Below are 120481 nucleotides of genomic sequence, written 5' to 3' on the forward strand. Positions count from 1 at the left end.
CCCCCCCCCCGAAAAAAAATCTTGCGTACGTGCCTACCTCGAAGTATTTTCATTGTCCGTGTTGTGCAGGCTCTCTGTATGCGCGTACGCACACTGACATGTAAGGCACGGCGCGAAACTGATAACTGCTTCCGCAGAAAAAAACGAGAAGCGAACATGAACGGTGAAGTCGTGCCACTACGCGACAACGAACGTGCTTGCACAGCCTGAGAATGTCGCAACGACAAATAGCTGCGCGTGCGACGGTATATGAGAGCAGGAAAAAATAGTTCTGTCTATGCAGTCAACTACCAGTAATAAAAACAAAAACCAAACAAACGTGCAGAAATTGAAAGCGATCGGTCCAGAGCAGAGAAGAGCAAGAGACGTACAGCTGCACGTGCAAATTTTATTTACAAGGCTTTTGGCAGAGCGCAGGTACACGAAGCCGTTTTTCAAGAACGCCAGGAATCAGCATACAAAATAAGCACTTATTACGGCTACACACTACATTTTAATAAGATAAAAACAGTGACATTAAGACTGCAGCAAAAACAATAGTAAACAACGGAATACCAGTAACAAGATTTCGAATCACTGAACTTCGCATAGATAACTAGCAGACTGGGAACATCAGTAAGAGATGGAGGAATACACAGTAACATAGAGAGGAACAATATTATAGTGCCGCTACTGCAAGCTGCCAGTGAGAGAAGTTCGACCGGCTATATTTTCAATGAAGAATTGAACTAAATGCTGCAACTGTTTCCTCGTTCTTAAGAAAAAAATATACCTGTATGTTCATTTTAAGGAATGTGCCCCATAAGCTTATTTTTCACAGCTTTTGTAACTGTAAGATCCATATATATTTTTTTATATTATTGCGTGAACCGCGCGATACAAATCAGTTCCTGTCGTGAAAACTGAAATGAGGAAACTGGGCCCCGATTTCTCTTGCTTTACACTGCAACATAACACGTACATAAGTATAATTAAACTTCACGATCATTTTTATGCGTCGTAGGGGAGTACCAAACGGTAATAGGCTCGTTTAACGCATAAAGCGCTAAAGTATTTTTCTGTCAAAGCAGTCGCACGAAGCTCTTGTGCTACCGGAATCAATATTCCAAGGCAAGAAAAAAAAAAAACTCTAGATCACGTGGAAACATCCCAAGACGAGGAAATTGGTATAAAATAAAACACATATAAAAGACATCTTTTTTTTCTTAAGATGAAAAATGAGTGAGAGAGAGAAACCGAACACATGCCTGTATTTACAACGAGACAGTCCTGTCAAGTTTTGGAAATATGCTGCAGTATGACCAAGGGCTCCAGAAAAGACGAAGCATTATTTTTAGAAATAATCACCAGGCTCCAAGAGACAGAATACACATCACATAAAACATAGCTTGATTCTACCAAAAAAAGTACCGCAGTGAAAATGACAGAGCAAACTCTACGTGGGGCGCGACTGCAAATCAAATCGCGATCTTTCTTGATGTACAAACTCTGAAACAACTAAACTAAAATATAAAGTTAAAAACACAATAAAAGCAAACCTTCAAATCGAGGTTTAAAGGAAACAGATGATCGCCACACAAATACAAAACCGTCTATTTCCAGCATCTTTGGGCAGCGTTAGTGGCGTTAACAACGACGACCAGTCCCTATTAGCTCTGCCAACTACCGCAGCAGACTCATCTAATGTGCTTGCAGCCGCTCATTTGTTACAGTAACTGAGCAACAACAGAAATAGAAACACAGCGAGCAAAGAACAGGGTTTTCCGTTCGTAACTACGTTCTAACGCTGCGCTGGTTACGCGTTTACTACTCCGGGCAGGCGACCACGAAAGGCTGGTACGGCACACTGCGGCTTGCCTCGTGACAGCGGGTCACCCAACGGGGCCGCAGGAACACCAGCGTCTCGTTCGCACACAGCGCCTGCAAGGACGAAGGTTTCAAAGTCAGAGAGAGGCAACACCCGTGAAGAGTAAACAATAGAGAGAAAGCAGAGACAGAAAGAAAGATACTGGCTTCAATCCTAAACTATAGAGACATTATACTTTCTGATAGCCTGGTATGCTAACCTGTGCGCAGGCTGGGAGACCGAATGAGGCACAGAGAAAGATATTACGATAGAAAAGCTGAGAAGTTGGCCTGAATCAAAGCTGTGACTTGCTACTCAGCAGAGAAAGGAAAGAAAAGGGAAAAGCGTTGATGCTGAGGACGCAAATGGTGGTTTGAATAAAGGCCAACAGCCAGCACTCTTTATATCTTCCAGTCCAGAACAGTATGAAGCAAAAATACGACGACAGCCTATTGACGCCGCAGGCATGGGTCCAGACAAAGGTTGGTTGACGAACTTTGGCAAAAGTTCAACCAGTGATTGTCTTTACATAGCATACAAGCAGGCAGCTGCACAACAGGAGGTCTATAGTATCGGGTATATATAGTACTCCTTGCAGTTGTAGATGAGGCACAGTGCTAACACAAAAACAATCGGCACAAACACGCATGAACACACCGAACCCATTTACGAAGCCTCATTCAGATCCGCAAACCCAAAAAAGCCCATAAGCATCCTTGTTTCGCGCAACTCGCAGGCGGTGCTTCTCCGCGCTGAGAATGTCCCGCAGCTCTAGATAGGGAGCCACCTTGCAAATGTAACACGAACTTCATACGTAATTGGATAAGCAGCGGATGAGCGCAAAATTAATCTAACAACAGAACAAGTGAACATTAACGCCCTCCGGAAAACAGCACACAGAAGATATACTGATGAAAGTGCTCACTGAATTTCACGCGATAAGTAGCAAAGGCCCCGTTAAACATGGCACGTTGAAACCAGAGAGAAACATGGGAGGGAGGGAGATGAAAGCAAGTCAAGGCATGCAACCCTATTGCAAAAACCAGCGTCTTCCAGTGTGAAACCAGCGCGTTTTTTTTGGCACTGGATCGCACTGGGTACGCTGGCGCTCGCTGGGACTAACTGGGACACCAGTGAGAACGCTGGATAAGAGCTGGGTCACACTGGAAGAGACGCTGGTTCCACTGCCATGACGCTGGGGAGCACTGGTTCGTGCTGTACAGGTGCTGGTTCTCGCTGCAGTTCGCTGGTTCGCACTGGAAACTGCGCTGGTTGTGTTTGTGTCGCGCTGGTTCCAGTACGCAAGGACGAGCGCTGCTGAATATTAAATGCTTTACACAATTTCATCATTTGATACTAGTCTCTTGTCCTAAATAACGCTATATCTTGGGATCATAAAACCCTAGTTCGTGTCGCAGTTTGGAATAAAGGTGCGTGAGCTGCACTGTTTATTCATGGACATTTGACACTAAAGATCACTTTCGCTTTCTTATTTTTCATTTTCCCTTTTGACTGGGCGGATAGCTAAATTCTTGAACGAAACCACGCAAACGCAGAGGACGCCGCGTTTTTTAGTAGTTTGCACGTAACATATGACTGGGAGCTGTCGCCGTTGTCGCAGTGTTGTGGAGTGGACATGAAACGGAGAAGTGGTTCAGACGGGCGCGAACGGACCCCAAGTTCGAAGCCTATCACTGACTGATATTATCGCACCGATAACAAAGCTGAGGTGATTCGTGCGCTTCCACTTTCCCTATTGCACTAAAGAAAGTTCTGAGGCTCAAATACACACATTTTAGCTTTCGCCAGCTACCCGCGCCAAGATCAGTACCCACCGAAGCTTAGGCCTAGCGTATCCGCCGAGTCCGTCTTCACGCTATCGGCGCGTCTAGGCTCAGGAATCAAGAAGTTTAACAAGGCTAAATCACTCTATATTTCAGCTTTCGCATCGGTGTTCTTAAATAAACAATTTTTTCATGTCTACAGTGCCAGCACAAGAAACGATGACCGCCTATGTGACGCGTCATAAACACAGTGCTATCGCCGAAGGCACCCAGCACTAGCCTGCGCTTCTGTGACGAACATATATGACTAAACAGACTTGTTGACTCAAAGGCATCACTGCACTAAGGAAACGTTGCATATCCATCGCGTGAAGAACAAGAAACGGCTATCAATATCGGCAGTAACAGCCCATACAGCGTCCCGGGTCGGCGCTTCATTTAGGACCTTTTTCGAAGTTAAAATACCAATCGCAAGTGAAAATCGATGCTGTGGCACTTCCGAGCATGCTACTGAATACGGACAGCACATTTTTCTTTGTAGTACAGGCGTGAGTTTTAGTTGCTGGGCGATAGCGCACCTACAATGTCTGTGCGAGACGTAGCTCTGCGAAACAAAAACTGCTTCTAGATTTTGACATGGCAAATTATCCGTGCATGTTCGTCTGCTGGCGTGGCGTAGCGGTAAAGTGCCGGGCTTGGGATCTGTAGGTCGGACGATCGAATTCTGGTCGAAGCAGTTTTATTTTTACGTTTATTTTTCCTTTTTTAATTGCACTAAAATGCTCTTTGTTGCTTTCTGTATTCACAAAATATATATACGGTGTCCAGGCATCGCATATTTAACGCGCTAGAGCTGTTTTTCGCACCAGTACGCCGCGCCTGCCCAGCATCCAGCGCGCGGCACTGGGCCCATAATCCGGCGCACTGGGTTTTGCAATAGGGAAGTTAACCAGAAAATCCGGTTTGCTACCCTATGCTGGGAGGTCGGGGAAGGGGGACGAGATAAGAGGGGAAAAGTGAGAGAGAGAATGAAACAGAGCTAACACACACAATCACTGCAGTTCACAGCACAGAGTAACAGTTATCAATCGCCTGCGCTAAAGAGCAAGTTTGTAGTCCTTAAGAACTGCAACTAAACGGACATACCATTTGCTACCACGGATAACGAGGCAAAAAATGAAGAGAGGAAATGAGGATTGTGAACACTCCGCTCCGCGCACGCATGACGGTTAGAACGGAGTGACAACACGGACGGCCACTCAGGCAGGTAGAGAGCTCAGGAAATGTAGTAGCGCTCGAGAGCATAGCACACAGAAAGCCACGGAGCGGCTATGACACGGAAAAAAAAAGCACGATAGACAAGCTAGAAACTATTCACTCCTTGCCCCGACGACTAGCGGGAGCGGGCGGCTGCGGTGCGCTTCGCAAAGAATAAATTACCGCCGCCGGCTCTCGGTGGTCCTGAAACCACAAAGAAGGAGCGGTTAAATAACAAAGAACGGAGCATAGGCGATCATGAAAGCCGCACTGCACGAGAGCAAATGATCGATTCATTGGGAATCCGCACTGCGCCGAACAGCGCCTTCGCAGGCACGGGGTAGGGGGGGGGGGGGGGGGGGAGGAGGAGGGGGGGAGCACATGTACTCGAGTACACCCTCTTGCGGCGCGACGCTATGCGCACTCCATTTGCAAGTCGATGTGCGCGATCGAGTTCGGCAACGTTACGTATCGGTAGAGCGGAGCAAAATGGGCGAGAAAGACCGGAACAGTGCGAACACGGTAACATCCAGCATAGAAGCTGTCCCCACGGCGCAATTCCGTGCCCACGCGACGTAAAAGAATTCTCGCCAAGTGCCACCGCACCGGCCCGTCTAGCCAACTACCCTTCCCCGCATTCGTTTTCTGGAAGTTCGCCAAAAGCACGCTTCTTTAAAAGGTGAATGAAAAAAAATACGAGGCACTTCGCACTGACAGTGCGAACGAAGACTGGCATTGTACAACGTGCGACGGCACAGCGCAGACGATGTGGCAACGTTTGACAACTACTGGGAACATCCTGTCTATTTCGACAGGCGCTTTTACGGCTGGTACGCTTACACCACATGCCGCACTCTTTCGTACACCATCCGATGAACCTGCATGAATGCAATTCGGTGTGAAGGCGAACCTCTCGCCGAACGAATGCATTGGCGACAGCAGCGCTAACCTGATCAGACACGGGACGATTTTACATGCGACACTATACAGGGTGTTTCAGCGAACACATTTTGTTTTTTTAATTGCCTGTGGCAGATAACACAATTCTAGTCCATGATCTGGTCTACTCGAAGAGGCGGACATTACTTGCACAGAAAATTGAAAAGCGTAATATAGTAATTTTTTGAAAATCGCTAATGAAGTTTCTAGCCAATTGCCTTGTGGCACATATTGCAATTTAAGAATCCTAGCGGGTGAGACTGCAATGCATATCCACGTAAAACCACCATTTACGAGATATGCGCCGCCAAACTTGCGGCAAAACTGCACGGTCGTTCCACTTAAGAAAACGCAATTTTATACATTGAAGCTTAAGAGCAACTGGAGAGCCAATACATTTATCCGCAAAGTTTGGGAATTAACCGAAACTGGTGTCATCCTGAGAATTCGTCCCAAGTGCGCCTTGCGATCTCCCCCGCTAGAATTTGTGAATTGCCATACGTGCCATAACGCAATCAGTTAAAAACTTAGTGAACTTTTCTAAATTAGTCAATTATGCATTTAATTTTTTTTTTTTTTTTTTTTGCAAGTAATCTCCGCCTCTTCGAGTAGACCAGCTCATGGACTAGAATTCTGCTATTTTCGACAGGAAACTTTTACAAGTTTTCGAAAGTGTTCGCTAAATAAACACCCAGTATGTGCGCCACTGTCGGGGGCGCTTATGCAGTGATGCATACCATCCTTCGATGCAACACCCCCGCAGGCAGCGAAATCCCCTAACGTGCTTCCGCAGGCCGCGCGATGAGTTGACCCCAAACGCCGTCAGAGTTCTTGCGACACACATCGACGTAGACACCTCTACGAGGTAGAGTAACTTTATCAATCACAAAAAGATAAACAGCGATGAAATACTTGAAGCTCTGAGATTCGTCAAAAAGTTTAGCTTAAGGTGTTCTGTGTGCGCGTTTTTTTCCCTACTCTCGATTTTTTTAACCATGTGCACCTGGTACGGTTACGCTGAGCACACAAACATGTTTTCATTGCGTCCGTAGAATAGCTAGATTAACTAAAATAGAGCTAGAATGCGTATCTAAATAGATATAATAACAAGAAATAGAACTATAATGGTTACATGGCTTATGCCATGCAGCCCTTTCTTTTCCTTAGAGCACGGAATGAGCAAAATGTAACCAGCCAGAGATTTCAATTTGTTTTAATTTTGATGCGTGATACACGATGAATGACGGGAGAAAAAGTTGCATTGAAGTAGCTTCTAAAAATATAAGAGACCACGGGATATTCAAACGTGCATATCACCGTGTGGAATGAAAACATCAAGCAGCTGATACAGCGAACTCATTACCCGACATCCGGAAAAAGAAAAAAAATAGCATTTGATGTCCGCTTTAACAACTTTTCTAAATTCTGGTTTTTTTCTTCCTTTGCCCTTTCTTCGTGCATAAAGGATAGCATCGCTGGAAAATCACGTGTGTGCGAGCACGCGTGCGGAAAAAATTTCTCAATGGCTACGGTGACCAGTAACGAGGAGGTGCACCAAAACTTGCATATGCGAAATTGTTTTCTTTTTTTTTTTTACCGATGTGTTTCTTAATCACGTCGTCGGAGCTTAATCACAACTCAGCGACCTCTAACAAAAGGCCATCGACAACTTCAAGCACGACTGCAGAACGCTGCCGCGATCAACACAAATTATATCAAGCCACATTCTTATTAGGTATGATGTGTCCCTGGCAGGACGAAGTTCGGGGCTAGCCCAAATTAGAATCAATTGCTCCGTAATAAATAACACGCCTATGCCGATAGCGTTTCCTGATCTTGGCTACGTGTTTGCATCTTGACCATAGGGAAGCAATGCTCAGAGCCTCGCCCGCATTAGAATTCTCATGCACGTGATCCCTGGTTACGCGGCCCAAGAAAAATATTCGCGAGCCACTCGGGACCGCGACGGGGCCTTCCTTGCGTCCGCCCAACCCTGAATATTTCAGCGCTCCCTAGCGGCGGCACTTAAGAGCTCGCAGCGAAGTGCATCAACTTCCGTCCGCTTCTCTCGCTCAGGCTCAATCTCCCAGTCATTAAGCGATCCACCGAGAAATTGGAGCTGGTTCTCGATTTTGGCCGGACTTCCCTGCCGGTCCGTTGGGCCCACAGCGCACCGTCAGGCTCCTTCGTTATTCATGCCGCGGCTGCTTCGCCCCCCCCCCTCCCCATTCCTTCCCCTCCTAACCCACGCACCACATAATGAAGGGCTCGTTTCACGTTTCGCGGACACGCGTGCAAGTAAAGAAAAGACCCCCTGCCCTTCTCATCACAAAATATGCAAACACACGTCGGCTCGCCTCAGAACACTGCGCACCCATCCCCTCCCCCAACAAAAGGGAGGAGGATGAGGATCGAATAACATTTATTAGTTCCAAAGTAACTAAGGCCCCACTCCGGGCCTCTTGGGTGGATTCGGGTCTTCTGGCCCAGTAAATTCGCGATGTGCTACGTGGCAACCGGCCACCAGACCTATTAGTGTGCCCGAGGGGGGAGTGGTGCACTCTTCCCAGCTGCCCGGACGCTTGCAGTAAGAAAATAGTTTGACAGCATGGTGTTTTCGGAAGTGAATGTACCAGGCACTACCACAACGTGTGCGTACCATACAGGTAGAGGCTACGACACTATCTACAGGTTGGGGAGCCTGCGTCACTGTTATTGTTCATTTGGTTTATTAGTGGAGTTTAACGTCTCTAAACTACGCTGGGGCTAGGAGAGCAGCCGCAGTAGAGGACTCCGACATAATTGGGAATACCTTAGGTTCTTTAGAGTGTACATAAAAAGAACAGCAAACGGGCGTTTCAATGCGTAAGCATTCTTTAGCGAGCACCCCAGCTAAATCTAGAACTAAAATTAAATTAAGGAGCTTTACGTGCCAAAACCCCGATCTGATTAGGAGGCACGCCGTAGTGAACAGCAAGTTGTACACAACATAGAGTTTCATACAATTACTAGAGGGTACTGTGGCGCTAGTGTCTACGGGAGCTGCAAGCAGGGCAATTCAGCCAGCATGGGAATGATGGGCAGTACATGGATTTGCCTAAACTTCGTCCTTCTGGCTTTAAATGGCTTCGTGGCTTTGCAAGGTGATCATTTTTAAGAAAGTACTGCGTTATAAATTATTAATTAAATATTACTGAAATTGCCCGACAACAGGATTCGACCACGGGACCTCTAGCACAGAAGCCCGATATTGAAGCCGTTACTGAAGCTGTTGCGCCACGGACGCATGGAAAAGCGGAATAACTGTAATTAGCAGCGATTATATGTGCTTGCAGTCTTATTACCTTCTGCATTAAAAACCAATTGGTTTGAAACTTTGTACAATTTATGCCCAAATAAAGCGGAATAAACGAAGCCACCACAAAGTCTGAAGCCCGAAGCACGAAGATAAGACAAATTCATGTACTACCCATCATTCATTGGTAGCTGAACGATCGCAGCGCCTAAGTACCCTCTAGTAATTGTTGGAAACTCTACGGCGCGCATTTCTATGCCTGCCCAACGAGCAAATCCGTCCGTCCGTCAGTCACGTAAGACAAATCGCTAGACAGGAATTATTGCATAAAAAAATTTGCGGATCCCATGCACTGTGGAAGTGATGTAAGCGAAGCTTTGTATGCTCTTTGCTTTGACTGACGATAATTAGCGATGATGCTGGCGGCGAATGTGTAATTTCTTCACCATTTAGTCCACTACAAGAGTGGTGAGTTGATGTTAAACGTTACCTTGCGTGGACCACCGCTCTTTATCTGCGTAGTCCACAGAACACACGGGGAGACGTGTTTGCTTGAGGCGTAGTGCGTCAATGTTCATAATGTCTGAGACGCTTGAGCATCATATTGCCTCACATGTCACATCGCATCGTGGCAGAAGTGTTAAACTTTAATTGAATAATGGGGCTCTACGTAATCCAATTATTATAATTGTATGTATACATTCTATACAGACATTCGCGGTCTGCACCCCGCTTCGATGCGCAGTGAAGACGCTCCTGTTCCGCGCGACGCTTCTTTCGGGTCTGGGTGTCCTCGACGTTGAGCGCACGCTTTGGAGCCATTTTACCGGCAGGTGCTTACGAACTCCTTCTGCATACGTAGCTAGTACGCTGTTGAGACGCCAGCTCCAAGCGCTCTCTTCAGGCTATGGACGCTTCTAATGTTTACACTATCACAGCACAGCACATGCATTTTTGTTACGTAGGAAAAGCACGCACAGAACATGCCACACGCACAAACTGCGAAACGCTGCCGCGGCGGCGCCGGCCGGAATGCGCGGAGGCGAGAGCCATCTGCTGGTGTTGCAAGAAATCCATCGGCACGCGCGAGCAAGACCACAGCAGCAGCTGCAGCGCCCAGAGAGTCGGAAGAACAGGCCAAGAAAGCTTCGCTTGAAATCAAAATAAATTCGAAAGAAAATTCATCGACGATCACGATACTCAGTAATGCGTAATTTGAGCGCAGCTCTATACGTGTTTTCATTTCGCGACATACTGGCTGGTGCTGACAATCTGTCTCGTGCGGCACGTTGCAAACGGAGCGAAGTGTGGCGCGACTGCCTCGCTATTCTGGAGATCGCGAGAGCCAGCGCACAGGTGCAACCGCCGCCGACAGACCTTCCAGATGATATGCTGTAAGAGTGGTGTCAGGCATGTAATGCCTTAGCGAAATCGACGAATATGAAATCTATCTGAGCGCGCCCATGCCGTCGTCCGACTCATCCACGCTAAGGAGGCGGTTGACGGGAAGAACCTGACCTCATCAAAAACTAGGAGCACGGGATTTATTTACAACGTCTACATGAAGGGTGGAGAACGTTACATTTCATCAGTCTAGCATGACAGCAACGAAGCGCCCCGAGCAACCGAAAACGGCTGCTTAAACACCCTCTGTCCTCCCTAGATCCCCAGGCGAGGGAAAACTGCCCTCCAACCTTCGTCCAATCGGTGCATCCAAAGTCATCGATGTACCCGCCTTTGAGGGCAAGGGTTTACAAACTCACTTCCCCCCCCTTTTTTTTTTTCACTGAACACACCGAGTGGAGAGGGTCCTCGTAGACAGATGTCACGCTTGGCTCAAGCTGGCGCGTCTTGATTCCAGAGCTGATTCCGCAGTCAGCTGCCACGTATGTCAAATGACCGTTACGATTACCGGAGTCCGTGGGCGTGCGCCGTAAAGCACCCTTTACCAGGAGTTCTCTTGCTCCAATTACACCGTGAAGGCGACAGCGAACCAACTAACGATACTTGGTCCGCCAAACGTGGCTAGCCTTGCTGGCGCCATGGGGCTCTCCGAAGAAAGCGCACTGTTGGCTACACGAGGCGATTCTTCGCAGCGAGCTGGGAAATGTTCGAAAGTCACTACCCAGCAGGCCGATCGTAACAGCGCACTACTGTGGTGCCACCTCGTAGCCATCGTGGCAGCACTGCGCTTTTGTTCTCACGCTTTCACCGTACTCTCTTCCATTTTCCACCACACGGTTCCACTGCACCCTCCTCTCCGCTTTCCTCCTCGCGTCTTTCATGGTCCGCGTTCGCTATCATCTTTCGCTGTGCTCCTTCGCTCTGTTACGCCGCTGACGCCGACGTTCTCCGCAAGAACGAAAACCTAAGATCTGCGCTCTAAAAACATTGGCAGTTGTGAGTTTCGAACCTACGGCCCCACGCTCAAAAGCCGAGTGTCTTACCTTCTGAGCTAAAAACCCACTTATTTTTCTCCTTGTTGCATGGAATTGTGCGCAGTGTCGTGCGAAAATTAGTTACATTACATTTAGACACACATGATAAACATGCTACGCTGTCCAATGAAAATTCAAAAATCGAGCAAACACAAGCGTCCAGAAGCGAAATCCACTCAAGAACGCGATCAAAGGTTCCAACCACGCAACGCACTTGAGCAGCCTCTTTACGAAAGACAGACCTTGCCGAGCGAGGTGGCTCGGCACGCCTGTCGATCATGCGACTTCTACAACTAATAGAATCCTAATAACATAAACAAATCATACGGTGTACTACTGACTATTTTTGAAACGAAGGAACCGGATACCTTAAGATATCGGAGGGAAACACTCATGCTTGCAGAACGTGAACATATCTGAACCATATGAATGTTAAGTACCGGCGGTAGAAAACAAATCTCAAAGGACAACAGTTTCTATGAAGGCTGTGTTAAATGTTTTGGTGATGGTGGTAGAAAAGTCATCTCTAGGACTACAAGTACAGCCGACTTGAAGCATTGTAGAAATCAGAAAAATTCCGACTTTGCGAAAATTTAATGCCAAACAAGCCACATCCCCGATGCGTTTCGGTGGTCGTGGGTTGCGCCGTCCGTTAGTGTGTTCCTTTACCGACCGAAATTCCACTGATCCCAGAGGGCTCATGCGCTTCGCATCGCGCTACGACGACAGATAAACAGTCAATGAGTGAATCAATAAGGCGTGAAGAGGGGTTTAATGGGTCTCACCACGGTTGATAATGGTTCGACGCGTATGGATCAGTTGCTAAAGAGCGATAAGGGCTTATGATGGTATGAGTAACTATGATAACGCTGATAAGGATCGAAAAGTGTGATAATTATTGGACTGAGTCCGATAACGTTGATAAGGACCGATAATAGTTTCTAAGGGTCGGATCATATCCGATAAGGATGATTAAGACAGATAAGGGTTGATATGGATCGGATCGGCTGCGATAAGGTTTGCTAAGAGTCCGATAAGGTTCATAACCGATAAGGGTTGATGGCGGTCGGATCTAGTCCGATAAGAGTTTATCATTTTTTAACACCGGTCGGATCAAGTTTGAAAGCGTGGTACGACACCGGGCTGCGTGGAGATGAGCAAGTGGCACAATGCTGACGCATACTTATACAACTCCACTTGAGTTTCTGCGCGGTTATTTTTTTTTTTTTCACTTAGTATTTTCTCGTCTTCGAGGTTTTTAGCGTCGTCACGCCTTAAAGAACATGTTACACATCGATGACATCTTGCAGTAGGCACACTTTATTCTTTCGCCGAACTATACTCTGCCACCTCTCAAAACAATGTTCCCAGGTAGCATTCTTAGGAACGGCGTAAGGCGCATGCGTTTATATTGCAGCACATATAAAAAGATATCGCAGACTGCTGCTTTGCACTCACTCATAATTTTAAATAAAATTGTAATTTGTAGTTCGCACCGTTCAATAGAACACCTATCATTGTGGTTCACCCGGTTCTGGTTAATCTAAACATTCAGTTATTCACAGCTCACGTATCTGCAACAGCTAGTTTCTCATACATGGCGAGGTGGATATACGATGGTGCTTTTTTTTTATTGAACCCAACGAACCATTTAAGCAAAATGTCGAGTTCTTTACTGAGCAATGCACACCAAAACATTCGATCTTGCTATTAACTCTCAGCGAAAACAAAGCAGACATAAGAGCAAGATTTTTTTTTAACTTGTTAGAATAAAAATGCAGGTAAATGTACTGAAACATAATTTAAACCGAACGCCACCATTCTGAGCACGCTCGCATGTACCAGCGTGACATTCCAATGCCGCCCACCAAATTCCTGGCGGCATCGTCGACAGCGCACATCAGTCGGGCACGGGAGCGGGGGAACGTATACGGTGGTTGCACAAGCTCAAGAACGAAGCACGTGGAGCAAAGAGTTTCCGACAAGAAGTACAAGAAGGAACTCTGCAGCTAGCACCTACGGCAGCTGCAACTGGCAGTTCATCCAGACGGGAATTATGGGTAGTGCCATCCATGGATTTACATGAACTTCGTGCTTCCGGCTTCAAACAGCTTTGTGACGTTGCAAATTGATCATTTTGAACAAAATGTACCGCTCCCAACGCAACGATTCGCAATGATTGCGAGTGTGCGCAGACGCTTATTCCCTTCATGCGTTTGTATAGAAGAATGATTGCTTGGAAATTTAGAGAGGCAATGCGTAATAAATAGCGCTACAAGAACATCTGAAGCCATAAGCAAAGCAAATTATAGGACTCCGTTTACTATCAACCATCCACACGGTAGATCTGAACGGATGGATGAATGGATGCTAGCGCCCCCTTTGGAATGGGCTGGTGGGTTGCGCCACCACCATCACAATGTCAGTGTTCCCTCTAGTGGTCATAGTAGGGAAACTACAATATGCAGCACTCCTCTTGGGAGCGTCTCTGAGGAGGAAGAAGAGCTCGTGTGGCTTTCTGGGCCAAGGCCCAGAACTCAACCCCGACAGACTTGAGCAGAGCGCATCGTCCAGTGTATGCGCATAACTTGAAGTCATCTTTTCTCTTTCGTTCCCCCATTCCCGTCCCCAGGTGTACGGTGGCAAGATGGACAAAGCGCATAGTTAACTTGTCTTTGTTTATTTTATATATATATATATATATATATATATATATATATATATATATATATATATATATATATATATATATATGGAGGCGCGGGTGCGCAGCCACGGTTGTAACGCCACGCTGGTAACGCACTCGCTCCACAGCGGAACCGCGTGCCGACATTGTTAGACAAAAGGAAATAACTAAAGAAAAAAAAGAGCCGACGCAGCAAGAGCGGCGCCTATACTCGAAGAAACGCGCTGGCGTTTTCTGAAACTGAAATGACATTACGTATACAAAATAACACTCGTGCGCGCCGACGACGCGAGCGCGGAAAGGCGCACCTGTTATGTGCACGGCACCTTCAATGACAACGCCTTCTCGGTTTTTTGTTTTTGTTTTTTTCATCTTAAACTTGAAAGAATCGTGCATGAGACCGCGGCAAGCGCGAAACTTGATTAGCATTTCCCGTTTCCGAGAATTTCTTCCGCTGCCAAAATTAGCATTTTTCCCGCTTCCGCTTCCGAGATCTCGACCCCGTGCGGTCGCCCCCTTGCTGTACGACGAGGTTGTGCAGCTTCTGCGGCTCGAGAATGTGGCGCGCGAAAAAGAAAAAAAAACGTGAGGAAAGAAAGAAAGATAAACTTTTTTTTTCACGCCGCCCTCGGCAAATATAAGGAAGGTAATAACTTATTTCTATAACAGCCCCCTATCTTGAAGTAAAAAGAAAAACAAATTCAATCAAAGAAGACAGCGCGGTTACTTGCTTACATGCGGGCCCCAGAAGTATCGGGAACCGATGCGGCTCCTGCAGAATCAGCAAGGCTGCGCGAGTTTCTCGAGACCGCTGCTTGCAGTCACGCGAGCGCGGTATAGTGGAAGCGATGTTCACAATGCGCACTCCTGGCGCACGCACTCTAACAAGTGTCGCAACGAACGTCGATTCGGAAGTTCAGACGGACGGTTTGCGGTGCGAGTTGGTATTACATTCTCGACGCGACAAGCGCGAACAGACCTCGAAAGTTCCTATTGTTGATGCGAATGTCAGACTTGTTAAAGGACTCCTGGAACGCCCCTTGAGCTCGGTGACACGCTCCGCGTGAAAAGCGTCAAATCGCGAACATCCGAGGCTTACAAGGGAAAAGTTACAAGGGAGTTTACAAGGGAAAAGTAAATATATAGCGCCCCGTATTTTTCGAACGACAACTGTCGAACGGCTGCCAGGTGCCATCACGTGGCACCCTTCCGTAGAATACAGCCATTTGGCGACCGTTTTTGACCACGTACTGCCCGCGCGCACACGCTTTGGCACGGGTGCGCACCATTTCAGATGTGCCAGGCACTACAGAAAACCGCGAGGCGGCTGTTTTTAACGCGTCCTGCCAATCAAATCGCCGCTCAAAGTTCCGTGTCTCTCAGACAGCTCTGTCCCATGCTCACCTCGAAAGGCACTTGCAAACCACTACAGTCAGTGACGAGTCAAGAATGCAGGAAAAGTTGTGATGCGCCTGCCATTCGTCTCTCCACGCCTTACAGTTACCACTGTATCGTCAGTTCGCGTGCGTGCGTGCGTGCGTGCGTGCGTGCGTGCGTGCGTGCGTGCGTGCGTGCGTGCGTGCGTGCGTGCGTGCGCGCGTGGGGGGGGGGGGGGGGGGGTCAAAACACAGTGTGATCGAAAGGCCATAGTGTAGGCCATGGAGATGATACACTGTAAAATGAATGGTCCGGTTTATAAATTAGTAGACACTGCGTATCACTTGCACCCCATGAACAAGAAGTTTCCCCAGAGAGTCGCGACGAGTTTCTTAAGAAAGCAGGGACACAAAGGACAAAGGAGTGGGAGACGATGGCGATGCGATTCGCTGCTGGCGTATGCATGTGCATGTTCCTTTGAGGTCCACTGGCTGCTGCATTGCTGACCTGTCGCATTCTAGTGCTGAGCAGCTGAGCACGCGAGGTCGCCGCTTCGAGACTCCCGGCCGCGCACTTTGCGTTAGGTCTAAGCCCGGTAAGGAACATCACGTGGTCGAAATCAATCCTGAGCCAAAAATCACACGGCGTCTCTCATAGCCCCAGAGTTGTGTTGGCTCGTCAAATCCAATCGATCAATCAATAAATCGACAATAAATCAATACCTACCGAATGAACCGCATTCGTTTCAAATTGTTCTTCTGGTTTCCAGGAACGTTATCTTATAGCCTACCCTTTATTCGCTTCTAGACTGTTGTCGCAATTTCGCGACAAACCGAGCCTGAGTGCATAAATCCGAGCGAGAGGCTTAAAGAGAAATACTAATTTTCCTCTCATGTGTGGTCATCCAGCGAAAACGTGTGCACGTGTCGCCATCCCTGACTCATAACTCGTAACTCATGACTCATAATTCAAGTGTTCGAGGGCGAACACTTGAAGAACCTCCCGCGGCTGCGTACATTCAAGTGCACAAATTGAAGCCGCCATCTCTGCCGTACCAAATGTTTTACAGAGTGCCATAAGGTGCGAGACGGGTCACCTGAGTTTAAGCTTACTCAGGGCGAACACATGCGAATGTATAGGTATTGTTTTGAGCTAGATGCTCGTTTCAGTTGTTTTCAAACGAATTTACAAATCTCCCCAATGGTAACGAATGGTGGTGTGATAGTAATCTTGATGTTCTTACCAGACATATAAGTCGTTTGAAACGTTTAACTGTAATTCGAATTTGTTGCTCCGCGCCCAATAATTCAGGCTATGGCGCCCTACATTTGAGGGCATTTTACACCTTCATGCGGCTGTAAATGAAACTATCGAGACCCTCTGTTCCCCTTATACTTCTCGCTCGTCAGGACGTAAAGTATTTCTATAGTGTACTCCTGCGCGATAATTCTGCGACCTTCGGCAGTCCGTCCACCGTGTTCGTGTCGCACGAGGCCCGCAGGCAAGCCCGATCAGTGCTGATCTCATGTATAGCTTTTTGACTGCGTTTCATTAACGGGCCTCAAGGAAGTCGCTTTGGTAAAGGTCGCACATGCCCAGCCCAGCGTTGTCACACAGAAGCGCAGAAAAAGAAAAAAAAATTAAAGCGAGAGCAGATAACAGAGTTCATAACGAGACACCCCACATAGTCCCCACTACATCGTCGTAAAAAAGGCGCCCGAGGCGCTAGGGTAGACCTCCACAGAGTGCCGAAGCGCTGCGTCAGGTTTACTAACAAGCAGTTCCGAAATGCGAGCGCTAGAGAAAAAAAAAAGACGAACAGAGTGCAGCGAGGTCACAAAGTTCACTAGCGGTCTAACCAGACTTTACGTCCAACCTTCTCGACGACGGCCTTTCGTCCCGCTTCTCGCAGTTGGCAGATAACGACGCTTTAAAAAGTCGGATAGATGCCCCCATAACGCCTCCCGATAAAATACCTGGACAACATCTACCAACAAAATCCAAATATCTCACAAAAAAAAAAAACGATGCGACATTTTACGTAACCTGGACAAGTGTTCCGGCAAGGCGTCAGTGTATGCGTGCAACTGGGCTCTACTACAGCGGGTGCTCACGTTGACCATGCCATGAAAATGAGTAGCCCCACCGGAAGCCAGCAGTTTTAACCGATACTTAACTCTCTCTTCAAAACCTTGCGGGTTAAAACGTAAGAGCTCGATAACGTTTTGGCGGGCATAATGTCTCCCTTACGGCAATCGCGTTCGATTTGGGCTCTCCTCGGGCTTGAAAGCATCCACGCAGCATCTTGATGCGGCGCTTGACAAGGTTGAACGCGGATACAACGGTACCATGCTTGGCAGATAAGGAAAACCACACTACGGAGTACTGAACCATATTCAGCACAGCAACTCGTTTTCCGTATAAACACTGTTAAGAGCCAGGGTTAGCCAAACACATACCAAACGACATGTCGTAACTTTAATCACGGCGCCCTGTATCTCGAAGAGGCGGTCGGAATAAATAGGAATAGTGCTTACAAGAACAACGCTAAAGCAGTTTATACGGGTAAAGTATTATTTCAACACTCAATTCTCATTCATTTGGCAGGAAGACATTAATTAATGTAAAACAAAAAAAGAAAGACCAAACTTACCCTTCACGAATTTCACGCCATAACCTGAGGACCGATACGCTAGTGTGACGTCACAGATATAGAACTGCAACGCTCTCGTATTTGAGCTGTTTTAGCGCCAGTAAAGTTCTCGAAACCTCCGAAGTTCGGTCTCTAGTTTCTTTAGAATGCAATGCAGTCTTTCTTTACCTATAGACAATTTATTATGCCCGACTGGACGCTGTGAAACTCTGTGACGTCACGAGGAGCCCGTGCTGCTACTTCGTGTCGGCGTCGCCAACCCGGATCCGATGGTTCTTGCGTCTTTTACGGCTGCCCAAGTCTCTTTTCACATTGCGGTCCAAGTACGAGAACACAGCACGAAATCCGCGACGTCACACTGGCGTACCGGCCTTTTCGCTATTGCACAAGCAGTAATTTAGAAATACAACTCAACATTGCGCTGCTCCTTGGCGTCCCCTCAATGCGCCGATCAGTGTTTACAAAGACCTTAAGTGACGCCACGACAATACAATACAGGTGACTAAAACACACCAATTGTACGTCTAGATAATAGAGTGTTTTAGTTGAGCGTGTTTACGCTCCGCTAAGCAGTTAAGCGGAGCGGAAGCGCGAATGCGCATGCGCCGTCCGCTTAACCGTAAGCGGGATAGCGGAGCGAGGAACACGGTCCGCTTAGAAGCTGCCTGAGCGGAGCGTGCCGCGCAGCACTTTGGCTAGCGTTGGCGTCCGAACGGATTGGATTGGATGCCGAAAGCAAGCGCGCTGGCTAACACGTGGCGTTCCCCAAGACGGCGCTTTATTTTCCATTGGATAAAATGGACCGGTAACGCATTACAAGCGCACGTCTAGATACTTCATGGAGAAACAAGTTATATAATACATATATACGTTTTACGGTATAAGAGTGATCATAAAGTGTTTTTATTTTCTTTCATTACCCCGAATTTAGCCAGGGGGCGCTGCAACTACGAAAGGTCCGCTCCGCTACGCTAAACGTGCAACTAAAACGTGAAAATCGCCCGCCGCTCCGCTGTAGCTTAGCGGGGCCGCTCGGAGCGGAGCGTACCGTAAAGACGCTCAACTAAAACACTCTATTACCACGCGTACAGATTTTGTTGCTTTTTAGCCGGCCACCATTTTTCACCAGGCGATCAATGCTAAGAGGTGTCTTGCGCCGAACGTGTTGCGACCAACGAAACGATATAACAGCGATCATGTGGTGAATACGATCCGCGGCAAAATAAAAAAAGAAAATGACAGTCACTTTAGCATACGCTAAAGAGGATGAAGGCGAAAGCCTGCGCGCTTCCGAAACATTCACTACATTACTTGACATTTTCATTCAAAGGCGTTGTTACATCCTTTTACTTGTTGTCTCCCACCAAAGGTCGTGGGTTCGAGTGCCTTAATTAACTTTGCCTTAATTAACTGCGTCTTCATTAACTGTGCCTTCATTAACTGTGCCTTCACTAACTGTGCCTTCTCTAACTGTGCCTTCTCTAACTTCGCCTTTTTTAACACCCAAGGTCGTGGGTTCGACTTTTAACAAAAGTCCTGGGTTCGAGTGCCTTAATTAACTCTATCTTAATTAACACCAGAGCTAATGGGTTCGACTCTCGACCTTCCCTATGTCAATTAGAATGCAACTTGGAGATATGGCCGGTTCGCCCAAATCTTGGAGCTTGGAGCCGACTCGGAGCTTGAATTTTGGTCCGATAATGCCGGACAACTGATTTCTCGACCCACGAGCCATCTAAGGCTTTCGCCTTAAATATGTACGCGTGACAATATCAAGTGCCCAAAACACACGAAGAAGCCCTCCACCCGCAAAAAAAAAAGAAAAAAGCACGGCTTGCAGCTTCTTCCGGCGGCCAGAGGCGGCATTCTATCGCCTACTCGCCATGTGTTTCTTCCCGAGGCCATATTTTTTGCCAGCGAGACGCGGTTAGCCCACTCGCCGCTGGAAAAGTTTCACGAAGCAAGCGGGTTACTGATCGCTCTCGGTAATTCTTCACGCACGGCTAACAATTTCACTCGCGGGATCGAATCCCGGCCACGGCGGCCGCATTTCGATGCGGGCGAAATGCGAAAACACCCGTGTACTTAGATTTAGGTGCGCGTTAAAGAACCCCAGGTGGTCGAAATTTCCGGAGTCCCCCACTACGGCGTGCCTCATAATCAGAAAGTGGTTTTGGCACGTAAAACCCCATAATTTAATTTTTAACAATTTCACTTCTGTTCAAGCACGAGACATCGCCTTCCCGCCTTTCTTAACTGGCGTAAGGTTTTCAGCAGCGTAATCTATCATTGTAGCTGGAGACTCGGCGTTTACTGCCCCTGTAAAGGATAGTTGGACGCAGTGATTTTATGAGCGCCCTTTGAAATTGGACGGTGGCTGACGTCACCACTTCGCCACAAACACGTCCTCTGGTGACCAGGGTTGTTGGAGAAGTATGGGAGAGGCCTTTGCCCTGCAGTGGGCGTAACCAGGTTGATGATGATGATGATGATGATGATGGTGATGATGATGATGACGTCCTCTGGAGGTCACCGAGTGCGTGGCTCTGCGTTTGGGTCAAGTTGAATTTGCGTGACAGCGGGTGGGCTTCGAGTCAAATATTTTTGTACATGCCCACTTTACAGCTGCGAGAGTCTCCGAGCTAATTGTCTGTGCCGGACCACAAAGGGGATCAAGTCTCGGGAAGACGCTCACATATAAAATTTTACTTAAAACTTATTTCTGGGCGAGTTGGTGCATTCTCGACATAAAAATTGTTACAGCGGCAACACATGCAACCACAAAGTAACAAGGACGAGACACAAGCGCTTGTGTCTCGTCCTCGTTACTTTGTGGTTGCATGTTCGCGTTGTTACAATTTTTTTAATATTTTACCAACGTGAGCAGCTCTGCGGCCACAGTCGCGAAGCTTTGCGTTTAATCAAGAGCGCGGCGGAAGACACACTTGAAATGTCACGTGTGTTTGCACGCTCCAGAATTGCAATCTGCGCTGTCGGAAATGATTCGAGGCAGCCTTCTCTCACCCTAGTGTAAAGACCCTGCCACGGAAGTTTCTCGACAACTGCAAAATGAAACACCCTGATCACTAAGTAAATTGCGCGTTTTGTGTGTAGGAAACATCGTTGTTTCGTTTCGGATATGAAATGCTCGACGACGTGACGACCAAGACAGTGACAACGACGCCGACACTTAATTGATTGACATCTCAGACAGCGAAGTTTCCGCGCTCTTCCACTGAAAGCCGCACTTCAATTCAAAACTAATGCTTTTCAGATTAGATATACATATAAATTATTTATAATTGCAGTTGTTACCGTCATGTCGTTTTGCGCTGTAAATGGCTTAAATATGCCCAAGGCGTCTAAACCTTTGTGTTGTTCTCGTTTTTCTTTTTTTCTTTTTTGTTACTCTCTCTCTCTCTTTATAACGCAATGCTACAGTAAACATACTTGCACAAAGTTTGAGCGAATAAACTGTTCGGGTCAAGTGAGTGAAGTATTGAAATCACCAGAGGAAACGGGATTCAGCTTCAAGCGTCAAAAATTTATGCATCCGTGCCTATATGACAAAACATATTTCACTCAAGTGCTTCCTTCCGAGTGAATGAAATGTATTCGAGAGTTCAAGCATCATAAAGCGATATTCACGCAGCATTTGTTATTTGTCCCCTTCAAGATTACTCACTCCGTGTGCCACTGCACTTCTTTTTTTTTTTTTTTTTCGCACAAGTCGCACGTTAGTCGATATCCAGACATGATTTCCTTTCGCATTATCACGATCCGGCTGATCCATGCGGAATGTGACTTCAAAGACGGGGCCAACTATTCGCCTAGTTTGGCCAATTTTCACTCAGTGACGGCGAGAGTTAGAGCGCACAAAACGCCGCGGTCGCAGCAACGCACCGCGCAAACATGCCCTGCTGACCTGCGTGCGTGCGTGGACAAGAAACGGCACTCACCTCGTCGAAGCTGTCGTTCCAGTCAGACTTGGTGATGACGAACTTGACGGTGTCGTCCAGCTCCTCTTTGAGGTCCCTGCGAACCGAAATGACGGAAGCGAAGCACCATGCAGGCGTTCATTTTCTCGAGAATGACCTGTCAAAAATAGCACGACGCTTGGGCAGTTCCACACTCTATCGGCAGAGAGTACACATCCGCGGCGTCACCACGGAAAGGTTACAAAGCTGAGCCCATTCACATCTATGACGGCGATGGCCGTGCTGTTAAAGTAATGGTAACAGTCGAAGACGCGAAAGATCGTCGACCAACAGTGGACGGACAAAGAAGGCCTGAGCCGCGGTAGCCGATGTTTCGGATAAGCGACCTGTGTTCGTCAGGGACAAGTCGTTGAAACGTTGGTTTCAGGTTAATGCCTCCCTTGGCCCAAGACAAGTTCGCTTGTCGAAAGAATGGCTCCGCTGTGAGGTTTCCTTTCAACTTTCGCAGTTGATCAATTCATGCATCCCGCTTCCTGCGATGACCTTAGCTTGTCTGAAAAAGGGTGTGACACTTTTTCGCCTCTAACCACGGCGAAAAACCTGTCGCCTCACTTTCCCCAGACGCCACAGTTAGGGGGCGATCAGGCGATATCGGCAAAGGCAAGGCCAAACTGAGTGATCGGGCTGAAATATGACTTTCGTGGCGCGAGCTGCTCAAAATCGTAGCGCTCCATATAGGGAACGCGTAAGGCAGTCAGTTTGCTGGCATTTGTTGTTACACTAATACTAGTATAGCGATGGCAACACCGCGATTCCAGTGGCCCAAGTACGCATTAGTCCGCCAAGCCCGCGACCATAAACGAGCAAGCCCGATGGCCTTTAAAACAAACGGGCACGCGACGCAGAGCCGTGCGCGAACTCGTGACTCACCCGTCGTGGCCGACGATGTACCTGATGAGCGCGCGCCTCTCGTCCTCCGGGAAATCACCGTACAGCAGGAACGACTTCCCCGTGAAGAAAGCCGGCAGTTCGGGCAGGTCCAAAGGAATCGGTGACGCGTCATCCGCATCGCCGCCGCCGATGGAAGGCCGCGTCTCCGAGGACGGCCGCGACGACGCATCGCCGCTGCGGCGGGGACCGGCTTCGGAACCCGAGCGCGCGAGCTCCGAGGTGGCGGCTTCCGCTGCCTGCTTCTGCCGCTGCCTCACCCTGCGCGAGACGGAAGCTGAGCGCGCGGCCTTACCCCACATCTCTGCGCACGCTATAGGCTTAGAGCAATCGGATGATGAAAACTGAGAAGCCCCACTCGTGCCACGGACTTAAAGTTAGCCAAGCGTAGTGTATAACCCAAGTTGGCGTCGGCCAAACAAGGGCCCGATAAACGCTGATTGAAAAACATGCGTGGTCGCACCGTCACGCGAAATCTGTGCCGACGTGTAAACAGCGCCGGAGAAAGAAAGCGCCCGTTCTCGCAATCGCGGCTCGGTAGCGTAAAGATGAGCCCCGGCAACAAGGGTGGATAGGAATAATCGAAAGTGAAGGACGAAACCGTACAGCGTCGAAGTAAGGACTATAATTTCACCGATTTCTTTTATTTTTATGCTTTTTTGCCCGCAGAGACGACTGAGATGAGAAACCGGAGCGGGATAACATGTAAACACGGTAAAGACAGCGAGAGGGCATTTCTTTTTTCTTTTTTTTCGAAGCGCCAGAGCGTTCTCGGCGGTGCCCTATGACTAAAATGTGAAGAAAAAAGCGCGTACGCGGAAGATTAAAGCTCCAGACCTTTCCAAACAATTCACGGAGAAGAGTGCATCAGACATCGATCGTTCTAGAAAACACGGATGCAAGATTCCGCACATGCGGGGTGTCGCACGTAACTTGTGCCAAGATTTCAAAATGCGCGAGTGTCCCGTGGCTGGACAGAATCAAGGTAATGTCGTTTGCTGTCGCTTGGAGCAAGTGAGACTTTTTTTTATTCGTATTTAGCCTGATTACATTGCTTAATATTAATTATACGACTTCATTAAATGTTATATTCATTGCAAAAGTGTCAATCAGATAGGCCATCAAGAAAAATTCCCGATCTTTCTGTTGCTTAATACGTGCTAGGTAAAAGTTCTCTTACAAGCGTTAAGGAAAGCCCGCAAAACACTGAAAAGTGCCGCGCGACTCGTCGCGCGTCATACCCGCAGTGGGTAAGCGAAACGGTCTGAGGAACAAGCGAGCAAGTAGGAGACTGTGCCGGTGATTATAACTGCTGCATAGTACCGACGAGAAAATGATTACAAATGACAACATACACGCGACCAACGCGTCTCTTACCTTTCTATCTCGTCCTCTGTATCATAATCATCGCCTTTTTCGTCAACGTCCGTATCAGCGTCGAAATCGCTGTCGCCATCTTCCTTGTCGTCTGGAAGAGAAAAGCGCACGCACGTCTGAAAACGCAGCCCTCGCAACGCCTGGAGCAGAACGCGTTGCTTCTCTCAATGCACGGGATAAGTGACCTGGTAACAGTACAGTAACACTGCCCGTTGCAAACGACGCCGTTAATTGTAGATCTTCAAATTTCTGGCCCACTCAGCGGGCCAACTTTCTTCCGCGCGATACCTTCCGGGAATTTCGCGACTGCCGTAATCAAAATGCCTTGGCTTATTGGAAGCTTCAGCAATGCGACGGTTCGCACTTCCGGGTCGGTAAGAATTTCTGTGTAGTTGCCGCGGTTACTCAGTAGTGTGTCCTGCTGCTGAAAACGAACCTGCTGGTTCGAATACCGGTCGCAGCCGCCGTATGCCGATAGAATTACAATGCGAAAGACTTCGTGCATAACAGTGGTTTGTGCGTACGTTAAAAGAAAAAAAAATATTCTGCACTTTTGCGTGCCGAAACAACGATCTGATTTTGAGGCACGCGGCAGTGGGGCAGCCCGGATTAATTTTCACCACCTTGGCTTCTTTAACGTGCCCGTAAATTAAGTACACGAGCGTTTTTGCATTTCGCCCCCATCGAAATGCGGCCGACGTGGCCGGTATCGAACCTGCGACCTTGATTTCAGCAGCGCAAGGCAACGCCATAACGGCTAAGTTAACGCTATGGTGCGTTCAGACCGTTCGTAGGCACTTTCGAGAACGCGGAGAGTTCAGCTCGCAAAGCTAGCGAGAGCCAGAAACCAAGGTGACTGATGAATACACGACCCAGCGTGGCATGCTCGCTTTCATTAAAGCAAGCCTGGCGGACGGTACGCGGATGGCAAAAAGAAAAAAAGAAGAAGAAAAAGAAACACGGCTAAAATTAGAGCCGAGATGACGCTTCAGCACTGTACAAAAGAAATTCCGGCTCGTCTCAGCTCAATTCGCTTTCATTAGCGGCCAGCTTAGGTACTTCAGCAGCGAGAGGTGTGACCAAAAAGAAAAGACAGTACTCGCTACTGGCGAGAGCTGCGGACCAACGCGGCTATCTACACAGAACGTCTCGAGAAACTGTAGGGTCCAGCCGAATAAAGCTGAACGAATAAAGTGTGCTCGGTAGGTCGGCTCTCGGCGTTTGACTCCCAACCAGGACCCGCCGTGGAGGAGTAGTGGCTGTGGAGTTGGGCTACTAAGCCAGAGGCGCGGGATCAAATCCAGGCAGCGGAGGCCGCATTTCGATGGGGACAAAATGCCCAAACTCCCGTGTACCGTGCATTGGCAGGGAGCACGTTAGAGCACCCCAGACGGCCAAAATTATTTCGGAGTCCGATACTATGCAGCACCACTAGAGAGGTCTGCAAGTACTTCTGGGTAGCGCTTCGCCTTTGAGCACTTTTTGATCGATTGCTAACGTTCTTGATCGATTTGTCTGTTTTCACTTGTCCCTTATGTTCTACCACCGCCTCCTCCTTTTCTTTTTTTCTTAGTGTCAATTTCCAAAGCACGTGACACCAGTCAGTTCCTAGATGGTGGGTACTCTCTAAACGGAGATCAAAATGAGTTTACAAGACCTTGTACGTAACATTTTGCGCCGCCGACAATGCACACGTAAACGAAGGTTTGGTTTCGTGAAAAGCACGATTGACCTGGTGTTGATAAGTTCACACAATCACACAGTGCTGTTGGCGAAGATCCTGCGGATACTTGGGAGTCAGGATCTTCGTTCTAGCTGCTACGCCTCAACTTGCGGTTCGTGTAGATGTTTCTGTGTCTCACCCGGGCACGCTGTCTCCAGGACATTCTCGAACGCATTCTTAAGATGAGCTGATTCAGTCAGAGGGCCGCAAACAAAATAAGTCAACGTGAGCTCGCGTATTAACCGGAACGAGAAAATTTCGAAAACTGCAAAGATAAAATCGTTCAGGGACCACAGAGAAATAAGCGCACTGTGACATAGTTGCGACAAGGCCACAGCGTTCTGGTTGAGAACGACCAACAAGAATTGTCAGACGTCGTGGGAAAAATCACGCCTACTATTGAGCACGCACGTGTGCCCCCGCCAGAAGCAGGCTCCACGTGCACGCATCTAAATTGACAAGAGCAGCAAGTTGGGCGGGCTGGGCAAAGTTGCATGGTGACGGACAGACAGCGCGAAGAAAGACGTACACAATCGGTAAGGAAACGGCCGTCAGAACGACAAACGCTTGTCACGCCCATTTCTTTAGAAAGTATTTAGAAAGTATATACACGTCTTTCTTCGCGCCGTTTATCAGCCACCGCGTAGGTACACCATACTACGGCTGACCAAAACTATCCTATGAAACAACGATAGTCTTGGGACGTCTTCAACACCACGCACATACAAAAGAATGTCCCCCCGCAGGGGAGATTACTATGGAAGAGTATAATACGTCGCGCTCGGGAGTTATGGCTCACCTATCCGCATTAAAGGTCGTCCGGGCTGGCAGTTCCTGCAAATCGTCTAATCCCTGACACGCGCTGGAATGAACGGCGCGGCTATTAAGTAAAAGATTACACATCTGCAAATATACCGTTCGACGGCCACCAGGAAGGCTAGTCACTGCATAAGTTAGAACGCCTGGAACCAGCGTGATCTGGGCGGGCAGCCATCACCGCAGTGCGCGCAGGCAGCAGTAATCTCCGCGAGAAGGGCATTAAAATTGTCTATGCATCAGCTTCGACAGCGGCCAGTACGACGAGCTTGATTTTCATTCAAATTTATTCCAACTAATGCAAACGCGCCTGCAAATCCGCAACGCGGCTTGGAGAGAAGAGAACAATATAACGAGCGTGAGAGCATAAAGAGAGAGCGCGGCCTCGCATGTCAAAACTTCAAAAGTTTATCCCTCGACAGCTAAAGGCATCTAACGCCGGTTCGAGTTGGGTTAGCTCGTCCCGCCATGGTGCAGAGTTTTGCCCTTCTGGCTGCCCTCAAGGTATACGCGTAGCCTGCAGGACGCGCGCTTTAAAAGAGGCAAGAACGACGCTTTAGCGCGGCGCCCACGAATTCGCGCAAAGCAGTAGCGAACACTGTAAAAGGAAAAAAATAAAAAAATAACGCACGTAATGCCGGGTTAACGCGAGGTACGTGCTACCGGGAACCCGTTGTAATCTTACTAAATAAGTTCACACACTTTCGCAGCTATAGCAACGCATATATCGCACGATTTCGACTGTAAGCCAGAATACGGGTGCTAACTCGTACATAACGATAATCCATAACGTGAGCTCAAATCATGGAACCAAGGACGCCAGCGACATCGCAGACAATGACGATTTGCTTTGCGCATGTTGCGACTTCACAAAACGGCGACCCTCGTTAGAAGAACGTAAGACCTTATGCTGCTTGTCCGGTGACATTTAAACCGGCGACTTTCGGTAGCGAAAGTAAACGCCGTTCAGAAAAGCAGAAGTATGCAACGAAAGAGACCGTTTAAGTCGACTTTTCAACGACCGCTGGTAAAGTATTTTTCTTTTGTTTTTGAATACGGACACATTTCTTCAATTGAAATTTAACTGATTTCTTTCTTTTCGCCACCACATGTGAGAAAAGAAGTCGCGTTGCGCGATGTACAAGCATCGTGCGCAAACGAAGCGCGGCGTCTGCGTCCGATTCTATTACCAGCTCCCAAAATAGAGAGAAGAGAGAAGATAGTAGAGATAAGATAGATAGAAAGAGATAAGATAGAATCCGCGGAACTGTCAAAATTGATCAACAAGGCGAAAATAAGTGATATTCGAATCTATAACGTGAGAAAGACTGAAGAAGCCGTAAAAAAATGGACGCAGCCTGAAATCAGTGAGAAGTAAACTTGGCATAGGACAAACCAATATGTATGCACTGAAAGATGAGTAGGGTAATATCAGCAATCTCGAAGATATAGTAAAAGAAGCGGAAGAATTTTATACTGACCTGTACAATACCCAGAGGAGTCAGGATATCTCCATTAGAAACAGTAATGAACAGGGTACAGAAACTCCTCATATAACCAGCGATGAGGTCAGAAGGACCTTGCAAGAAATGAAACGAGGAAGAGCGGCAGGAGAAGATGGAATAACAGTCGATTTAATGAAGGATAGAGGAGACATAATGCTTGGAAAACTGGCGGCTCTCTATACAAAGTGTCTGTTGACTGCAAGGGTCCCAGAAAACTGGAAGAATGCAAACATTATACTAATCCATAAAAAGGGAGACTTTATAGAATTGAAAAATTATACGACTATTAGCTTACTCCCAGTATTACATGAAATATTTACCGAAATAATCTCCAATAGAATAAGGGCAACACTGGACTTCAGTCAACCAAGGGAACAGGCTGGCTTCAGGAAGGGATACTTCACAATGAATCACATCCATGTCATTACTCAGGTTATCGAGAAATCCGCAGAGTACAATAAGCCTCTCTATATGGCCTTCATAGATTAAAGAAGGTATTTGATTCAGTAGAGATACCAGCAGTCATAGAGGCATTACGTAATCAAGCAGTGCTGATCGCTTACGTAAATACCTTGGAAAATATCTACAGAGGTTCCACAGCTACCCTAATTCTACACAAGAAAGGCAAGAAAATAACTATAAAGAAAAGGGTCAGAGAGGGAGACACAATCTCTCCAATGCTATTCACTGCGCGATTGGAAGAAGTATTCAAGCTATTAAACTGGGAAGGCTTAGGAGTAAGGATCGACAGCGAATATCTCAGGAACCTTCGGTTTGCCTATGACATTGTTCTATTCAGCAACAATGCAGACGAATTACAACAAATGATTGAGGACCTTAACAGAGAGAATGTGAGAGTGAGGTTGAAGTTTAATATGCAGAAGACAAAGATAATGACGAAGAGCCGGGCAATGGAACAAGAGTTCAAGATCGCCAGTCAGCCTCTAGAGTCAGTGAAGGAGTACGTTTACCTTGGTCAATTAATCACAGGGAACCCTGATCATGAGAAGGAAACTCATAGAATAAAAATGGGTTGGATCGCATATAGCAGACATTGTCAGCTCCTGACTGGAAGCTTACCATTATCATTGAAAAGGAAGGTGTACAATGAGTGCATTTTACCACTTCTGACACATGGGGCAGAGACTTGGAGACTGACAAAGAAGTTTGAGACCACGGACCGCGCAAAGAGCGATGGAACGAACATTGCTAGGCATAACGTTAAGAAACAGAAAGAGAGCGGTTTGGATCACAGTCGAGGACGGCAGAAGACAAGGTGCAGCGATGAAATTAGGAAATTCGCGGGCGCTAGTTGGAATCGGTTGGCGCAGGACTGGGGGAATCGGAAATCGCTGCGAAAGGCCTTCGTCCTGCAGTGGAAATAAAACATGATGATGAAAATGAAACTGTGTGAAAGAAACCTCTGAACAGCTGGGGAAAAAAAGAAAAGATATTGGCCCTTTTCTTACCCCACACGATAATGTATACTGTCGTCATCGGAACGCACCGTCCAATCAAAAGCGCCTTTACAAAAGTAAGGCCCAAACAATGAAATCTTCCTTACCTCAGTAAGGAAGCCTTCATTGCGGTGAGGCTACCTTATGTCACTCTGAAAGCTTCCTTACTGAGGGGCCCTCGGTGAAGGCTTCCTTAGTGCTTCCTCAGCACAAGGTAGCTCCAAAGCTACCTTCATGCGTCCTTACGCCGCTCCTGGCCCTGAACGAGCGCTTCACCTCACTGCTTAACCACGTGACGTTTGCTTGCGCAAGCACGCTGTCGCCCACCTGCGGAGAAGCGCGAGCACGGTACGTCTTGCCAGGCATGTTCGTTTCAGTCACGCGTGCGGCATGAAAGCGTTGCTAGGCGTTGCTAGGCGTTGCACGACGCCGGCGTGCCAGCGTTGATGGAGCACATCAAGTTTTGCACTGTAATGCGCTACTTTCTTTAACTGTAGTAAACAAAACTAGAAGAAAGCGTCCACGCTTCTCTATATTATCTTTTCAATTTAAAGATTGTGCGACGATACAACATTTTTTATAGAATAATGATGTTCGCGTAAAGATTTTAAGAGATAGTCTCGAACCCAGGCATGCGGTAACCGCTCCTTACGTGAGGACGGGTGAAGGGAGCTATCAGAGTACGCTTGCTTCCTCCATCGGTCCTTCGCTGTAAGGAGGCCTCACGTAAGGTTAGGAAGCGCTCGAAGGAAAGGAACGTTTCATTGTTTGGGCCTAAGTCTAACAATATTTTCGTAACTCGTTAGACTTTAACATTCTTCAGAACGTTCCGAACTTGTTCACCTTGTTCGATCACCTTGTTGGTCATCTGTTCAACTGCATTTCTGGCTCTCACATATGCTACTTACGCTACCTCCAATTAGATATGAAGTTTTCAGTAACGGTTCACATGAGCGGGCATCATATCAAGCTATTCATCACACTCAATAAGTATGCTGCGCTCACAAACGACAGTCTAACGAATTTAGACAACCTGCAGAAAGTCCGTAAACGTTCTTCCATGAACCATACAGAATGGGCTTAATCCACGGCCTGTGAATTATAACCACCTTGCACAGTTTGTCGACTGCAGTGTATAAATTTTGTGCATGCACTCGGAGTTGGCTGCGACTGGTAATGGTGAGCACCTACAAGGCGACACATGAAGAAGTGTTCAAGTGGAGTACGCGAGTGGCATGAAGGTGGTGGCGGCGAATGCCTTTTATTGTTGAGAAGGCCAAAAGCATGAAGCGTCCACTCAGTGCGCGTTCGACGTCATCTCTGCTCGAAACCACGTACATCGCCTCGGCTTCCCGTCGTCGCTATCTACACACGAAGCTCCTGCGTGTTCTGGTCGGGGTGTACTTGTGGAACCATGAACACCGTTACAAACTACCTTACCCAACCAACTAACAGGGTGTCTACCAAGTTGACATTTCCAAATTCCCTGAGTTTTCCAGGTTTTCCCTGAGTGCCTTTGCGAAATTCCCTGAGTGACGCAGAACTATGTTTTATGTCAAGACTAGCTGAAACCACGTTGCCCGATGCTGTCTCTCTAGTAAGCATATGAAAGAAATTTTTAAAATTCCCTTAAAAATAGTTTGAATACTAAGGAGTACTGTTTATGTTGTTCAAAAAGATAATAGAAAGGAGGGGTTAGTAAAATGCACTGCAAATAAAGTCTCTTGAAAAATTTCAAATCGAGTCGGACATCCTCAAATACAAATAAAAAGGAGATGCATACAGAAGCAAATATTTTTTAATATGAGCTATTTCTATCAACTGATAGCAAGCTCAGCGGTATGGGGCCCGAACTTTGTCACAATTGAGATTCTCTCGCAACAGCTCGTAAGTCAACCTCAAGTGTCCTGACATACTCTCAGCCCGCGCACAACACCTCAGTGTTGTGTTTCACTGCTTTAAAGAGTTTATTTTGGTTTGGATGAGGGACATCTGCATCTCGGCACCAGGCAAGACTTTTTTTCTTTTTTTGAGCTCAAGCTCCTTCAAAACGGCGGCAGCATGCTTTCTTTTCCGTTCATTCAATACGTAGGTTCTTTCTGTTCTTGTCCTCCTTCCGCCACTCGTTCGCCCCACGAACCATTTGAAGCATCTTCTTGGTCAGTTGCACAGTCCAAGTTTGATTTTTCGAACTCCCTAGAGGCCGCGAATACATCCGAAAAATCAGCCAGTTGGAAAAAATAAATGCATGTCATTTACTGCCCTTAAGGGCTCAAAGCGCCACAGGCACATTTGAAAACGCTCGGAAGGCCTGTCGGTACATGTATTAGGCATATCACTGCTCGTACTGTAACAGGTGATATCGGATGCCCGATATTATGTCCCGTGGCAATAGCCCCTTCCCACTCTTGTTATGCTTCACTGCAATACTTTTGCGTATGCTTCACCAAGTAACATTTCTGTAAAGAGGCGAAGCTGACTTTCGGGAACCGGAATTATGCAACGAACCGTGCTTTCCAAGCTTCTAAGCCAATCGCGAGGACCACAACGGCGGAGTCCATGCCATTGCTGACACCAGCGAATTCTTTCAATAAAAACACAGAATCCAACGGCAAGAAGCTTCATAGCGAACGTCGAAGCGGCTAGGCCTAGCGTTGCCGCCGTGGTGGCCACGGCTGCCAGCGGATCTACGTGCGAGAGCGCCGGTTCGAGGCGGCAAGGTAATCAAAATGGCAGCGGTGGTGGCTTTGAATAATGCCGCTTCGGACCTGCGGTCACTGCAAAGGCTCCGACAATTCGGACGGCGAAGAGTTCTAGTTCTTACGTCCGAAATTTCAGACGTTCTGATACACTGACTCTACGGGGTACGAGGTGGGGCCGCGAAGCCGTCCAAATTATCGGGAATCGTAAAAGTCGGTCGTTGACTGTACACTGGCAACTCCTCCTGCCGACGACAGGGCGTCAAAGACGATTAATTACGATCCCTGTCTGTTACTCGAGCCAGCATTACCTTGACTTTCGACCCTTTCAATAAAATTACAGCTAATTTTCCCTGATAGAAGCACAAGTTCCCTGAGTTTTCCATGATTTTTTTCCAGAATACTCAAAATCCCTGAGAATTCCCGGTTTTCCCGGTTGGTAGACACCCTGAACTAACCAACCCGACTGAAACTGTCGCGCGCTTAAATGGCTCCGAAAACCGAATCAGCCTGCCACCCCAACAATAGTGTCTCTGTACATGCCCCCGTAGGCAGCAGAGCTGCGAAAACGTCAGCCATCTTAGCATCCTTTGTCATGTGGAAAAGCCACTAGTCGTGCTTGCAGGAACCAGGCCAACGGGTGCCGAAAGAATATTTACAGCCGTTTACTTTCCGTTGCTGCTAATATAATGAGGCTAAGATAATACTTCTCCACACACATTAACTTCCGTCCTTCAATACAGTATTTGGCGAGGATGGACTGCATAGCACACTACCAAGTGTCGTAGCAGCAATATCGACTTTTCCTGGCAACAGATGGCGCAACTACCGTTTGCTGCAATGTTTTCGTTGGTTACGTTACCATGTTGCCGACGGCATACCTTGGCTAATTTTACATGTAACACGTAAACACCGGAACCAGCTGTAAATTAATTTTTTGAAGCTAAACATTTTGATAGAGTTGCCTGTCTAATTAATTAATTAGTTTTACAGAAAGCATGACTGCTGTATTCTCCGTAATGCAGCGTAGCCGGTGTGGCTGCTGAGTTGCCTTTCCCTGATGAACGTCACATCAGGCTATGATGAGCGCACATCCTCGTAGCTACAGCAGTCCGAATAAATGAGTAACCGTGTCAGAGACTATCATCTCGAACGTTTGATTTGAAAAAAAAGAAGGAAAAGAAAGAGAAATATAGCGCAGCTATTACATTTTGACCATGTTGCACCAAACTGCAAAACAAGTCGCGAGGCCTTGCAGATGGCGAAAGCGAACGTAAGGACGAAAGAAAGTACGGGACAGCTTCGCGAGATGAACCATGGAAGCCCGACGGCCAGCGCCTGGCGCCTACACTAACGCCGCCTGCCGCCGGTTCCAAGTCTCAAACGCCGAAATGCGTCAAACACACAGCGCAGTGTGCGGCGAGCGTATGTTCTACAGTGCAATGCATCATACCGCGCGCAGAAAAGCTGCTGAATGTCGAAAGCATGTAGTTGCTGCGAGCTAACGTTGAAGTGAAAGGCGAATGAGCGTGACGACGTAGCTATATAGGAGTCTTGTACGTGATGCGAAGCGAACGAAGCAGCCGAGCAGGCGCGTTTTCTTGACATGTATACCGACTATAAACTTGTGCAGTGCTCGGTGCTGAACCTCGGCGGCACAAGTTCAGAGCTCCATTATTCGAGATCAAAGTTACAGGCTGACAAAACAAAACAAGAACAAATGAAAAAGAAAAGACGCACGTTTTATTGTTGGTACTCTGAATCTTCCGATGCAGCGAAGGCTGGGCGCAAAGAAACACGTACCTCAATGTCCAGCATCGTCCAGCTCCCTTACATTGGGTTTCACAAGCGACCTTCTTCGGCGTGGCTGAGCAATGGAGAACATGCGACTCATTAAAAGAAGCAATAAAAAAAGAATTCCATTTACTGGCAACGACCCCGCGAAGCGTAGATTGAGAAGAAATACTCCAAGCGCAATCATTTTTTTTTCCTTAGAAAGGCGTTCCCTTTGTGCTCAAGGCTCCCGAAAAGACGCTGAAAGCAGGGACACTTACACGCCCGGAGAGAGAAATGACGGAAGGGCACGACGTGAGTGCATTTTGTGATCTCGCCAGCGATAACGGCAAGACCCACACCGGCATGAAGCATCGTCCTTGGCGAGTGATTAGAGTTTAATTCTTTTTACTTATTCTACATAAGCTTCCCGAAGGCATGCGCGCGCGTATAGAGTCCGACGACGTGAGTGCCAGCATTATTTACCTCGACGTCGCCGCTATTTACTTTCCGTGCACAAAGCTTCCCGGAGAACGACCCGATCACTGTGGAAGAGCGCGTGCATCTGTGTTGAGGCCAGCGAGTTTCGTCACCACCGGGCTGCTTTCGACATGCGTCCTGCGCCAACCTTTTTACTCCCCTGATCTCTCTTTTCAGAAAAGCTACTCAATTATCTAGTGCATTACAGACTCGGGCGCTCTATTTTCCTGGGTAGAATAGAGTAGCGCTATCGCTTTGCTGAAAAAACTCCCCAATTTCTCTAAACTTCTACGGTGGCGTAATCTCTATAAGGTCTTTTCTCCAACAACTTGCATCTACCGGTCACGTTCTTTAGGTTTTATATTCCCTTCTGTTTCTTTTGTTTATAAATAAATATAATGTTCTTTAAAAGAAAGACATTTTACGTAGGAACGTTCAATACAAAACAGAAAGGGGAAGTGACCCTAACGGAAGAGAAGTATCGATCAAAAAGCGAAAGCCTTATGTATAGTCCTGGCCTTAGTCCATTACGGAAAACAAGTGCAGGCGTTTTCATGGGGCCCTTACCATATACCATGCAGTTATAACGAAATCGGGGTGGTTCGCTGTTCGGCGTTTCCAAGGCCCGCGTCATGTGCGAGAGGACACTAGGTACTTTCTAAAGCAAAACAAAACAAAAATTTGGAAACGGGGTGGGAGAACAACACGGTCCTCTTGAGGTGCGTTCCCGGCCTTTTAAGATGTTTTCAATCAACAGGCCGTGTTAAGACTTCCAGGAGAAAAAAAAAAATGTGGAAGACATTCGTTTGACGGCCTGTACCGCACGCGCATCTCGGCAATGTGTATTTAATCTTCAGCCGAGGGGAGCCTTAAGGGTCCGCCTCGAGAAGCGCTAACTGCGATGCGGGCAATGTTATTTCCATTCCTAACTCGACGTTGGTTTACGCGACTAATATCACAACCGCCATCACTGAATAGTCTCTCTCTTTATCTCTCTGTGGATTATGAGACCTCCACCTCCGAGCCTGCCGATTACTTGCCGTTCCCTGACGTCGGTTATTTCTTCCAACAATCATTTTTTTTTAAGTCATCCCTTCCCTTTTCTACATATTAATACCTGTCGTCTCTAACTCAGCTTGGCATGCCGCCCATATTACCTTTCGTATTACCTGGCCTTTACTTTCTGCAGCCCGATGCATTTTCGCCCTCTCAATCCCCTCTCCCCTAGCTAGCCATACCTAGCTAGGCCGAAGTGCGGTCCATATGATAAAGACTTAACTCACTCACGCTGTCACGCGCCTTGCTCCCACTCTGCGGGCTAGTCGAACGATCAACATCACGACGCACGCATTCCGCTCACCCTGCTCCACGCGGCGGGCCTTGCCACGGGGCGTGGCCCCGCCTGCGTCCCGCGCGGGTCGTTTAGCGGAGTCAGTCTGGCCCCCGGATTCTTCACGCCTTCGTTCGCGCGGGTTCGGTGCGGTGGCGGCGGCTGCGCTTCCTCCTCCCTCCGCCTCGTCGTCACCTCCTCTCTCGGTGTCCTCTTCCTCGTCATCATCCTCGTCGTCGTCGTTTTCGGGAGTCGATGGCCGGTGATAGGAGCCCAGCTTGTACCTGCGTGCACACAAAGGAGGAAGCAGGTGCAGTAGTGAGCAAGAAGTTCGTGCGCGGAATCTCCCCGAAGGCCGACATCCTCAAAGCGATGAGGTGGCCGGTAAGCGGCGAATGACGGGAGAAATCGCTAGACCGCAGCACGTTCATTCTGCCTGGTCATCGTCGCAACCTTGTTGTTGCAGAATAAACTCAATTCAACAGCATCTAATGTAGCCTGAAAATCACTGGCTCACGGCACAAAACTGAAGTGCGTGGAGCGGCGTACGCCCTTAAAAAACGAGAAGAAAGGGGGTTAACCGAGGGGCCCAATTTTTATTAGTCATATCGTAAGAAGCCAACAAACACTGACACCAAAGAAAACTTGGGGGAATTACGCGATATGCGAAGATTGTGGGTTCGTTCCCCACCTGCGGCAAGTTGTCTTTTTCATCGACTTTCATTTCCATTAATTTATCGTTTCTTTATTTGATTCATTAAGCACAAGTAATTTACTCTACGTTGTCCTTGGTGTCAGTGTTTGTTGGCTTCTTACGACACACCCTTAAAAGAAGCTTTTACGATCTCTGAACCTAAATCTCTGAGTACGTTCCTGTATTCAACACTCTGCGCTCGTTACTTTCGTGTCAAGGAAACGCTATGTCCCGCTGATACCCTGATATGCCGTTCGCGACCTGAAAGTGCCGGGAGCGCAGCGTTAAAGAAAATAAAATCACAGAAGATTATTATTGTTGGGAGACAAAATAAATCCGAAACGGTGCAATTTTTTTCTTGGAATGTACGTTCTGCTTGTCCGCTTGTATAAAGGTGTCCGCAGCCAGAGGTCGGCAAACTCACGTGACTCGACTCCCTCAGACTTACTCAGACAGAGACCGATCCGTGAGTCCGGGTGAGCTCGAGTGGGCCCTGGGGGGTGTGACTCTGGGCGTGAGTGAGCCCGGCTGAGTAGAATTTTGGTGGGTCTGAGACCCGAGTAAGCTCTAAGCACAAAAATTTGGAGGATGCTTAAGCATTGCCTTTAAGAGTGGAGCGCGATAGCATTCAAAGACACCTGACTACTTCTCACACTTTGTGGCAACTGCAACCGTAATGTTTACCGGTAAACCCTGGCAGCGTACGCTATGCACGAAAGCGAGCTTTCTGGTAGAAACGCGGCCTCTTGCGCAGACCGCGGATGCGCGGAGGCGAGCGCCATCTGGATGGTGTTGTTGCAAGGAACCGGGCGCGCCGCTCTATGAATGGTAGAAACGCTGGAAAGGGGGTCTGTGTTAAAGTTTTCGCGTAACATCATCATCATGTTTTCTCGCATATTCAAACTATAAACCGACGCTGCCATGTCTCTAGGTTGTGTGTAAGTCATACATTACGATTTTTCTGACGCATTTTACTTCGAGAAAGTCGATTCAGCAGTCTTTGCGCTACACGGAGGCCCTGCGTGGTTGGGTGTGCGTGGTTCGGAATGATTGACCGCTCTCAAAACGGTATACGCTGGACGAAGGACGCGACACCGGATTTTCTATTCAAATACATGTAAAACACAGAAACGCTTTTTTGAAATAACCCTGCATGGACCGAGTTTAATGAAATGCGTTACATTTGAGAGATAAAGTTAAATTCCAGAGACTGTTGGCAGCGGAATTTCGACTTAGTGCCTGAATATTGTTTTAAAAATTTTCAGAAATTCAAAAGTTCGAAAAGAAAAATAGGAGCACGAAGTTTACAAATTACTAGCTCTGCATCAAAAACATATACCGCGGTTCTGTAAACGGCATTTATTAGACCATTAAAAGTGGACAAATTCGATGTGTCAATTTATATCTTACGTTTTGTACAAGGGTTCTGAAAAAGCTATATTTCCATATTACTAAATTTCTTGAGATTCATGTGCAGCGTATCAATGTTGTCCGCTTTATATGTACCATTAGATGCAATTCACAGAATTGTGATCTCATTTTTCATTGCTGAGTTACGGGGTTGTAAGCTTGATAGCTTCGTTTTCTGAAAATTTGCGATTTATGCGAATTTTTAATGACACATTAAGTACCTAAATCAAAAATTCGAAACCAACAGGTACTAGATTTTAAGTTTTTCTATTAAATGCAACAAAAATCGTCAAATTTGGTGCAGCGGTTCCACAAACGGAAATACGTTTGGGGCCGACTTGCGCTCAACTGCACGGCCTTCCGCACACCTCCTGCACGCATGCGAACGTGTGGTAAATAGCACATGGGACGTATTCTAGGACGATCACTTACAGTGGCCATCGCGCGACGTAGTGTTCAACCAGCCAATCAGCTCATCCGTTTTTGCCCAAACAACCAATAAGCGCGCACTGAAAGCGATGACGCCGAAAGCGATCGCACGAGCATACGTCCCCAAGTCGCACGGAGGTGCATGAATTTCGGTTTATACTGGGTCCGCACGAGCAGTGTAAACCGGAATTTGTGCACTTGTGTGCTAGATGTGCAGTTTTCCGCACGTCCGCACGCGTGCGGAAGGCGTGCGGAAGATGTGCGGAAGGCCGTGCGGAAGGCCGCGCGGAAGGCCGTGCGGAAGTCTGTGCGGACTGAGAGTAAGTCATCCCTTACGGTGAAGCTAAAACTATTCTATGGCCAAGGAGGCGCCTGTGCATATATTTCGGAGGGCACAGCTAGCAATACCGAATGGAACCAAGACGACCTCAAGCACATCGCAAAATTGTTGTTTCAGGGAAGATGGCGCCATTATTCGAACAGCAAGCCACCAAGCAAGGTGGCGCTGCCGTTTTGAGAGCCTGTTCCGGTTAAAGTAAACGAGTCCAGAACCTGAGTAACTGCTGAGGCCTGCGGCTTTTAGTCGCCGTCGCCCTGCTGCTGTCGTCACACACCACTGCTCGCCTTACGCAAATGTGTCGGTCCGTTTGGTAACGCTTTGCAGAAACCTCAACAATACTGCAGAAGGGCGTTACTTAATGACAAAATGTAGCGCAAGGGCCCAACCTCAAAGATACACACCCAACGCGTCACAGGCGCCTCTGACGTGTTCTGTGTGTCTCTATGGTTGTGCCCTTGCGCTACGTTATGTCATTAACTAAACGATGTTGGATAGCCATACCTGCAAAATTGTTTGCATAACGTTCATTCTCACAGTGCGTGGGATCTGCACAGTTTTTGTTTGTTCCTCTGCACAATTAGAGGCAGGCCTAGGCTTACGAAAGCGGATTAAAATTTATCAAGGAATGCGTACTGAAACACACCAACGGTCAGCCAGGAAATGCGCTTAAAGTAAGAAAGTCTTCACTGCCTATTCAATTTACGTCCGAATCGCAAACGTCGGAGGCGATCCATTACAAACCTAAATGAACGTAACCAGAGCCCTGTAACTTACGCAGCCTGTCTGAAACCATACAGCAGAGGGGCATCTCACGAGTTCAAAGAAAGAGGAGACACTTGAGACACTGCAGTTGTTACAAGTACTTTCGCTTTCTTCTGCTTCTTCTTGTGGCATTGTAAGGTGATACTAAATATCCTATACGACTGCTTCGAGATCAAAACGAACGCCCGTACGCACGGCTCTTTCGCAGAATGAAGCAGTTGCTTTCTGTCAAGCCACTTAATTCCGTTATTTTCTTTTACCCTCCGTCTATCCGTGTGTATGTGTGTTTGAAGTAACAGTAACATAACACCGCGACTATTCCATCGTCCGTATTTTCAAGATGGGCGAGCGGCTATAGCGTTTCGCAATAAAAGAAACCCAAGAGGTAGCGCGAGCAGGTCGACGCAAATCGGTATTACATAGGACACGACACCCAAATACCTCCAGCGAAGCCGAGAGTTACGTATGCGTTCCAGAACCAAATAGACTGGTATACGGCAGCGAAATGACCCGCAGGACAAGTTATTTGTCAAGCGTATAGCTTATTCAGGCACTTCGTTCTGTCGACTATAGGCGAACTTCTGTTTGAGAACCTATCGAAGCTTTACGGATCTAAATCGCCGTATAATGAGGCCAAGAAAACGTCAACTTTCAGCCCCACTAGCACAGAGGCTATTAGCCGACACGTGTTCACATTATATATGCTCAGTGCGAGAAAAATGGCGAACAAACATAAAGGCGGAAGGGCTTTAAAGAATGCAGCTGTCTGCAAAAAAAAAAAAAAGAGAGAAAGAAAAGTAATCGACGTTTCCAAAGTAAATCCGCGAGTGTGCGGTAGAAAGGCGAAACTTCCAGTGCCACCCGACCTCCGTCTAGAATTCAATCACAAGAGAAATCAGTTCCGGAGAACACGCGCGCGCAAGAACGTTGAATTTCGCCAGTCGACATCGTCGAGCTGTATATGTACCCGAGTCCTCGAGCGAGCGCTCCGATTTCTGCAATAACAATCTTCCAGTGAACAGAAACACTATCCGCACCCAAATAAAGGCGGTAATTATCAGATGCAGCTATTACGAAAATCGAGTTCAGTCTGCGCTAATTCCACGCTTCCGCACTCACGAGGCGTCGGCATTTCAAGTTCGAAAAGGACGTTCTTGTAGCTAAAATCTGCTAAAGAAAATAAGTAAAAGAAAATCAGCAAACTCGCAAACATTCACCACCCGTCATATTTACATGAGAAACCGGACACGTGAAACGTGCACATAAAAACCTACCCGCGATATCTGACAAAACGCGGTACAGACATAATTTGCTCCCTCAACTTCGCTGAAGTCGGAACCGTCATGGCGGAGCGTGGCGCAGTTAATCCTATGACAAAGCTCACTCGAGACGACATGAGGCACGCACGCGAGAGAGAGCCCGTACGACACTGAAAGCTGTCCTTTCGTCACCCGATAGGCCCAAATTATCTCCGCCAATTAAAGAAAGCAACGAACGCGGCCTTGACAGGTAAAGAACACGAACATGCTGTCCCGCTTTTATGCACTCTGTTCCTTCTTTCTTGACTATGTACAAAGAGGCCTGTAGCAATGCACTTGTACTTCCTTTATGTCAACCACTCACGACAGTCATGAAAGGCAGGAAGAAAAACTGTACAGTGAACATAGACGATGACTGTCGATGTAGGCAAACAGTCGGACGCTTCTAGAAAGCTATTTGCTTCATTAAAGGAACGATGCGCTTGAAGGTGTGCATTTGTTTCGGTGAGTATACTTCGGTAGCGTTTGTTGCTTCATTGTGTAATCTCGCTGACAAACAAAGACGTTAACCAGCACACGTGGCGGCAGTATAAGTTGCTATTTACTCGTACGTAGAAACCGATCCGTATTTCGCGTATTGTCTCCAGTGGCGCGAGTGTCTGCGTTGAAGGCGACTGCCATCCTCCTCTCCTGCCGCCGGAGCCCTATCCGTCAGGCGCCACAGGTGGGGAGAAGAGGGTCGTGGGAGAGAGAAAAGCAGCAGGGTCGTCCTTCCCGAGCGCTCCACCACGGTACCTTTCAGACGTCGCCAAGACTCGCGCCGTAGCACGGTCACCTCAAAGGAGCTCCAATAGTTTGACGTCGAACGCGCCCCGAAAGCTGGTTGCGCCAAATACGCACGCTCTTTGCATCGGCCCGTTCGTACTGGCGATGAAAGTCCGACCACCACAAAAACGGGCGAAAGAGTCGAAGATTCGCTTTTCGCGTACAAACTGCAAGGCGTTGGACTGGTGGGTTCAGGTTCTACCTATCGCACCGTGCCACCGATTTGCTTGCGCTTGCTCATGAAACGCCACTTCACGTGCACGTAGGTCAGACTGGTACTAGCAAGGCGCAAATACTATATATATATATATATATATATATATATATATATATATATATATATATATATATATAGCTTCTGCGAAGCCTGCGAGTTTGCTACGACGCAGTATTGTGGCGCCATCCAGCCCACGGTCGGCGAATTTAGACTGTTGCCTCTGAGATTTCGGTGCACGTTTTTGGGCCTCCTTTCGCTTTTATTCTTGCCTCACTTTTTTTTTCCCCCGCGTAATCAGACATATCACACACAAGTGGCTTCAGATGACACGAACCAATGCAAACACTACGGATGTAACATGGCCACAAGTAAAATTGCGCGTAATCACTGATTACACACTTCGAAGGCACATATGAAACACGAAAGCTCCAGATAAGAAACATCATGAACCAATGTACGCGCCATGCATAACTCGCGCAAGTAATAATAATAATAATAATAATAATAATAATAATAATAATAATAATAATAAGGTGTCTACCAAGTTGACATTTTCAAATTCCACGAGTTTTCCAGGTTCTCCCTGAGTGCCTTTGCAAGATTGCTTGAGTGACGCAGAACTTTTTTTTATGTCAAGAGGGGCTGACATCATGTCGCCCGATGCTGTCACTCTCTAGGAAGCACGTTAAGAAACAAAAAAACGACTTAATCTAGTTTGAATAGTAAGGAGTAATGTTTATTTTATTCAATAAAGAAAACTGAAGTTATGGGTTAGTAAAATACAGAGCGAATAAAATATCTTCGAAAAAAATGGTAACACCCATTGCAAATCGAGTCAAACCTTTTCAAATACGAATAAAAATGGATGCATACCGAATCAAATACTTTGGAAAATGAGCTATTTCTATCAACTGATAGCAAGCTCATTGGTAATAAGCCCGAACTTTGTCACAAGTGAGATTTTCTCAGCAGCTGGAAAGTCAACCTCAACTGTCCTGACATACTCTCTGCCCACGCACAAGGCCTCAGTGTTGCGTTTCACTGCTTTAAAGAGTTTATTTTGGTTTGCATGAGGGTCACATGCATCTAGGCGGCAGCAGACACTTTGCTTTTTGAGCTCAAGCTCCTTCAAAGAAGAAGCGACACAGTTCCTTTCTCGATCATTCCTCAATGCGACGGTCCTATCGATTCTCGTCCTCCTTTCGCCGTACGTTCGCCCCACGGACCATTTCAAGTATCCTCTTAATCAGTTGTACCGTCGAAGTCAGATTTTTTGGGGTCCCTATGGGCCGCAAAAACGTCCGAAAGAATGAATATATGTTTTTTACTGCCCTTAACGACTCAAATCGCCACAGGCACGTCCGAAAAAGCTCTGAAGGCCTGCAACTACACTTATTAGGCATATCGGCGCTCGTACTGGGACATGAGACGGCGGATGCATGCGTGTATAATTAGGAAATACGTATTGTGTGCTGGCGCTAAATATGCTTTCAGTTTACCAACACGCCCAACAAATGGCAATGCTGACAATTGCCCCTTCCTATGCTTATTAAGCTTCACCGCAATACTTCCTGTATGTTTCACCGCATGTCATTTCTGTGCTGAGGCGAAGCTACCTTTCGGGAACCGGCATTATCCAACGCGGTGGGCTTGCTAAGCTTCGAAGCCAATCGCAAATGAAGTTTTTATTCCTCCTCCTCCTCGTTGAAGCCAATCGCGAGGATTACAGAAACGGAGTCGGTGCCATTGTTGACAGCGGCGAATTCTTTCAATGCAAAACACGGCACCGAACGGCAAGAACCTTAATAGCGAAAGTCGAAGCCGCTAGGCTTCGCGTTGCCGCGGTGGTGGCTACGACTGATCGCGCAGAGCGCCGGTTCGAGGCGGCGAGATAATCAGAACGGCGGCGTTGGCTTTGGCTAATGCCGGTTCGGACCTACGGTTGGCGCGAAAAGTCCGGAAAATCGGATGGCGAAGGGTTCTTGCGTTCGAAATTTCAGACGTTCTTATACTTTGGCTCTACGTGGTTATGCCGCGAAGCCATCCGCATTATCAGGCATGGCCCAAAAATCGGACGTCCGGAACATCGGTCGTTGACTGCACAGTGGCAACTCCTCCAGCCGACGAGAAGGCGTGAACGACAATTCGTTACGATTCCTCTCTTTTATTCGAGCCAGCATTAGGGCGACTTTTGTTCCCTTTCAATGAAATGAAAACTAATTTTCCAAGATTGAAGCACAAATTCCCCGACTTTTCCCTGAGTATTTCCAGATTATTCGAAATCCCTGAGAATTCCCGGTTTTCCCGGTTAGTAGACACCGTGAATAATAATAATAAGAAGAAGAAGAAGAAGAAGAAGAACTATTACTACTACAACAATCGGGTTAGAGGATTTCTAGCACATTTCCACCAGGGCCAACCAACCACCCAAAATCATATATTATGGGGATGCTCTGAAGCTCACCCCCCCCCCCCTACTTCCCCGAAAAAACTACTGCCAGTTCCCTCAGAGAAAGACTGGGAGGCCCTCTTAAGGACAGAAGTTAAGACCATCCAAGAAGATCGCAAGACCTGGGCTCTGCAGGCTGTAAGATTTGGAGACGAGCTTGTAGGAAGGAACTTGACTCTTCGTCGGGACTTAGGCGAGCAGGATTTATTTACATTATTTACATTTGAACATGGGATGCATTTACACTCTAGCGTGACTCCCAAATGGAGCCCGCAAGACGAGCACACAGCTCACGAATACATTTCGAGCACAGAGCACACTCTAGCAGCCGACAATCGCTACTTATAAGCACTCCGCTCGACGTCATAGTTCGACGTCATTTAAGACGACCCGCCCTTTTGGAGGAGGAGGGCTCACATACACGTGCCGCTCAGGTTTCAGTGCCGCACAGGTTTCAGTGCTCTCTCGAGGGCCGACGACCTTTGCAGCGCAGTCGTCGTGGTATCCATTGTCCTGCGTCCCCGTAGTCAGATGGTCACGCCCGAACCCAGCCGGCGCCCCTAAATTCCAGAGCTGCCGTAGTCCGCAGTTCTCCAAAGGAAGTTCACGGTTGGTTAGCGCTGTCGTCGCTGGTTCTCTGAAGGGCGCCACCACCCCGGATCGATCGACGCACCTGCAGCGGACGCACCTGCAGCAGTACCCCTGCAGGCCGATCCTAACAAAGCCGCCTCAACAGAGGCCACCTGGAAGTCTAGGCCGCTCAGGTCTTTGTGCCTGAAGTTTTGAATAAAGTTGTTTCCTCCTCCTGCCCCACTAGGCAGACGGCAAGTACATATTTTCGCGCTTTCAATGAGCTACTAAGTAGAGATTTCTCGAGAGCATTAGGCTGAACGAACGACAGTATTATGAGCGCAAGCAGCAAAATATTTGCAACTTATTCTCCGTTACTGCAGTCACAGACGCATGTTATCGCATGAGCTGAGGACAAAGGGTAAACATTCAGGCACTGCGCGGAGCGGGGCTTAGATTTCGTCCTTTATCGATCAAGTTCAGACACGTGGAGCCATACGAGGAGCTTTTTCAGAAAAACAAGAGATACATTTGTTTGTTTGTTTGTTTGTTTTCTTTCTTTTTACCCAGACATGGCAGCATGAAAGTATGAGGCGCATTGCGTTGACAGCGCGCGCGTAAATCTAGCTGGTACCTTGATTCCTATATGTAGGCGTCTACGCCGAAGTAAAAAGAGAGTAATCGCCACCTCCGTACCATTTACTGAAAACTCTTCTGGGCGACCTGTAAGCGGTTCTGTACAATTCTCCAAGAACAACAAAAGAAAGTCACAGATGTGGGATGCGAGTCGCTCCTCTCACAACGCAAGCTCTCGGAAGCAGCTTGAAGTGCGCGAGTGCACGCAAGCACACACGCCTACCTACACACGCACACCCACTACGCGCACACACGCCCGCAGGCGCGCGTGCTGGAAAGGAAACATAGAAACAGAAGAAACAATAGCTGAACAAACAGAATTCTACGTCGCCGCGGCGCGACGTCAGAGCGCCAGCGCGTTTTGATCAAAGCTGTCAAATTCAGCAGTGCAAATGCTGTACGTTTCCGCAATCGCATCAACAGGACGCGGCAGCGCCTGTTTATGCGATCTACGTGATTTACGTGATCTATAAAATTTACGTGGTCAATAAGTTTTCCGTGCGTGGAATTATACTCGGTATCCTATCTTTCAAACGGAGGGTGGCTGCAATGGGTGCAAGAAGACTTCGTCTCTCTCTCTCTCTCTCTCTCTCTCTCTCTCTCTCTCTCTCTCTCTCTCTCTCTCTCTCTCTCTCTCTCTCATCATAAGTTCCGCATATTCTCAACAAATGTGAACTTGGTGTAACGCAGCATTCCCTCGGGACACGGTGAAACAACGTAAATTGTCTATATAACGATTCCGCGAGCATATGCTAAAGGAATTATTTCGCAAACGTTGTATTTGATGCACAAGCATTTCCCTTCTCACACATATTTGCCGCGGCATTTCACCCATTTTCGCTAAATGTGATCTTGGTGGCATTTCTATAGTTATGCCCGGGCAGCGGGCTAAATATTGCGTCACTCATGAAATACACTACACTCAAGAAGCTCTGGACCACTTGCACACGTAATTTACTGCAAATGTCACAAATCTCTCACATAATTTGAACATTGCCTAGACATTACCCATAACGTGTCCCTTTTTTTCGCCATATACAAATAAGGTGACTTGTGTATCACCAACGACGCCGGGAAAACGAACTACAAACCACGTATGATGCATGAAAATAACGACAATACAATTGGTCAGAAATTAGTTGCAACGGTTCTCATTAATTAAGCCAGAAACGTGAACGTTTCACCACGCATTACACCTAACATGCTCCCCCAATTTCATCGAATGTCGATTTCACGAATTTCAACTCGATGCCTTGTACAGTTGTAATACGACTCTGGGAAACATTGCGGAAAACGGCAGTATATGACACTAGAACGATTGAATCAATAGTTTTCTGCAAAGGCTGTTTTAAACTACACAGATTAAACATTTATCGTACGTCACTCACAACATGAATCCTAATTCGACGAAACGTAAACGTGTCTCGGATAGTTCACCGAGCAGACTGGGAAAGCCAACTACACGTTTTGCATAACGCATGAAAATTGGAGAAAACGAAAGAGTATTTTAGACTGATTATTTTCAAAGCACAAAATTTTCCTCCACCCTTCAAGCTCTCGGTACACGTATCCCCATAGAATAAATGGCCGTCGTTGGTCCTTCCGTGGTAACGGGGAAACTGTGTAAGCATTTCATATAACGCCCCTAAGCAGGTCGGAAACGAGGGTTTGGCAATTCTCACTTAATCCCTAATTAACCCACACACTTCAAAATTTGCCCCTGCATGTCATCCCTATCATCTCCCACAGTTCCTCAAAACATAAACTTCGTGAATGACCTAGCTTATTCCTATTCTTTAAATGCGTAAGCATTTTTGCGCCTATCCAACGAGAAAACCCGTCCCTAGGTCCGTCCGTCACGTAAGACGATCGCTTTCAAGATGGGGTCCACAACAGCGAGCGAATTGACCTTCGTGCTGTCTCTCGCTTCAAGGCGAGCTATGCGGCGAGAACACCGCGCACACAAAGCTATCAGCACTCGGCGCACTCTGTTCCTATCACAGATCGATTTCGAGATGGTTCGCATCGAGAGGAGGCAGCGTCATCGACCACGTCTGCGTACGAGCTATGCCAAACATGACACTGTCTAATTACGTCACGCACTACAGCACACATCGACCAGTGCTCATCTTCCAAGAAGCAGCGTCATAACCCAAATGCACCATCATCCAATTTGAAGATAAAGAAGAACCAAACAAGAGATAGTGTAAATAATAAGTGCTGTATATATTTGCTTCATTTAAAAAATCTCTCGTCATTTCATCTCACGTCCACATCATCTGAGAGTTATCTATTACATGAGTGACTACTGCTGCAACTCGACTCTTCTTTGTCGTGTATCGGCGCTGCAACCGCGCTTCTCCGTTTCACCATTCTTTCGCGATGTTTCTCGCACTTATGCCAAACGCACAGCATACGACGACGACACAGCAGGTGATTATTAGCAAATGCTTACACATCATTTCGATGACTCCCACAGAAGATTCTGTGTAATTTTTATTTTTTAGTGAACCGCGGAAACAAGCTTATAACGTTTATGAGCTCTTTTAATCTTACTAACCACTTCGCTGTAAAAAAAAATCATCAATCGTTTCAGCGTCCCCACGAGACGACCACGTATGGAGCAGCGCGCTAGAGCAGCACTACGAAGGTTCTAGTTTGAGGCCGTGTATGCGGCAACGAGCACAGACCCTGCAACAGCCTCTTCGCGTTTCCAATTCGCTATCACCTCCCTCTCTAGCGATCTCTTTCTGGCTAACCCAACAAACGACTGCCCGTTCTCTGGTTACAAATTCCGTCCGAACACGTACACAGAGAAGAAGGGTGACAAGGAAATATTGAGAGCTAAACCAGGCTCGCATTCTCTGCTAGTACACGACGGGGGCGGAGAATAATGTAAGGCATAAAAGTGATGAGAGTGTCCACAGTCGTGCGGACCGTGTGTTTCAGGCACCTCTCTCACATGACAGCTAAAATGGAGGGCTAGTTCTCTGTCTCTCAACTGGCGCATGAGGCCGTTTCGAAATTAGAAGTTTACTGACAGTTCTGAATGGTACATCAGCACGATTGTAGCTGGAGTGATACCTGATTGTAGCTGGGTTACAGCTGGAGCTATAAACGCGAAATATCGTACGCCTGATAGAGCTCCGAGAGCCACGAGCAAAACAATATGCGGCAGAACGCTATACAAATGGCACGAACATAACCTAACCGCAACTGCAGTGTTATGTATAACAGTAGCTACCACCAGAAAATATTTGGCAACGGAGACAAGCTCATGGCAAAGAACAAAGGAGAAAATTGCGTGATACATATGGAATCGCGAACCACGGCGACGCGTCCAAAAGAGAAAAAAGATGAATGAAGCTACTGGGGGGGGGGGCAGTTTAGCTTATCTAAAAAAAGTACATTTTCAAAATTCTTCATAAAAATTTAAATTCTAGGTGAAGCACCTAAAAGTCGGCCTCAAGACTCTCCTCGCGTACAAATGTTTGCTCCATGGCTGCGTGCAACGACGCGTCGCTCCAGAACGGGGCCAGGCGAACACCGAACGCGAAAACTCCTAACGAGATTTCCCGGGCCGATTTGTGGATCCAACGGCGGAACGAAAAGAAAAAAAGTTCACTAAGCAACAGAAGGCGCGATTTCGTTCATATCACGCAACATAAAAGCCTATAGCGATGGAATTAGGTCTCACTGGAGGATAAAGCAAAGTTTCAACGAGCTGTTCGCCTTTCTAAAGGCGGCAACACGAGCTGACACTGCAACTCGTTGCAAAGGGAGAAATAAGAGAACAAACTCGCCGCCCACCCAGCACATTTCGCAGGATAGAGGCGGTTCTTCTTCGCCGAGCCCAGACCGGCCAGCTTCTGTCACCAGCAAGGCTGCACCTCATCAACCCGCACTCATACCCGAGCCCTAAGTGCCCGGCATGTCCGGCCAGAGGTACGGCCGAACAACTTCTGTGGAGCTGCTCTGACTTTGACACGGTCCGAGAAAGGACACTACGCTCCCTGGGCGGGAACCGACCTGGCACCCTGCAGGAGTGGCTCGACCCGCCATCGCACATTGGGCTCAAGGACGCAGTCCAGCTTTGGAGTGCTTTTTTGGACTTTTTCAGGGACAAGGAAGGGCCTGGCCGCCTCTTTGCAGAGCCGACCTCGGGACCACTCCACCTCGAGGAAGAAGAGAGCACCGGTCCCCCTCCACCATAGAGCACCCCTTTTCTGCCGCAAGGCTTGGCCTATTAAACGCAGAAATAAAGACGTACTAAAAAAAAAAGAGAGAACAAACGGAACACGCTCGAAATCATACAGATAACTGAACTGGAATTATTTCTGCGTCGGTGTCCGCTCAATCCGTGCGAGGCTGCTGCGAGCAGGGAAAAAAAAAAAACGCCAAAGGCAGCCGAGCTCAAAGGCTCGCCGACGCTTCTGCAAGCGGTTAACGACCGCATACTGCTTCATAAGTCAATAACCCCATCGGTACCGAATTATAAATGTTTTTGCAAGGCGCTGCAAGCTCTATTGAAATAATGTAGTAGGGTGATAGTACGTTTTCTAGTGAGACCGAGTAATAATTAAATCCAAACCTCACCCGTCGCGGTGGTTTAACTGATATGGCGTTGCGTTGCTATAAGCACGAGGTCGCGGGCAATGAGATCGTAGTTTTGGCACGTAAAACGCAACAATGTATTTGTTTTAATCCGCACATGACGTCACGACGCCCGAAAGGTAGCCCGGAGAAAACGCGATTCCCCCTTTTTTTTTCTTTTTTTTCCTTTTAGCATCCCCGCGACGTGTGGCGCTACCATGATCAGGAAAGATGATCGCTACAATTACAAATTAAAGATTTAGAAAATTTACACGTATTGAGCAATGACATTCTTCATTATCCGTGCCAAGTCTTAATTACAAACGTCAAGAGATGTTGGAATTGTAAGCTTTTATATCTGTCCGTATTCGTACTTGGGTGAAGGAACATGAAAAAAAGTTTAACCAATACAATGAGAACATCGAAATTTCTGCCAAATATTGCTCACTATGTGGGTCTTTGAGTCAAATAAAATAACAGCATTCACTTAGCACTTAGCCTCAAAATAATTTTTTCGACATTGACATCTCAATATGAGGGCAATTTGCTAATAGGAATATTTTATTTAAAAGAAATCTGGAGGAAATGTAATTGCTTTAGTTCAGTAGATGCACAAAACAACTTACAACAAATGAGCAAATTCTCGTAGCGAAAGGTTTGTTAATTGCGGAGATAATATTCCCTTTGTGGCCAAGAATACTGTTTTCCAGAAATCGCGTTTAAATGTTCAGTTGTGAACCATCAAGACTAAAATGCACCATACCCGCCGCGGTTGCTTAGTGGCTACGGTGTTGGGCTGCTGAGCACGAGGTCGTGGGATCGAATCCCGGCCACGGCGGCCGCATTTCGATGGGGGCGAAATGCGAGAACATCCGTGTACTTAGATTCAGGTGCGCGTTAAAGAACCCCAGGTGGTCGAAATTTCCGGAGTCCCCCACTACGGCATGCCTCATAATCAGATCGTGGTAATTTTTTTTTTTTAATGCACCATGTTCATGATTTCTGGCATCGCTTGCCCAATATTACTTTACAATATCCTTCCTGGCTATATCTATAGATTTTCTCTTTGAGTTGCTTCTCAGTAATTGAGCGAGACACCAATAAACGTCCTAGGGCCTGCCCTTGTGAGCACGGGCTGACCACGTTGTTGATGCAATGCAGCATACTGGTTTTCGCAAAATATGCGCTTGATTTTCGGATTTCATGCAAAATGAGGCTCCATCTTCTGAGCCAAGCATGTGAACGCGACAACTATGTTACAATTCTTTTTTTTTTTTTAGAATTGGAACTACGGTGAACAAACTCATTTGCAAGCAAGCGCGATGCCGTCAATCGTCAGCAATGTTATTTTTGATGAATATTTAAAACTTTGATAAGCTAAAATCAGTTATAAGGCCACATCATCAACTGTTACACAAAAGAAGAAACAGAACTTTTCGAAAGTTTCCAGCTGTTTTGAAGACGGAGGTGGAAAATGGCTTTGAAGGCGATTTTCATAGGCGGTGAGTGAATGTGGCTTAACTTTTGAGGCACTTCTTGTGCTCGTTCGACATGCTATTTGGAGGACATATTCCTCGTGATATTAAACAACTTTTGGCAGCACAATTAGAATAACGCTTCTTTTAAGGGATGCTACCCACAATCCCTCTTAATGTGCCCTGTAATATACACTGTTATCATGAAGGAGGAGCCTGTAATGCACCGCCAGACATGACTAAAAATAAAATTCTACACCAGTACTGCCGAAGTATCGCGAGGTCACGCAGAACGAGTGCTCTGGTGAGAGAAGCGCGCTCACGAAAGAATGTAATTAATTTCTATGGTGTTTAACACAGCACGCTGCGAAACACTCCGCCAATCAAACGTAAGACACGCTGATCATTGTCGTCAGCGTCTTCTCGCCTATGAACTCGGCCAATGAACCATTCCCATACTTTCGCGCAATGCTCCCCCTGCGCGTCAACATATTGGCTTTACCTCATACACAGTCTATACGAGGCGGAGCACGCTTTACAAGGGGTTGGGGTCACTGATGTGCGAATCTTTTCGCAGACGGTTTCGCACGTGTGCGCGCGGTAATGACGTTTTGGGCAGACGGACGTCTTCCCACTGTGCCACTAACTGCACACTCGCTGCCCGCCAGCCATTGACGTAGAAGAAATGAAATACGGACCGTGGGCACGAATGTGGAAACGAAATGGAAAGCAGTCACATCAGGACCGAAGTATTCAAGTGGGTGAGTTGAAGAAAATCGGAAGAAGAAAAAAACAGATAGGATGCGCCCGTTTCACCTCCTGCCATACTGCGATGCAGGTAATGCTTATATCGATATTGGAGTGCACACCTGCCAACGCGAAATGTACTGGCAACCACTAAGAAGGTGCCATGAAATTTCAGCGGAAATCATAATGCCATAATTTATAGAGATAGGATCGAACGTGCTGTGCGAGTTTTAAATACATACATTATAATTTTATATCGGCACAGAATGGTCGCGAAAGACGGTATGTCGCGACGCGCTGCGGTGAAACTGGTACTAAGGCTGGATGTCCACCACATGAGTGAACATTATGTAAATCGGTTGTTATAGGTTCATCTCATGTATTGTTTAAAATCGCATTCAATCGCATTCTTTATATTTTATAGGCGTTCTCGCTTTATTCTATGCCTATTACGATCTAAGGATATTACACACTTACAAGCGGCGCTGCCAAGCGGATATGCAAAGAACTAGCGGAAATTCACCGAGGACTGTAGCAAGGATTCCCTCTATCTCCATTGTTGTTGACGTTTTATGCTAAGGGCACAGAAAGACGACTGGAAAAGAGTGAATTAGGTTTTGATTTATCTTGAACCTGTAATGGGCAAAGGGTGCAGCAGAGGCCCCCTGGGCTGCTGTACGCGGACGACATAGAGCTAGCAGGGGACAATGCCAGGGATTCCCACAGACTCGGGAATGTGTGTGGCAATGAAACGACATATCTAGGCCGATATTTTAGCACAGAAATCGGAAATTATTATACTTAATGATAAGACGAGCAATAACGTGGTATCTATTCGACAGCAAGTCATGCCCACAGTCAAGCAATATATAAATACCTGGTTGTGTACATAAACGAAGGAAAGACTCAAACACCCACTAAGACAATCCGAGAATGAAGGGGAAGCGGAATGCAGCAGTAATGAAACATATAACACTTTGGAGCTGCAACATATATGAGGTTGTGCGAGGAACTTGGAAATGAGTAATTGTGCCCGCGCTAACGCTCGTAAATGCCATTCCGCGCTTAAAATCAGAGATTCTATCGGGGCTGGGAGCTAACCAAAGGTCGGTGGGCCATTTGGCATTGAGGGCCAAAGGTAAAACCATGAATGAAGCAGTGCAGGGTGACATGGTCTGAGAAGCACAGAGCAAAATAAGTTTTGAAGAAAAACCCGCGAACATGGATGAAAATAAATTGGCGACTGAAGTGTACAAATATCTACACCTCAAAAGCGTTGACAACGAATGGAGGAAGAGATCAAGAAAGTTGTCAACCAAGTACAGAGTTATTGAAAGTGTAAATAGACAATTCGGAGTTACCAAAAAAGAATGCGAGAGAAACAGAGGCGTTAAATTATATGCATAGGATGAAAACACAAAAGGAAGACCATGAATATTTACAAATACGGCAAAAAGAAATCAGAAGGAGAAATTTGTACAATAACAAAAGGCCGTGCCTTGCAATTTCAGGCCCGAGCTGGTTGCCTCAAGACAAAAACATACCAGAGCACATATTCGCAACTATGTGCCTAGTGCAGCAAAGGTCCGGAAACGACTCAGCACATCGTAACGGGACGCCAAGATATGCGCCCAGCAAGACCCGCAGGGAACGTTCACCTTCCAGAAAGGCTGGGGTTCAAAGAGAATGGAAGCATTGACTGGTCGGCAGTCGATATAAGCAAGAAACGGCAAGAGTATTGGTGGGGAAAATGGAGGGAAGAGATTTATAGAACCGGAGTCATCACAGACATAGGCAATTGCAGAATTTAGAGACAGAGGTTGTAATGAAGAAAAAGAAAGATCAAAGGAGAGATAGGCAAAATGCTAGACTGCGATAGATTTAGTAGACTCTGATTAGATCAAGCAGGCTAGGTGAGTATTTGTCACCGCCCCGCTTTGAAGGAAATGCCAATAAAAATCATCATCGAGTGGGCCGGCAGAACCGTGACGTCACTCATTGAATGAAATGAGGGCTTTTGTGAAAGTATGCGAGTGAGTAGACCGAGTCCTGTGCTTTCCCTACAAGATACAAGATGCCATCGCTTCATTGTGTTCTAAATAGGTGCCAGCACTACAAAGAGTTACGACCCGTAGATGGGAACAATAAAAGGCAAAAAGAAGAGGACGTCGGTCACTTCCGCCTTATGCTCGCGTCTACTCTACGCACTTTTGCACCTTGGACTCCCTGACGTCGTCGGAGCATAAGAAAATAAACTAAGACGCGTCAGAAGCACGAAAACACGCTGAACTGCGCATCACTTCAACAAGCGTCGTTTCACTTTCGAAAAGATGGCTAAAACAGTTGCGGAGGAAACGACGAAAGCACATAGCTATTACTGCAGAAATAATTCTAACACTCTGGGAAGCATGAACCATGTGAACATCGGCTTGATAAAGAAGAGATGAATTTCTTACAGACAAGGCCAAAACATCAAATAGACCGAAAACGCGGAAAATCTAGCTCAAACGAGTTCATCGCATATCTGAAGCGTTCTAATTGAAATATACTTAGAAGCTTCAAAAAGTTCACACATTCTAGAAGCCCCTTCTGGCCTTAAGACACCTAACTCCTCTTGACAAGGATGACTGCTGCTGGTAGAACAAAAACAAAATGAAAAGACACATGAGTGCCAGTGAACTTCGCGCTACCTTTATTTTTATTTTTTTTAACCGGAAAAAGCCCACATAGAACCAGGCCTAAAATAACTACACAATCCGACGGGCGATACTGAACAATGATGCCATTACTTTTTGTCGTCAAAAGTTTCATATTTCGTCTATAACTCCGCAAGCATGTACACTCCCGTGCCTTTACTGTCCCTGTGAAGTGTGAACGGTGGAGTCCTCTCGATATATGCCGAAGACTTGTAGTCACTTAGTTTATTGCCAGAAATTTTCGCGCGCGCCTCAACACACTGTTATTCCATCTAATTAAGTGAAACGCAGGTAACAACTGGCATGGTGACATGTCGACTCCCGCATGCAGCGACAGTGAGCGCGCTTTATTTAAATTAAGTCCAAATACGCCAATAGCCGCTGCAAGCAAGGCCTGGCAGAACAAAGAAACCTCGCCACGTGTGGGTTCGTGGCGCCATCTGCTGGAGAAGAACTACACCACTGCGCCAACACCAAATCGAAACGCACTGATTACGGCGGGCGTCGCTCTAGGTCGCCACAGCTTAAGAAGGCCTTTACCACAGCCTGTATCGGCGTAAAGAAGGCCTCAAAGGCACGGCAGGGATGACATTTGAATGTCAATAGCGCCTTTCAATACAAGATGAACAAGAAACATTTCTGGAGGGAAACATCCGCGAGGAAACTGTTTCCTCACCACCGACACATTCGCTACCTTTCCTGAAAGAACAATGCAGTCTTGCATTGGTCATTACGCCATTACATCCTTCAGGCAACTTTTTTTACCCCCTTCGTTCTCTGAATAAAGGTCTCTTAACGCCAAGGGTTTACGTTACCGAGCACCAGTTACGCAACCTAATGGACGCTACACTACTTAACAATGTCCGCCGGTTTAAACCAAAGGCACCTACTGAATGTCGCGTTAAACGGCCGCTACATCGCCTCTGACATTCTGCACATGCTTTAAGTAGACACGCGCATCACCCACACAATGCCGTAACGGCCATCTTTGGCGAAAGTGGCTGCACTACGCGCCGCGAGGGAAGCCTAGTCACAGCCACAGCCTGCTCTTCTCTTGGCTTTTCCAGTCCTTTCTTTGCATGTTATAAGGCCAGCAGAAAACTGCGCATGACCTCACCAAAGTCGATCTGACAGGGACAAGAGCACTCACGTGACGAGAGCCAGCCGTGCGCTCCGAGAAGGGAAGCCGTGAAGCTTCCATTCAGTCAGCGTCGCATGGAGACCGATCAGAAGCGGACATGGAGGAGCCCCTCTTTTGTGTCTCTATTCTGGTTGGCTGAAACAACCCGCACTTGCACTGCACTACGCAGGGCACAGTGCGGAATAGTACGCGGCGAAGAGGAGAAAGCGCCCGTTAGAAGGGTAGCGAGGGCGAGCGAGAAACGGCGGCAGCCGCGTTATCATTCATCAAATGCATGCAACTTTGGATATTATACCGCATCATTTCGAAACATTTTGGCTGCTGAGTTTGTTTATTGTATACTGGTACACAGTTGCCACTATGTAAAACATCTTTGAGCCCACGGAGTCGTTAACGAGCTGTCTTTAAGTAAGAACGCCTTAATTACGAAGTCATGGGGTCATTACTGCAACACATGCTGGGAATCCTTTGACACGAATGTCACACGGGCAACCATGAACTGACGTGATGAGAAACTTTCAGAAGCGACCAACATTTTTAAGTGCCCATAATTTGGCAACGTTCCACCGGTTGCGTCTCATGCACGAAAGCAAGCAAGAACGCTTATTTCGAAGGCACACTGAGAAGTCGGGAAAAAATTTGCGTAGTTGAATTTTAACATGAAGACAACAAATTCCTACTGATCAATGCTTCAGTTAATAATTTTTGTTTTCAACATCTGCTACACCGACGTACCTACGTATATCGAAGTTCATGGCCTTCGTACGTCACATGCCTCACATTAGCAGAGCTCTCCGAACCATCTGTAGGAAAGCGCGGTACTAAATAAAAAGGCAAGAGACGCCGTCGCGAAATTCGCGCACTCCCTCTTCGCAATACTTCACTACCCCAGTCGATACAGTTCACTTTCTCTTATTCACAGGAGGTTGATGATAAGAGGATGGAAACAGTACACGACGATGTCCTGCAGGCATGCGCCCTGCTGCGGAGTGCAACAGCCGACGCAGTGTTGGGACCACGCACACATGCAAGCGTTCCAATCACTGCACAAGAGTCAGTGTTCACTGCGATTTCCTTTTCTTTTTAAACATAAAATGCTTTTAGCTCCCGCTGTCGGCAACCTTCAAGTGACCTTGAACCAAGAGCCAGAGCCGTTAACCGCGGGTACTTAAGCGAGAACATGTGGGCAAGTTGCGAGAACATAACGAGATCATCCGGGCAACCAGTCAAAACCGCATTACATACGCTAGTGACTTCCCAAACAAGTTACGAAAAATATTGCTTCCGAGTTCCTCCTAATGTTTGTTCACATTATCGCTCAGACTAAGTTTTAGTACGATGAAATTTTATTTGTCATTTCCAATAGGCGACGTCCCAGAAGCAGATACAGGGCACTATACACTTGATTGTCATCTTTTGGCGCTCAGCGCTCTATTCAACGCCAGCGGTCCGCGAGTACCGTAGCGCGTCCGGCGCGCCGGCAGCGTCCGACGCGCCGCGAATCGCCGTCTGACCGATACGATACTTGTAATGGGGTTCTTTCTGTGACTGGAAACCATCGAGCCCATCAGTGCACACACAGTATGGCGTGTTGCGGTGTGATGTGGTGGGATGTGCCGTTGCGAACATCCACTACATCCATTTTAAGATTGTGGATAGCTTCACCTTCAACCAACCTGCTTTGCCAGTAGCCATTTCATGCTTACATCTACTCTCGATTACGGGAGGGCGATTTTTTTTTTTGCGATACAATTATATGGACACTTTAGGCGCATTTATGCCGTCGCCGTCGCCGTGAGGTTCCGCATGAGTGAAGGCGTGTGAGGGTGAGCCGGCGAACGCGGTTCAATCTCGCGTGCGCGAGCGACGCACGCCGCCCAGATGCGTGCCATATCCTGTGGCGCGCGAGGCAGGGGCGTCAGGCGAGTGAGGAGGGGCGTTCTTCTCTGGCGGCTGCTAGGGGACCACTACTACTACTCGATGTCCTCCTCGCCCACCACTCCGTGGAGACAACGACGGCGTCTACTACAGCGTTGGCCAAGGGAATCGCGGACGCCGTAGTGGACGCCTTTGGCGGACGCCGTAGGGACGCCTTGCCGGCGCTCGTGTGTCTTGAAAGCGATCTGCGACGTGGCCAAAGTGCGCGCCCGCGCGGACCTCATCTTCAATGCGATCTGCGACGTTTGCAGAGTGCGCGTAGTGTCGGTAGCTTCGTATGCGCTATGCTTTCGACGTTTCGTTCGCGTTGAAGCGAGAGATGCACGAAGGTCAATTCGCGATTCCTCACTCCACACTTTTGACAGCGAGTTTCCGCGCTCACTGATAGAGATGTGTTCGTTTAGCTGTGCGCGCGTGACACCGTGCTGGTTAATTTAGTTAAAACACGTTGACGGGCTAGTTGGTTTGAATCCATGATAGAATGTGTAAGCGCGACTGAGCAAGGATCTAGAAAGAAGCAGACACACAAAGACAGCGCTGTCTCTGTGCGTGTGTTTCTTTTCACATCCTCGTTGAGTCACGCTTACACATTTTATTTATTTATTTATTTATTTATTTATTTATTTATTTATTTATTTATTTATTTATTTACATATACCGCAGCCCAATATAGGGCTATAGCAGGAGTGGGAACTTTACACATTACTATACATTACAGATTTAAAAAACACAGATATACACAAAAATATTAATGATCAAAAAGAAGTGCTTTACATGTTAGCGAAGTGCCTACCAATGGTAGCTATAAAATATCTTAGTGATAGTGAACGAATGTTACCGGGTAGAGAATCCCGAAGCTCTATTGCACGTGGGGAAAAAATGTACTTGAATGTGTTAGTACGGGCATAAATAGGTGTTATATTCAAAGCGTGGGAGCTAGGGGTACAACTTGTTAACTTGGTAATCACTGTTAATTTAGTTAGCAAGCGAATGTTTACAAGTTTATACGGCCGATAAAACTGCTATCCTTACTTCGTACAACTACTAATTTGCTATCGCAATTCGTGCTTCGCTTTTCGGGCGGAACTACGATTTTTTTCTTTCTTTTTTTCTGGTTACGAAATGTGAGAAATACATGCGGATCCCACGCACTGCGCGAAAAATTTTAAACGAGGCTTTCATTGGTGTTTTCGAAGAACGCTGCTCTTGCTTAGCGACCACTTGCAAGTATAGAGCACACGACCAAAGTGGGGCACATTTTCACCGGAAGACGCCTCGCTGGACAAAAACTTATGTCGCCGGAACTTGTGGATCCCACGAATGACGACGAAGGAAAGTGGACGACGATATGACGACGTACGGTGAAAAGACGACGGCACGACGACGAAGGACGGAACGACGACGATGGAACGAGCACGTATGACGGCATGGCAATGACGGTATGACTAGGAATGCATGAAGACGACTGTATGACGCAATGACGGCGATGGCATATGACAACGACGGAATGACGACGACGGCGCGATGATAACGGTATGATGACGTCAGCACGATAAGAATGGCATGACGACGGCTTGATGACGATGAAATGACAACGCAGTGACGACGAAATGGTGAAGACGGCGGAACCGTGACGACGGCAGTACCACGAATAAACACCGAAATGAAAGCTATGAAACAACGACGGAATGACAACGACGGAATGACAACGACGGAATGACGATGAAGCATGACGGAAACGACGTACGTGTTTCTTTTGGAGCTCACGTCCGCGCTTACACACCCACCACCTGCCGCCGCGGACAACCTCATCTTATTTTGTTGTAGCGCAAGCTGAACAAGGACAACAGAAAGGCACATTTGACACACACAGCGCTAACTTTCAACAACAGATTCATTTCCCGTTCTCGTCGCTATATATACACCCTCGAAACGTCATACAGCACGTCTAAACTTTCGGAAAAAATGAAAAAAGAAATAAACTGGGAACCACACGTAAGTAGTTTTTTGAGTCGCATATTCACAGACATGTACACGTTCAGCGCGAACAAAGATACTTGAGCTCTTTTGAGGATAATAAAATGGAAGGTTTACTGACGCATGAGTCGCCGAATGTTTATATGTGTTTAGCATCCATTATCAAGCGCGTCATCTGATGCTTCTACTCATGATGACTGTTTGTTTAAATCTATGTTTGCATCTGCATCTCTGGCAATGGATGGCAAGAAAGCCGTCAGCGGCCAAGTTGTTTACTTTGTTATTGTGTTCTTATAGCCTGTCGTTTATGCATCTACCTGTTTGATCAATGTAGGATCGTCCACATCCGAGAGGAATGCGGTATATCACACACGCGATGCAATCAATTCTCTTGTTTTTATGTTCCTTTTCGCATTCGGTACGTGCGATTCTTTCTGGCCTTGTGTTTCTACACAGGCCGACAAATTTATTAGGCGCCGAAAATACAACGTTGATGCCGCTCCTTCCAGCAATCTTCTTTAATCTATGGGAGAACCCGTGTATGTAGGGGATGACAGCCTCAGTTTGCTCTATATCCGGCACCGGTTTGCACTATCTCTGGTACCGACCAATTGTGCAAGACAGCACCTTCGTGCGTGCGTGCGTGCGTGCGTGCGTGCGTGCGTATCCCAGCAGCAGAAATTGACAGCAGCCAACAGCAGCCACACCGAACACGGGAGGGTATAGGCAAAGAAAACTTCGCTTTAAAATAACACACAAGACAAAACGTCGAGGCTCCTCGTGTGTTAGCCATCTACGAAAAACAGCGAGGTTACTGCGATGACAGAAAGCTAAATCGCGACGAGCGCACACGAGCGAGGAAGCGGGAACGCAGGAGGAGGAGGGGAGAAGGAGGCGAATTAAGCAAGAGCGACGTCCCTAAAAACACATATATACACCACGGTTCGTATAACAACCGCCGAATGACTGGGGCAGATACATCTGAGCACGCACAAATCATTTCGCCTTCTTTTTTTTCTCCATGCCTTGACAGCAAGCCATCCGCACGATGTACGAGAAACGAAGCATCCCGTGGAAGAGTGAGCGCGCAGACACGTACGCACGTACGCGACAGACCTGCGTGGCAGAACGACCACGCAAAACGATCCGGTAATTGCGCGCGTCGCCATCTCGGGAGAACGACACCCGCGAGGCAAACGGCGAGCCATACGGGAGTGCACGAACCGTCGCGGCGACACGTCCTCGAGAGACAGCTTGCGCTGACACGAAGACTGCTCCCCACGCGCAGACGTCGCCAACCGAGGCGGTCATCTCTGAGAGAGAGCTGTGGTGGAAAGTTCGGCCATTCCGTGCGGCGTACAGCGAAACGCGGTGTATCTGTCAGCAGGACTGACACATATCCGGCTATACGGTATACGGCATTACGTGGGTGTCCTTTTCTCGCGCTGCGTACCATTTAGCACTTATTCCGCATATAGATGGCTACGCGAATATGCGCGCTCCACCAATATATGCGACAGCAATGGGAGGATCGCAGTGTGAGTTTACACGAATTGCGCTGTCTCCGTGATTGGCCCATGCACCAGCAATGCACTTACTCTAGAACTACACCAAAGAACTTACGAAAAAAAAAGAAGTCGTTTTAGCAGCAAATACGCGCAGAAGGAAATTGTGAAAAGTCCGAACGTATTCTAAAGCGTCACAATACGGTTTGTATACAACGGCACCATGAAATTATGCAGATTCAACGCACATCTTGGAATCTATGCGAAGCAAAGCTCTCGTGCTACAGTCGATTAAAGGCTACAAAACTGCCCATCTTCTGTATCATCAGGGTCCTGGGCATGATCACCGAGTTCCACAGTACTAACATCGAAACGGTGCAAAAGCTTACGACCAAGACGGAGAACGCCACACGACTCGTATGCAGAGTGGCTATTTGTCACCACGGCCTCAAAGAAGACAACCTGCTGCGTCTCATACACGCGTTTGTTCTCTGCCACTTCACCTACGTCGCTGCCATGCACAATTGGCTACGCGCTGAGCGCAATAAACTCAACGTCCTCATTCGAAAGGTAGTGAAACGGGCCCTCGGGCCTTCCAATCTCCACTACCACATAGAAACTCCTCGAGCTCGGCGTGCAGAACACGCTAGAAGAGATCGTCGAGGCTCAGGAGCGAACGCAGGTGACCTGACTCACGACCACGAAGGCGGGCCGCCACACTCTGCGCGAGCTCGCCTTCTTCTCCTCGACTACCAAGGATCCACAGAAGTTGACGCCAGTTCGCCGCGAGATCCAAGACTTCATCACGATCGCTCTTATTCCGCGAAACGTACATCCTGACCACAACAGAGGCCGGCGCCTTGTCCGGGCGACCGCCACATTTCTTTAATGCATTACTATCATCATCATCAGTGTATTTTACGTCCACTGCAGGACAAAGGCCTCTCTCCCTGCGATCTCCAATTACCCCTGTCCTGCGCCCACTGATTCCAACTAGCGCCCGCTGATATCCTAACTTCATCGCCCCACCTAGTCTTGTGCCGTCCTCAAATGTGCTTCACTTCTCATGGTACCCATTCTGTAGCCCTAATGGTCCACCGGTTATCTAACTAGCTCTTAATGTCAATTAGAATATAGGCTATACCCGTTTGCTCTCTGATCCAAAACGCTCTATTTCTGTCAGGCACGTACCCAGGATTTCTTTTCGGGGGGGGCTCACCACCTCCATCATCATCATCATCATCATTCATCATCCTGTTTTATGCCCACTGCAGGACGACGGCGTCTCCCTGCGATCTGTAATTACCCCTGTCCTGCGCCAACCGATTCCAACTAGCGCCCGCGAATTTCCTAATTTCATCGCGCTACCCAGTGTTTTGTCGTCCTCGATTGCGTTTTCCTTCTCTTGGTACCCATTCTGTAACCCTAATGGTCCAACGGTTATCTAACCGGCTCATTACATGACCGGCCCAGCTACATTTTTTCTTCTTTATGTCAATTAGAATATCATCTATACCTGTTCGCTCTCTGATCCAAACCGCTCTCTTTCTCTCTATTAACGTTATGCCTAGCAATCGTCGTTCGATCGCTCTTTGCGCGGTCCTTAACTTGCTCTCAAGTCTCTGCTCCATATGTCAGCGCTGGCAAAATGCACTGATTGCACACCTTACTTTTCAATAATAATGGTAAGCTTCCAGTCAGGAGCTGGCAATGTCTGCCGTATGCGATCCAACCTATTTTTATTCTTCTGTGAATTTCCTTCTCATGATCAGGGATCCCTGTGATTAATTGACCTGGGTAACCGTACTCCTTCACAATCTCTAGTGGCCGACTGGCGATCCTGATCTCTTGTTCCTTTGCCCGACTATTTGTCATTATCTTCATCTTCTGCATATTAATATTCAACCCCACTCTTACACTCTCTCTTTTAAGGTCTCCAATCATTTGTTGTAACTCGTCTGCATTGTTGTTGAATAGAACAATGTCATCGCCAAACCGAAGGTTGCTGAGCTATTTGCCGTCGATCGTTACTCCTAAGCCTTCCCAGTTTAATAGCTTGAATTATTCTAAGCACTGAGTGAATAGCTTTGGAGAAATTGTGTCTTTCTGTCTGACCCATTTCTCTGTAGGTATATCCCTGCTTTTCTTGTGTAGAATTAAGGTAGCTGTAGAACCTCTGTAGATATTCTTACGCGAAGGACGAGTCAGTAAGACGAGAAACTATTTATAGATTATATTTACAACAACGTTTGCAGCGCTGACCGCTTAGTATCACAGCGCGAGCCCAGTTCGTTCTTCCTCCTCTTTTCTGGAGTGATGGCACCCACGCGCCTCATTCAAACAAACAAATACCACACGCATGTAGCAATACTTTCCAAGCTTTTTACGTAAGCGTTCTGTACTCCTGGATTACGTATTGCCTCTATGACTGCTGGTATCTCTACTGAATCAAATGCCTTTTCGTAACCTATCTAAGCCACATAGAGAGGCTTATTGTACTCTGCAGGGCCCTTCTGACCTCATCGCTAGTTATAGGAGAGTTTCTGTATCCTGTTCATTACTATTCCTAAGTGAGGTATCGTGACTCCTCTGGGTACTGTATACAGGTCAGCTTAGAATTTTTCCGCTTCTTTTACTATATCTTCGAGATTATGATGATATTACCCTTCTTATCTTTTAGTGCATACATCAAGGTTTGTCCTATGCCAGGTTTCTTTTTTACTGATTTCAGGCTGCGTTCATTTTTTACGGCTTCTTCAGTCTTTCTCATATTATAGCTTCGAATATCAGTTATTTTCGCCTTGTTGATCAGTTTTGACAGTTCCGCGAATTGCGTAACGCTGTGCGGCCGCCAGTCCCATACAACCGCGTAGAGCGCAGGACACTGCGATTCTAGACGTACTGCGCCCACCGCAAAAGGTTAGAAAAACACCCACATAAGCACAGCAGAGAAGTGGCTACGTGAGGCGGTTCGACCGATAACTGTAGAAGCGTCATTCAAAACAAGTAATTGTTCTCCACTTCCGGCGGCGTTTTCTCTACTTCCTTTTTAAATAAAAAGATGTTCATCCATAAATATTCTCATAAACAACGGTTAACTTTTTTATTGTTCGCTTTTCCTTGCAATTTGGTTGTTGCCTTGGCTCTCTCCCTTAGTAGATCGCTTAATTTCTCAACTCCTTGCGATTTCTGTTTCCAGTTGCCAATTTTGCACGAAAAGTGCTATACAATTAGGGAAAAACAGACGAGGTAACGGGCGACAGTCTTCTTGCTTATGGGTTTAGGGTTATTGCAGGGTTTCATGATGGACGCTCTTTCACATTATCTTATTTCCGACCTTATCTAACCCATATCACGTGCATATGGTTCCGGGCATCTGCCAGCGTCGCGGCGAGCCGTAACTCAAGGAAATAATGAAGCAAAGAAACAAGTTAAACGCAATGGGCGTTTTCTCCGGCCGCAACTCGTTCCATGAGAGTACAGACCAGCTAAGTAACAGCCGCATCCCTCTCCTGGTCCCAGGATCAGTCTAAACAAAGAAGGTTGAACTAACAAAAGCAACAGCTATGCGCGTGATGGTTGAATAGATGGTGACAACTGAACGCATCTCGAGTTAATCGCGCGGGTGCGGAATCTATGAGAAAACTGTCCTTCACATTACAAGAGATGCCGATAACTACCGCCATCTAAAAGGAGTGAAAAAGGCAGCATAATGCTGACTGATGATTAGCTGCCAAGTCTCAACATTGATCTGGCGGCGCTTTAGGAATGTGTGAGGAGTGGTGGCGTGGGTGGGGAGGGGGGGGGGGGTTATGCCACTTGATTTCGGGGGGGGCCCTGGCCCCCCGGGCCCCCCCCCCCCCCTGGGTACGTGCCTGATTTCTGTGCTTTAACGTTATGCTTAGCATTCTTCGTTCCATCACTCTTTGCGCGGTCCTTAACCTGTTCTCCAAGTTTCCAAGTTTCTGCCCCATATGTCTGCCCCATATAGTAATGTTTTAAAGTGCTGCTATTAAGCAACGAAACTCGCCGCGAATCCTCTTGGTACGGCGCAGACTCGGAGATTGACCAATATGCACCTAGTAGCCGTGTATTTCTTGACCGCTATAGAGCTACATGTGGCGGTTTCACGTCTTTGTATTCAGGGAGCGTCAGCCGCGCCCTGATTTCGCTCGTGTTGCTCGCTCTCTTCAACACCTCGCATCGTGACGTTGCGTGTCGTCCTTTGCGTATGACAGTGAATGCATAGCGTTTTAAATATGTATATACTTTCATAGCGCCCTACAGAGCTCTGTACCATTGTACAGTACGGTCTACTTTTACTGGAACACGCAGTTAGTGTGCCGCCATCGATAATCACCGAGAGGAGGCATAAATACCTATGGACTAATTTTTATGTATACGTGTACGACCACCTGATTATATAAGTCGCTTCTTTCAATAAATCCGAACAAAGGTTCTAGTTATGCTGGCTTTATAACTGGTTAGGTGCTCCCTCCCTTCAACAGAGAGTACTGTACATACTGGCATATAGCATCGTATACAGTTGCATAGCGTCCACCACACCAGTAATACAAGTCACTTATGAGTAATTGGAACACAAGCATAGTCTTTTTCTTAATTATATATATTGCAAAGACGTCTATTAGTCACCGGCATTTGGAACCGACAACTAGAGCAGGGCACGGACTCCCAGCACGAGCAACGTAGCACGAGCAACGTAGCACGAGCGACGTACCCGGAGCAAAAGCACTGGAGAGGATGGCGCACTATAGCGTCCCTCTGCTTTGCTACAATTACCCCCGGGAACGAAAAGGGAGCTGTCCGGCGACCTAACCAGTGGCGTAGCTAGGTCGTCTGGCACCCGGGGCCCTTAGCTCTTCTTTCACCCCCACCCCTCCCGGGTATAGTCGAGGAAGGCAAGGATATCTACAATTTTCGGGTGTCTTCAGACCTATATGACACCCCCCCCCCCCCCCTTATTGGCCCCGTGCACCCGGGGCCCACGGCCCCCCGGCCCCCCCTATTGCTACGCCACTGGACCTAACAACTCCTCACCATGAGTGGATCATAGTACGGCTTGAGGCGCTCGACATTGACAATGTCTCGTCCACGACGGCGCATGTTCGAAGACAGTTCAACGGGTTCGATCACGTAGCTGACGCGGGATGCGCGTTCGACGACACGGTAGGGCTTTTCATACTTGGGTAGTAGTTCTGAAGAGAGACCAGGTGCAGCTGAAGGAACAGAGTCACACAAGCGCTCCAGCAAGGAAGCTGGGCGCAGAAGTGTGGCAGCGCGAATGCTCTTCTGGCGCTCTAGGTCAATTGAGATAAAGGCCCGAGTGAGATCGCGGCACTCTTCAGCATATCTTACCGTGGCAGAAAGGGGCGCACGTTCAGATGTATCCGGCCGGTACAGTAGAATTGTGTGGATGGTGTGCGATGGGTGCCGACCGTAGAATAAGAAAAAGGGTGAAAAGCCGGTGGTGCTCTGAGTAGCGGTTTTGTATGCGTAGGTCACGAAGGGCAGAATGACGCCCCAATGTGTGTGGTCGGAGGTGACATACATAGCAAGCGTGTCGCCGAGCGTACGGTTGAAGCGTTCCGTATGGCCATTGGTTTGACGATGGTACGCCGTAGTTGTACGATGAACAACTGAACAATGTGGCACTCTTTAAGAATGGCTTCAACTACTTCGGACAGAAAGACACATCCGCGATCACTGAGCAGTTCCTGAGGTGGCCCATGACGTAGGATGAGAGAGAGAGAGAGAGAGAGAGGGAAAGGCAGGGAGGTTAACCAGACTGAGTCCAGTTTGCTACCCTACACGTGGGGAGGGGAATGGGGAGTGGAAGAGAGAGAGATATCATGAGTCTATACCGCACTTTCACATGCACTAAGTTAGGTGTAGGATGTCTATAGTCCTAAGATGAATCGACAAAGCAGAAAGGAGACAACATCGCGCGCTGTAGCTGCCGGGAGGGAGGCAGTTTCGGCGTATCGCGTGAGATGGTCGACTGCCACAATAGCCTAGCAGTTTCCAGCCGATGTCAGGGGGAAAGGGCCCGTGCAAATCGATGCCGACGCGCCCAAGTGGCCGGATAGGGCAAGGTAAAGGTTGCAAAATGGCAGGCGAGAGGCAGGGTGAAGATTTCAGGGGCCCACAATCGGGGCAAAAGCGAACGAACTTCTGAACGTAGCTGTACGTCCCTCGCCAGTAATATCGCTTTAGAAGGCGCTGGTACGTTTTGAAAACTACGGAGTGTGCACACTGTGGACCGGCGTGAAAAGTTGCGCATGTCCCGGGACGCAGACTGCGAGGTGCTACTAACAACCACTGGCGCCCGTCGGGGTTATAATTGCGTCGATAAAGCAGATTGTCGCGAATGGCGAAACGGTGACCTTCACGTCGCAACGTGTGAGTGTTTGCTGTGCTGATGAACCAGAAAGCAAGTCTATAAGGGAGGCAACCCAATGGTCATTGCGCAGCTCAGAAGCGATGGTGGTGAAGTCGAACGAAGAAACGGTAACTGGGACAGTGAGCAGTAGGCATTGTCGCCAGGTAAAGGAGAGCGCGAGAGGGCGTCGGCGTCAGAATGCTGGCGTCCGCTGCGGTACAGCACGCGGACATCGTAGTCCTGCAGGCGAAGTGTCCATCGGAGTAGGCGGCCCGAGGGATCTTTCGAGGACGACAGTCAACATGGTGGTCCGTGACTACATCAAATTAACGGCCATACAAATAAGGCCTGAACTTAGTATGAGACCAGATGATGGCCAGGCATTCTTTTTTCTGTCGCAGTGTAATTGGTCTCAGCTTTCGTAAGTGCACGACTTGCAAAAGCCACGACATACTCAGGAAACCCTTGTTTCCGCTGGGCAAGCACAGCGCTGAGGCCAACACCGCTGGCATCTGTGTGCACCTCGGTAGGGGCTGTCGGGCCGTAGTAGCGCAAAATTGGCGGAGGGGTTAGCAAACGACGGAGCTTTGTGAAGGCCTCGTCGCACTCAGACGACCACGAAGTGAGAGGGGCCGTTGCTTTAGGTAGCTTCGTCAGGGGCGATATTATGGCATTGAAATTGCGAATGAAGCGTCTGAAGTAAGGGCAAAGAGCTATGAAACTGTGCAATTCTTTGACGGAATCCGGCGACGGCCCGAAGTATGGCTGGATCGGGAAGTATTCCATCCATAGATACGACGTAACCTAGAATTGTCAGCTGCCGTGCTGCGAACCGACACTTCTTTAGGTTTAGTTGTAGGCCAGCGTTTGTTGAACAAGTCAAAACGCACCGGAGCCGTTGAAGGTGCGTGGTAAATTCAAGAGCAAAAACTACGACGTCGTCAAGATAGCACAAGCACGTGCCGGGCCACTTCAAGCCGCGTAGAACTGTGTCCATCATGCGCTCGAAAGTTACTGGCGCACTACTGGCATTACATTAAATTCGTATAAGCCGTCGGGTGTGACAAAAGCTGTCTCCGTCGGATCGGCGTCTGCCGTGGGTACTTGCCAATACCCTGAGCACAAATCTTGAGATGAAAAGAATTCTACGCATTGTAGACTGTCAATCGCGTTGTTTATGCGCAGGAGAGGCTAGACGCCCTTGCGAGTGATCTTGCTGAGGCGCCGGTAGTCCACACAGAACCGCACACCACCATCTTTCTTCGTAACAAGGACGACAGGGGGTGCCCATGGACACTGGAAGGCCGCATCACATCGCGTCGAAGCATGTCGTCGACTTTTTCGTCAATTACACGAGGTTCTGCAGGAGATACACGATACGGAGGTTGCCGCAATGACTGTTGCGAGCCAGCGTCAATCCGATAAGTAACAGTCGACGTCCAACGTCCCATCATCAATATCTGTGCACCAGGTCGGGCTGTGTGTACAACAGAGCTGGAGTCAGCCCTCTCCCCCTGCCCCTTTACTTTTTTTCCCTTTTTTCCCCTTTCTTATCACCTTGTGTATATTATTTTCTCCAGCCTGAGCACTTTAAAGCAGCCCACCCGCTACAAAAGGATCAGTCACAATTCATCATCATCATCATCAGAACTAATTTAGTGCTGTCGCAGTAAATGAGGTCAGTGCAGAAGGAATCACTGAAGACTGCTGCCTTTGTTTCTCGACTTTAGTTAGAATGGTATTTGCCGGCAAGCAAAGGAAGACACTTTATACAGGTACACTGCACCGAATAAAGCCATGTGAGCCGATCGATACATGAATCTCTGCAGTGGCGTTCAATGTCACACATTTTTAGCCATGGCTCACATGGCATTATTCTCTAGCTCCGGCTGACCTGCCAGTGACTAATGGTTTCGTTCCTGGATGCTGTGTTTCATGTTCGATAGAAATTACAGCGTGTCTTAGCGGCAGTGCAGGATGCAGATGTACTTGCACTCTTTAAGGACAACACCAGTCTTGCCTAGCCATTGGGCCCATGTTGAAACTTTAGTGCTTTACGTCAACCGTGTTCTATGGCAGCAACTGCCAGCCAAATTCATAGCAGTGCTGGCTGTCTAGTCATGATCTTCTCCAGAAGACATACACAAAGCAATATTCCAAGTCTTATATCAACACACTGAGGCAATAACACCAGCCTAGGCTCAGTGTGACATATATGCAACAATAATGACTGACAAAGTGAATAACATAAACTCAAATTGTGCAAGGCTTACTAATGTCTCCGCATCCACACAAGCCTCCGACATTTGAATTATTTTGAAATTTATTGCATATATAAGTACATTTAGACATGAAATGCATACAGAAGGAGGTATCATAGTCAAAGACTGTAAGGGCGAGACCTCCTGTTAATACTTACAACAGGAAAATAAGATATGTTACTACAGCAAACGGGAAATTGGTGCATACATGATTAAAATAAGAGCATAAATACGTAATAATAATAATAAAACATAGGTAGGATGGCACATTCTAGGAAGGGTGCTAGAATGGTATCATCTGCATATACATTGCTAACTTTGGTGAGTTAGGGATATCAAATATATTGTCTACGTAAAGTGTACATAGCAAGGGCGCTGGAATCATTTCTGTACATGCATTTAATGGTCCTATTATACAAACTGCAGTGTTTAGTTAAAAGCTATTCTTATCATATTCAACGTGTATTGCTGCGAAAATATCACTACCCTTGAATATTTCGAAGCCTATTCAAAGATACTCCAAATACCCACATTAGGTGGGCAGTCGCTTAGAATGTAAGCCTGCTGACAGAGGTTGTAATGAAAAGTGTGCTTCCTAGCATGTAGTCTTTACACTGCGTTACCATAAAGCAACACTAAAGGTGTTCATTATGTGAATCTATAGGTTTACTAGTGCCCCAACGTATCTAAAGTGTCACTTTTACTGCAAATGCAGCTGTCGTACATGAAAACAAAATGGTAGAAATGTAGGACAGGACAAGCGTGGTCACTGCAAAGATATGCAACCGGTTTCACTGTAATCGGTAAGTGATAGTCAACCGCCTATATAAATATCTTTTGCCTGCACATTTTAATGCTTAATAAATGAAGTTTGGCCAATTTTTTATTCCATTTTCCAACACAGGATCTCACCGATGCCGACTGTTCATGCCGTTTTGTCGGCACTACTGTAGGAGCATGGTGGTGCCCGCTGTGTCTGCCTCTCCGACTCATCGATGGCAGTAGCAAGCAAGAGAGCTTGACCTCTCAGATTGCCTGTGGTGTACTCTCTTGGTGCACCACACCAAGATTTTCAGGTCTGATGTCGCCATTGCTTACTCCATTTTAAACTTCACATGCAATGCTGTGAGATATAGAGCCAATTCACCACTGCCTGCATTCATATGAAAACAATTTTGTGGTGCATTGCTGAGGCATAAATACAGTGGAATCTCGATAAATGGAAATCACTTTAACAGAACTGCCTCTTAAACAAAACACCATCCTAATGGTTGGTTGGTTTTGTATTCATGCAATTGTCTTCAGGTTTGCCTCTCAGTAAATGGAACTCCTGATAAATGTAACCAATTTACCTGGTCCCTTGAGGTTCCGTTTACGGAGTCCACTATATATAGAAACATTGAGCATGACAATAAAATGCTAAACCTTTCAAGTTATGCCAGTAACAGGTAAAGATGGAAGTATGTGATGGTGTCAAACTGCTTAGACTATTTTTATTTGCTTTTAGTTCTACTGCATATTGGTCACTGAGTGACAAATGGTATTGGCAGCTTCTAAAGCCTCTTGTTTGATGCCCTCTCTGTCTTTGTCAGAATGGCCAAATCTTAAATGCATGTCCGCTTAGCTCAGTCATAAAACTTGTTCACACTTAATTTCTCAGGCATACATACAACATCCCAGCAGACACACGTGCATCTTTCATAGCCATACTGCAGCTGGGAGGCCTCGGCACAAATGTGGGGGACGCAATTTAGAGACTGCAATAAGTGAAACAAATTAAGTTAGCTAACAAGTTACCCGAAGTAATATTATATCAGCGGCATGAGCGCAGCGCACTGGCCATGGCAAGGTTTGCTGGGCTTCCCGGCACCCATGACTACAGGTCAATGTGAGCTGGCCATGGAACTGACCAATGTGAGCTGGCCATGCCATGAAACTGACCAATGTGAGCTGGCCATGCTGACCAATGTGAACTGGCCATGGCAAGGTTTGCTGGGCTTCCCGGCACCCATGACTACAAGTCAATGTGAGCGGGCTGCAATCAGTTGCAATCAGTTAGTTAAATCGGGTTTATTGGTTCAAAAGTAATTTAGCTATATGTTCCACCAGTCACAATAAGATGCAATCAGTATGCAACGAGGTCCACATCAAAGTCTGCCTGTCATCTACACTCGATTTGCCTTATACATTTATTTTCACCACAAAATACCCCTGGAAATTTTCTGTGCACTGTCCAATAAAATAAAAGAAGCGAAATACTGAATGATAGCAAGCACAAAGCACCAAACTCACATGCCTTGTACTTTAGTGAGAGAGCTAAACCTAAAAAAATCAGCAGACTTCAATCGTTCCTCCAGCTCTGAACTCATTTACTACAACAGCAGGCTCTCACAGAGGATACCCCGTCATCTTCATTCACTTAAGCATTGCCTGCTGTGGCCTCCAATGAACATGCACAGACGCCCAAACAAAACTGAAGCCCATGGGAAGATTCGAAGTGGTCAACAGTGTTCAAACTATTCTAGAGACATTGATCAGTTTAAGTCTACATTGTATCATACATCCCTTATTTTATTACTGTTGATCATGCAGAGAGTTTTGCACACAAAACACCATGCAACCTGCCAAGCTCCAAAGCAGCATGAAGGTGCTAAGCTGGGCTAGTTGGTTTATATTCAGCATGGCCAACAGCACAGATGATGGGACAAGTCCCGAGACAGGACAAAACAAATCTGTCATGACTATTTCACCTCCCCCATCGTCTGCACTGTTCATCATGTTCTTCATGCAGTAGTAAGCATGCCCAACTCCAAACTGCTCATTGTTGCAGGGCATAACTTCCATCTTCAGTGTACCCTACAAGTTTATAGGCCAGTCCAGTCCAGTCTATAGCAAAATAAGTTAATACTAACTCACAAATATTTTTGCAGGCTACGCACTCACATTTCTACTTGCATCCACACATACTCACCAACACACACTCGGTTCCATAGTTGCTTCCAATCACATTTACCAACACTCAATCATGCCCATACTCGTGCCCATTGCCATCTCACCGGCACTCACTTAAATACATACTCTCATCCCCTTATACTCGCCGACAGTCAGTCACAATCTTACTCACGTCCACTGAAACTCACCATCTGTGACTTACATTCAAACATGCGTTACGTAGCCCACACTTCAGTTCAACTCACATTGATTCTAACTCACTGTACTCAAGTCCACTCGCACCTTTCGTGATTCACTAACACCGTCTCTAACCCTTGTGAAATGAGCAGGGGGGGCCAGTATAAGTCAGTGTACTTGTGTGAGTATGCCGACCTATGCTCTACTCCCAGTGGTGGACAGTTTCTTTTTTTCTCTCTCACTCTCTTTGTCATATGGCAAGGGTAAAGCTGACGATGACTAGGTGGCCTGAGAACGACAAGATAAGGATGACTTGACGATGCCATAACACAAAGTATGGACAGACACAGTAAACCCAGTTTTGAGCCTTTAACTGCTGTCAATGTAATGTTAAACAACAAAATGTGCAAGGATAGAAAACAACATGCACAGCTTTCACAGTTAGTCCTTCCGTCACTTAACCCCGTATTCTCAAAAGTCCCTCGACTCAAAGCTCTTCCTCCGCTCAATGAAGTTGACCACAGTCGTGCCCCTCAACTGATGAAGATGCTACACTTCTCAAGAATTAAAATGGGTGATCACGAAGCGCAGTGATCACTTCTGTGGAGGGGTGGCTTTTCTATCTACTTTCTTGAGTCAAGGTGGAGTGCTGAGTAGAACGTTCTAGGATACAGGGGTTAGTCCTTCTCCAATTAGCCCGGATTAGGTAATTTTCTGGCAAATGTATGCACATTGCGTTTGACAATTCTTTATCATTGCATTCTTTAACTGTCACTGACTACAGAAAAGAAGAGGTTACTAAAAGCAAGTAAACGTCTATCAAATACACAGTGCCAGATGAAATTTTAAGAAAGATTCACTGAAGAACTCACTGGGGCCAAGGCTTGAGGCACTTCTCCTTGTAGCTGTCAATCACCCACTCCTTGGTGACGATCTTGCCACCGGCTGCTTTCACTTGGCCGTACTTCGGTGTGTTCAGAAAGGCACACCTGTATGAGAATTCACAAGGAAGGGTGCTAACTGCCCACATATGCAACAACTAATCGTACCACTCATTCCATTCGTAAGGGGTAGTGCATGATTAGCTGAGTCAAGGTAAGAATTGCAAATTCCCCACGTGTAACCAAGCAAAATGTTTCTAGCATGAGTAAACAAAATACACCAGGTAGCAAGTGATGAAATGTGCTGCTACACAACCCGCTCAGCATAGCTTCTACATTTAGCCCCACAAATCACATAGTCATGACATTGAAACCAAAACCGAAAAGCATGACGCCACTAGAAACACCTACGACTAAGCCTTCTTTCCGGTTTTTCTCAGAGAAGTAAAAGACTACTGTACACATGGCCGTTACCATACGTGTGAACTCAATCCGTTCTGTTTATGTTTGTACTTATGCTTCAAACAATCAGCTGTAATAATTGCCACGTATGACACATGTGCAGCCCAACTAACTTTCTGCAATAACATGTCGCTATAACCTGTAGCAATGGCTTGTCATTATGATTACACTGTTGCTATGGTAACCTTACATATAGCTTGAAGTTAGGCACAATTTTTTACATTTTCTGGCATCTAGTGGTACAGCATACATATATATATATATGTACAAATGGGCGTATCAAGAAATAATATGGCAGTTACTGCTGAGAAATCTGGATCAATATACATACATCATAATTTTTGCTGCAATACTACCTAAAGCGGTTGCTCTCTCTTTCCCCCTTTCTTACTTTCTTTTTAATTATATTTGTAACCAATGGCACCACCGTATGCATCTGTGCAGCTTATACAAAAAGGCCAGTAGATCAAATTATGTAAACTCAAGTAATGTTCCAGAGCCAGACCATCTGCATAAAGATTTCAGTTCTAATTCATTCTTTTTTGTTTGAATAACTTACACAAGGTGAGTGCAGGAGCGGTCCCAGTCTGCTTTGTACTTGGCCCCCATCTCTAGTGCTCTGTCTCGAATTTGAGAACGAAGTGGATTCTGGAAGCCGCTGAGCACAAATACAACACCCCTCATGAGCTCTTCAAACTTCTGGGGGGGCTTAGTTTTCTTCTTTTCTGAGGAAAAATAAAGAAACAGAAAGCAGTGATTCACCCTCGTTGTCTTAAGTAGGGAAAGAAGGCATCTAAAGCTGACAGCTAGAAGAAGGTCACACAATGGTAGCTTAACGAGCTGTAGATTTCTTGGGCTTTAGTATTATGAGTGTGCAGAAATTAATTTCAGCATGTATATAATACAAATAACTATGTCACATACTGTATAGACTCATGTAATGACCGCATTCCCAACTTGGCAACCCAGAATTTGGAAAATAAATTGCCAACAGAAAAGCAATCGCTTTCGGTGCCTCAATGCCGCAAGCACATCAGCGAATTTTCACACACTGCATACTTCCGCATGCCGCTACTGGATGGCGAGATCCGGGGTGTGCCCAAGTCCATTTTGACGAAAAGGTTCGGTCCCATGTAAGACTCACACCTCATGAAAATTGTAAAAAAAGAAAGAAGTATGGCCCCTACACAAGTCTATACGATAAAGTGGTCCAAGGTGCAACAAGAAATGATTGCATGGAAATGTTAACACAGTGTGTTAACACATTGCAACCAATTACAATGATTTATGAATAGTTATAGCTTTTCTTATGCTTGTGTCATCTATGAGCTGTTTCTTTGGGCCACACAACTTTTTAACCCTCAAATATGTCCCACTCTTGAATCTTTAGTTTCATTATTATGTGTCATTACAGTAAAACACAGCACAAGAATTAGAAAGCATTGCATGTTTCATTACAAAACTGCACAGTAAAAGCAAAACATCAATCAGCACAGAGTAAGCTCTGCCACCCATCCTTGCACTAGCTGAGGTCCTAGCCACCTCAAAATTAGCAGAGCTTTGAAGAATTTGCATAGTGAGGGTCTCAACTCTGGCAGCCTTGATCCCTTGAGGTAGTATACAAGGGTTTATTGGCCAGTTTCCTGTTCTTCAGCTCGTGTACGATGTGCCGCCTGTGATTGAAAGAATGTTCCACACCAGCCGTCATGGCTATGAGTGGCAATGGTAAACACTCCCAGGGCTAGATCTAGTAAATGTGCACAAATACCCAAGACAAGGCATAGGTGACAGCCCCCACCGCTGCTGAATTGGTAGAGCATCGCACCCGTAATGCGGAAGAACTAAGTTAGGCTCCCACCGGTGACAAGTTCACTTTTCATACGTTTTCATATATTTTCTTTTTCTTTCTTTTCCTTATTAGTATTGCTGCACCTTAATTAACAAGAATGGCTAATTTCTCCTATGCTTTCCTGAGCTTCAATGTTTGTTGGCTTCATGTGGTTGTGATGTAACTAACAAAAAATCAAGCTCTTCAGTTCCCTTTATTTTAATAGCTTCTTCAAGGGCCACTTTTGCCGAAGTGTTTGTGCAACCTGTAGTGTAATGCTCAACTGCAGCAAGGGCAAGTTATCCAATTAATACACTTTTGCTACCGCACGCCATCACATAAGCAATGCAAATTGTACCCTCAAGTGAACAGAAACAGTTCCAAACTTAGCCTCAACATTGCAGTTCTACAACTACTCCAGCTAGAAAATGTAAATGTAAAAGGGGTCCTGAACCACTGCTCAAGCTTGGTGGAAACACACAGCCTGCGGATAGCATACACTGCTGTGAACATCTCGGCCAAATTTTGCAAGCACATGGAGCTTGAAAATGAAGCGCGAAGTCACCTTTACTTCAAACACCCTCTTTTCAAACAGAGGCCTTGTAACCCATTTTGAAGCTGCTGGCGACCGAAACATGTTGTCATAAATCAGATTTCTATTGGTGGCTGCTATTGGTCGATAAGTGACATTAATCAAGAAGGGTGCTTAGATCAGAGTGCTCCTTCCTACGGTTACTGTGTATATACTAAATTGAGCAGTTAGCTAACAGGCTGAAGTAAGCTGAAGTAAGAACAAAGCCAGTCCACTTCATGCAGCACAGCCAGGCAGGAGCACACAAGCGCAAGCGTGCACTTCAGCCCTGCCACGCACACAGCAAAAGCATTACAGCTGAGCATAGCTGCACCTGCTGCCTAGCGTAGATACTGCGGCCACCATGGGGTACTGCCATGACCCCGCTCACCGTTGAGATATGGTGAGAACCACATGCTCTGATTGGTCTCTGTGGGTGACGTGGCTTCAGGGCACGATGACACGAGCTGGCCCGAGCACCCACATCTGACTAGGACAAGTCATTTGCTTCTGGAGTTGCACATCTTCGAGGTGCATCGCCTCATGGCTGAAGCTCGTTAGATTAGAAGTACCTTCAACGTGAGTCCGGCGTGCGGCATCAATCACTGAGCCAATGTACGCGCTGGCAAGGTACTCACACAAGCTAACACAACCTTTTGTTCAAACCTTGGAAATTGTGTAATTGCTGAAGAGATGAGTGCGAGAGGAAATGGTGCTACTCCTGCCACACAGTACGAGAAAAAAACAGATGCATGCCGCTATCTAGTATACTGTAGCATAGCAGAGGGATGATTGACGTCAGTATAGCAACAGCGACAGGAACTATGTGTTGCCCAGAGCACCCGTCAATTTCTGCTGATGGAAGAAACACAACACTGAAGTCAGGTGACTTAACAGCGTAGCTGGGGCTCCGCAACCAGCACTGCCTTGCTCATTCAGAATGGAAGATGTTAAGGAAGAATGAGAAAGAGAAATGTTGTGCTTGTAGTAGCTACACTCGTACTAGGTCTTCTAGGTGCTAACAATTCTTTTGGGTTGCTTTAAAAAATATTTGAACCTTGTTGTACTATATGGTTACCTGCAAAAGGCAGAATATTACAAATTGTGTGCAGTTATATATGCAGGTAGAAGGTCTTGCAAGAAAATTCAGTAGGTCAAATTGCCCTAACTATAACTCAAAGCACAATTATCGAGTAAATATAGCAGCAGCATCGTATATTTCATGAAAGAACACAGAAGATATCCTAATACAAAAGTTCTATTGCTTGGCTCCTGTCAATACACTCTAAGATCATGCAACATAAAAATGCTGGCAAGATTACGATGGCCCATAACTTCCTTTGTCATATTCATGTGCAGCCAAACAGTACACCATGAAAATGACATCAAAAAGAAGCAATGATTCCCTAACAGTAGCCACACCCGAACCCATAAGGAGCATATTCTGATTTTACCCGTGCACAAACTATGTTGCACTCACTTTGTGAGGTCAAAGGCACAATCTTCTTCTGAAGCAATCAATAAACATAGTGTAGCTGTATCAAGCTGTAAGGGGTTTTGTAAGGGGTCCCTGAAAAGGTTTGGATCAATTTTGTATGTGTAGGGTACCGCTACAATAAAACATTCGTGCCACAATTTAAGTGAAGCGTCTGATATTAAGAGAGCTACAGAAGATTAGAAGTTACCCTCCTCCACAGCCGCTCTTGTTCTCCTCAACTTGTTTGCCGAGTGACCGGGGCTAAGCTCTGCCTTCACTGGCTCTGCGTCATGATGTGACGTGGTATCATCTACTTCCAGTTGTCTTGGAGCCAGCGCGTGAAGCCTCTCCAACCTCACCGCTAGCCACCTGGCCGTCCATTCCCAGTGAGAGCTATCCAAGCACCATGCATTGCAAGCGTTGTGTCACAGTGCCAAGCGTGCCAGTATTCCGGTAACCACAGGCAAGGTGGGTGTTTTGACGGATGGGTGGAGGCGTAAACTAAAGCCCTCCGCACTACTACTGCTGTAATCAAGGAGCTTTAGCGCAGACATACATGAGTGGACTGATCGGCCTGCACAGTCCAGTCACTTGGTGGTGCAGAGCTTAACCAGTAAACACAGATCTACCATTGCTGTAACCAAGTGGAAAACATCTTAAACATTTAAAAAGACAATGTGTTCATAATTACACTCCTGTTAAAAATTTACACCAGCAGGAAAGTAGGATACATTTGGTTACTGCTATATTAGCTCTGTGTTTGCTTGAGCTCTATGCCACCAGACGGCTGCACCGTGCAAGCCATACATGTTTGCACCTCTGCTCAGCCCCTGAAACGCCCAGTCCACTAGTGCCTGCGTTTACCCAAATACCTGGGACACGCTTAACTCTACTGTGGTAGTAATCCTTCAGCATGAAGTGACAGCTGCAAACGCGTAGATGCTGGTGCCGATTGGATACTGACGGGTCAATGCACTGCAGCCACTCTGCTCACATGTTGCCTTACAGAGGGACACATACTGCAGCTTGACATGGCGCCAATTGCTAGACTTACAGCCCACGACGTAACAAGTGCAATATATAGCGCACATGAAAGGAAAGCTTGACACCAACACTGACTGCAAAGCTCGCGTCAACATGGAGAACATTGTAACACAAGCAGACAAGACTTGCTGTATGCCGGAAGTACTTGAGTGCACTGATAAACTGTCATTATGTATTCTCTTTCCGTTACTTATTTTGTATAGAAACAAATTAACCAACATTCAAACTATTATGAACAACATTTGTTCACCATAATGTTGGAAAAATTATTGATGACGCAACCTGGGTAGACAGTCGGATAGTGTGGTGTTGCCTCGATGGAGCAGCCGGACACGAGGCCTACGGGGCCCAGCCTAACAGCTGGGGCGTGGAGCGCCACAGAACAGAGACGACTCCCTGGTTTGGGGACAAAACGAAGACTAACTTCATTCAACAAGAGAGGAGGGGGAACATGGCACGGCACACTGCGCCAACAGGCATGAGCACAATGTCATACAACGTTGAGGGCAGAGTGGCACTAGCGATCAAACACTTTGAAACCGCAACTGAAGATACAAGATAGCTCGCCCAACTGACCTCAGTTGGGCCAAACGCATCAATTGGGATGGGGTGGCTGAAAACTCAGGGGAGCAGCGCCACTGTGATCAGTAGTAGTGCACATTTCTAAAACCTCATAATAAATTACACGCTTTACACAGAGTTCTTAAATGTGTCCCTTTTAATGATCAGAAGGATCTACCCTAAGGACTCAGTATGTTTGTTCAAAATTGTTGTAGGTCATTTTAACAGATATTTGCCAGTGTCATTCACTTCAAACTGTACTTCATGGATATACAATACAGTTTTACTTTGCTAGGACGCATGCTAACTCTTCAAAAAGAGAAAACAAAATTTGTGTCTTGACTGTGTGTCTGTGTCCCAACAAAACAACTGTGTCCCAACTTCCCATGTAAAGTTCAAACATAAAAGGGTGCTACTATTCCACAAAGCTGTAGCATCATCACTTCAGGATACACACCTAGAATATTTCTACATGCCAAGTGGCAAATGCAAGCTTACTCTGAGCTTTTGGTGTCTGAGGTTTTTGCATCTCCTTTGGCTTTGTCTTTTCAGTGGTAGGCTTCTTTTTTGCCTCGGGTATTGCTGCAGGCTTCGGAGCTGCCTGCACGGTGAGAGCCTTCTGCGGTTTTTGTGGGGCCGATGAGGAAGAACTTTCTTCTGGTTCTTCTGTGGATGCCTTCCACTAAGGTCAGCAATACGTTTTGAGAGGGAAAAAGAATACAGCTTTTCTAAAGTCAGACATTAACCAATAGAATGCAGGTTTTCATATTTCTTTTACCTTTGAGCTCTACATTTTGTCACAGTATGTATTTCCAACATTGCAGCAGCATTAACCACCATCCTACACTTCATCTATGTTCACTGCAGGATGAAGGCCACTCCCAGCAATCTCCAGTTACTCCTCTCTTGAGTCAGCTGACTCCACCTTATGTCTTCTTGTTGTGGAAACAGCGCAAGAAACGAAGTGAGGCACACACAACACGAGCGATGACTACCAACTAGCCCAGTTTCGCGCACACTTTTCCATCCTATGTTTTCAAGTTTTCTGTCATCATGCCACCTAATCCACAGCTCTCCTCATATGCATTTCCCTTCCTTTGGCACCCATTAAGTTTCTCTGGTAGACCACAGGCTACCTGCCTGTGGTCATTACATGCCCTGCCCAACCCCATTTCATCCTCTCAATCTCAACTAGAGTATATGCTACCCCGTTATGCTTTCTTATCCACATCGCTGTCTTGTCTCCAATGATACGCGTGTCACCTTTTGTTCCCTCACTCATTGCAGGTTCTTTAGCTTCCTAGCATTAACCATGCAAACATATGAATTCTGTTAACAAGATGTTTAGCAATTGGTTCAGACAATGTTGTGAAGTTAAATTGTATTATCATTTTCAGGTAGAACGACAACCAATTTTTCAGCGCATAAGTTATAAGTGGTTCAAGCCACAAGAACAAAATACATAGAGCCTACGTTCATAACAACAGGCCCACATACAACAGACTTTCGGATATATGTAACGGACCATTTTTCAACCCTTGTTTGGTCTGCCTATGTTATTAATGCAATAAAGTTCACTTTTAACGGACCCCGCAAAAACGGACTATCGGCTACAGCAGACGAAATTATAGGCAATTTTTGTCAAAATCAGGCATATAAAACGGACTTCCGCCGTGTCGATACAGGCTGGCAACAGGCCTGCGAGGGTCAGCCGACGATCACAACTCAATATCTTGCTCATGAAGTAGGGAGAAAAGTGAGGTGGAAGCATACCATCCTTCGCGCCGAGGCACGGGAGGGAGGCAAGGGAAAGAGACTAACTACTCCAGTGGCTGCTGTTATCGGCATGGCCACACAGGCACCGTATCTTGAAAGCGATCTGCGATGTGGAAAAAGTGCGCGCCCACGTGGGCCTCATCTTCAAAGCGATCTGCGATGTGGACAAAGTGTGCCCAGTGTCGGTAGCTTCATATGTGCTGTGCTTTCGACCCTTAGTTTGCGTTGGAGCGAAAGACAACATGAAGGTCAATTCGCTTGCTGCTGCTGCCGCGCTTATCTTAATTTCCTATCGCAATCGATGCTTTGGCTTTCGGGCGAAACTGCGACTTTTTTGTTTGTCTTTTTGCTTCAGACGTTCATCACTCACTCTTTGCAATAAAGTTGTTAGACAACGCGACAGAAGTTTCGGAAATGAGGCACCTCAGATATTACGGACTTCGGATAAAACTGACATTTTTTTATCGGATTATCAGGGTCTGTTGTAACGAGAGTCAACTATATGCAGTAAAATGTTGCTAATACTTACCTGGTGAGAACTTGCCATAACTAAGTACAAAATGAACTACAAATTTATGTGTTTGTACATACGCTGTCGCCAACAAAAAAGGAAATATGACACCACAGTAAATCTTACTTAAAATACATAGTGAGAGAGGCTTTCTTTCTTTTTCTTTTTTCTCCCAGAACGGTGAAAAAAAAGTCAAACAAGTCTGACTCCTTCACATGACCGTGCAATAGATGACGGGCAACACCAAACAGCATTTTGAAACTCTGGTAGGAGAGCACAGCAGCAGAGCGGACGATGTATGGGATCATCGAACTTTCCCAAATGCATGTTTGCATGTTTGTACTACGATCTACAAGAGTGAGACCCGGTGGCACTTCTTTAAAGCACCATCGATTCTCATTTGTGTAGAATGCATCGCCTACCAAGCACATGCCATCCTTTTGATAGGACTCTTCCTGTACACATGCACACGAACATCTGTCTAATCATACCTGTGCCACTGGCTGCGCATGATTGCAGCATGTAGCTTGCCAAGCCTGTGGGCAATATAGATCGGTGTCGCATTTTCATTATTAAAAACGTGCAGTACACTTCCAACGCCACTACTCACTACACCATCCGCTCTGCTAAGCACATAAGTGAAGATGCTTGTTCTGACAAGGTTGATGGCGACAGGCCGCATAGGCGCACCCGTCGGTGGGTATTTTCTTTCCTGAGGTTCCCAATGCACTTCCCGTGAATTACTTATTCTTATCCACCATATAGACATCATTGAACCCACATCAAAGCCGCAATCATTTGTGGATTGGTCTTCGCACTTTCCAAAAAGGCAGACGAACTCTTCTGGCACAGCACAGCGTCAACCATATCTCAAGTTGTACCAGCACAGTTAGCTTCTATGCAACAAAAAGTGATCAAGGTATGCACTAATCAATAGGAATATGACAAGCCACTACAGCTTGAGTAGCTGGTCTATACATTAGGCTCTACGGAAACTGGTTCGGGAATTTTTCAATATGATTTAACCTTTAGGCTGTTATAAGTGGGTGCATGTTGACGAAGTTTCACTGGAGCAACATTTCACATGCTTTCTAGTTTTGTCTGTGAGACACAGAATACTGTTCCTGCAAAATTCTTCAAGGTAAATGTAAACCAATAGGAGAAGGCCATGACATTTTGTGTTAATAACATTAAATGCATAAACAGGATTCCAAACTCTCTCTCTCTCTCCAGTGGACATATTAAGTACATCAGACATGACAACTTGTCACCAAACCTACCACTCTACAGCTCAGCTTCAACAGAACATGAACTGTTTTTTAGATGGTCATACCATACTAAATACCACTGGTCAGCTAATGGACACAAGATTTAATTCTTATTTTTTTTTCTTAATTCAGCTGGTTCCATAACTCGCACGGATTCATAAGGTTCATAAATCCATAATTTTCCTGTTTAAATGAGGCATCTTGATGAGATTCATGGCATCTTTATTTATTTTTTCTTCCTCTGGCAAATCTTATGATCTAAATAAATTAAATTTTGGGGTTTAACATTGTCCCGAAACTGTACAGTGGATTACGAGGGACACATGCGGTGCACGACTGCAGCGTAGCTGCAGCAATACTCTGGATTCATTTTGAGCCCCTGTGGTTTTTTAGCGTGAACCTAAAGCAAAACGCACAAGCATTTTTTTTTTTTTTTTGCATTCTGCGCCGATCGGAATGCCGAGTGCTGCTGCAGCAGCCAGGAATAAAATTTGCGACCTCGTGCTCGGCAGTGCAATGCTGCAGTCACTGAGCGCCATCACTGCAAGTAATCCCATCATTTGCAATGGAGAGCAATGCCAGCCCCCGAACCAGCATGACCAAAACAATGTCAGACAATAAAAGAATTTCTTCATTTGTTTTCTGGTTCTGATAGCTGCACTAACACAAACTTTGGGGTTTATCTTGTCACACAACAATAATCGTCATGCACCTTTCTTCATTTCCTTTCTTGAAAACCGTGCACTCACTATTTTCCTGTCAAGAATGCTACGTCACGCTCATTACGTACATGCTGTATGTGACCTGAAAGTACCAGGCGTGTAGTGTTAAAGGGAGACTAAAGGCAAATATTAAGTCAAGCTGAAGTGATAGATTAGTCCTCAAGAATCTCAAAGACTTCAATATTATCACGAACAGAGCCTTAATTATCGAGAAATTGAGGTAAATGCAGCACATGATTAGAAACTCCCCCGGGGCATTCAGGTACTTGCCCGATGACGAAAGCACTCCTCAGTTAAATTCTGTAACTAGCACTCAACCAATTGTCACACAAAACATCCTTGTATTGTATTATAAGACGAAATAAAATGCTACTTGTCCAGTTCTATTTCACTTTTAGAAAAACGAACTCACTGAAGTAACCCTGACAACGACGCGGGCGGTGGAAAGGTTTCGTTTTCGCTCTACACGCTTTCGCATTTCAATAGTTATTGCGTTGTGCTGCGCTGGATTTGCTGGCTTGCGAAACCCGTACAAACTGCAAGTAGCAGAGAATACAACTTCCATGCGATGTCGCGGGATGCCCGAACGGTCTACGCCACTTGACTAAAGAGCAGCTGCAGCGGCGAATCCACCACTCTGTCTAGGCTCGGTACAGCCGTCTGTAGGGCACCACTTTACTCACCGACGGCAGGCAGTAAAGGGTGGTGATGGCGTATGCAATGTCACCACTCCCCCAGTTGGGTGGCGGAAGATTTAAATTGCGATAAAGGTATATGGACCCTTCAGATGCAATTTTCTCGTAAACTAAGTATTTTCTCGGCACGAAACAAGCGTTGCGAGGTTTCTGGAATGGTATTTAAACAATTAATGTCGACTTAGTATTTGCCTTTAGTGTCCCTTTAAAGAAAGGAAAGACACACAAAATAGATGACGGTTATTGTTGTGGAACGAGATAAGCCCCAGAGGGTGTAAATTTAAGAGTGCAGGAAGACTGTTTATACAACACATATGCTTCAGTGATTCAGGAGCTATGGCATACTATGGATGACTATAGGACAGTGCCTCAATATGGGGCCATGTTCTGATGGACATAGAACATAAAAATCTAGTCAGGCATACTTGGTAAAAAAATATGTACCTTCTATTAACTTGAGCTACACCTTGGGTGCACCACCACAATAGCCACTTACGAATAATCTCTAAAAGATATAAAGGCTTACGCTGCTGGCAGGCTTTGATGGCTTCAAAGTTTTCTCTTCTGCTGTTCGAAGTGCTGTAGCTGCGTAGGAGGCAGCCTTTATCGCAGCAGGGCCTGTACAAGTCAAGCATTCGATAAGTGGAACAGACAAGAAACGTCTTTCTTCTATGCACAGCCAACATATTATAAACACTGCAGGTCTGATTCAAAAAGCAAAACCTCAAGGCTGTTTGCTTGAGCCATGAAGGCACATAATACGGAAATAATAAATTTTTTCGTCAAGGCTGGACTTACTGGTCGAGGAATCAACAGATGCTTTTTCTTTTCTTTTGGCAAACCATGCGCCGACAGCAAGATCGGTTTCATCTTCTTCCTCCTTTAACTGGAAATTCCCAAAGGAAGCTTTTGGTGAAGGCTCGGCCTGAAAGGCAATACAGTTTCTTCAATGGTGGCACTTCAGTTTCCAGACTAAGCTATCGTATCAAAGTATATCAAAGTAAGTTGCACGAAAGTGAGTGCATTGAAACCCCTCTTTTTTTAAATAGTGATTAAACAACATGCCAAGTCAAAATAGTGATGAAATTAAATATTGTTTTGGCTCTAGTCGTGTCTCGGTATCAGCATGTCTTTGTTTCCACTTCAACACCATGACTATTTACCAACTAGCCCAGCTGTTCACCCTTCTGCTCTTATGTGAGTCTGGTTGCTTCCATCATCAAGGATCTGAAACAACATTTCGTTTTTTAGCAACCTCCATAGCTACGTGACCTCAAAATTTTGACTTAAGCTGTAAGGTCTCAAGTGCTCTATGGAACAAAGGCCAACAACATACAGTAGCGCAGACAAACAAAAAATTCACTGACGATTACAATATGCCCTAATGTGAAATTTGAGCACTGCTCTATCATGTTTTCATTTCACGATTTATTAGCTGGCACAGACAATCTGTCTCATGCAGCATGTTGCAAATGGAGCGAAGCGTTGCAAATGGAACAAAGCGTTGCAAGAGAAGTAACACTCAAGCACAACAATAGCAGCGAGCAGAGTCAGCGATTGTTGAAAAATCTGATCTGCATGTCAAGCGCATCGGCTTTTATACAGGACTCATCGAAGGTGCCAGAGCAATCACTGGTTCCTGCGTGGCTTCCAGGAAGCACTACACAATCAATGACAAAAAGCTTTGGTAACAACAGCCAATAGACAGAACTATCGATAACATTCGAGAAACTCTTATGCATGCAGGCACATCGTGCGTCCAGGGATACTGTTTAACATTCGTTAGCCGATGAAAAGCAGTGACTAAAGAAAGATAAAGAAGTGAACAGACTGCCCTTACAGATATGCTTGCTATATATGTGTCTGAGGACCACCGAAACTGCAACATCTGCCTGCCTTTTGTGACCTTCGCCTACAACTCTTCCCGTCACAACACAGCTGGCTATTCACCTTTTTATCTACTGCTTGGCTATGACCCACCATTGTCCATGTACACCATAATCCATCTTCATGCAGACGCATCAACTGCCTATGCTCGTGATGCTCTTGCCCATGCTGACATCGCCCGCCAGTCTGCTCGTGATCCCTTATCGGCTTCCCAGGTTAATCAAAGATGTCTTTATGACCGCCGACACTGGGAGGTGAACTTCCCTCTGGGATCACTTATCTTGCTGTCGTTTCCATCACGTCATGTTGACCTATGTGAAAAACTTCTCTCACATTATGTTGGCCCTTACCGCGTCATACGCAAAGTCACTAATGTGACCTATGAGATCACTCCACTGAACCCCCAGTCAGCATCTGCAACAACCACAAGTGATATAGTCCATGTCTCGCGCCTTAAACCATACCACTGCCACCAGCGGGTAATGTCACGGCCGGCAATCCTGTGGTGGGTGCTTGGACGACGACGACGGTGTGGCTATTTGGTGTGCATGCACTAGCCCTATCATTGCTGCAGCGTTGAGCATCTTGCCTTGTACTTATATCCTTGTATACAAATTCTCCCTGTAACAATATGATACGTTTTTTTCTACCACTAGATCACATGAAAAACAAGAAAAGGCATGAGACATGCACGATCGAGAGCAGTAGCCCTTTACCATGGCAGTTTCCCTGCACAACTCACCCACTCTTGTTGCATGGAAACAACCGCACACATTCGGTTTCCTTCCGCTTTCAGTATTGGGCAAATCTTCTTGCGGGATGTTGCACATGGCATTCATTGGAGTTGCTACATTTGCGTTGGTCAATTCAACAGCTGTGGTGATGGCTTTGAGGAAGCACAAGCCTTTTGTGTCTCAATAAAAAGCTGAATACACTAGAAGTCATTCGGACTCTGATAAGAAAGCGTATAGACAGCAGCTAGCTTGAACTGCCAGTGTCAACAGTCAACCCATGCAGCCTGCTCAACTTGCACACCAGATCACATGATCTCGTACAGGTGCATGGCCAACCATGTGATGGTGAGCTAAGAAGCATGATGGCTTGATGGTTGCCATATTTTCAAGTGTTATACGTTCAGGAGGGCATGCCAACAGTGCCACTAACATCCAGTGATGCAACAGGAGTCTCACTGTTGCAACAAACATGACATAAGTTTTTCAAGGTCTAAGCAGAGAAAATAGCAGTTGATAAAAACACAGGAAGCCTGCGAAGGTCAGGCCCACTTTGTTATCGATTTCAAGTGAAGATCCCAAGGTGAAGGGTATGCTTTTGGCCCTTCACATCAGTTGCCCTTGAAGACTAACATAACAAGCTATGAATCTTCATTGAAACTGAAAAGATATGATTGAAAAGCCTCTCTCAAATCATTGCCAGGCAATATAACCCCTCAACCAGCTCCTCCAATAACAAACCTGCATCAATGCCACATCATGCCTAGTAGAACTTCGTTGATATGATTGCATGGCGCCAACGTTTGCGATCGAGAATACAAAAAATTTCCCAATACATTTACACTTATTTTTTACCGTTTAATGCGTTCTCAGAAAACACAATCTTTCAGCACCAACATTCAGTATATTGCCAAACTGCAACCTTATGACATGTTTTCCGGCCCATAGATCCAATTTAAACAATAAATGATGCAAGGCACACGCGATCGAGAGCAGTAGGTACCTGCAACAACGGCTTCCTCTGAGTACTTACCTGGCCGTGTCACGTGAAAATGCAGCCACGCACAAGGTTTTCTATTCCGGCACCAACAAATCTCTTCGCAAGTCATCCCACATTGCCATTCACAGCTATCACCATCAACCCATTGCGATAAGCATCGAGACCTGCCGTTTCACAATGTGTGTAGTGTTGGAACCTCAGTGCTGACGCCCGTTGTTGCAAATGGGTCGCAAGCCCCAAGGGTAGCGTTGGCCTGGCGGCCTGGGGCACTGGAAGCATCCGAAGGTCCCGGCAAAGCATGAGTCGACTGGTAACAGAACAACTGGTTTATTCTAACATCGCAAAAGAGCGGGCGGTCAGGTCGACCGAAGTGAGAGACGGGAGAGCACGTAACTCGACAGAAGAAATCGGAGCCTCTCTCTCGGCGTCCGGGTGCAGCTGCTCTTATACTCTCGGAGTCGAGGGCAAGAGGAAGGCCTCGTGACGAGACCACGTGACGGCGGGCACGGACACGCTGAGAGACATGTTGAGACGAGTGTAGTGACGCATCCGCCAACCCGGCGCCGGACAGACCTCCTCGCTTCACACTTGGGGAGCTCCTCTCCCCGGCTGCCGCGCTTTGACAAGCGTGGGCACACACACACACACGCACACACGAAGACAAGTGGCACTGAAACACGCCTGGACGCGCTTGGCGGGGAGGCTTTGCGGCAGCTCCGAACGGGCCAAAATGTCCGCCGCTTTGAACGAAGCCCCGGCGTCCGTTGCATCCGCGCCGGCTATACCGCGCGTCGTAGGCGAAACGTAACAGACCGCCACGCCGGGGGAAGGAGATCCCGATGGTCAGGGGACTGCATCCGCTGTCCGGAGGGATGTCGCTTGATGATGCTCATAACCGAAGTCGGTCGTCCTTCGGCGTTTCTTGAGCGCAGCGCACAGAGAAGGCCTCGTTCTCTCGTTCAGGTTCACACAGGACACTGCAAAGTGACTTCGGGAGAGTTGACATTTTTGTTCTCGTTCCCGGCAAGCGTTAGAACTACGCCGAAACTCAACCGCTCAGTCAGCAAGCACGGCACAACCCTCACTAAGCCCTGCCAGGCTCTTTCCCCTTTTATACTACTGCCTAGTTCCTTACAGTAGTTTAGCAGCACTCAGAACGCGTCCACAAATCGGAAAATTGCACTAGAAAGCACATCATCACTTTGAAACACTACACAAAAGCAATATGTTAAAAATCCTGCCTCAGGAAGAAAAACATCAGTAACAAACAATTTTGAGGCTGATTCTTACGTTAGGGGCTTCGACTTAAGCCATCGGCGTTACCGTTGAGACTCCCCTTTTTGTAACGCACCTCAAAAGAATGTTGTTGCAAAGCGAGGCTCCAGCGCAGGAGGCGGCCATTTGTGGAAGAGATGGTCTGCAGCCATTGGAGAGGGCAGTGATCCGTCTCGAAGCATGCGAAGCGGAGATCGCAGCGAGCGACCGTACACCAGCTCAGCTGGCGAAAACCCCGTAGCCGCATGCGGCGCGGTCCGTAATGCAAACATCACCCCAGGCAGACACAGCTCCCAGTCAGTTTGATGGTCAAAACACAATGCTCTCCACACGCGCTTCATGACGGAGTGGAGCTTCTCAACGGAATTCGACTGGGGGTGGTGCACTGAGCTGTGTAACAGCTTTACCCCGCACCTTTCGAGAAAGGCTGTCGTCAAAGCGCTAGTAAACACTGTGCCCTGATCTGATTGGATTTCCGCAGGAAAACCAACTCGCGCAAATATGGACAGCAGTGCATTGACCATCTCAACTGAGCTGAGTTCTTTAAGCGGCACTGCTTCAGGGAACTTTGTCGCTGGGCAGATCACAGTCAAAATGTGTCTGTACCCCGTGGCTGTTACCGGCAGAGGTCCCACTGTATCAATAACGAGGCGTCTAAAAGGCTCCGTAATGATAGGTACCAACTTCAACGGCGCCCTCGATTTGTCCCCTGGTTTGCCCACCCGCTGACAGGTGTCACATGTCTTCACAAAGTGGTCTGCGTCCCGAAAACACCCTGGCCAATAGTACTCTTGCAAGAGACGGTCCTTAGTTTTCTTAACTCCTAGGTGTCCGGACCACGAACCCCCATGCGACAAGCGCAACAGATCCTGACGATAGCATTGAGGCACGATCAGCTGATCGAACTCCACTCCTCTGCGGTCTAGATACTTCCGGTACAGGACCCCACCTCTTTCCACAAAGCGAGCATTTTTCTTCGCGATACCTTCCTTGACAATGCAGCGTATGTTTTCTAGGCTGCCATCCTTCTTTTGCTCGGCTATCAAAGCCGACCGGCTGACTTTTAGCAACCTATTAAGTCCGTCTGACGTAGGCGCGATGAGCAAATCTGCAGATAGCTCTTCTAACTTTCCCGCATCGGGAATTTCCTCTCCAGTATCTGGTGCCTTCAACGCTACAGGCTCAATTTTATTCAGTTCGGACGTGCTCTGAATATCAGCTTGCTGCGCCTCTGACCCTTTTTCATTGTTCGACAACGTCGGCCCCGCAACTACCGCCTTTGCAGCGAGCTCCCGAACCTTCGATCTGGTTAAGGCCTGAACGCTAGCCTCACCAAACAAAAGCCCCTTCTCGCGCAGGAGGTGATCGGACCTGTTCGAAAATAGGTACGGGTACTGGGGGGGCAGCATAGATGACACTGCGGCCTCCGTCTCAAGCGCTCCGAAAGGTCCTGCAATAAGCACTTTTGCTACGGGCAGACACACGCTATGAGCTTCCACGGCTTGCTTGATCCATGCGCACTCGCCCGTGAACATATCGGGTTCTACGTAAGAGGGGTGAACTACATCCATCGTAGCTGCGGAATCGCGAAGCACTCGGCACTCTTTCCCGTTCACGAGGAGGTCTCGCATGTAAGGCTCGAGAAGCTTCATGTTCTCGTCAGTGCTGCATAATGACAAAAACACGACTTTTGTTTTTGTTTCTGGACACTGCGCCGAAAAGTGACCCGGCTTCTGGCACGTATAACACACGCACGTTTGCCTCGCCTCGAACCGCTTTCTGCGTTCGGCTTCGGCTGCCGCCGTCTCCTTACGTTCGGTCGGACTGCTTTCACTCGCATCCGAACTACGTGTGTCCCCCTTTGCTCTCATGGGCGTGAACTTCGGCCTCTCAAACTTGGAGCCAATTTCACCCTTTTGACCGTCCTTAGCTCCGCGAGCCCGACGCGTCACAAACTCCTCGGCTAGCTCAGCGGCTCGAGCCACCGTACTAACGTCTGGCCTATCCAAGACCCAGTACCGCACGTTCTCAGGTAACCGACTATAAAACTGTTCCAGGCCGAAACACTGCAGAACTTTCTCGTGGTCACCAAACGCTTTCTCTTCTTTGAGCCACTCTTGCATGTTTGACATTAGCCTGTAGGCAAACTCTGTATATGACTCACTTTTGCCTTTCTCATTTTCCCGAAACTTCCGACGGAACGCCTCCGCTGACAGCCTGTACTTTTTTAGCAGACTCGATTTCACTTTGTCGAAATCCTCTGCCTCCTCTCTCTCCAAGCGAGCGACTACGTCGGCCGCCTCGCCGGGTAACAAAGTGAGCAAGCGCTGTGGCCACGTTTCCCGAGAGAACCCCTGCTTCTCGCACGTTCGCTCAAAGTTAACCAGGAACAAACCAATGTCCTCTCCAAGCTTAAACGGCCGCATCAGGTCAGTCATTTTGAACAATACTCGTTCTCCTGCACCGTGTGCCTGACTTCCATTACGAGCGCGTTCCATCTCTATCTCGAGACGCTTCATTTCCAAAGCGTGTTGACGGTCGCGCTCCTCCTTTTCTTTCTCTTTTAGCTCTTTTCGTTCACGCTCGTCTTTCTCTTTTTGCTCTTTTTGAGTCTTCCTCTCCTCAATAGTCTCAAGGCATTCCGACAGCTCGTCATCCTCAGCTTCTAACTCAAGAATAGCCCTTAGCAGTTCCGGTTTTCTGAGTTTGTCTGAGACATCCAGACCCAACTCTCTTGCAAGCTCCAGCAATTTCGGTTTGCGCAACGACTTCAAATCCATGGCTGCTCTGAATGCTGCTTTCTCTACTGCCTACTATTGTCTTGCCGCAAACTAACCCGGCAGCAACGACAACCACAATTACCAGCTCTGTTTCTGACACTAACAAAAGCCTGGCAAAACTCAGAAGAAGAAAGTCCCGCACTCACCAAACCTCGCAGCCAAGAATTCAGCGCAGTCGTTCCGCTGCAGGCAACCAGTCATCACACAGGGCTCGTTGCACTGCTCCCGGATGGTCGTTGTGCTGCTCAGCATACAGTCAACCGCATCTCTTCGCTGCTGGCCTCCGTTGTCGCGATCTCACCGCTGGCAACCAGCTGTTGGAACCTCAGTGCTGACGCCCGTTGTTGCAAATGGGTCGCAAGCCCCAAGGGTAGCGTTGGCCTGGCGGCCTGGGGCACTGGAAGCATCCGAAGGTCCCGGCAAAGCATGAGTCGACTGGTAACAGAACAACTGGTTTATTCTAACATCGCAAAAGAGCGGGCGGTCAGGTCGACCGAAGTGAGAGACGGGAGAGCACGTAACTCGACAGAAGAAATCGGAGCCTCTCTCTTGGCGTCCGGGTGCAGCTGCTCTTATACTCTCGGAGTCGAGGGCAAGAGGAAGGCCTCGTGACGAGACCACGTGACGGCGGGCACTGACACGCTGAGAGACATGTTGAGACGAGTGTAGTGACGCATCCGCCAACCCGGCGCCGGACAGACCTCCTCGCTTCACACTTGGGGAGCTCCTCTCCCCGGCTGCCGCGCTTTGACAAGCGTGGGCACACACACACACACGCACACACGAAGACAAGTGGCACTGAAACACGCCTGGACGCGCTTGGCGGGGAGGCTTTGCGGCAGCTCCGAACGGGCCAAAATGTCCGCCGCTTTGAACGAAGCCCCGGCGTCCGTTGCATCCGCGCCGGCTATACCGCGCGTCGTAGGCGAAACGTAACAGTAGCATAGGAAGCGTGCTGCACACTTTCAATAGGCAATAACTAAAACACACTGCCATTCCTCGCTGCAGGCGGCGCAAAATGAGCATCATGTTTCACTATGACAGCATCGTAGCATCGCATTCTAATGTTGACCACCAGCTCAATTTCATTTCAGTTTTCCATTGCAGTTTCAAAATGAACATGCACGTCTCAGGTCGCTCGGGCCCTGTGAGCTCAACGTGTGTCAGCATCTCATGCTGTAACGATTACCGCTGAGTAGGCTCAACAAAACTACCCACCAAAACGCTCTGCCAGAAGAAGCTGCTGACCCAGGCCGAATTCGAGGGGTGCAAATGTAAGCTTGCCAAAGCCGCAAAAACGACAATACATGTATCGGGCTACTCGGGCCCCACTGATCGGCACGCGTCAGCATCTCATGCCGGAATGATTCACGCAACACTTCGTATTACATAAATGTCAACTACAGTTGAGTCTCCTGATTTTTTCTTTGGTGACTTCGGATCATACATTTTCCCAGTTAGTACGTTTTTTCTTGTGTTTCTTTCTGAAACGTATGAGTGAGGTTCTACTATTTCTCCTCACTGCGGTGAGGGAAATTTGCTTAAGATTATTTACCCCCAAATTCCAGAATGTTGCTGCACTCAACAGTCCACCTTAATGAAGAAAGTGGTTTATGGCACCATGCTTTAACTAAAACAGTGGCCTTGCTTCAACGACAACCTGCCCTGATCCTTGTGCAAAAATTTTGGAACAAAGTATTCTCAGAGTTTACCTGAATGTGCTAAAATGTAGGTGTTTCTAGAGAAACTTCGTCGTGAGAATCATCAAGCAGCATTACTAATGCGTAGTGTCTTCTTCAGTTGAGAGGAGGTGCTATGTTCTGCTCAGTAAAGACGAAGAAGAGCTTAGTGTCAAGGGCCATAAGAGATAGTGAGATTAAGCCTCTCCAAAGGCAGACTAATTGGACTAACCAGCTAACGCCAGTAAAAAAATTGACGAAATGTTTAATTTCGGACAATCCCTTCCTTAGCGTTTGTTCCTGTTTCAAGCCCAAATGATGTCTTGTTTGAAAGAAATGACCAAGCTTGAACCAACCTTTGAAGTCATTTCTTCAGGTGAGTGCAGTTTGATGAAGGCAAGGCCATACTGGATACTCTGCAAGTAAAGACAAAGTAGAAGAACATGCAAATGGTGCAAGTAATTGACACATGGGCCAGTATAATGTAGCAATTTCATCGGCTTGATTCTAAGCCAGGCGTATCATCTGTTATCCACAGTCCACTGATCACACTTATAGTGGGTACGGAGCACCGCTGTGACCACTGATGAACCATGACAAGGAATGGCAAGGAAATAGAGCCATTACATTATCCCAGCCATGGACACATCAGTCGGAAATCCTGAAAGGTGTAAAACTATGCTGAAAGTAAAACAACATTACAAGTTCCACAAGAACCTCGCAACTACCATCTCAATCAAGTCATCACAGGCATAGCAGATGCTGTAAACATCCGTTCGGAAACAGTACCACTGTGCTACAACCACTTTTTTTTTTTACAGCTAACTTTGTATACATTTACATCACCATCTTCTTCCTGCCCACTGCAGGATGCTGATCTCTCCCAGAAATCTGCAGTTAACCCTGTCCTGTGTCAGCCAACTCCCTCCTATGCCTGCAAATTTTATAATTTTATCACTCCAGTTTATACTTACCACCCTCAACTGCATTTCCCTCCTTCTCCCTCTTTTATCTCTATCAAAGCACCGAGTATCTGTTTTATGCACTGTGCAACCTCTCCAACTCCATTTCTCCATCTTAATCATAACTACATTATCAGCTACTCACTTTTTTCTGTCTAATCCACAGTGCTGCCTTCCTATCTCGTAAAGTTATACATATCAGTTTCAGCTCCAATGATCCTTGCAGGGTTGTTTAAATCATTTCACGTTTATTTGTTTCCTTCTCATGTTTGAGCCTCATAGGTTAGCAATGGCAGAATGCACTGATTATCACAGATAATTCAACAAAAATAATCACAAAAGAGAAACCTGCAACATAAAAGAAGGTGCTTTCTTTCAACAAGTTAGTGTTGTTTTGTGACAGAACATTCACCATAATTTTGCTTTCTTCTCTCATCCGTCAATCAGTATCATTGCATTTGAGAACTGTACCTCAATAAATGACAATATAAATGACAAAATGGCAATTCTATATCTTGCACACAACTCTCTTCAATCTCACCACAAGAATGATATGTGCACAATGATTTCTACGAGCCACACCTTCAGTGACAGGAGTGTTCTTTCATGGTAGCACAGTGCACTAAAATTAAACATAATACTATTAGTTTATTGGTTTATTATATTGATTTCTGACTTACTAATTACTTCAAGCAGAAACTTGCATCACACATGGGCAATAATTAAGGGGCCTAAGGCATCATTGAGTTGAACAGTTAAATGTTGTAGAGACACATATTATATGACGTAAAAGAGGACATGTAAAATTTTCAACTGTCAAGCTAAACAAGCAAGACCGGGGAGTCATTAGAAGCAATGCTGACTAACCGTGTCAGCAAAACAATTCCACTAGCAAACACTTAATCACAAAAAGGCAGAGGCAGCTACAACTGCAAAGAAATAATACTTCAAAAGTGAAGAACTTAGAGAGGACCAACAGACAGTAGCTTAGAAGTACTGTAGCTGGGCTTGTGCATATTCAGTAAATACACAGGAGCGCAATCTGGAGCACGGGCAAAAAAAAAGGACTAGACGAGTGCTGTGCTGTCAACAAGATTTACTTATTTATACGCAGCAGGGAAATGTACTTTCTCAATTCCTGTCTTTAAGCACATGTTGATTTTAGTGGACCCCTTGCACATGGGTAAAGATGCATGTACATATGCGGCCATCGACAAATACATCTTGTTGACAGTATAGTGCTCATCCTGTCCTCTTTCTTCGTCCGTGTCCCAGGTTGCACTCCTATATGTTTAGACAGTAGATTGGTGCCATTTTTAGAAGTGTACCTTGAAGTGCAAAGCAAAAGCTAGGAAAAAAAATTATGAAGAAAGACTAAATAGCCACAGTTCTAAAATGTTAAGCTGGCTGTTGGTGTCATTGCTTTGTACTTGAAATGAAACTGCTTGCAATATTTTATATGCGATCAAACCTCGATATAACGAACTTCAATATAATAAAATTCTTTATATCAAGAAGTATTTAGCTCTCTATAGCATCTGGTCCATAGAACACCACGTATTTTTAACCTCAATACAAGAAAGTGTGTTTTTACACGACTTCAATATAATGCAATTTCACTGCCATCACAACTGAATACTAAGACAATAAATGGAAACAGAATGAACACAGATGATCAAACAGTTGAATTACATGTCGTTGCTTGTGAATGTGCCTGTCGAATCATGCGCCGCGTGACATAGAGCTGCCACCGAAGCGAAGCAGCATCTCAGCCTCTAGCAGGGAGTTTAACAAGTAATGGACACTGAAATCTTGCAGTCCGCACTGCCTGGTTCCGGAGGTTATAACTGCCAAGTGCGGCGCCGATGCAGCACGTTGCGCATCAATGCGTTCTGCACCACATATACAGTAAAACATCATTGACACGCACTGTGACATATCGAAAGATCTGTCAAGCGGACATTTTCTTCCAGCCGTCATGTAAACCCACGTGTTTTTCACCTTTCATTTCGAAAAGCTTTTGCATTGGACTCTGGATATCTCGACTTCAAAAATACCAGGGAAAAGGCAACAGGGCAGCATTGACAGCGTCACTTGCACTCACTTTTCACCCAGTGGCAAGTCACTAGTCCAGCCAGGCGCTGCGCCGGGCCACACTCCCTGCTCATCTTTAGCACCTTCTTTATATCCATCACTGCTAGGCGCACTTGCTCGGTTGGTCGCTGCCGCTTTGTTGTCACCTTACGTGGCAGTGGTGAGCTGGGATTTGAAGTCTTTTTTTTTTTTTTTCCCACTGTCATTTAGGAAGCTGTCCCGGATGCATCAATATGGTCACAGCATACCAATTGTGACCTTCGGCAAGATGATCGGCACTTTTGAACAGGCACAATCAGCCCACACGTTGCACTCAAATGAAGCCAGCGTGCAAGCCCACGGTTTCAGTAAGATCATGGCTTGATAAGCACGCTCGTTTCATGCTCGTGCAACGCTGAGGCATAAATGCCACATAATTCGTAGGCATCTGCTAAAGGCTTGACCTTGTGCACTTCTGCAGTTCAGCTTCGGTGCTAGAAGTGAAGTCATCCAGAATTTGTTGCGATGCAGAAAGTAGTGGCGTCAGGCTTTTGGATGTCTGAAACCAGTTATGCTCAAATGACTGGCTTCAAATATTGCATTAGCATTATAACCATCTTGACTCTGTGCCAAGCATGCTGTCTTGTCACAACACCAGAAATATCGTTGCCCGTAGACGCACCGACCGATCTGGTGTCGATGCACGCTAAAGTGACCGAGAATATTACCGGTGGCACTTTAAGGGCTCTATGTGTGGCTAGTGGGCTTCTATTTTCATGATTTCACTTATCTCGAATCACCGCTCTCTCAAATTTTTTTCTAGTTTTTACAAACCTGAGTCAACAGGGTTTACTGTAGTTCTGTATTCGAAGTGTGCTTTGTGTCCGTGCTCAATTCAGCATTTGTATTCTGGCCAATTATACCTGCCTCAGTTGCCAATAACAGTGATAAACATAAGTAGTGGTGTAGCACTAAACTACTAAACACAGGACCCTCTCGCCGCCATACGGTAGGATCCTATCGCACCCCTCACGCTAGTATAGGCTGTGGGTATGAGGGAAAGCCTGCGAGGGTGAGCTGAGGAGGATGGTGGCATGATGCCGTGATGCGTGCCATCCTCCCGTGTGCGCAAGGGAGAGGGTAGGCTGAGTGCATGTGCAGCTCGCACGCCCCATCTTGGAGGTATAACCTGCAGCGGGTGCAAAATTTGCGCGAGTCAAGATGACTGACAGCATCATCGCACGTGGTAGTGACGGTGAAGAAAGCAGCAATATGGTGGAATACAAAACTAGCTTTTATTGGGCGAACCTGTGCCCACAAAAACAGGCTACACTTATAGCACAATGATAGCGGCGAACACGGTCGGCGATCGTCGGAAATCTGATCAGCGGGTCAAGCGCGTCGGCTTTTATAGAGCAGTCATCGAATGTTCCAGACTAATCGTTGGGACACGCGTGCCTTCCACAAAGTTCTACACCATTCGCGTCAGGCGATGAAATCAGATAAAACAAGGTTCGGCGACAACAGACCGCGGATAGAAGCATCGATAACTTTCCAGAAACTTCGGATACATGCAGGCGCGTCCCGCGCTGTGTGATAGCATTTGTTAGGCGGCGAAGCGTGGTCGCCCGATAAAGATAAGTACACGTGTCAATACCCCCCTCTTAAATAAAGCATCGACCCGATGCTGCAAACAAACGAAAGTAATACACAAAAGCACTCGTAGCAAAGAAAACAACAAAAATAACGAATTTCGTCAGCATCCGTAAAAGGGTTTAAGGCGCACCACGTGGACCACTTCAGATCGTGCGCGGCGCCGCTGTGAATGCGAAATGCCGTCTGGCACGACCTCATAGTCCAGAGCGCCAATACGTCGGATGACCTTGTAGGGTCCGAAATAGCGTCGCAATAGCTTCTCACTGAGTCCTCGTCGGCATATGGGGGTCCATACCCAAACACGGTTGCCGGGCTGGTACTCGACGAAGCGTCGTCGGAGGTTGTAGTGTCGGGCTTCTTCGGCGCGCTGGAGATAGCTAGCGACGTCAACATTCTCTTCGTCAATGACGTGGGGCAGCATGGCGTCGAGCGTCGTCGTCGGGTTCCTGCCGTAAACCAGCTTGAACGGCGTGATCTGTGTTGTTTCTTGCACCGCCGTGTTGTAAGCGAAGGTTACATACGGCAGGACCGCGTCCCACGTCTTGTGCTCAACGTCGACGTACATCGCTAGCATGTCGGCGAGGGTCTTATTCAGGCGCTCCGTGAGACCATTAGTTTGCGGATGGTAGGCAGTTGTCCTCCTGTGGCTTGTCTGGCTATATTGCAGAATGGCTTGGGTGAGCTCTGCTGTAAAAGCCGTTCCTCTGTCGGTGATGAGGACTTCTGGGGCGCCATGTCGCAGCAGGATGTTCTCGACGAAAAATTTCGCCACCTCGGCTGTGCTGCCTTTCGGTAGAGCTTTTGTTTCAGCGAAGCGGGTTAGATAGTCCGTCGCCACGACGATCCACTTATTCCCGGATGTTGACGTCGGAAACAGCCCCAACAAATCCATTCCAATCTGCTCGAATGGTCGACGAGGAGGTTCGATCGGCTGTAGTAACCCTGCTGGCCTTGTCGGTGGTGTCTTGCATCGTTGACAGTCTCGGCATGTCTTGACGTAACGGGCGACGTCGGCGGTAAGACGCGGCCAGTAATACCTTTCATGTATCCTCGACAGCGTCCGGGAGAATCCGAGGTGCCCAGCAGTTGGATCGTCGTGTAAGGCGTGCAGTACTTCTGGACGCAGCGCCGACGGAACAACAAGAAGGTAGTTGGCGCGGACTGGTGAAAAGTTTTTCTTCACGAGTAGGTTGTTTTGAAGCGTGAACGAAGATAATCCACGCTTAAATGCCCTAGGGACAACGTCGGTGTGCCCTTCCAAATACTCGACAAGGGCTTTTAGCTCCGGGTCCCCTCGTTGTTGATCAGCGAAGTCTTCCGCACTTATTATTCCAAGGAAGGCGTCGTCATCCTCGTTATCTTGCGGCGGCGGGTCAATGGGGGCGCGTGATAGGCAATCGGCATCTGAGTGTTTTCGACCGGACTTGTATGTTACAGTGATGTCATATTCTTGTAGTCTGAGGCTCCACCGTGCCAGCCGTCCTGAAGGGTCCTTTAAGTTAGCTAGCCAACACAACGCGTGATGGTCGCTGACCACTCTGAATGGCCTGCCATATAGGTAGGGGCGAAATTTCGCTGTAGCCCAAACGATGGCGAGGCATTCCTTTTCCGTTGTGGAATAATTGCCTTCCGCTTTTGACAACGACCGGCTAGCGTAAGCTATCACGTGTTCATGTCCATCTTTTCTCTGGACTAGGACGGCACCGAGGCCTAGGCTACTGGCGTCAGTGTGGATTTCGGTATCGGCGAGCTCGTCGAAGTGCGCAAGTACGGGCGGCGACTGCATGCGTCGTTTGAGTTCTTCAAATGCGTCAGCCTGCGGCGTTTCCCACTTGAACTCGATGTCACATTTAGTTAGCTGTGTGAGCGGCTCAGCGATGCGTGAAAAGTCCTTGACAAATCGCCTGTAATAGGCACACATGCCAAGAAATCTACGCACTGCCTTCTTGTCGGTGGGCTGCGGGAACTTTGCGATGGCAGCTGTCTTCTGCGGGTCGGGGCGGACTCCAGACTTGCTGATGACGTGGCCTAGGAACAGAAGCTCATCGTAGGCGAAGCGGCACTTTTCTGGCTTCAGAGTGAGCCCTGATGACTTGATGGCCTCGAGTACTGTTGCAAGCCGCCTAAGGTGAGCGTCGAAATTTTCGGCGAAGACAACGACGTCATCCAAGTAAACGAGACAGGTCTGCCACTTCAATCCTTTAAAACCGTGTCCATCACGCGCTGGAACGTTGCAGGCGCCAAGCACAGTCCAAATGGCATAACCTTGAACTCGTAGAGGCCGTCTGGGGTGATGAAGGCGGTCTTTTCGCGATCTCTTTCGTCGACTTCAATTTGCCAATAGCCAGACTTGAGGTCCATCGACGAGAAGTATTTAGCGTTGCAGAGCCGATCTAATGCGTCGTCTATCCGTGGGAGGGGGTATACATCCTTCTTCGTGATCTTGTTCAGTCGACGATAATCGACACAGAAACGTAGGGTTCCGTCCTTTTTCTTTACCAGGACAACAGGGGATGCCCACGGGCTTTTCGACGGCTGGATGATGTCGTCGCGCAGCATTTCACCGACTTGTTGTCTTATAGCTTCGCGTTCTCGCGTCGAAACTCGGTAAGGGCTCTGGCGTAGTGGTCGAGCGCATTCTTCGGTTATTATGCGATGCTTTGCGACTGGTGTTTGTCGAATCCTCGATGACGTCGAAAAGCAGCCTTTGTATCGTCGAAGCAGACTTCTGAGCTGTTGCTGCTTAATCACGGGGAGACTTGGACTTATGTCGAAGTCTGGCTCGGGAACTACGGTCGTCGGGGTAGATGCGACAGAATCCGAGAGGACAAAGGCATCGCTGGTTTCCACAATTTCCTCGATGTATGCGATCGTCGTGCCCTTGTTGATGTGCTTGAACTCCTTGCTGAAGTTTGTCAGCAACACTTTCGTGTTTCCTCCGTGCAGTCGAGCGATCCCTCTTGCGACGCAAATTTCACGGTCGAGCAGTAGACGGTCGCCTTCGATGACGCCTTCTACGTCAGCGGGTGTTTCGGTGCCGACCAAAATAACAATGCTGGAGCGAGGCGGGATGCTCACTTGATCTTCGAGCACACTCAAGGCGTGGTGACTACGAGGGCTCTCCAGCGGTATCGCTTTATCTTCCAACAGCGTTATTGACTGTGACTTCAGGTCGATGATTGCACCGTGTTGGTTCAGGAAGTCCATACCGAGAATGACGTCTCGTGAACACTGTTGGAGGATAACGAAAGCGGCAGGGTAAGTCCGGTCATGAATGGTTATTCTTGCCGTGCAGATTCCAGTCGGCGTGATGAGGTGTCCTCCTGCGGTGCGAATTTGAGGGCCTTCCCATGCAGTCTTAACCTTTTTCAACTGGGCGGCGATGTGTCCACTCATGACGGAGTAATCAGCCCCTGTGTCCACTAAGGCGGTAACTGCGTGGCCGTCGAGAAGCACGTTGAGGTCGGTGGTTTTTTGTCTGGCGTTGCAGTTGGGTCTCGGCGTCGGATCACGGCTGCGTCGTGTTGAACTGAAGCTTGAACGTCGCGTCGTCAAGCCGTCTTTCGTCGGTGTAGTCTTGGCTTCCTGACTTCGTCGGGACAGCGGCGTGTCGTCGTTAGGTCGTCGAGATGGTTGCTTCGTCGTCTTCGTCGGCGGCGGAGGATCTTCGTCAGTTCGACGAACAGCAACCGCACCTCCATCGGTTGCTGCTTTTAGTTTTCCGGATATGGGCTGACGGACCGGCCGCGGGCTGGGCCAGTGTATGGTCGGCGCTGCGGCGACAGGTAGCGGCCTGGTGACAGCGAACGGGAAGCTCGTCGAGGGCTCCACTGAGTGGCGGCGAGGTAGTCGGCGATATCGCGAGGTCGTTCGCCAATCTGTGGCCGCGGCGCGTTAACGGCGAAACCTCGCAGTCCCATCTCCCGGTATGGGCATCGGCGGTACACATGGCCGGCTTCCCCGCAGTGGTAGCAGAGCGGGCGGTGGTCAGGAGCGCGCCACACGTCTGTCTTCCTCGGGTAGCTGCGCTGGGCGACGGGTGGTCGTGCTGGCGGCGGCGGCGGCGACGGACGACGGAATTGCGGCGTGACAGGGCCCTGGCGCGGTCGCGGAGGGGGACCTTGACGGCGTGCGACGGCGGCGTAGGTCATCGCTTGCGGCTCCGGCTGCGGCGATTCAGGGGCTACTCCAAGTTGTTGTTGGAGTTCCTCACGCACGGCGTCGGCAATCGAAGCCACTTGAGGCTGTGATGATGGGAACAGCTTTTGTAGCTCCTCCCGCACGACAGCTCGGATAGTCTCGCGTAGGTCGTCGGTGGCCAGTGACTGAACTCCGCCGTAGTTTGTCGCGTTCGTGCGGCGGTCGAATTGCCGGTTTCGCATCTCGAGTGTCTTCTCGATGCTGGTGGCCTCGCGAAGAAACTCGTCGACGGTCTTCGGTGGGCTTCGTACCATCCCGGCAAAAAGTTCCTCCTTCACACCACGCATGAGTAGGCGGACTTTCTTTTCCTCGACATTTCCGGGTCGGCGTGGCGGAATAGGCGGCTCATTTCTTCTGTAAAAATTGCGGTGGTCTCATTTGGTAGTTGCACCCGGGTTTCTAATAGCGCTTGGGCTCGTTCTCGGCGTACGACGCTTGCGAATGTCTGCAGGAAGCCGCTTCGGAACAGCTCCCAGGTCGTCAAGGTGGCTTCTCGGTTCTCGAACCACGTCCTGGCAGCGTCTTCCAATGCGAAGAAGACATGTCGCAGTTTGTCGTCGCTGTTCCAGTTGTTAAAAGTAGCGACCCTCTCGTATGTCTCAAGCCAGCTTTCCGGGTCCTCGAACGTTGAACCGCGGAACGTCGGAGGCTCCCTGGGCTGCTGCAGCACGATGGGAGATGCTGGGGCTGCCATTGGGGTGGACTTGGTGGTGATCTTCCTGGTTTCAGGCAAAAGTCCGTGCTCCGGGGGCAGTTGTTGAAGACGGCGGCTTGCTCGATGATCCGGGACTACGTTGGTGCTGTCTTTGAGGTCCGGGCTTGGATCACGGTTTGTCGGGGGCGTCCGGTACATGAACGCACACGCACCTCCACCAGATGTCACGTGGTAGTGACGGTGAAGAAAGCAGCAATATGGTGGAATACAAAACTAGCTTTTATTGGGCGAACCTGTGCCCACAAAAACAGGCTACACTTATAGCACAACGATAGCGGCGAACACGGTCGGCGATCGTCGGAAATCTGATTAGCGGGTCAAGCGCGTCGGCTTTTATAGAGCAGTCATCGAATGTTCCAGACTAATCGTTGGGACACGCGTGCCTTCCACAAAGTTCTACACCATTCGCGTCAGGCGATGAAATCAGATAACACAAGGTTCGGCGACAACAGACCGCGGATAGAAGCATCGATAACTTTCCAGAAACTTCGGATACATGCAGGCGCGTCCCGCGCTGTGTGATAGCATTTGTTAGGCGGCGAAGCGTGGTCGCCCGATAAAGATAAGTACACGTGTCATTCTGTATTCGAAGTGTGCTTTGTGTCCGTGCTCAATTCAGCATTTGTATTCTGGCCAATTATACCTGCCTCAGTTGCCAATAACAGTGATAAACATAAGTAGTGGTGTAGCACTAAACTACTAAACACAGGACCCTCTCGCCGCCATACGGTAGGATCCTATCGCACCCCTCACGCTAGTATAGGCTGTGGGTATGAGGGAAAGCCTGCGAGGGTGAGCTGAGGAGGATGGTGGCATGATGCCGTGATGCGTGCCATCCTCCCGTGTGCGCAAGGGAGAGGGTAGGCTGAGTGCATGTGCAGCTCGCACGCCCCATCTTGGAGGTATAACCTGCAGCGGGTGCAAAATTTGCGCGAGTCAAGATGACTGACAGCATCATCGCACTGCAGATGACACTATCAGCTGCGACAGCAGAGTGGACGCGAAAACTTCACAGGCTTCACATTGTACCGCCACTGTAAAGATATCATCGACACGGCATGAAACCGTGTTCTTGGTTGCCGACTCTCAAACTGAACAGAATTAATTCGTTTTTTTCCAATTGCGCGATAACTTGGAAAATTTTACAGCCCCTTTCATGCAAGAAAAATTTGTTAGAGACTGTACTTCTTTGCCTAAAAGGTCCAATTTCAATATAACGAAATATTGATATTGTTACGGGGACGTTGGGAGTATAGAAAGACTGTATTTACAATATATATACAAGATGAGTCAGAGTAGTTAAGATGGCTGACCACCAACAACACGCAGCAGCCAGCGTCTCGCGATCTTCTTCCTCTCTCTTCTTTCGCCATTCCATAACAATATGACTAAGTAAAGTGCTGATTTTACCAACTTTGCTATATCGAGGTTCAACTGTATATAGGGAATTTCTTTGGCATAACAGAATTTTTTAACAATTCCCTGTGGCATGTAGCCGGATTGAGCTGGAGCTGCTGGAGCTGGACTACTAAGACATTATTTGCTGAGAAATCAAAGTGCATAAAGCACTAATTAGCAAAATTGCTATAACTAACTTTCAAAACAGTTACATTACAGCACATATTACAATTGACAAGTTGTAGTTGGCAAGTTCGCACGGCGTATTTTCTTTGGATGAATTCAGAGGCAGACACTAGTTTTGAGATGTGATTTCCCATAATGTGCGATGAAATATATCTTTGAACATCAATGTATAAAAAAAGGTGTTCTGTTAAAAAAGTAAGTAGCACAACAGCGCATATTTACTGGAAGTTTGGCGGCACTTATCTGAAAACTGGTGCTAGTTTCAAAATTTGTTCCAAGTGGATATGCTTTGCGAACTTGCCGGCTTCGATTCATAAATTGCAGTACATGCCCTAAGGTATTTAGTTTAGAAGATGACTAGTAAATGTTTTTAATTAGTCAGTTATGCATTTTGATTTCTTGTCCAAGCAATGTCTGCTCCTTCAAGCAAGCCAGCTCAATAAGCAGATATGTGCTTTATGCCATAGGCAATATTAAAGAACTCAGTCAACATTAAATAAAGGACACCTGGTACATATGAAAGCTGTCCATTACCAGGAAAGAGCAATAAAGCACAACACTGAAATGCATCAAAGCGTACCTTATTAAAAGGCTGTGTGCACACAATTTTAACACGGTCCCACTTTTCTTTAACAAAGGATTGAGACAGCTTTTCAGCCCCAAACATGCGGACACGGTTTAGGTTTGTCCCTTGGCGAGCGTCCATCGGCGTCATGAATGATGATGCCACTAGAATGACCTGTGTAGAAAGAACAAAGGATATTCAATAGGCATTCAATGTTAGTTTGTATCACTTTACTTTCAAACTAGAAACGATGCTTCATCTCACACCAGGCTCATTTGTGGCTACACCAGGCTCATTTGTGGCTACAGCTTGATAATACAAGGGCACCATTAATAAATATTCATTATTGCATTGCCTCGTTATCAATGACGTCATTGATAGTCACTTTTGGCTTATTCTGTCAGGTTGACCACAGTGCATAGAAGCAGTACACTGATCTCAGAATAAAACAGTTAGTAATCAGAGCCTGTTTGTGTCAATTCGTTGTGCCTCTGCGTTGTTCTTATCCTGTTGCAGTATTTTACATAAGCTTGAAATTTAATAAGCATTCACATACACAGTGGCAATTATTACAAAAGTGACCATTATTAAGGCACAAAAATGTACCTTCAGAACATTTTTAATGAACCTTCTGTTTCAGTTAGTCGCACCTAGGCAATACAATTGGTGGTGTACAAAACATCGCTTCCATTACATGTTTCCAGCTCCCTCAATCATTGTTGGTATATGCAGCTTGCAATATCCTAGCCTTCGAGATTAGTTTCTGTTATCCTGAGGGAACTGTCACTGAGGTGTGGTTATGACACAATCTATGGTCCAAACTAGTACATTTTAATCTGAAATTGCTCAGTTTGGTGCCACTGTGGCCTAAGCAGAAAATAACAATTGTGTTAACCAAGTAATGTCCAGCATATCATATATGGGGTCCTTTGTTTTGGGGTAAAATCCGGTAACTCCCGATTTTCACACCTGAAACTAGTTCTACAATAATCACATTAAAGCTGGGTTTTCCTAGCCCAGTTTTTCTTTGTAGTTTCACTATTTTGTAAAGGACAAGAATAAATGCAGGCGTTGCAAAACCAATGTGTTGCAAAACCAATGAACATTGCCCACCTTGCATGAGCAAGTGACTAAAATATATGCTATTATTAATATTAATCAGTTATAATCTATGCTTCATTTTCACTAGCACTCAAGCAGAAACTGGGAAATGTATGTTCAGAGCTTGCCAGCCTTGAGTGAATGAAAGCTTGTTGACCTTTTATTAGCCACTTTTACACGAACAACAATTACACATCACATTACCCGCACATCACACACATGTAAACAGCACTAATGTGCCAGAAAGCAAACGCAGCGTTGACGTTACTCTGCATTAGGTGTGACGTTGAAAGAATGTCTTCTCAACTAAGGTACATTCATAGAAGGGCGCCAGATTGGCTAGTTGGTATTCCATTAATTTTGTTGAATTGAATTATGAGGTTTTACGTGCCAAAACCACGATTTGATCATGAGGCATGCTGTAGTGAGGGACTACAGAATAATTTTGACCATCAGGGGACCTTTAACATGCCCCCAATGCATGAGACATGGGCATTTTTGCATTTTGCCCCCATCGAAATGTGGCCGCCACGGCCAGGATTTGATCCTGCGGCCTCGTGCTTAGCAGCGCAACACTATAGCCGCGAAACCACCGCGGCAGGTATTATTTTGTTGCAAAGACATGTAGCGCAAAGCAGCAGAACAGGATAACAACAGACAAGGATGAAAGGCCGGACAGGTCTAGGATGGACATCAAAATGCACATGACAATGTACATCAACAAGGGCTGGTGAGATAAGGAAAAGCATCACACCTATTGAGAAGCATGACCATGTGCACTACTATTTGTGCTTTCCTTATCTTTAGTAAAAAAAAAAAATTGCAGAGAACCAGTAAACAAAGGGTCATCGAGAATGTTTCTGTTTGCTGCTTTTATGTGGCTTCTTTTAAAAATGCAGATGATGCCTGCCAGCAAGAATTTCGATAGAGGTGTTCGTCACATAACCTGTGACCAGCTCTCTTTGTGATTATACTGTCGTCAATTTTATAGCGATAGAATCTAGTTTAATCAGATAGCATGCACGATGTGGATAATGGTGTATGTTCCGGAATGTTTGCAAGCCCCAGCGATTATGCTGGAATGTACGATGAGTCAAGTATAAACAGCTGAAAAACCGGAATGATAAACAATGTGTGTGCATATATACATTCCTGCGATTGATTTTGCTCTCAAATGTAATGTTTCTGTCCAAAAGAACACCACTGCCTGTGTTAATCATTTGTGAACATTATCAGTAGAATCCCGAAATAAGCCCAATTTCTTCCTAGTTTTCTTTTTTAACTATAACACCCAATTTTGATTTCCCCGTTTGTAAAAACCATAAAACCCAAAAATGAAGGACTTTAATCATATAGGCTAGAGTAAGTGTGATGCCTCAAAATGCCGATTTAAACGCACGAAACTTAGCCAAAGGCCCATAGTGTTTTCAGTTTTTTTGTTATGCTGGAGTTAAGATTGAGCTTTGGATAGCTTGACAAAGCAATTACTAATTAACAGTCATACTAATTATGTTTTAACTTAAATAACATTTCATTGTTATCACGAACTGTATTTGGACATTACAAGGTTAACAATATCCATAGGCACAATGAGCCATGTTTGTCAAGCAATATTTATAAAGTACCACTAGAGCAAATGCCTGGCTACCACTAGGTTCTCCGGTAAGAGGAACTGCATGAATTGTTATTTCCTCTAGATCATGAAAATAACAGAAGGGACTGAGAAAGGAGAAGAGTTAGCCTGCCATGCAGGTATATCAGAGCTACAAACTAGCGACCTCACGGTGGCACGCATCAACATAATAACCTGAACGTAAAAACATAGGCACATTTTGACTATTTATGCCTCACAAATGTCATCGGACATTGTGGCCGCAGATTAACGTCACAATCCACCGCCCAATCACTGGCAGACCAAGTTCCACGACAACATTTTACAGCTATAAAAGCCGTCCCCGGCAGTTCCCTTCTTCAGTGGGCGAGTCAACAGCGGCGTGGGCACCATGTTGATCCGCTGCCTGTCTATCACGCTGGTGTTACCTTGCCAATTCTCAGTGCATCCGATGTATGCTGCTGTTCCCTCACCCACATGACTGCTACCATGGCTTTGTCTATATTTTTGTATTAGGCTCTGTTAAATGCTGCCCACAGACTTTTCTTGAGCAGAGATGTGGAAGTTAACCCTGGTCCCAACGCTCGTTCTCAGCACGATCCTGCCTCCTAAACCTGGTTGACAAATGTTAATAAACAACCCGAAGTAGCGGAAGTGCTATCTGAACTTCTCATTGCCAAAAGAAACTGGCTCTGGCCATTGCTAAAATCTAAATGTTTAAATCATCCGTCAATATGAGGTTTGAGACTTTGGAAGCATGTTTACCTTCTCTGGGGTCACCCTTAAAGGGACACTAAAGCGAAACAATAAATCAGTTTAGCCTAATGAAGCATTGTTTGAGAACCCTGCAGGCAGTCATTTCAAAAAAATAGTTTATTAGATGAGAAAATGAAGGTACAAGTATCAGTATTTCAATTTCGCGCCGAAACGCCAGCACCGGCATGTCAGCATGACGTCAGGGATTCCAAAGTATGTTTTCGCATTTGGGCCGCGTTGGCTGAATAAAGGTTCCCGAAACTTGCCATGTTTAATATTTGGTTCCTTTAGAACACAATGTAGTCAATCTGTACCGCTATATATAATTAGTAGGCCCTAGAAGATGCCATCAAAATCCAAGACGTCACAGCCCCCGGGTGCGGGAACTTAAGTAGGCGTCGCCACCCGTATTTCGTTCTTGCGCTTTTTCTGGCTTAACAAACATCTTATCGTTGTAAGAGTGGTGTTTTTGGTGTTGTAGAACGGTAATTTACTGATGCAGACGAAATCACTTTTCACTTTAGTGTCCCTTTAATGTCTAGTGGTGCGCAGGGTTTTAATGACAACCTGCACACTCAAATCCAGCAATTAAAAAACGCTACCTCAACTCTCTCTTGCAGGAACAACAATTTAGAAAACAGTACGCATAGAAACAACATTACTATACATGGTCTCAGCGAAAGCTCCAACGAGAATTATGAGTAACTTTCTTCCAACATTGCTAAGTGGTTCCAGGATGCTCTTAAGATTGCATGTCCGCGTATCGAAAGGTGTCATAGACTCTGCAATAATTTTATAGGCCGGTCACATCCCATTGTTATGAAGTTCCTTGATTTTCAAGATAAGGTGCTGGCGCTGAATAATTGCTATAAACTTAAAAACTCTAGCTTTCATGTTTCAGAAGACTTCTTGCCTCAAGTTCGCAATATTCACAAGAAGCTCTGGGAAGCGTCCTGCTCTCGTAGGGACAGTGGCTCATCTGTCCAACTTCGAAATGATCATGTATTTATTGACAGGGCACGATACGACTGGGATAGCACATCCAATACTCTCGTCAGATCTGCTGGCTCAACTAAACCTGCCGAAACAATTGACCAAATATCCTTGACTTCACCATACTGGCAATAAACTTCCCATCTTAAAGGTTAATGCAGGAAGCCTTGTCAACAACTTCTCTAAATTTCTTTCCTTGGTCTCGTCTTACTTGCCATATATTATCGATGTTACTGAGACCTGGTTACATGATGGTGTGCATGATTCTGAAGTAACCCTCCCTGGGCTCAAAGTGGTTCGGGGAGACAGAAAATTCGGGAGAGGAGGCGGTGTTGCTATATTTCTTCAATCTCACCTCCACTTTTCCGTACTCCCTGCTCCGCCTGATACTGAGTCTTTGTGGTGTAAAGTTCCACTTGAAAATATGTCTGACTATAGGGGTCATTTACCATCTGCCTGGTTCTAATATTGAGTATTTACACAATCTAAGTGAATTTTTTCATAGTTATACTACTTCTTCATTCAACGCTATCTGCATGGGCGATTTTAATGCTCCCGGTGTTGATTGGTCTTTGATAAAGGTGAGCGGACATGAAGTAACTATCAGGCGAGAGTTGGTCCACATTTCATTGTCCTGTGGCCTGCACCAGAATGTTCAAGATTTCACTCGGCAAACTTCAGTCCTTGATCTCATTTTTCTTGCACATCTCTTTTTAATGCCGGTTATGAATGCGATGTTATTGATGGAATATTTAACCACAATGCTGTGTTAATTTCAGTTTCAGGCATCGTCCCTTAATCCCACTATGTCTACTGCACATTTCCTGACTTTAACCGCGCTGATGATTTGGCAATAACAGATGCCCTATGCGATTCTTTTCATGAGTTGGAACTAATAAGTGCCACTAGTGATACTAATACCTTGACAAGTTTCTTCGAAAATCTCGTAAATGTATCAACCTTTTCATTCCTTTAAAAACAAAGAAAGCAAACATTGAAATTCCTTGGATGACTAGGGACTTTTCGAATTTATCATGTCGTGTGGCCAGATTACGTCAATCGATATGTTCTGGCAACTCAACAAAACTCATGCAGTTCCATAACACAAAAGAGGAACTTTGATCTAAAATGGTTGTGCCAAAACAATTTTATTACAAAGTAACCTTGCCAAAATTGCCAAAATGAAGACTAATCCCCATAAATTTTGGAAAGCTATCCTACCCCCTGGGTCATCCTCGGGCACGTTGATAATTACAATGTTGCACTTTCTGATATGCAGACAATAGCTTCTTCTTTTAGCAGCTAGTTCCACTCTGTCTGTTTGACTAACTTTCTAATCCTTGTTTTTGATTCTGAACCATGCCTTCCAATCGACTATGTATAAATTTCTCCTGAGGGTGTACTTAACTTAATCCTAAACTTAGACACTAAGAAGTCATGTAGTCCTGACGGTATCCCGACTGTTTTTCTCGCTCAATACTCTCTTTGGTGCAGCAGATTTTTAACAATTAACAACACAACACAACATAAGTACAGCAGCTGTGGCGAATCATGACAGTGTGCCTTGAGAATGCGCATGTTTCTGCATGTAAAATAAAGTGTATTCTGACGTTTTATGCATGCCTTCACACTCCATGGAGTTACTCAGCTGGGTAACTTCGTCTGCACGTATCTATTACAATGCCCCTAGATCTGTGACTCAAGGAGAATAAGCGTGAAAGGAAGCTGACAGAGTTGAGAAAATGTTGTGGGGTGCCCTATAGTCACTTGGCACCAAGCAATACAAGCCGAGCTCAGGCAAACGCAGCCGCTTAACGTTAACAGAATATGCAACAGTTGGGAATATGATAAGTAAGTATAGAAAAACATGGTCACACCAGTTTTCCAATGCACAAATTTTCTTTGTTTCATCTTACGAATTCTTACGACTATGGTGAGCTGCAATGTTAATAGCAAGATCGCAATACTATGTACTAAATGTTGGTTACTGAACAAAAATTGCGCCAGCCTTGAAGCCACACAAATTAGTAACACCTTCGTCAGCGTACATGAAAATCCTGCGCAGGGTCTGAAGACCTAGAGACGAGGACTTCTATGAACGCGGAGCTTTCGTTTCCGATATCGATGGAAGAGATTACGGACGCTTTCTCCAACTGCAAAATCACAGAGGCTTGTTTTTCTCCTGGTGTAGCGCATTTCCACTTCCTGTACGTTTCCGGCTTTAGAAGGTTTTCCGCTTTGTGAACCTGTCAAGATCGGGGGAAAGAACAAGCATGCGTAGCGGTGAGTGTCACGCACTGACAAGCAGGTACCAACTAATGCACAAGGCTAATGCAACTAGACTGTGTTCCCGTTCTTGAAAGGGTAACATTCAGTACATAGCTAGGAACGCAATACCTTGTCCTCGCTACTGAACGAGACGATATGCTGTATCTTTAAAACAGGCATGATAGAACCGAGCCGAGTTCCCGCGTCGCACGTGCGCCGTCCTTGAGCCGCGGGCAACGATGTTTACAAACACACATGCTGATTAAGCCATTGCTTCTGTGCACGCACGTTTCAGAAGACTACTACTTAAGCACCTGTATTAATCTTAATAAAATAACATTTCGCGCATATATTACTTTTGAATTTCTTTTTTAACTTATGATACCAGTGTCGCGCTACGTAGCTACGCATCTGTGCACGCTCTACGGTTCTGCTGCACGGCTATCACGGCTAACGGACAGAGGCATCATGGCCGCCTCCAACAAAGATGCTTTTCGCAAGATGCCAGTGAAATTTTCGAACGACAGCCGTTCTGCTCACGTCATGCTTTTCAAGGAACACAGTGTCCGCGAAAAGAGCGAGTACAAGCCATCGGGGAGGACACTGTTTGTCGTGAACGTGCCTCCGTACTGCGACGAAAACAGCTTGAAGCGTGTCTTCGGTGACAGCGGGAAAGTGGCTAAGGTGTGGTTACAGAAATCTCCTTCCTCTGGCAAGCCCGCGGAAAACACATCTTCGGTCTTTCCCAGCGTGCCTCCAGTGACCGGCTTCAAAGTCGCGTACGTAGTGTTCCACAAGGAAGCGTCCATACGGCGCGCTCTAGACTTGTCCGTATCGGAACCACGTGTGCTGTTCCACGATGACTGCGACAACGTTGTTGGTATGGCTAAATGGTGCGCCGAGTACAAGTCGACGTTTATGGACGCCGAAGAAGTGCAGAAGGAAGTCGACACGTACATGACAGACTACGACGCGCGTCTAGAAGAGGAAAAGCAGCGAGCGAAAGCCATGGACGGCGTTCCCGACGAAGAGGGTTGGATCACGGTCACTAAGTACGGCAAGCGACCGGTCATTCCGCGGACCGACGCCGTGAACCAAAAGATATCCAGTGCAGAGACGAAAAAGCGCTCTCAAAAGGAACTGGTCAATTTTTACTCATTCCAGATTCGCGAATCAAAAATGGAAAGGATCGCCCAGCTTCGGAAAAAGTTCGAAGAAGATAAGCGAAAAATTTCGCTTATGAAAGCATCCAGACGTTTTAGACCCGTCTAGTCTTCGTGAACTGTACTGACAGTGTATGCCAACGTGTCCATAAGTACAGCAGCTGCGGCGAATCATGACAGTGTGCCTTGAGAATGCGCATGTTTCTGCATGTAAAATAAAGTGTATTCTGACGTTTTATGCATGCCTTCACACTCCATGTATCACGACTAAATTTATATTTGCTTGATCCATAAAATTATTAAATTGCGAGTTGCTACATCACGAGACAATTATAGCACTTTACTTTCCATAGGAAAGAGCTGATACTGGACAATCATAGACACATAACCATCACTATTTGCAGATTCTGAAGTTCATTACATTAAAGTGTTTTAGACACTCAGGGGGCCCAGTGGCTGATGCGATGTGCTGTTAAAGGGAAGCTGAAGAGTCTGTCGAATTCAATAAGACGCTCATATACGGATGCGGGAACCTTATAAACCATGTAGGTAAAATTTGGGGGGTTTTTTTTTCACTTAGGAGCGACGTAATCGTCGCTTAAAATTGCGCTGTAGCTCCGCCCCCCGTCGAATGCCGCGCGCTGCTGCTGACGCTGACGATGCGAGCGGAGACCGGAAACCGCGGTGTTGTGACGTCAACTCTAGTGTTTTGTTCCTTCGCAGCCTGCGCGACTGTGCCTGACCGTGCTTGTTTCTGCGTGCGTGCCATCGTAATCTGCTTCGATCGACCCTGCATTCATTTGTTGGTGCGTCTGCGTGTATTTAGAGTGGTAGTATACGGCCAGCCCTGCGATTCGGCCTGCGCAGTTGCTGTATATGGCCACAGAATGAGAGAGGACTACTTGCCACTAGCAGGCTTTCTAAACGCAGCGCGAAAAGATCGGAGCAACGAAAACAAAGACGGCACGAGTGTGGACTGACTGATGATAACTGGTGTTGGAAGGCCTTATAAATACACGAACTCGCCCAAACCTGGATTTTGATTTACTGCGAGCTCCTTCGTGTTAGCACACTGAACGGAAGGTGCATGTTTATCTCCCGCCCTTGACGCAGGTTTCGTCGCAAAGCGCCGCGAATTTTCTATTTGCACGTGTGTTGTAAAACAGCCTGCATGCAGCTACCATAACGCAGTGCAAATGTAGAGTTTTCATGTGCTGGAAAGCCGGCGCACGCCAGGACGCTACGCTCCCCCCTTCTCTCGCGCACAGCGAGAAACCGACCGTCTCACGAAGCCGACGGAATTCGCCGCCTTTACGACTTCGGTTACGAGTAGTGTGCGGATGGCGCACAGATGAAGGTCACTACACGTAATGCATGAACCGGGAAGCTTTTCACGCATTTAAACCGTCTTTGTAGATTGCCGACAGCTTTGGACAGCGCACAAATGCCGACGATCGCATCCCCGCTTACGTTCCACCAGGAGGCATGCAGGAACACAACACTACAGTTGTTTGACCGGAAACGAGCTCACTAGATCGGCGAAAGACCGGCGAGATCACTAGATCGCTTTGCAAAAAACATACTCACCAAAGAGCATTTCCAACACGAGGAGATCCCAAGACTTCGCTTTCGTTCGCGTCGAAAGCACTGCTCGCACCAGCATCGTTTGCTTCTTCGAGAGGCCGGCTCTTCGCAATCGGCTCGTACATGTAGGGAGTAACGCCGAACTCCTCAGAAAAACGCAGTCTCTCTAAATTTTCCATTACCTCTTAATTTTCCATTACAGCACCAAACTACCTGGCGCCGCGCTTCATGTGTGGCGGCAGCGGTTGGTCACTAGAGTTGACGTCACGAGGCGCCCGACCAATCACAGGCGGAAACGAGACGCGCGAGCTGGGCGTGTCCGCTGCTGCACTTTTCATCGAAATAAAGTATAATTGCGGTTTCTTTAGCTCAATTTCGATACGATATTCGAATTCGGAGGGTTGAAAACCATTATGTACACATGTTCACTCATTTTTTCCGGAAAACCTTTCAGCTTCCCTTTAAGCACGAGGTCACAGGATTGATATGAAGCTGCGTTTCAATGAAGGTGGAAGACGGAAAAAGCAGGCTGGTGAACAAGCAATTGGCAACTATGGCATCAATTCTAGGAATGCTATATAGAGGAGAGATGCTGGTAGAATTCGCGAAAAGGAATAAGCTGCTAATAATGAACACCTTCTTCAGGAAGCGTAGAAACAGAAAGTGTACCTGTAAAAGCCCTAATGGTGAAACAAGAAATGAAATAGATTTCATACTTTCTGCTGATCCCAGGATAGTGAAGGATGTTGAAGTGTTATCAGTTTCCAACCCAACTCAGGACATAGCGCAATATTGACCCCAGACGAGTGCATGATACGCATCACCGGAAGCATGAGTAAAGTTCAGTGATCATAGGTTGGTGAGGTCTAGGATTCACCTCAATTTGAAGAGAGAAAGAATAAAATTGGTCAAGAAGAAATGGGTCAGCCTAGAGACAGTGAGGGTAAAACCAGAAAAATTCAGGCTGGTACTTGCAAACAAATATGCAGCCTTGGAACAGAGAGATGAAGATTACATAGAAGTAATGAATGAAACCGTAACTAGGCTGGCTTCAGAGGCAGCAATTGAAGTGGGAGGCAAGGCACCAAGGCAACGAGTAGGCAAGCTCTCCCAAGTAACAAAGGAGCTAATAAAGAAACAACAAAGAATGAAAGTGTGCAGCTCAAGAGGTAAGATAGAATTTGTGGAACTGTCAAAACTGATCAACAAGGCGAAAATAATGTACATTCGAAATTATAATGTGAGAAACACTGAAGATGCCGTCAAAAATGGATGCAGCCTGAAATCAGTGAGAAGGAAACTTGGCATAGGACAAACCGAGATGTATGCACTGAAAGATAAGCAGAGTAATATCATCAGTAATCTTGAAGGTATAGTAATAGCAGCAGCAGAATTCTGTTCTGACCTGTACAATACCCAGATGAGTCGGAATGCCTCCATTTGGAGCAGTAATGAACAGGATACAGAAACTTCTACTATAACTAGCGATGAGGTCAGAAAGGCCTTGCAAGACATGAAACGGGGGAAAGCGGCAGAAAAAGATGGAATAACAGTCGATTTAATAAAAGATGGAGAAGATATAATGCTTGAAAAACTGGCAGTTATCTATACAAAGTCTCTATCGACTTCAAGGGTCCCAGAGAACTGGAAGAATGCAAACATTATACTAATTCACAAAACGGGAAACATTAAACAATTGAAAAATTATAGGCCCATTAGCTTACTCCCAGTATTACATAAAATATTCAAGATAATTTCCTACACTGGACTTTAATCAACCAAGAAAACAGGCTGGCTTCTGGAAGGGATACTCTACAATGGATCACATCCATGCCATTAATCAAATAATTGAGAAATCTGCAGAGTATAATCAGCCACTCTATATGGCTTTCATAGATTATGAAAAGGCATTTGATTCAGTAGAGATACCAGCAGCCATAGTGGCATTACGTAATCAAGGAGTACAGGATGCTTATGTAAATATCTGGGAAATTATCTACAGAGATTCCACAGCTACCTTAATTCTCTACAAGAAATGTAGGAAGATACCTATAAAGAAAGGGGTCAGACAAGGAGACACAATCTCTCCAATGCTATTCACTGCATGCTTGGAAGAAGTATTCAATCGATTAAACTGGGAATTAAGGCTTAGGAGTAAGGATCAACGGCGAATATCTCAACAACCTTCCCTTTGCAAATGACATTGTATGTGCTGTTCAGCAACACTGCAGACGAGTTACAACAAATGATTGAGGACCTTAAGAGAGAGAGTGTGAGAGTGGGGCTGAAGATTAATATGCAGAAGATAAAGATAATGATAAATAGATTGGCAAGGGAACAAGAGTTCAGGATCGCCAGTCAGCCTCTAGAGTCTGTGAAGGAGTATGTTTACCTGGGTCAATTAATCACAGGGAACCCTGATCATGAGAAGGAAATTCTTAGAAGAATAGAAATGGGTTGGAGCGCATATGGCAGACATTGTCAGCTCCTGACTGGAAGCTTACCATTATCTTTGAAAAGGAAGGTGTACAATCAGTGCATTTTACTGGTGCTGACATATGGAGCAGAAACTTGGAGATTTAGGACTACAATGTAACGAAGAATGCTATACATAACATTAAGAGACAGAAAGAGTGCAGTTTGGATCAGAGAACAAACGGGTACAGTCAATATTCTAATTGACATTAAAAGAAACAAATGGAGCTGGGCAGGTCATGTAATGCTACGGCTAGATAACTGGTGGACCATTAGGGTTACAGAATGGGTGCCAAGAGAAGGGAAGCACAGTTGAGGATGGCAGAAGACTAGGTGGGGCGATAAAATCAGGAAATTCACGGGTGCTAGTTGGAATCGGTTGGTGCAGGACAGGGTTAATTGGAGATCGCAGGGAGAGGCCTTCGTCCTGCAGTGGACATAAAATAGGCTGCGGCTGATGATAATGAATTAGAATATAGGTTGCCCCATGTCTTTTTTAGAAAAGCAAAAAGCAAACATGAAACATCTTCCTTTAGCATAAGCTCAACTACTAAACCTCACTAGTCAATGCCACAAGCGCCACCCTCATCAGAACTGCCAGACAAGTTGTCCTGTTCAGATGCTTCGCAAGGGTCGTTGGCACCTTAAACGACGTCGTCCTCAATGCCATCAAGTGTGTTGGATATTCAGCGTTTCACGCCAGTATGGATAGTCTAAAGACTACTTTACAATGGGCACGATGGAGGAACTGTGTTAACTTGGTACTTTGCTAATTTTGTTCACAAATATAAGTCAATAGCTCATTTTCGGTGATTTTTCTTGGGGAAAGATAGGCTGACCTATATTCAAATAAGTACGGTAGTTACAATAGATGGCCCAATGTAAGTGCTCTCCCCAATTTCAACTCCCTCTCGTATTCATGGAATAATATTTACGATATTTAGACACATTTGAGCCGAGATTTGAACACCTCCACTTTTCTTAACAAGAGTACCATTTTGCAATGAACAGAATGACATAGGTAGCAACTTTTGTCTGTGTTCGCAATATTAGCATGCACCTCCGTTGAGAATGGCTACTGCGACTGTGAACTAAGTACTGTATTCACTACATAAACAGACAAAAAATGGCAATGGAGCAGCCTGATATCGAACACTATCCTACAGAAAAAGTTAACTTGCAGCAAGATGATGTGACCAGACACTATTCTATCATCTGATGCTAACACTTCTATGTTATCAACATTGTCCTTCAGAGATGCCCTGTGTTGCAAAACTTGAGAAAATTGGTGCTCTGTATAATGCCTCAAAGGCTGCGCATTTTCTCAACAAACTCTGCAATGAGCAATGCAGCTAATAAAAAAAATTCATCAGCGGTTCCACTCTGTGAAGAAGGATGAGCAGCGAAGCTGTGGTGTATTTTACCTCAATCAATGCATTTATGCATATATAGGTTATTATTATTATTGAAGGACACAGACAATGAATGCATCTTTTGACTGTGGAGTGATTTATTATTATTCTTTTATGTAGTAGTGATGTGTACAAGTACCACCACATGGCAGACGGGAATTCCACAATATTTACAATTTCACCGTGAGCTATGTAATTATGAAAAGTAGATGAAACTCAGCATAATGTTGGAGTTGTCTTTACGGTTAATTGTCATATAATTTGTTTCGGGATAGTTTCGATAAAACAAGAGTTAGTCATTTTCTGCAACCATCCTCCTTAGATTTCCCTGTACTGACAGCGGACGGGGATTCTGTAATGTTTACAACTTCACTATGAACTAATTATGACAAGTAAATGAAACTTGGCATAATGATAGAGTCGTCTTAGCAGCCAATTTC

The 120481-nt window shown here is 46.7% G+C and overlaps 2 protein-coding genes across 2 annotated transcripts; one reads left to right on the forward strand and one right to left on the reverse strand.

Annotated features, from left to right (window-relative positions):
* Positions 1–374: 374 nt before the first annotated feature.
* Positions 375–113668, reverse strand: LOC126531228 (DNA repair protein XRCC1-like). Its single transcript, XM_050178670.3, has 14 exons — positions 113537–113668; positions 113188–113385; positions 106693–106851; positions 95279–95338; positions 86369–86495; positions 86097–86188; positions 81097–81280; positions 75677–75842; positions 74647–74763; positions 36352–36605; positions 24539–24629; positions 23144–23422; positions 22235–22310; positions 375–1920 (listed from the first exon to the last, which is right to left on the reverse strand). The coding sequence occupies exons 1-14, from the start codon at positions 113585–113587 to the stop codon at positions 1807–1809; spliced, it is 1968 nt and encodes a 655-aa protein (XP_050034627.1). The 5' UTR covers positions 113588–113668; the 3' UTR covers positions 375–1806.
* A 180-nt stretch (positions 113669–113848) lies between these two features.
* On the forward strand, positions 113849–114808 carry LOC126531233 (ribosomal RNA-processing protein 7 homolog A). Its single transcript, XM_050178676.2, has one exon. It carries the CDS (start codon positions 113876–113878, stop codon positions 114677–114679), a length of 804 nt encoding a protein of 267 aa, XP_050034633.1. The 5' UTR covers positions 113849–113875; the 3' UTR covers positions 114680–114808.
* The last annotated feature ends 5673 nt before the right edge of the window (positions 114809–120481 follow it).

This window comes from Dermacentor andersoni, chromosome 5, assembly GCF_023375885.2.
Source record: "Dermacentor andersoni chromosome 5, qqDerAnde1_hic_scaffold, whole genome shotgun sequence".
NCBI lineage: Eukaryota > Metazoa > Arthropoda > Arachnida > Ixodida > Ixodidae > Dermacentor > Dermacentor andersoni.

Excerpts from the sequence above, each read along its gene's own strand:
- LOC126531228 (XM_050178670.3), bottom strand. The coding sequence starts at position 113,587 with ATGCCTGTTTTAAAGATACAGCATATCGTCTCGTTCAGTAGCGAGGAC. Across the intron at positions 86,189-86,368 it reads ATCTGTTGATTCCTCGACCA|GCCCTGCTGCGATAAAGGCT; the intron begins GTAAGTCCAGCC and ends TGACTTGTACAG. Across the intron at positions 75,843-81,096 it reads TCAGACACCAAAAGCTCAGA|AAAAGAAGAAAACTAAGCCC; the intron begins GTAAGCTTGCAT and ends ATTTTTCCTCAG.
- LOC126531233 (XM_050178676.2), top strand. The coding sequence starts at position 113,876 with ATGGCCGCCTCCAACAAAGATGCTTTTCGCAAGATGCCAGTGAAATTT.